The 105,859-nt window shown below is 40.1% G+C and overlaps 2 protein-coding genes across 9 annotated transcripts; both read left to right on the top strand.

Moving 5' to 3' along the window:
- The first annotated feature begins 6,430 nt into the window (after positions 1-6,430).
- ABCC9 (ATP binding cassette subfamily C member 9) lies at positions 6,431-81,980 on the top strand. Of its 8 annotated transcripts, none has more exons than XM_057405186.1 (42): positions 6,431-6,629; positions 12,809-12,883; positions 14,420-14,585; positions 17,436-17,577; positions 17,940-18,061; positions 19,082-19,248; positions 19,913-20,155; positions 24,215-24,409; positions 27,224-27,388; positions 28,931-29,086; positions 31,759-31,893; positions 33,589-33,751; positions 34,380-34,420; positions 34,910-35,052; positions 37,135-37,243; positions 38,660-38,770; positions 39,721-39,793; positions 41,417-41,522; positions 43,097-43,135; positions 46,261-46,299; positions 47,842-47,943; positions 50,291-50,375; positions 50,869-50,949; positions 51,949-52,086; positions 55,887-56,012; positions 56,570-56,666; positions 58,441-58,688; positions 59,613-59,761; positions 60,296-60,365; positions 61,165-61,322; positions 64,098-64,190; positions 66,813-66,915; positions 69,210-69,311; positions 72,012-72,132; positions 73,096-73,226; positions 73,820-73,898; positions 76,425-76,533; positions 76,757-76,860; positions 77,529-77,662; positions 78,056-78,118; positions 79,287-79,466; positions 80,259-80,375. In XM_057405186.1, the coding sequence occupies exons 3-41, from the start codon at positions 14,441-14,443 to the stop codon at positions 79,422-79,424; spliced, it is 4,725 nt and encodes a 1,574-aa protein (XP_057261169.1). In that variant the 5' UTR covers positions 6,431-6,629; positions 12,809-12,883; positions 14,420-14,440; the 3' UTR covers positions 79,425-79,466; positions 80,259-80,375. The 8 variants fall into 8 exon arrangements, with proteins under 8 accessions (XP_057261169.1, XP_057261172.1, XP_057261174.1 ...); XM_057405185.1 differs by lacking the exon at positions 79,287-79,466 and adding an exon at positions 7,896-7,978 and having other exon boundaries at positions 6,432-6,629; positions 80,259-81,980; XM_057405189.1 differs by lacking the exon at positions 43,097-43,135.
- Positions 81,981-92,150: 10,170 nt separating this feature from the next.
- KCNJ8 (potassium inwardly rectifying channel subfamily J member 8) lies at positions 92,151-98,117 on the top strand. Its single transcript, XM_057405183.1, has 3 exons — positions 92,151-92,201; positions 92,838-93,273; positions 96,908-98,117. The coding sequence occupies exons 2-3, from the start codon at positions 92,909-92,911 to the stop codon at positions 97,806-97,808; spliced, it is 1,266 nt and encodes a 421-aa protein (XP_057261166.1). The 5' UTR covers positions 92,151-92,201; positions 92,838-92,908; the 3' UTR covers positions 97,809-98,117.
- Positions 98,118-105,859: the final 7,742 nt, after the last annotated feature.

The following is a 105,859-nucleotide window of genomic DNA, read 5'->3' as shown; positions in this document are numbered from 1 at the left end:
GGGCTACAGAACTGATGGACAGGGGTAGAGCAGTTGATGTCATCTACCTGGACTTGTGTAAAGCGTTCGACACTGTCCCACACGACATCCTTGTCTCTAAATTGGAGAGACATAAATTTGATGGATGGACCAGTCAGTGGATAAAGAACTGGCTGGATGGCCGCACACAAAGAGTTGTGGTCAATGGCTCAATGTCCAGCTGGAGACCAGTAACGAGTGGCATCCCTCAAGGATCGGTGTTGGGACCGGTCTTGTTCAACATCTTTGTCGCTGCCATGGACAGTGGGATTGAGTGCGCCCTCAGCAAGTTTGCCGATGACACCAAGCTGTGTGGTTCGGTTGATATGCTGGAGGGAGGAATGCCATCCAGAGGGACCTCGACACGCTTGTGAGGTGGGCTGATGCCAGCCTTATGAAGTTTAACCATGCCAAGTGCAAGGTCCTACACGTGGGTCAGAGCAATCCCAGGCACAGCTACAGGTTGGACAGAGAAGAGATTCAGAGCAGCCCTGCGGTGAAGGACTTGGGCTGCTGGCTGTTGAGAAAATGAACATGAGCCAGCTTCAGTGTGCTCTTGCAGCCCAGAAAGCCAACTGTATCCTGGGCTGCATCAAAAGGAGCGTGACCAGCAGATGGAAGGAGGTGATCCTGTCTCTTTACTCTGCTCTTCTTTCCTGTTAGGGTGGTGTGGCACTGGAATAGGTTGCCCAGGGAGGTTGTGAATGCTCCATCCCTGGCAGTGTTCAAGACCAGGCTGGACGAGGACTTGGGTGATATGGTTTAGCGTGAGGTGTCCCTGCCCATGGCAGGGGGGTTGGAACTTGATGATCTTAAGGTCCTTTCCAACCCTAACTGTTCTATGATTCTTTTTGGGGGTATGGAAATAAATTTTTAGCGTGAGGTAGTTTTACATGCATCTACTTTATGTAATTGCATACAGCAAGAGAATATTTTAAAAAGCTAATATTCATGGCAAGTATCTCATAGAAGTCATCCCTACCAATTTTACTAGACCTGGTAGAACACACAGAGTTGTCCCACACCCCTTACCATCTCTGATTGTAATTCCAGAAGCTGTCATACTTGAGCACTGCTACATCCTATGCTGGGATAAATGTATAGCACAAGGAAAGATGAATCATCAGAACTGTAAGAAATCTTTTTAGTAGGAAAAGATGAAATTCGTTTGCTGATTCTAAACTTGAAATCTGACATATGCTGTATACAAAATACAGTTTGTTTTTTTTTATTTGCACCAATTATAATGCATTTTTCAGAAAACCACTACCATAAGAGGATTCATTCAATCCCTAAGAAGATCCATGTCTTCTTTTTCAGGCAAGATGTATAATGCAGTTCTGCTTTCCAGCAGAACATTCAACTGCAAAGGGTCCCACATCTGCTTTTATCTAAATCCTCATACTCCAGTCTCTGGAGTTGCATGTCTTAAAGCTGAAGCTTTTTAGCTAAGTGTTCAGGTTTCTGGGAACAAAAAAGAATTTCTGTTAAAATTCACTTTCATAAAAAAGGCAAACCCCAAATATATTTAAAATCATCATGGTCACAATTTATGTTGCAATTCAGTTAAAATTACATGTCATTTGGGTCACTTAACTGCTGCAGTGTAATAATTGAGGCTTTAATATGCATTGCCCTGTTCTTCGCATTATTAGCTTCCCCTGTATGTAGTGGGTACTAAATACTGATGTTCTGGACCTCACCTCTTTTGCTGATGTCACCTGTGACTCTTTCTGGAAATGAGGAAATGGTAAGGTAAGTCTAAAGTCCATCTTATAGCGCACAGAATTTTATTAAATCCCATGCTTACATGGTTTAAAACCTGCAATAAAAGTTTGCCAGTAGGATGTGTCAATGGCAAAACAGTGGAAGACAATGTCTTAGTGGAAGACAATGTCTTATCAGAAGACACAAAAGTCCATTAATGACTTTTAATGGTTTAATGTGAGGTGTCCCTGCCCATGGCAGGGGGTTTGGAACTAGATGATCTTAAAGTCCTTTCCAACCCTAACTATTCTATGATTCTGTATAGATTCTGTACTTCTCCATGGGGTGAGATAGTCATACCCAGAGAGCAATGAGTTCCCAGTATCTTCTATACCTGTTTTAGAATGAAAAGAATTGCCATCTGAAAATGTATTTATTACTCCAAATGCCATATAGGGAGTGTAGGCAATGGGCAAAGACATAAGCAATCTGCCATCTAATCCTGGGTGAGGCAAGTTCTGTGTTTAGTATCTAACTCCCCTTTCAGGCATCCACACTGAAACTAGACACCTAAACATATTTTTGTTTCTGACTAATATGTATCTAAAAGCTAAAATTTGTAAATAGGACTAAAAATATATGTGCCTTGTTCCTAGTTTACTCCTGTTTTGTTTGCAGAGAGGATAAAATGCAGCTGGTAGGTTTGCTGGCTTAGAAATAAATGAACACACAAGAATAGTCTGAATTGTCATCCTAGGGAGTGCAAATTCAATACACCAGAGAGAAAACCAAAGAAAACCCTTTCTTCCAGCTCCACACGCACACATGCAACCTCCACAGTATAACTGTAATTTATAATACAAGTGGGTCTATGTGTTTGGTAGAATTTAAATAGTAGTACAAACAGTCTAGTTTATGATATTTAGGATGAAACTCCTCTACACTTAGAAGATGTGGAAATCTTACTTTGCTCTTGAGAGCCTTGAAAAGCCGTCCAATATTAAAAGTATAGCTCTTAGGTTTCGTGTGGTTTTTGAAGCAAAAAAAAGAGTGTAATCCAAACCATATGTATTTGATCAACAATGTGACTGATTTTTTTTTTTTTTTAAACAACTTTTACCAAACAGAAGAGAGAAGACTGGACATATGAACTGTTACATTGTGTGTAGAATCTAAGCTGCAACTTTGCATGCAGATTTGGCCAAGATCAAGAACTACCAAGACAAATTGTAGCATTGCATTTGGTGCCTCGGACTCCACCATTGCACCACTTAAAAGCAGTTGTCCATCAAAGATCAGAAGGTTTGTAAATCCCTGTTCAAGTCCTGTGGCTTTATACACTTCTTATAGTGATGAACTCTGAGGTCTGGGATTTTCTTGTAGTTCCCCATATAGGGTCCTTCTCTACACTAGGTTGCTCTGTTGAAATTTTGCTGTATATATTTTCCACAACAGTTTTCTCCATAGAAACCAGGAATAATAACTTTCAAAAAAGCTGTGGAAAATATTTCAAATAATACTAAGCTTCTACTGCTTCCCCCCCTCCAAGCTTAATCACAATAAATATTTAAAAAGGACAGAGAAGTTATTCAAAGACCAGGCTACATTTTCCATTACATTAAAAAATAAAAATAAAATAAAATGAAGTTGTTGCCTCTTCATTAACATTTTTTTGGTAGATCCATTTTTTTTTTTAGATAAAATGTGCAATGTGCAATTAAAACAAATACAACAAACCTTTATATTTTGTTTAAAATAGGGTTGTAAACATACATAAGATTAAACTTGAAGCTGTGTCAATCTGATATTTTTATACGATGGCGTGAGTTCTGACACTTTACTGTGGGAATTCAGTCACTGTGACAAATGCAGAAGTAAAATAATGTCTTGATAGGCCATAAATTACATGATTTACTCCAAACATTTGTTTATATTGCTATATCAGCATAAAGCCCTGGTATAAATGGTATATGTGGGTTTAAAGTAAGTCACGGAATTTATCCCTGCTTGCTTATCACAATACGCATGAGAGGTTTTCTCCAAAACAGCTACTTCAGTGTCAACCGTTCAAAGAAAATAACCTGCATGCATGAGTGAAAGAATGGTCATTTCAGCTCTTCACCTAAGAAATGGGAGCGACTTGGAGCTGGCATACAACTACCTGAGTTTGGCTAGTAAGTGGTATCTTGTTATGGTCCAGTGAGCTGACTGCTTAGTGTTGGTGTGCTGTAATGTGCATGCAGATGGAGATACGTGGAATGGTCTGCAACATGGAAAACAGCAGAGCGAGCTCGTCAGCTGAAACCAGAATAGCTTGCTATGTGAACACTGTCCACAGTGCAGATACCCTTCCTTTCCTCTTTAGTGAGTTACATAAACCAAGACAATTAAAGTGGAGAATGCTCAGCTGGGAAGAGATGGCAAATTAGCCTACACCCGCAATGGCTCAGGTCATTTTCCTCACATCGGTGAGTCCTCATTTATTAAAACATTTTCCCACTCCTGCTATTCCTGAACCACTTTGGGTTTGAGCAGGTCACACACATGGAAGCTCACCACACCATGGAAATCACTGCTAGCTGGGACATGGGCTTCCCCTGCCTCGGAGTGAGGAACCAAAACTCAGACCTTTCGTTAAGATCCGCTTAGAAGTGGCTGCATATCCGCCCCAGTCGTGTCTCCTCACCACCCCCGCCTGCCGCCCCCCAGCCCATCATGTAAAGCAACTGCTGTCTTGAAGCTGCCCATCCGCCATGGCCATGGTCACGTCCGCACGCTCCCCCATCCCCGGGTGGACGGACTCCCCACCCCGTCGCCGCCGGTGAGTGCCGGGGCCAGGTCCGCGTGGCTGTGTGGGCGGGGGGCGGCGCATTCCCCGGCGCTGCCGGGGCCCGGTTTGGTTCCGTGCGGCTGTCACCGCAGCGTCACGCCGGGGTAACTCCAGCCGCAGGAGGGTTCGGTAGCGGAGCGCTGGTCCTGGCAGGCTCAGCGGTGGGAAAAGCGGTGGCATGTCGTACATATCTGGGACCCTGCTTGTGGGTTTTAACACGCACTCACAGGTCCAAATATACCCTGTAACAGTCTGAATTCCCGTTATTGCTTTGTTGTTGTGGGGTTTGGTTGGTTTTGCTGTTGGTTCGGCTTGTTTGGTTTTTTTTTTCCTCTGGCAAATTGAAAAGGCCAGATTAAAAAAAAATAATAATAAATATTTCAGGTCAGAGCAGAAGGTGTTCTGACACTGAGCTTCTTGTTTTTCTTAATCCTTTTGAAAATGCGTTTGAAAACAGTTTAGCTTATCATGTAGAGGAATGAAAGCATGTCATGTAGAAACAGCAAAATGAAACACGCTTCCAAGCTCAGTTTACCTCCTTTTTTTTTTTTTTTTGGAGGGGGGGGGGGGGGGAGGGGTTGTTTTTTTTTGGTTTTTCCATCCTGTTTACATAATTTGCTAGAAATGACAGAGCAGAATGACATTGAAGAAAATTTGCCTGTTTTGGTAAAGAAAATTGTGACCATAAATGCTGCTCACTTCTGTCTGAACTTATGTGATTCCTCAGAAATATCGCGCGACAATGGTATTTTAGATGATGATTATAAGGATTAAGATTTTATTTTGTATCTTCTCTAATGAAACATATAGCAGAGCTCAGAAGCTTTCAATCCACAATCTTTTTTTCTAAAGCACTGTACTTTAATACATGAAAGGGAAGTAAAAAAAAAAAGAAAGTGAATGCAATAAAAGACTTCAGGTGCTGTGGAGGACTGCTGAGGACTGCCTCAGTGTAATGCTCTGTTGTTTTGAGTCAGTGGGAGATAACAAAAGGCGCTAATTTTCTCTAGATCTGAGGTTTCTGATTTCTTATCCCTACAGTTATCAGGTAAGGAAACATCAGAGAAGAAGGAACAAGTTGAGTTTGCCAAGATTTTGGTGAGTCCTGCCAGTGTTTGGCCTCAGCCATCCAACTATATTCTAAACTCAGAGCTCACTGTAATCCCTTTTGTGGCATGAAAACATCTTTGACCTCAATCCATTGTAAACCATTTGCTTTCTAGTGATCTAGTTGCAACCTCGGGATTCTGGAAGCTCTAAGCAAATTCTGTCCCAAGGGCCTCCAGCTCTGGTACCTAAGGACTGAACAGCTCTGCTGGTTTTGCAGCCAAAAAATGTTATCCCATGTAAATAAGGAATATTCTAGTGGAAACTATATTCCTGGTATGAGCATCAAATTTGTTTTTTATTTTATTGCCATTTAAAAAAAATGTGTTTTGAAGGAAGCAGATCTGTGTGATCAAAAAGCGCAATTTGTGTTTTAAGCAGAAGAGTCTGGAGGAATCTAGGGTAAAGTAAAATATCTGAGTAGGCTTCTTTTTCTCTTCTGCTCATGATGATGGGAGACATGCAAAATGATGTTGTCAGGTTCTAATTATCCAAGATTATTTCAAAAGAAATCAAAAGCTGAATCTCTGCAAGCTTGTCAAAAGTTAGACTATCTTGTCTAAATCAGTTACTTTGGAATAGCCACGTGCTAATAGTCCATATGCTGTAATGCAGCTTTTTGGAATCTTGCTACTCCAGTGAGGAAAAAAACGAAAATAAAAGCAAGCAGAAGAAATCCCAGGGGACCGTAGCTTCAGGAGGCGAAAAATTGGTGCTTTTTGCTTGCCTGTCTCTTCCCAGTTTCCTGCCCCCTTCAGCGTATGAGAAAGACAAGAAGAGTTTATGCACTTTGGAAACTCGATAGGAGGCAGCAGCTGATCTTCCCATCACCAGCCTAAAAATAATCCACTCCAGGGTTTGGAGCAGCTTCACTAAGTGGAGGAAAATCCTGCCATCGGGATGATATTGATCACATAGCACAACCGAGTGACAATTGGGTTGGTATTTTGTTTTTGTGTTTACAAAGGTAAGCTACAGAGTTTGATCTAACATTCAGCAACCAAACGGGGCATGCGATGACCCTCCCCCATTATCTCCCACTAACCACCTCCTCCTCCTTCCCTTTATATTTGTGGGACAGGGCTGTGCCTCGTTCTTTCCTGGGATTACAACTCCAGTCTCTTTTCCCTTTTCCTTTTCCATCCGCAGGCATTCTCAGCCTTTACCGTCCCCTCCTGCTGTTTTCTTTGCCGCTGTTCACAGGGTTATGTTTCTTTTTATAAGCTGTCCTGTCTTGGCATGTGAAGTCGAAGGTTTTACAGCAGGCAGGGTAGCAGGCTGATGTTGGAAATTGCATTCTGTTAAGCAGCTTACCAAAAAAAAAGCAATGTATTAGATGTGGGAGACCACTGCAGATGTTTGTGTGAAATGCTTTGCAATGCCACTAGCCTGTTTAGCACCACTGCTGCTGTGATTTTCTCTGTGTTTGGAGCCTGATTCAAAATCCTACCAAAGTCAATGAGATTCTTTGCATTGACTTCAGTAAGGTTTGGATCGGGCTGCTGATATGCGGCAGTCATCGACAAGTAATTTGCAGGTAATTCATCACCTTGAGGCCCAAGGAAACTGAGACAGTGATTAGCAAGGAAGTTGGGTCTATCTACAGTAGGTGGTCACAACTTAAATAGGAATAAAAAGGAAAATGATATTTTGTGAAGGGTCATTTTTTTATAAAATAGATTTTAAAGGGGCAGCACTTTTTGCCTTTACCTTATCAGAACTCTGCAAAAAATGCATAACTAGAGATCACATAGATTGCATTAGGTTCATAGATTGCATATAGATCACATTAAATTGCTTTTAGGAAAGTAGGAACAAATAGGTTTGTATCTAGAAAGGAAAAAGATTCAGAGCATTAACCTAAAATCTGTGGCAAAACTCAGAGTGAGGCCTTCCATTGTGCTTATCCAAACCTATAACTTCATCATTTGTTCTTAATTAAAATTTTCTCTGTGAAGTTCAAGAAGACAAGCTATTGCTTTTGTAATTACGTAATTATTCAGAAGATAAGAACTGACTATTTTTGTACATGTACATATATACATGTATATGTGCATATATGGACATTATATGTAAGACACTGCCCCAAAAAAAAACTGAACTGATACCCAAGAATGCTCTGTAAGCTGATATATTTTAATTAGTAAGTGCAGCTGTTAGTTTCTTTTTAATATAGGCAGCAGAACTACTGAAATAAATGTTTTTCAAAATATTCTTATTTCCCCCAAATAAGGTCTACCTGAGGACTGTATTTATACTCTTTTCTATATAGTCATAAATATCTTGCAAAGCATGCTGAACAGAGTGATAATCCAGGTAAGATGAAATCTTGATTATGACAACTTTTGTGTCCGCTTTAAAAGACCCTAAGGTAATCAAAATGTCTTTAACAGGGATTCTTACAGTTTTGCATTGGGTGAGGATGTGCTCATAATTTTTATGGAAATTTAAATTCTCAATAATTTTCCAGTTGTCTTCTTCACTACTGCTTGTGGAAAATATATCTCAGGAACTGGCTTAGTGCCCTGAGAATCCCCATTTATGCTTATTAACATGAGACTTGTGTTTAGATTCAATGCTATGTCATGTTCATGTTTACAAATTTGTCCTATCGTTTTCTTCCAAAAACCTTTTTCTTATTCACAGTGTTTATTCCTGACTCTCATTTGTACTGGTTTCTTTTAATCTTATCATGAATATAACTGTACACCTTAGCCCCCATTCAGAAAGTCTCAACTTGCCAGTGATGGGGATTTTAGCATTAAAATTTGAATGTTCAAAGGACACAAGCTTTTTTAGCTATTTCATTGCAGGGTGAACTGCTGTTAAGATGATTCACATCCTCATTAAAATAAACCAACAGGGAATCAGATTCCCAAATTATGTAAAGGGGAGCTGAAACTTGCCTTCCAGTGGCGCCATCATGGATCCATCATCCTGATTGTTCTTTGCATTCCCCTCTTCTATAGAGTTTTGCTTGTGGCTTTAGCTTGTAGTTGACTACTCAGCAAAGACCATTTTCAAAAGCAGAAGGAAAAATAAAGCACCTCTGAAAATTTCTGATCAGTTCTAGAGGTTGTTAAGTTAAAGTGAGAAATTTGTCAATAACTTTGAAGGACAAAGGCCTTCCAGCTTAGAAATGTTAAAATAAAAAAACTACGTGGCACTTGGCACCCCTGTTGGGATGCTGAATATACCCGGTACCCTCAGATACCATGTGGTTGTTATCAGGTGATCTCTATCACATCACTGCATTTCTCCTGGCTGAAATGCTAGGTTAAACCTAGTACGCTTGACAACATTCCTTCTACAATCAGTAGTGAAGCAAATATAATGTGAGGTGCTTGCTTTGGTGTAATCACCCAAGCATGACTCAATGGTCTACTATATTTGACAGAAAGGGAAACTCAGAAAACCATTATTTGTAACCACTATGAATAATGTTGTCTTCTTAAATGAGTATTTGAGGATCTCAACAGTTATTCTGAAAGGGTGCTACTATGTGATGAGAAACAGCGGTCAATAACTTCAGATGACCAAAAAATTTCAAAACAACTTAATACCCTTTCATCTGTTTGGGTTATGCAATTTATTGTTTTAATGTGGCAGTCAGACTGCTCCCATGTTTTGCTGTTCACTAGATGAAGCCATCTGCCTGTGAAGGAGCCTTCAGCTCCAAAGATTCCAATCTGAACATAAGCTTAGAGAAAAGTCTTGGCAATCTGTATGAAAAGAAGAGGCCTTTGCTTTCCAGTGACTATCCCTTCCTTTAGGACCCACAGATAAAAAATTGCTAAAAAAAATAGTGGAAATTTCTCTGCTGTTACGCCCTATGGTTCATGGGCCCTTGAGGTAGTTATGCACGAGCCAACTTCAGAATTGAAGTATGACAGCTGCAACAACTCCACACCAGTGTTAAGCTTACTGTGAGCAGGGCTTCTTATCTAGGGAACAGCACCATGGTGATGAAGACCACAAATTCTGAGGCTGAAATAATATTTGTGTGGCTCTCCACTTGATGGCATAGCCTACAGTGAAGCAGGCAGCTGCCTATAGCAACAGTCTGCTGGGGAGGATAAAACCATCTGGCTTTGCTGCTTAATTCACTTATGTACAGTCCCAGGAAGCCCAGCTTTGTGCTGCTGCCAGTGTTACCAAGGAAGGGGTCTTGGCAGGTTTAGGAGGTCAACTGCTGCTATAAGATGTGGTAACCTCTTTGGGCTGCAGAAATAACTGCTTTTATTTCTTCAATCCCTTGACAACAGAAGTCTCTAAATTTCTCCTCGTGTGGCTCTGCAGCCCAGTTTTTTCCCTTTTATCTTTCCCTGTATACTAACTGGGGTCTAAGAAGTCTGTCTCTCATTTTTAGTAAGGAGATCACTTTTGGCTACTCTGTGGGAAATCTTGAGTCAATGCTGTATTCTGACTCGCTTAGGGCTGATTCAAAGATCTTCAGCATGGCTATTCATTACAGTTGCTGTTTAGTGTGGTCAGCATTCTGTCTTTGGCAATGATCAACCACTGGTGCTCAGGAAAAATAGAAGAAGTTGTCAGTGCATTTAATTACGTATTTGCACAATGCTCAGCACTGAGTAAAACAAGCAGCACTTCCAACACACAGGCAAGGTACCTGTATTCACCTCTCTACAGATCTAGTTCTGCTTGAAGCCCAGCACTGGCTTACCAGGAGAGTTAAAGCCAGTGGAAGAATAGTTTAATTATTATTAAAATAACCAAATTTGGTCAGTGATCGGTCATTAGAGTGTTCCATCTTCCTGTCCATCTGCAGTTGGAGATACAACAGTAAGAACAAGTGAAATTCTTAATGCTTTTTCTAAATTTGTTGTTCTTACCTTTCACATTTTCATTTCATGAAATGAAATCTTACTGTTTTACAGTAGAATAGGGAATAGGGTCTTTTCACTCTGCCTTGTATTGGTTATCTGCAGTCAAGATCTTCCAAACTGTCTTAATATCCAGGTTCAGTTTTCTCAGTAAAAATTTTCAAAACTAGAACTCATTACAAGTCAGTATAGCTGAGCCCTTTTAAAACCTGACAATTTTTAGAAGTATTTAAGATCCTCTTATCCTTAACTCCCAATACTGAAATACTGTTTAAAAATGCAACTTAGTCTCTCAAAAGTCTGAAGCTTTTGAACATGCTACTTGCACTGTTTACAGCCCAAAGAATGCGTACATCTGTAGCTGTGCTGAACTTTGCAAGCACGGGATGTGGGCACAAGAATCTTTGCCGTTATATTATCAAATTTTCCTTTGAAGAAGACTGAAGGTTACACTGTTTCCTTGGATGAACAATTGAATCTGGAAACCTGTCACGGTCCAACTCCTATTAACTTTGGTGGAACTGCGCAAGTGTTGTTTAAAATGGCCCATAATGTCTGTCTAGAGAAATCAAGGGCTTGTTCTTCTGCCTTAGGGGCTCTTATTTCTGTCCTTCTTTGGAAATGAACACAGCATGTTAAACCTTGAGGCAATGAAAATGAGGCATTCCCTGATGCAGCAGAAAATATTGGCTAATTCCAGCTTCAAACTGAATGGGAAGTCACTCACATGGACTGTTAATGCAAAGTATCCTCCTTACATCTCAGTAAAATTTCATCCAGTATATGGGAAGAATTGTGGAGGGTGTATTGGATCTGCCTTTTGCACCAAAAATGGATGGGAAGGGAATGACTTTTCTTGATCCCTGTGAGGCACACTGGACATAAAATTATTTCTTAGAGCTCTAAAGTACTGCAATGTATACTTATACACTGCTTTTGACGATACAAAGAACTACTAGCAGCTTGTCTGTGTAAACAGCAGAAGGTGTCTAGGAAAATTGGCATACATCAACAGATGCAGAACAAGATTCCTCTGCGTCCAGTCATAGTTCATTTCTAGCACAGTGGTGATGGACAATTGGATGGAAAAAAGGAAGGGAGCAAGCATCACTGGACTATTAATGATTCTACAATTTTTATCTCTTCTGTTCCCTATCAGTGCCATACTAGATGTGTGTCCTGAAGTTGGTGCTGCTGAAAAGGGAAGTTGTTCCTGGTGGGCGTTTTATGAGGCTAAATCATAAGCCGAATAGGGTCAACCAATACCATGACACTGACCAGAATGTTTTGATAGATTTGAAACCTGTGGAGGTTTAATGAACATGGTCACTGGATGTTCTGAATAATGAAGACGTGTTCTCTGATTTAGAAACTTGAGAATTTATTACCAATTAGCCTATCTCATTTCACTGGCAATGCAATCTTTTCAATTTTCTGTGTTTTTTTTTTTTTTTTTATAAACTAACCAACCTAGCCTCTTCAATTTTCTCTTTCATTTTAAGAGAAGACCATTAAATTCTACCTCATTTTGGAGACGAACCTGTAACAAAAGTATTGTGGATAGACTGCTTATTATACCTGCTCTTGGAAACTATCATTAGTATTATGGGCACTGTCTCTATACATCAATATTAACGATGAGACCAGATTCTTTCCCCAGCCCTGCAAACATGTAAAGGACAGTGGGTTTTAAGACTACATTGCTGGACATACTCCATCGCAAAACCAGGCACAGGACATATTCTTGTGAAGACTCAGATGTAATTCTTGAAAGATGTATTTTCCTTGAGAGCTGTATAGTTTTAATCCTTTCTCCAAGATTTATTTTTGACCAAAAGCCAAAAACTACAGTGCAAGTCAATGATTCAGTGCTCATTTGAACCCAGGATCCTTCTGCCTTTCAGTACCAATCCGATAACTAGACCACAAAAGCATCTTATGCTGCCTCAGAAAAGAGTCCTCTTTGTGGGAAAGGGAGGAAAATTCCCAGCAGAACTCCCTTGGACGTCTGACCCTCAATAAAAATGAGGAAGCAACACTTCTGATTTTCAAGAGATTAACATTACCATTATGTTTCCCTTAAAGGGGACATGTCAAGCTTTAACAAATTAAAAACAAACAATCTCTGTGTAGTTGTTTTTTAAGTTTCATATTTGTTTTGCTAATAACTCCGCAGTCTATTCAGACAGAGCTCACAGATGTTTCTTTTTTGTTACTAGTCATCATATGCATTTATGAATATATTTTTGTTTAAAAAAAAAATGATAGAATTATAGTGGTCATACCACTCTGTTCATTCTAGAGAATGGTCCAACGTCTCCATCAAACTGTGTTCTACTGAAGATTGAGTGGGTTGCCTGTCAGCTGTTGTACCACAGTAAGTACATGCATGCATTTTTGCAGGATGTGGTCCACCATACAAGTCTCAGTTATGGCAAATCTCAGACCAGAAATTGCTAGTGTGTTTGGAAAAGGGTCTGCATTTATCACATTCTTTTTGATGAAACTCTTTTACAAATTTCACTGATGTATTTCAATATGGATTATGCTTTTCAGATCCAGAAAAAAAAACAATTAAAAGCAAAAAGTGAGTTTAGCAGAAAGTTCCTCTTTGAATTCTGTATTGTTTTGAAGATCTATGTTTCTGCTCTTTCTAAGGGAGTACTTGAGTGGTCTATGCTTACCTTGTTATGCTACCTTGTTTAAACAGCAAGGCTCATCAAAATAATATAAACTGTTTGAGGAATGAAGAAGAGCCTTTTTCTCCTTAATCAAGTATATTTTTTTTAAAAATCTGTTCATGCATTTTTCGCATGTCTATATTGTTCTGATTCCATAGAACTCATTAATGCCAATATTGTTGCAGAAAGATGCATTCACCAAAGCATACATATGCATTGCTTAATTGAAGATATCCTTTCCGTTTTAGTATGTAAAATTTAGGAAAAAAAGCAGGTGAGCAATTGAGTTTACCCAACATACTGTAAAGCACTATGTTGCTGTGTGTAAGTCTTGGGCAAAGAAGTCCGCAAGGAAACATTGTGGTTGCAGTCTTATCTTCTTATAAAGAAGAATGAAAAAATAAACGATGAAGAGGTTGATAAAAGCCAGAAGCTGGACGTAACTCTTGCTCATTCGATGGCCCACACTCTGCAAGCATGAACGCATGAGCTTATCTCGTTGCACAAAGATAACCTCCTAAGAAATCACAGAAGCCAGAGAACTGCTTAGATGAGACTAAGCACATGCAGAAGGATTTGCAGGATCAAGCACAAATGCTGACTTACTGGCTATGCAATCTTCATTACAATCCACTTTGATTGAGAGTTTGGCAATTATCTGTCATGACTCATGTATGTGACCATTTTTCTGTGGGACAATGAAGAAATACGAAATATCAGTGAATGCAGACCTGCCAAATCACAAATATCAAAGGTTCAGAGCTTGCATTGAGAATGTAATGCAACAACTTGTATAAACAGAGATGTTGCACAGAGAATGTTAGCTCATCAAATAAGCAGTTACACACAGGAGTCAGCTTATGTGTGTTTGAGTTTTCTCATAAGAAATTGAAATACATTTTTTTCAAAACGTTTTTGTTCTTTCTCTATATTCTTATAAAACATTTGCAGCATTGCATTTGTGCATATAATGAACAGTAGAAGACATAGCATACTGTAATAGTACTTACAATAAAGAATAAGTAACAATAACTGCATACAAATAACATAAACACAGCCTTCATTCTAATGTACTTATACCCAACAGAGCACAAAAGAATTTTCAAAATACAACTGAATTATTCTGTATGGATTGTTCAGTGTGTTCCTTCTGTATCTGTCTGTTCATTTTGTGTTTAGCTAAAGGGAATGCTAGCAGTCTTGGTAGTTAACTATTCTCTCTTTTTTTGTAGTAACTGGACCTTCTGGAAGCAATGAGGCTTGCATTTTGTGGTAATGACAATGCTTCAGCCTATAACATCAGTGCTGGTGTCCTAAGAAATGTCTGCTTTGTGGATGCCCTCAATTTGGTTCCCCATGTCTTCTTGCTATTTATCACCTTCCCAATTTTATTCATTGGTGAGTTATTCAATGGAGCTGTGCAATTCTACAAATGCTTAAGCATGTATTTATACTCAGTCATGTTTATACGTGCTTGGAGGCCTGTGGTGCAAACCATTTGATGCTTTGTATTTGCTAAATTTAAAAAAGACAGAATGGCTTGACCCAGAGCACATGACGCCAGCCCGCTTGAAATGTTGGGGATATTAGAAGCAAATCTGAACTAAACAGCATGAAAAGATGGCTAAAAACCAGAGGAAACAGATCCAAATGCTTTGAAACGTCTCTCTGGAGAAGTTTTACTCAGATTTGAAATTGGCAACTTGCAACCTTTGCTATTATTGGGTATTAGGAGACTTAGGGCAGTGGGTCTGGATTCCCTTTAAGTTACATGAATTTCAGAGAATATCCAAAATGTGCAACTTGGATCTAATGCTAGGAAAAGTGTAGGAAACTTTTAAAACAGAATTATTTCTTCTTTTACCAATATTTGTAAACAGAAGTAAAGCAAAAGAGATAATATTTTTCCACAACAGTGAAGATAGGAAATGATAAATCTGTCTTAAAGAATTTAGGACAGGGAAGTGGTTCTAACTCATTTGTAAAAATCCCCATCTAAACTAGAACTCTAATTAGACTTTTTCTCTATAGTTGTCTCTTTATCCCAGTTATTTGCAGTTATTTTTCAGAGCTGTCAAACAGTGGCATTTTAACTGATCATAAGAGATAAAGAGACTTGAATAATTGTCAATAGGCAATATGTATTATTACTGCATGAGAAATGGCATATCAGTTATTCCATGTTACCTTTCTGGTGTCATGTATGTACATACTAATGCGTTTCTTCTATGAGGAAGATCTTAATTTGGGACTATATTTGAACTAAATATTTAAGGGCTTCCACTATGCAAAAAGACTCTGAAGTGATTGAATATTAGGCTACAGGATCCTGTGGGCTGAGACATACAGTACCTACCAATCAAGGATAACAAGATCCAGTGACTGTAAACTAATTAAATCTTTGAGGAGGGGAGTAAGACACAAGTTCTAACAAAAAGAGTAACTAAAGACTGGGAAAAATTGTAGGAATTATGGAGAACTCTCTCCAACAGTGCTGGATCTTTATTTCACTGCTGGCTCTTTCTTTGAGGTGAGAGGCAAGTCATCCTTGAATTACATGGGCTTTCTGCAGAAGTGTTTGCTGGAAATGCAATGCAAGGTTTTAGAGCAGAGGGAATCTTTTACGACAATCTGTGTTACGCATTGAGTGGTAGAAAGACACTTCAATTTCCTTACAGGTATTACCCAATTAATTTTGAAATAATATTGCAGCCACTAAAAATTCCATCTGTTTTCTAACAATGTTAGAAAAAATGAAAAAAAAAAAAAATAGCTTAAATTTTGTGTTATGTATGTTCTATGATCCTGTCATTCTTTGTATGTAATTCTTTGTTTTCTATCTTGTACCTTAATTATCAGGACAAATAGTTGTTGAACAGAGCATTAAAAGCCAGCTGGAGTCCACAGTATTGACTGACTCCAAAACTGAAAATTGATGATGAACCATATTTGTGCAGATGCAAAGAGGAAATAATGAAAAGCAGCTTGGGAGAGACAAAGATAGGAGCAAGGTCAAAGAAAGCCATGTTAGATTAGGAAAATCTCAGGAAACTGGAAAGTGCTTGAGACGGATATGGAGAAGAGAGAACATTTTGTTCCTGTGGTGTTTTGCATATTAAACAAGGATGAAGTGGTAAAATCCTGACAGTTTCTAAGAATTAATAAACCTGCATTCTGGTTTAGGTGTTTCTGAGTCACCTGATGAGCTTCTAGACATGATAAGATGCTGCATCCATGCATATCGAAAGCATATCCTGGATTTTAAACTCAGCTTGGGGGGGGGGGGATATTTTTAGGTTTTTTTTTTTTACTTCCCCAAAACGTGCTGTTCTTCAGATTCTCTATGGGCTTTGGAAATTCTGTCAGGGAGTTCCAGGAGCTACATGTAAGAGCCATGTAGGCTGACTGAATTAGGACAGCCCTCTAGCAGGGAAGAAAGGAACAAGAGCCAAAGCAACATGCAGGACAAGACTTACTGTCATGACTCCTAGTCAGTCCTCAGCTCCCCCCAACACTGCCATTTCTCTCAATTCCTCAGTGCTCTGCTTCTTGCCAGGTTGCTGGCCTCAGACAGGATCTTGCCTGAAAAGGATAGGTGCCATCTGAGGTGATGACATGGAAATAAGATTCAAGATTAATTTGTTGATTGAATTAGCTGAGTGCTGGTGCTGTGCTGGGAGCTTTAATGTGCCAAGAATGCACAGGGCAAGAAGGCTGGGCCATGCCTGAGGAGCTGAGACTGAGAAATTGCCATTCAGCATCCCCTGAGACAGTGCCTGAAACAGAGATAATAAATGTTATTTGTTTGAAGTAAATGTATTTATTTGAGGTCTCATTGACCATAACAATTGGAATCTTTGCCCATTCTTGTCTGCGGCTAGGAGAAACACTGTGACGCCATGAATTAAGATCTGTCAGTCCCTGTTGCGAGGCCAAGACTCTGAGATGTTTATTTTGGTTTTCTCATCTGTGTTCTTGGCCAGGGATCTCTTATCTTTGGTTACAATTGTGAGAAGGCTGTTGTCCCATTGTCTATAGAGTTAGATTGAAATTATGGGGGGCTGCATGGCAACTCAGACACCCCTCGTCATCTTATTAGTAACAACAGCACCCATAGTCTTGTGGTATTTTTGCATTGATTGTGTACCAGTAACTATGACCTATGGATTAGAGTAGGGAACTGATAACCAGGTCACTCGAGGTCTGGCTGTGTGATAACTTTCCTCTTTCATTACTGTTATTTCCTAGGCTGGGGAAGCCAAAGCTCCAAAGTCCAGATTCACCACAATACCTGGCTGCACTTCCCTGGGCACAACCTGCGGTGGATCCTGACATTCACCCTACTGTTTGTACACGTGTGTGAAATAGCAGAGGGAATAGTTTCCGATACGTAAGTGAGGTTATTTGATGGATGGCCAAAGTAACAGTGTTCATTAGTGCCTAGTGATAATATGTAATGGGCTGGCTAGTAAGGCGTGGAGTTTTTCCCCAAAAAAATGGGGCATCATTTCATGACATTTTCATGAGATGAAGGTGAATGAAATGACTGTTCTTAGCACTTTGTTATTCTTCTCTCAAGCTATAATGTCAAGTAAATACTGACAAAATTTGAAACATTCACATGGAAAATACCTTTTTATCTTTAGGAAAATCATATTTTTTCCTCTTAAATAGCCGAACACCTAGGAATGTCAAAATGTTACATTGAAAAGAGACATCAAAATCACTAATTCATACCTTGTTTATTTTCAGACAAATGAAATCACGCCATCTGCATCTTTTTCTACCAGCTATAATGGGATTTGTGGCTGCCACTGTGTCAATAGTCTATTACCATAATATTGAAACATCTAACTTCCCAAAGCTACTGTTGGGTAAGTCTCATTCTGATATTTATGTACAAAACCTTACAAACCCCAGCAGTTTAGCCAAAATCAGCTGGGGTATATTGATATATGAAATGTGTGAGACTATTAAAAGAAAGAGGAATAATCCTCTGCTCTTCAAATTACTATTATTGTAGAAGTTACTGCACCTTTTATAAAGTATGCAATGAAAATTGTTTTTAAAAATGATTACAAAAGGAAACAAATTGTATGCCTATCATATTTCTAGCATGAGCTTTTAGGTATTTTTTAACACTGCTCATTATTTTGAGGCAAAATCTTGCTTTCGTTTGAAAGGGCTATTTTGAAAGGTCACTTTTAATAGTTGTCTGATCACAAGCCATCCTGTGCAGATGGCTACTGTTTCTCAGCATCCTTTGCAATTGCTTTTGAGATTACCCAGTCTGCTTCTGAGTTTACTCTCTCAGTCAGGAGATGGTCAGAAGAATCTGACTAGCATAGCAGGGTAATGCTTCATACAAATATACTATCCAAATTACTTATAACTCAACAACCTGAATGAGCCATTGACAGGTACCAGCCATGCTGCAGGATACAATTAAACTTTATAAACTCTGTTTCAAAATGAGCACATATCCATATCCTTATCTGGGATGCATCCTGTTTTTTCAAAGGATATATTTATAAAGTTAAGTGACTTTTACTTAATTTGAATAACAATGTTCCCCTCCAGAATATCTTCAGTGGACTTTTGTAATTGTGCAAAGATCCACCATTGTGGATCTCTTTGAAGGGTGTCATCACCTCACATGGCACCAGGAAAGAGAACAATGACTTGGATAAAGGAACTGCTAAGCAAATCTCTTGAATCTGAGTTCCTGACTGGCTGAGATCACGAATTGCCAGCCTGCAGACTGGTGACAAAGAGGGTCACCATGGCTGCATTCCACAAAACCATGGAATAAGTCTGTTTGAGAGAGCCAACATTTCTGCAGGACAGGTGTGATTATGTATTTATTTATTTATGCATGTGCACCTTTTTTACAGCTCTCTTTCTTTACTGGATAATGGCCTTTGTCACCAAAACGATCAAGCTTGTCAGATACTGCCAGGATGGTGTGCCTTTTTCTCAGTTGCGTTTCTGCATCACTGGAATTATGGTCATTCTCTATGGGCTGCTTATGGCTGTGGAGATCAATGTCATTCGAGTTAGGGTATGTGGATTCTTTATCATGATATAAAAAAAATACCTGTAGTATCTTGGGGATAAAGATGGGTCTTTAGTCTCAATAACTCTGGCTTGTGTCAAGTGTAGGCCCAAGTTTAGCTTAACTATAAATGTCTGGTTAATTCTATAGAAATCAATGGGAGCAGTCATCTCCTTAAAATATATGTCCTTAATGTGTCCCCTAGACATCATATGTGTGTGTGCCTGTGTATACATATACACACAGAGAGTACATACGATTTATATAGATACACATGCATATTTGTGCATGTAAGGGTATATATGTGAATGGAAGCTATACAGTATATGCTATGTTAATGCAGATAAACTGTGTATGTAGTGAATGTATAACTTAGCATATGTTCTTACCCATAATAACTTAAAATACAGTTATATCTCAATTCTTTTATGTTGGTTTTGGTGTACTGATAGGCTATAGAGCTGTGTACACATTTCATATTGCTCAATTTCTTGCCAGTTATGCTGTCAAAATGGAAATGCTCTTATTTACATGCAAATTTATGTTTAAATTCAAGGTAGATTACCTTTAAATACTGTTTTGACACCATAGTTGTATTATACATAATTTTTACTAAAAATTACCATCAATAAGATCATTCCTGATCACAGGCTCTCTATTTCTTCTCCAGAGGTATGTTTTTTTCATGAACCCTCAGAAAGTAAAGCCACCAGAGGATCTACAGGACTTGGGGGTGAGGTTTCTGCAGCCATTTGTCAACTTGCTCTCAAAAGCGACTTATTGGTGGATGAATACTCTTATTATATCTGCTCACAAGAAACCTGTGGACCTGAAGGCAATCGGAAAGCTTCCAATTGCAATGAGAGCACTGACAAATTATGTCTGTCTTAAAGAAGCGTATGAGGAACAAAAGGTAACCAAAGATGTTCATTTCACTCTTTGGCCTTAGAAACTATAGCGTCACTTTGAATTTATTCTGCTTTTATGAAATCCTAGTTTTAGGAATCTTTAACTTGGGACTGTTTGTTCCGAAGTGAAACTTAGGTTAGGAAGTTCCAATCCAATGGATACTGTTTAGTTTTAAGTGAATTTACAGCAGGGGAGAGTTGCCAGGTTGAGAGCAACTGAAAACTAAAACCATAACAGACTTGCTAGCTTTCATTTTAAAAGTGAAAGCATTGTTTAAATCTTAGCCTCTTATGGCAGCATCTTAAATTAGATGACATTCTGTCCATAGTTTCAGCTGGAAACACTCATCTTCACTTTTTCCTCCAGAAAGAGAAATAGCCAAAACCACACATCAAGAATAGCCAAAACACTTGTGTCTTAACAGCATTTTATGTCACCAATACAAAACACAGCACCAGACAGGCTGCTATGAAGAAAATTAACTCTATCGCAGCCAGACACAGTGCAAAATTCATGGTGGGCAAATTCACTGTCTAGGGCAGGAGTTTCCAGAAAAACTTCTGAATACATTTAGGCAAAATTCTGGTGTTTCATTTGTGCTTCAAGCTGGTGATTCCTGACAAAGACAGGAAGATTTTGTTTTGCAGAAAGGAGGAAGGATTTGACAGCCTGCATCCCTGATTTTTACATGCATATCCATTCTCAAGCATAAACAGAGAGAATACCGTCATTCAGAGGCCACTTTGGAAAATGTAGCCCAGAGGACAAAAGCGTACCAATCCTGTTCCTGCACACACCAGAGAAACAGGCTTCCACACAGGATATGATTTAGAACTGCAATGCGAAGAAAAGCCAGGAGGAGCAGCTCTCTGCTCACATCAACTGATGGAGCTGCAGGCTCCTTTCTGTGCCCTCTGAAATGAAACCATAATCAGTACAATTATTTCTATTTTAATAGATTTAGGTTGCTTCTCTTTCCTTTTGTATTCAATGCTTGGAGACCAAGACCCTTCTGCTGTAAGCAGAAAACTACTGAGTAACTGGAACTGAGCTATTTATAGCAAGAAGTGCATCCCCTAGGCCAGCTCCTTAAAGAAGCATTTGATGCCTAAATTCTACTTTAAGAAGCCAAAGAGTCTTAGGCACCTGCATACCCCAAAAATCTGACTCTCTGTGCCATTCTTAATGACAGCCATGACGACTGGGTGCAAGCATTTGTTTGTAGCTCATTTACATTTGCAGACACTGTGTGTGCCTGCACAAATATGTGGTTCAGATGCCAAAATGCAAGTTAAGAGTGCTATTGCTCAGGTGCATGAACACACTTTCAGTGTGTAGTTTCCCTTGGTGTGTGTCATGCATGTATTATGACTTGCATAGGTACCCATGCTGTTACATGCGCCTACATTTATAAAGCTGTCTTACATCAGATATTTTGGTTTCCGTTGTTGTTTAAAGTCTTGAGATTACCACAGTCTATAGCACATTTGTGCCAATCTTCAAAAACAGGCTGTAACTCTAAAGTAAACTGATACTCACAGATAAAGTAAACCAAAGGGCTAAAGCCAATCCAAAGAGGCAGGCAGTGAAAGTCACTGCAGTTCATTCCCAACAGAGAAATATGTTGGCCAGAACACAACCACAGAATTAGGAAAATTCTCCAGGTTGAAGCGTGGTCCGCAATCTGGATGAGTTGGTATGTCACTTGTCTCTGCTGCTGGAGTGTATTTTACACTAATCTTCTGCAGCTGGTGAGGGGAGCCCCCCAGAATCCTCTGGATTAAATGGGGTTATCCCTGCCTGTGCCTGGTGAGAGTTGATCTCAGCTGTGCTCCATGGCCCTGCAGAAAGCAAGCTTCTGTTCTTTTCCAAACCCTTCTTATCATGCCTTGATGAAAGATGCTCAACATGACCATGAATATTCTGTATTGTAAAATGCCTTTGAGATGACTCACATGGCATTGCCTTGCTACCCCTTCTGCATGCTACAAAAATTGAAACCAGTTGAGGTTCTGTACCAACTAGTAGCATGAGTTAAATGAGTCAGGTTGAATTTTGATGACTGTTTTTTCAAAATCACTGTTTTCCAAACTTTAGTCCCAGTCATATATGAGTGTAAACTAGAGGGACTGAGATTAACTTTTTATCACTGCTATATTCTGCTAAAATAGCATTATTGTCACTTGCATAACCATGATGTCAGTAGATAACTCCTGAAATCCATACCCAGCTGTTTAGACAGAATTCTTCTGGCTCCTGCCATTTGAAGGTTTGCCCACTGACACAGTACCCAAGCTAACACTTCTCAGTGTCAAAACTAAATTCACTATTCTGTTCTAGGTTTTTTACATTTTCAAAGTTTCATCAAGCATGTCTTAGCATTGTGAATACATTCACTACTCAAAAATCTTCAGTTACCAGTAATTTTTTTCAAAGTATCAAGTACTGTCACTTTCTTGTATAATTTATAGAAGTTTAAAGCCAGTTATCAGTAATTTATTATAATATTAAGTAATATAAAACAATACAATACGATGCTAAATAACTAGTGATCAACTATTAGTCTGGTAGTCACTACTGCAAAATCCTTCCTACTCTTACTGTAAAATATAGATCGTTACTGGTTTTATATGTAGTTTGTGCTTGGAATGTGTATAACAACATAGCATATGTCCTTTCAAATTTGAAGATACTATAAAACCACAAGTAAAACAACCTCTTTTGGTAAGTATGCTTACTTAAATGTGTTTTTCTGATGAGGTACTTTAGCTCCTATCACACTGTTAAAGTGCATATCTTTTATTTCAGAAGGATGACAGTAGCCCCTGTAAGTGCAGTCTAGCTCAAAACGCATTAGGCAACAAATTCAGAGCCTTTTATCTGGGAAACTCGCATGTGCTGTTTCCCTCATCAGAAGCTGCAGTTTTATTCTTAGCAGTTTCTGAAATGTTAGCTCTAATTTGTCTATATGTTGCTTATTTCTCAAGCTTCCTGGCACTGGGTATGACCAGGCTGGCCTAGTCTCCAGAAGCCAGTAAACAGCGATCTGGCCCTCCTCTACACTTGTACATTTCTGGCACCATGCACATATTCTATCTCACTGCTAAAGAGGCATAAAAGGAAAAAAGAGAAAATGAGACATGAGGCAGCCCAGCAGGGTACCTCATACTGGCTTTTCTTTGGTTAATTTGTGGGGGTAGGGAGTTGTTATTACCGGGCTATACTTAAAATGTCTTGGTGAACAGTCAAGAGGGCTTGGCTTGAGTTACAACTTGCAAGCATGTGTGCTACTTGAAAAATGACAGATGCTTTTTTGAAGTGTCAAAAGCTGCTGCCTGGAGCACAGGGAAGTGCTCTGCAGACCATGGATCTGTTCAGTAAAACTCTTTCTTCTACAGATTAAGAGAATCTCATAAATATCAGAATTCCTCTGACTAGATAAAGGGTAACTGCTGGTTGGTGTTTTAGGGCAGGAGTTGTGATACTGCATCAATTCACAGAACTGAAGGCTTTCTAGCCTTGATTTAGTCTTATCTCCCAATGTAGCCTGCTTCATCTTTTTGAGCACAGTAATTAGAGATCAGCTGAATTTTGTCTTCCTGGAAGGCATGCAAGAGATAGAAAAAAAGTCCAGGTAAATTAAATTAAACTATATTCTTGTGGTGTCTGTGAATGTTTTTTTCTTTAATCCCTTTCTCTCATTGGAAGCCTTTACTGGATTAAGCGGTTTCGCAGCTACTGTGAAAGCCAAGATTACCCCTATGAGCAAAGGATGGAAAGGTCAGACCTTTTCCTGAGTGCACATGTGACAAGGAGCAAGGGCTAAATGCCAGTTTGATTAACCTGTGTTTGCATTCCTGTGTTCACAGGTTCAGAAAAGTGGTAGGATTTAGCGGTGAGAAAACAGTTATCTCAGAAATCTGTTGATACCTATAACATATTTGCTACCTCACCTACCCAGAACACCCTTCAGGAACCATTTGGGCATCCAGGCAGGAATAAAATGGAAGTTGTCAGGGAGGTCTGTTCTTGATGCAGTGATACCTGTTTCTCTGTTTTCTAGAAAAAGGTAGCAGACCAGCCCAATCGGAGTCCCTCCATATGGTTAGCCATGTATAGTGCTTTTGGACGACCAATTCTTCTCAGCAGCACGTTCCGTTACTTGGCTGACTTGTTGGGTTTTGCTGGGCCATTATGCATTTCTGGCATTGTCCAGGGCTTCCAGAATACAACCAATAATACAAATACAACAGAAAAGGTAACCTGACAACATGGATTGAAAGACTTTGTTTAATAGTAGTTCTAGATTCATACATGGTATTTAATTTGCCTGGCTGCATGCTTTTATATGTCTATGATATTGTCTGTGATATTGTCATTGTATTGTTCCATTGTTTTTTTTCAAGCAAATTTAGTAGGGTTTTTTTGTGAGAGACAGTCAAGTTATGAACCTGAATAGTGGAAGTCTTTGGTGTGAATGCAGCACAGGTACAGGTGGTGGAGGCTTCCACCCATTGCCCACCTGACTGCCTCTTAGTGGAGTCATACCAGCAGTTCTAGGGAGAAGGAACAGCTTTTCTGCTTCTCTTCAAATGTGCCTCTTTGTTTCAGGCAGGACATCTGCTGGTGGTGCCTCAGCGATGCATCCAGCAAGTAGGAGCCTGTGAATTTTGCTTAATTTCTGTCCATCTGTCCATTTGTAGTTCATTGGCAAGTTTGAGCTCTCTGGAATCTGTTTGCCACTGGGAAGTTGACAGTAGTCACTCCCTCTTTATGACTGGTTATACTGCTGAAATGCATTGGCGCATGAGAAGTTGAAAAGCATCCACTTTAGTGGCATTCTTGATACTAGAAATGCACAAAATATGATAGCTCACAGTTCATTTCAAGTTTCACTGAGACTGATTTTTGAGAGATCTCAGAGCACTGAGCAAGCATCCGACACAGAACTATCCTAGTTCTATCCTAGTAGTAGCTAGTGAAAAGACACAGGTAAAATTATTTTACTAGCTGACAGCAGAGAAGACATGATGAAGAAATTTTCCTACATCTGTCTTCTGACACAGAAACATCCTGTATGCTTTATGCAGTAAGTGCTTTGTATTTGAATGAGCAGATAGGTATGTAATGGAATAACATTTTCCCCTCCAGATAAAGCATTTCATTGTCATCACTATCCAAATATCTTCCTCTGGCTGCTGACTCCTGACATTCATTTTCTTGACTGATGGTCTGAATTTGGCTTTAGATATGCTCAGCCATTGCACTGAAAGAGAGTTTAATTGTGCAGTTTATCAAATAAAGCTCTTTATCATCTTTGAACCTCTATGTATTGGATTTGAGCCACAGAGTTAAAAGGCAAAGTGCCTATTTTGGCTTCAAAAATAGTGAGGTTTTGCATGTACAGGAAACAAGTTATTTTTAGCATGAAAAGCGATAATTTCTCAGTCTCGGATTTAGGAATCTGCACCTTGACAGCTTCCTTTATCTTTTGTACTCTTTAGAGAAGAGGTTTTAGTTGGGGGGGGGGGGGGGGTGTAAGTTTTAACACTATCTAAAGGGAAGATTAAAATCAATGGCAAACTTGAAACTACTCCAAGAGCATGGCTTGGTGACAATCGCTGTTTCTCTTGGATACATTTCACAATACATTTGCTTTTAATTTATGGATTTGGACACCCTTTCTCTTGGTTGCTCTTGCTATTATGCATTTCTCCTTTATGTCTAGTTTCAATTAATATGAATTAATTTAATTTTATGTTTATTCCCCCTTTTACGTGAGAACTCTCTATACATTGAGGTATCTACAAATGTCATTTTATTATTGATATCCCCACTGTGTACACATGGGGAAGTCAGATGCAGCAGAACATTACAAAAAGAGTTTTCAAATATGTTTTATCTGACCAATCATGCACTTAAGCAACCTCATTTTTAAGGAGTTGGGCTCATTGAGCTGTTTAGTTGTATTATTTCGGTGGGATTTAGGTGTTTTACAGACATTGGACCTTTTGAAAAGACTATTGGGTGCTTATACACACCTTTTGGGTGTCAGCTGCCTGTGGCAGAGGGAAGAGTGTGTCGTGAGGAGAGGCTGGGGCCACTGCAGTGAGGTGAGCCTGGATGGCTTGGAGCACCCCTCTCCTGCCTGCAGGCTCATGATGGCTGACAGTAATCCAGAGAGATGAAGGAATCTTCAAGAGGGTGGGTAATGGCTTGCTTCCCAAACCTTTCATCTCAGAATCAGGCTGGGTATTTCAGTTTTCAGTAGAACAGGCTTTATCCTTTCCTTTTCTCTTTTTTAAAGAATTTGTGTATATCCTGCTTCCAGCTGGATTGGAAATACCAAAGGAACAGCCTTCCTTGCAGTAGTTTAGTTCCTTTTCTGCATGAAACAGAGCAGAATGGTGAACATAAATGTCAGAAAATTAAAACAAATAGAGTTGTTTGTTTGGTGAGGTTTTTTTGCCCCTGTTGAGGCATTTAAACCTTATTTTATGGGGAGTACTGGCATATATATTCTTATTTTATTCAGAATTCCAGACTATAATTCTGGAAGGAATTGTTTCCACAATATGCAAATGCAATGTAAGTAATTAATCACATGTAATAATAATATTGTCTTGCAGCTTCTTTGTGGTGCAGGTGGAATGAGGTTTATTTTCTACTTAGTAGCATTTCTATCCTACAAATCATCAGAATTTGATGGTGAAACTAAAGATAAGGCAGACATGGTGATCTCATTATCACTTTCCTGCTATAAAAAATTCATTTTAGAACTGCTAAAAGTAAAGTTCCAAGACTTTTAGCATGCATAGAGTATGTAATTTGTATTCAAATTATTTTGATACATAGGACAGTGAGAAATCTGACTTCTGTAACTTTCCCTTAATATCATCAATATTTTGTATTCTATTGCAATAACTGAATTTCCATTGTCTCAAGGATATACCGTCCCTCCTATGCCACTGTCCCAGGTTCAGCTATAGCAGTCATTTTTCTCCTTCTTAGTAGCTGGTGCAGTGCTGTGATTTTTGACTTTCAGCCTGGGAATTTTTTCCTATCTTTTCAGGTGAAGGATCCATCAAATTCATATCTTTCCTCTGAGGAATTCCTCAGGAATGTTTATGTTTTAGCAGTTCTTCTCTTCCTGGCCCTTATCTTGCAGAGGACATTCCTGCAGGCATCCTATTATGTGACTACAGAAACCGGCATCAACCTACGAGGTGCTTTACTGGTGAGCAAATATGTTCCCATGATCTGCGAAGAAATTCACTAATAATAGCTTCAGCTTTGTATTTTCATCTTGTCTTTATCTGAAGACTTTGTTAACAGTTGTTTAAGAGAAGATATGCGCTGTATTTTTATACAGAAAACTGTATGTATCTTTATACAAAAACTATGTATTTTTATATAGAAAAGTAGTATCACTGGCATAGCCAAAGTGATGCCAGCAATTGGTTTTGCTAAAAATTAAGCCCATCATACTTACATGTTGAAGTAGTACTCACTCTGTGCATGTAAGAACATAGCAGATGACATTAGGTATATAAAGATAGTTGTTTTGGCTCTGGCATCTGCTTTGTTCATTTGCTCATGAGGTTACTTCTGCTGACTGTGGATAGAGTCATCTGCAGAGTACCTTGGCTGAGCTATGTTTTGTGGGAACATGGTCCATGTATCGTGAGTGATGATGCTGAGTATTTATGCCCTTTTGCGCTGAGCCCTGAGACATGGGACAGGAGCAATTCATCTGCAAAACTGTCTCCAAAACCAGCACCTATTAACCCCCTGTGAAAGTCACGTTTATGAACTGGACTCAGCAGCTCCAGCTCAGCATGTGTGTGGGTTGTAGCAGGTATCTCCACAGACCAAACTCCACAGCCAGCAGTAGCACTGTGTGCAAAACAGAAGCTGGAACTGATGCTTTGCCAGATGTAACTAACCATAGGAATATCATTTCAGTGTGGAAGCTTCTTTTGAGCTTTGTGCTCACTTTGATTGATGTAGCTGTTTCAAACATTTTCTGCCTTCTCCCAGAGTAGATAGTGCAAACTTTCCTTGTGCTTTTGTGGTTCCCTCTTAACAAAATGGGGACTCTTATAACCATATGCAGCTGATGTAATTCATCATAGTCTGTAGGCATTTCTGATTAATTCAATGGGATCTACCTTGCTCTTGGACAAAACAGAGCCAAAAAAAAGATTTTTAAAAACTTTCTTGAAGCTTCAGTGTTTGATATTTTGGTCATAGCTGCAAACTGGGCTCACAATATTTATCTTGAAAATTCTGGTAGGTAGAAGTCCTGTTTAATTTTCAACCCTGTTAGGTTCCTATTTTATGGAAATAGGTAAAGGAGAGAAACCCAAAGGAATACATACCTACCCTGATCAGAATTTCATAACATGAGTTTAACTGTCATATTGGAAACAAAGATCTCTTTGACAGACCATGTCACAGAAAAGCAGGCTCACCAAATGTTTGTTAAAAAAGATCTTTGCCCTGCCTCCTAAATTTTGATGTTTTGTTGTCATTTTTTTCTGTTTTAGGTCTGCGTTAAGCAACAAACCTTTTAAGAGGAATTGGAGTTTTTAAAAGTCAGTTCTCTCTCTTGTGCTTTCTCTCGCTCTATCTCCATATCTCTCTCTGTCTCAGGTGAGAGACTGGGAGAAGGGCTTTGTTAGGTAAAGACTGATACCGCAGTTCAAAACATCCTGCTGCTACTGTTGTTTTATAATTACATCATTTTCATATCTTCCATTTTATTCCTTCCCTGCAGGCAATGATATATAATAAGATCCTGAGGCTTTCTACATCCAACTTGTCCATGGGAGAGATGACGCTGGGACAAATCAATAACTTGGTTGCCATAGAAACAAATCAATTAATGTGGTTCTTGTTCCTGTGCCCCAATCTGTGGGCAATGCCTGTTCAGGTAGAGCATCAAAGGGCCTGATTTCAGAGATCCTCCAGCCTTGTTGAAAAGAGTATATGTCTGTGAGACTACTACAAAAACTAGAGGGGAACCTGGACTTCGCACTCATTTGTGAGGAAAACTAACAAGCAGAAATGTGGCCCAACATCTCCTCCAAGGGCTGGGAGTGTCTCTTTGAAGGCCAGTGAAGAGAAAGGATCTTTGTGAGCAGGATTTCCATGTCACGGGTGTGGTCTGTGACTTTAAGAATAATGACCTGTCATCCTTTCTTGGCTCATATTTCTTCCACTTCTGCCAAAAGTCATTGCTATTACTTCTGCCACATGGCAGCAGCACAGGCACCTGCCCAGCGCTAAATATTGCATTTGCAGTGCCCACTTGTAACTGAGTTTTGTGGTAGGAGTGAAAAGTAATTGAATCCTGCTCAGTGACTGACAGCAGCACTGACAATGCACTGCACAAAATGCTCAGAAGAGCTCTCATCTAAACAAGCTTACTTACTGTAAAGGTCTGGTTCTTAACCAGGCTGGGAAAGATCTGTAGGCAGATCTGTGGGAAGGAAAGGTAAAGATTATTAGCCTGAAAGGAACCTTCAGAAGTTCTAAATGATGTAGTCACCTAAGCCATGCTGATTTTTTTCCATGAAGTTTGGGCTCCTGTAGCACCTTCAGAATTTTCATTTTGGGGTGGGATTGGCATGGTCTTTAGTTATGGGTGATCCTGCTGACATTATACAAGTTTAAAAAGGGATAGAACCCACTCTTGTAGTAGATTTGTTTTGCTGAAATTCCTGAAACTATATCAGTAATTTCTTATAATAGCAATATTACTAATATTACTATTACTAATGGATCAGGTAGGGTTTAGAGAGTCATAAAACAATTTCTGGAGAAAAAGACTAAAAAGATTACATGGTAGAGGAAATTAAAAATAATACAGAGGGTTCATTTTAAGTCAGTGTTTTGCATCCAGGTTTATCTGGAACTGTTGCTGTTAATACTTTGAATGTTATTCAGTGAACGGGTGGTTTGTTTGCTGTGGCTAGTGAAAAATTGCATGTAGTCTACATTCACCACTCATTTGTCTCTTCAATGAAATTTCTGCCCCAGCTACTGTAGAAAAGTAATGGCCTTCCTCACCACTACTATAAAACACTGGCTTGAGGAAGCTTCTAATGATTCGCCCATGAATTTGCACCTTTTGAGTGCACTCAGTGAATGAGCATCTGTGGCTATACAGGGTTCTTTCTGCTCTTTAGTTCTTAATCATAGCAATTGAAAGGTGAATACTTACTTCTTCCTTCTCAAAATACCATGTAGCTGACACTGACACTGATTTTGTGGTAATATATCTTTCTGCCTGATAAACTCAATTGGCTGTTTTTTGGAAAAAGAAGGGTAGAAACTAACCTTTGGTAAATATGAGCTGGATTATAGCTATACCACTCTGGAAAGGGTGATAGGACTGTCCTGTTTTGCCTTATGCAAAGGAGCTGAGCTTCAAGGAATATTCCACCGTTTAGCAGCAGAACAGCTTGTAGCAAATACTGAACTTATATCCATCCAATGTGGTCAAATATAGCCGTAGCCTGCTGACAATTGGGGTGAATCTAAGAAAATATATGGCATCTATATATATATATATATTGTATTATGTACGTATGTATACACATATATATCTTTCTTTGAAAATAAATTATGTACCAAGGGGAAAAATTAATTGCAGGATCAGTCCCGCAGTAAAGGCTTCAGTTTACATAAGTACTTGTAACCTTGTATTATTCTCCCAAGAAAATGGCATCTAGGTATGCTAATTTACATTACAGAAACCTGAAAAGCTAATAATGATTTCGAAATGTTGAACTCTGCTGATCCTTATTTCTGATATTGTATAATAAGAAGGCAGATTTAAAGACAGAACTGACTTAAAAGATAATAAGGATAAAACAAGAAATAGGGAACTAGATCTCTATGCCCTGTTATAACTGAGGACATCTCTGTACCACAAAGTGGAGCTTTTAATTAAATACTTGCTTAGTATAGCTTGCATTAACTTGGAAACCAGAATCACAGTAGTTTCATCAGAGCCATTCCCAGGTAAACCTTTGTGGGAAGTGTTCCTAGGCTCTTTGCAGAGCTAAGCTAGCATCTTGATATTTTCCTACAGAGCTACATGGCATTGATGACCAAGTTCAGGTTTGTGTCACTGCCTGCACATCTGCTTTGTGCTTTAGTACCTGTCTTAGATGTGCCTCTGTCTCCAGTTGCAAGAGGACCAATACAACAGAATGCAGCTGTGATTCAGGGCAGTCCTAAGACCTTTGAATACTTCCAGAGTGATGTAAGGAGCTCTCATGTAAATAAGACTTGAGGCCAGTGATTCTGTAAAATGCCTTGGGGAAAGCACCATCATTTTAGTCTCTTTTAGCTCTGTGGAAACCTTATCTGGAATTAGAACTACTAGGCAGTAACACAAACTATGCAGTTAATGTCAAAAATAAAGGCTTCTGGATTAATTTCCCACACTTTCCAAATATGACCTTCTGAAATATGGGCTCAGCTGATTCCTTGGAACTATCTAACTGTTTATTAGAATAACAAATATTTTTTCTTGCTATAATTTTGGCATACTGAAATCCGTATTTTTTTTCCATGTTGCTTTTTTCTTCACAGATAATAATGGGTGTGATCCTGCTCTATAATTTACTCGGAGTGAGTGCCTTGGTGGGTGCTGCTGTCATTGTACTGTTAGCTCCAATACAGTACTTCATAGCTACAAAGTTGGCTGAGGCTCAGAAGAGCACCCTTGTAAGTAAATTATTTCAGTGACATTTGTCATCCAGAAATGACAGGGAACAGGGAAACAGGAGTACTGGATTCCATTCTTGTTGTTAGGGAACATTTACTGTGGAGGTTTGGGCAAGCCATCTCTTAATTCCGTCGTCTCTCCCTCTCTGTTTTTCTGTGGGTGAGTATCTCTTCCTTCCAAGCATTTGTCAGACAAGAACGTGAAAAAAAAAGCATTGACCTGCCTTCTTTACGGAGAGTATTTTTCACCCAGCTAGCACAGTTTCGTCTCAGTTCAATTCCATGGAAGGGTGTTATTCCTACATTCAGATGTGGTATTTCATATGATGTTGGGAAACAGTACATATGACTGACAAATTATAGGAGGACTTTACTAGGGAATGTGTACAACTGCCCCCTAAAATGGCTAGAGACTTTATGCTCTCACCCCAGGCTTTGGTATTCTCTAAAAATCAGCTGATACTGCTGGATTAATATCTATTGTACATTCTTGAGTGCTGTAAGTTTATGTTCTTGTCTAATTTTGTTCACCCATTAGAAATGTTTTCTGGTACTTTGTCTAATTTTTAACTTTATTCTCACAACCCTTGAACTGTTTTAATCAACCTTTGATGTTTGTCAAACATTTAAAGGTCCTTTTTATCTTAATATTCAGTAAGCAAATTATACATATGTGGCCTCAAGCTGTGCCAGGGGAGGTTTAGATTGGATATTAGAAAAAATTTCTTCATCAAAAGGGTTGTCAAGCATTGGAACAGGCTGCCATAGTTAAAAGACATGTAGATGTGTCAGTGACATGGTTTAGTGGTGCACTTGGCAGTGCTAGGTTAGAAATTGGACTGCATGAACTTAAAAGTCTTTTCCAACCTAAATGATTCTATGATTCCATGATTCTAGGCATGGATCTAAACTTCGGCACACTTAGGTCCTGTTGAGTTATGCCAATGTATACCAACAAAGGATCTATCTTTGCATAATTTGACAAATATTCTGAATCTTTCTTTTTGCTCTGAGTTCCTCTGACTCATAACATCTTTTGGATTATGATTTTACCAAAACCTTCCACTAGACCAGGTTCCTCAAAGTCCTGTTCCTCAAAGTCCTGTCCAGCTTGGCTGCCTTGAACGCAGCCAGGGATGAGGCAGCCACAGCTTCTCTAGGCAACCTGTGCCAGTGCCTCACCACCCTCACATTAAGAGTTTTTTCCTAATGCCTAATCTAAATCTCCCCTCTGTCAGTTTAAAGCCATTCCCACTTGTCCTGTCACTACATGCCCTTGTAAAAAGTCCCTCTCCAATAAACATCTCACTTATTTTCTTTACCTGTTTTATGAATCCCAGAATGTATCTTGTATCAGCAATTACACACATGTAGTCGTCTGTCTATTGTTGCAGACATCATTGACTTAATAATCCACCTCCCTGAGTTTTATCCTCTATTTGAAGGATTCAGATTATTTATTATTTTTTCAGAATAGGGTCACTTAATTTCCCCTCATGATTGTAAGCATTTTAGTATCTCCAAAGAACATGGAATTTTATATTGTTTTACTCAGTATGGCAACTGAAAGGCTATACAAAATCACAAACAAATGAAATTATAGCTCTTTAATGAATTTTACAACAGAAGGGAAAAAAAAGCATTTTATTAAAACTACAAACCAATGTCTTATCCTTGTTTTCTTTTGAAATTAAGGACTATTCTACTGAGAGATTAAAGAAAACCAATGAGATATTGAAAGGCATTAAGTTATTAAAGCTGTATGCCTGGGAGCACATATTTTGTACTAGTGTGGAAGAAACGAGAATGAAGGAACTCACCAGTCTCAAAACCTTTGCACTTCACACATCTCTGTCCAGTAAGTAACTGGTTTTAGTGATCAGAAATGGATCCAGTTCTTCATGTCAACATTCCTTCTGACTTCAACTAAAGCGAGATACAGCTGTGCCTATGACACTATTTTGTGTGTGTGTAACGTGATTAAAATAAAAAGTCATGACTAATATATGACAAAGAAACTTGAAAATACAGAGCATGTCTTCTGATTGTTCTGTAGCAAGTTTTCTGTCACCACCATTATGACATTACAGCTATGAGTTGCTTTATAGTAAGGAGACTCCAGATAATATTAGCAGCTCCGACTATAGCAAAGATAAATCAGTGTCTGAAATAAATTGTACTTTCTGAAATGTAGGAAAGCTGAGAGGGTAGTCTTCTGGTTGTGTTGCATAATAATTGTGAACACAAAAAATTTTTTATCCCACTTCACTAAAGTATGCAAATGAGATAATTCCTTTGTTTATTTGTTTGTGTGTTTAAGATTTCTGTCATGGAAGGAAACTTCTTCCTGCAGAGCAGTTTTCCTTTGGGAGTTTTAGTTATTTGAATTGGAAATAATTAGATTTTTCTAGCACCATGCAACTAATTGTACAACTGTTTTCTCGTATTCCATATAATCTGTTCCTTTTTTTATTTCTCTTTCACAGTATTTATGAATGCGGCCATACCAATAGCAGCTGTTCTTGCAGTAAGATATGTTTTTTTTCACTTTTTCTTACAAAAAGGGCCATGTTTAAACCTCAGCCTAATGAACTAGAGGAACTATGGTATGCTGGTCAGCAAGGAGTCTTCATAGACCAAATTCTGAGGGCATTACTCAGAATATGCTGACAGCATGTATCAGAATTGGATGAAGTATGACCATAGTTATGCATCTGTGAAAAAAACTGTAAGATTTATTAGATTCTTAATGATTTTTATGGGTTGTGTGTTCCCTCTAAACCCTGAAGTCAGTTACAAACCTTTACAAAGAATTTTTTTTAATTCTTAAATGTGTAAATCTCTTGAAATCACTGTCAAGTTTTTAAAATCTCTTTCACTTTAATAGAAGACACCTTTATCTTCAGTTTACTGGGATTCCCAATAATTATTGGCCTTAGTTGAGTAAAATGTTTTGCTTGCAGTCCTTGTCCATCTAGAGTCCTTATCCTGACGTGCTCTTTTCCTGATGTGACAGACCTTTGTGACTTATGCATATACCAATGAGAAGCCGCTGCAGCCCGCCCAGGCCTTTGCATCACTCTCGTTGTTTCACATCCTGGTCACACCACTGTTCCTGCTCTCCACGGTGGTTCGCTTTGCTGTGAAGGCTATCATAAGGTAAGGGGCCTTTCTAGTTTCTCCAACTCTTGGGCACTTATGTTTAGTAATACAACAGGGAAGGTGTTTCTACCTGCAAGACTGACCTTGCTGCTTCAAGGAAGAGCAACTGGCTTAACTCTTACCTACCTCCACAAAGGGTGAATTGGGCTTTAAGGGAGAGTTTGGTATTGTCTTGAGCTCATATTTACCATATTCTCATATTCTAGCACTAGCATGAACTTTTTTAGGAATCAGAGTGGGTGGAGGAACATTGGACAATGGAGGATGAATTAGTCAAAAGAAACTGAAATACACAGGACTTCTCTTACAGGGGAAATTCCTTTCCCCTGAATGACAGGAGAGAGATGCAGGAGAGGAAACATGGCAAAGCAGATATTTGGGAGTTTCATCTGTGAGGGTTAGAGATCTGCATGACAGGACAGCGAAAAATTTGGCACAAAGTGGAAAAGATATAAAAAAAAAAACAAAACGGAACTCATGAAAAATGTTGCTTCATCAGAAACAAGTATGTTCCAGGCATTCATTTCTGCAAACAGCCCAACAAAACAACTTCCTGTGTGCTGGGCTATAGAGCAGTTAATGTCAAGGGAGCTGGTTGGTAGTAAGTCAAATTTCAGACTTTTGGCTGTTGCTTCAGAGGTCTGTATGGAACGGCTGATGGTCATGGGGCAGTTATGTCGACACACACACTGCCAGGATGCCCCACGAGGCAAAAACTGATACCTGACTGGCATTAAGGTGTCAGATGCCAAGGACACAACTAATCTTCCCACCCAGAAACAGTTCCTTTTTGCCAAGACTGAGGGACATTGGCAAGGTATTGCATTTCAGCTGCCACTGCGTGGTTTTGGTGGGTAACAATAATAACAAATAGTAGTCATGGGGACATCAGTCTCCACAGCTGTCATTTGCCAGCATCACACTCACTTTAAAGAAATGTATATAATTAAATATGGTTTAGTTTTATCAGAGCAGCAGCAGGGCCACATGAGACATTTTCCCTAGGTTTAAAATGATTTCTGATTAGTGGAAAATCTCAATGCTCCTTCATAAATCATCCCCGCCTATGCACTATGCACTATATTTAGCATGGTCATAATATCAAAATGATGTGTACGGTTTCCTTGACACTGCCGGCCACCCCTAAGACCATATTTGCCAAAACAAATGTTACTCTTTGGCAAATTTATTTCCTAACATCTTTCTCCCATGAGCATCATGTCCTGCAAGTGAAGAATGAAGAAGGCATGCGTGGCCACCTGGCTGTGTCATCAATCACATACATGTATACGAGTTATGCACTCATTTGTGTTATGATTAGGTGCTTATACTTCGGTCAGAATCTCCATTTTATGTTAAAGAGTAGTTCTAACACCATGAAAGCTTCTCAGGTCATTCAAATGCAAAGTAATGGTTGATGTCTTCTTAGACAGATGATCAGAACAAGGTCTCTCATCTTCAACAAGAATAAATTCTTGTTTGGCACACTTATTTAAGACTGAAATTCTGGTATGGGGGTTAGACATATAAATTTTCCTTTCAACAAAGGAAAGACGGTCAGATCTTTTTGTGATAAAGAATGAATTGAACCTGTGTGCTGTATTTCCCAATGGACAGTTTTAAGAAGGAAGCAAAAGAGCTCTTGCTGCATTTCTCCAAGGCTGGCCATGGCTGTTCTGAGCCGTGCAAAAGTTATGTTCAGGATGCACCTAGCGCATTGTCATTTTCAGAGGATGTAGGTGGGTGAATGACTCAGTTATGAATCATGACTTGTGTAGGCATGAGAAACGCACAGAGAGATAAGTCTGCCAAGGTGGAAACCATATCCACAGAGCTCTAGTGCCACTCACATGACTAGCTCTCCTCTTCATTCTCAGCTACCAGTATGATGTTTAATTATTTTCATGTGTCCTTCCACAGAAATAAATTTTCACTTGCCATCAGGGTGGCAGACAGTCCAATCCTATGAACTTCTTTTGGAACATTTCTGATAGGTCCTGCTGCCTGAACTGCACAAAAATGGAAATGTACTCATGGAAACCTGGGTTTATTTAACTCACTGTCCTCTTTTCTTTCAAGTGTACAGAAGTTGAATGAGTTTCTCCTGAGTGATGAGATTGGAGATGACAGCTGGAGAGGCGGGGACAGCTCTGTAGCTTATGAATCTTGTAAGAAGCACACAGGACTTGTAAGTTCTGATTTATGACAATGAATTTCAAAGCAGAGAGGCCATATAGCCCTATACAAGGCCACTGGCCAAGCTGATAGGGCTTGTGAGTTTTGGCTTTTATTCTGACTCTAATATAAACCAGTTTTGCCTCCTATGTCAGGATCTCTGTTTTTCTATGACATGAAGGGTCCCCCAAACACATGTAAGCATTGCTGAAGTGCCAGCAGTTATAAAAACCCCATAACACACCAACACATTTGCACATGGCTCAAATTCATGCATTTCCTGTGATCATAAACTGATGGGGTTTATACCATGTATTACCAGTGCAACCCATCATACGTTGAGCATCTTTAGGTAGGACCAATTCCTACTCTGGGAATTCCTACACCTACACCAATTCCTACACCTTCAGAATTGGAGGTGGGAAAAACAACACCAAACTTTGTGAAATAGGAATTAGTTCCAAAATTCTTTTTCTGGAGTGCTAAATGTACAGTGAATTTGAGTAACATATGAAGAGAGAAATAACCCAAGAGAGATGATTTGGGAAAAGCTGGTGTTTTTTTCATTTTGACATTTTTCTAAAACTAGATATTTCACCTGTTTCAATCTGATTACATACACCAAAACGTGACTGAAACTTGTAGACAGCAACAGAAAGAGAGGATTAGCACAAAATAAGTTTTATTCTGGAGTGAATTACATTAGTTTACAAACCTGAAAGAATGTTTTTCTGGGTCAGCAATTATAATAAAGGGAACAAAAATTAAACTGTTTCAGCATTTGTTTTATTACTCTTGTCCACCTTTTGCTTAGCCATACAGAAAGAGACAAAGTCTAGATGATGAGGAGAGGGAAAACTAAAGGTAATATTTGTAAAGGTTAAATCAATCACTGTATACAGCCCAGCTGTAAGGAATCACTAAGATTACACCAATTTAGCTCAATACAGTGGCACTCATGAATACCACAGGTAGCTCTGAACGAGCTAGTTCCATAATCCCTGTTATGCATTAGTGAGGTACTTTGCACAAGCTAATTTGATATGCTTCTTGCTCCTGTAGCTATTCTGCTTGCAATAACCAAACTGGTAACTGCGTATCGTTACACTTTTACTGACAGTTTTGTTTGGAGGGTGGGGCAGACTTACCTAGCGGTTTGAGGAGGATGAGAAAGCTGAAGTTTGGGATGGTTATGCATGGGAAACCAAAAATCAGATATTTCCTATGCTTCAGTGAACGTGTTTAAAACATTACCCTATGTCCATCACAATAGGTGTCTTTATTATCACGGATGTTGAAAAACACTGGTTTCTTCTTCTCACCTAGAATGGTGGTAAGAAAGGGAATGGATTGTTTGTTTTATTGGAAACCAAATGCTATACTCTCCTGAGAATTCCAACTTTTCTCCTTTCTTCATTTCACTATGTAGCACACCAAGGCCATCAACAGGAGGCAGCCCTTAAGGTATCAGCTTGAAAGTTATGAGCAGCCAACAAGGAAGCAAACACGTCCTGTGGAGATAGACGATATTGCAATCAAGGTGGTAACACTGAAAATATTATCTTGTTCTTTACAAGAAGTAGGTCCCTCTGCACAGTACCAGATAGTGCCCAACAGATAGTTGAACAGATGGTGCTGTTCTTCCAAAGGCAAATTGCCCATTGTATGAGCAAGCCTCTAAATAAATTAGCAGTTTGGCAAAAAATTAAGTGAGAAGATTTGGCTGCTGACGAGGTCTTTATAGATATTCCCTGTCTTATCACGAAACAGAGGCATCATCAGAGGAACAAAAGGAACAAAACTTAGACAATCTGAAATGCAGAAATTAATACACATTTTTTTTACTTTCCCTCCATGCACTGCTCTTTCACTCTTAGAACCAAGACAAAACTTTTGAGTCATTTTTTGACAATTATTATTGAGGTGCCATTTATTATGACAGTATTTAAAGTCATGTTGCCAGCTTTTCCCCATATATGTGCTCTGTGCAAAGAACATTTCATGGCCCTGTCAGGAAGTTTGCACAAAAAGGGGAGGGTCCAGTAGGGAACACTTTACTTTTGTCCAGCCTAAACCTTATGAATATTCTATTTGTACTTTGGGAATACATTCACAAGTGGCTATATATCACAATATGCAGAGTGATTCATTCCTTGATAAGCTATGCTATTTATCACCTGTGAGGTCTTATGATTCTTATTCTACGCTTGACAGAATGAAAATATTTGGTAAAAAAAGATCAGCTCAAGATCATCCCTTTATTGCGTTTCATACAGTATATATACTTGTGTACATAACATTCACAAACTTTTCTGGGCTTTGCAATGTTTACTAACCTAACTTTGGGTTTGGTTTTGTTTATAAGCCTGCCTCACCACGTCTATTAAGCACAGATTTATTTTAGTAACATATTTTGAATCCAAACTAAATGTTCTTTTTTTCATTTTCCTCATGTGTTAGTGTAACTGACATATGGTAATTGTTTTGTAGGTGACCAATGGGTACTTTTCATGGGGAAGTGGTTTAGCGACACTGTCCAACATAAACATTAGAATCCCAACAGGTAGGATAAATGTATACCTCAATCATGAAATATGTAATATTAAATTGTTATTAATCCCATTCCTTGATGTTGTGAGAAACAGAAAACCATGCATTAAGATTTTTATAAGAAAAAATTAAGGTTAAAAATGTATACAAGATCATGAACTGTATTGGTCATATAGCTATGACCCATAATATATATTCAATATCGACCCATAATATATATAATAGAATACTTAAAGTATTATAAATAAGAAATAAATTACATTTTTATATACCTTTATAGTTTTTATAATAGCAGGAACAAAGTTGAGTAAGAATAAATATCAAAAAGATGGTTATAAAAAAAATTGTTATTATTTTTAATAGACTTTAAAAAGAAGAATGAGGGAGAGCTCCACACGCATTCAAACCAAGGGTCCATCTAATTCAGTATTTTATTTCCAGCAGTGGCTACCAGTGCCTGCACAGGGGCGCAGAAGTCATACTTCTCCTGCCATTCTTCAACTTTACAGTCTCTCAGTTCACAACTGTTTTAATCTCAGAAAATTCTTTGAGCCTTATGCATTTTGTCTGTCAAGAAATCCTCAATTATTTTCTCTTTCAAAGAATATATCTTTGTCCAGCTGAGTTCCTGTAATTTCTTGCATCCTCAATTACCTGGAAGTTCCACAGGTTTACAAAACATTTATTTGTTTTGGAAGACTTGCATAGCAAATGTGAAAAGTAGCAACTATTATTTCTTATTATTGTGGTGGTGGTGGCGGCGATGGTAATCATTATTAATGCTGTAGAATTCCCACCTGTTGATATATCATGTTATTAAATAGTCTGTTATTTTTATGTCTTATCAAGTACTTAGTTTTAAAACAGCTTACTACTTTATGTTGACACATTTTAGATATAAGTACTAAATATTCCCAAAGTCCGTATCACATCTTTCACTGTAGCATTAGGTATCCTAGAAATATATGAATATTTCTTTGTGCTGGCCCAGTGCCTCATATGACACCAGCAGAAGGTCTTTGCTTGAAGGAATTTTTATCTAAGGCCATGGGTACCCCAGCTGGATGCTCCAGCCTGAGAGATTTCCTCCTTTGGAAGAAATAAGACCCATAACTCCCTAGCTGGCAAGAAGCTTATCTGGCAAATGCACTAGCTAGCATAGTTAATGAGTTGGGAATTAGTTTTCGGGAACATCTGAGAAGTACTATTGCAATAGGAAGGTGGTGTGGGAGGGAAGGAGGAGTACAGCAAAACAGAAGAGAGCAATGGATCTTCTTTCAGTTTTGGTCACTTTTAATAGATTGGCCCAAATTTACATGCAACCCCACACTGGATAGACACTCCCCATGTTGTATCGTTTGACCCTACATAACTTCCATACAATAACAGGGTCCCATACATGTGATAAAGTATGTCAAAGTAGTAGTCTCATTCCTTTGGAGATTAGTCTGTACTTTTACTGTCCATTACTATATATTTCCATAGATTAATACATGCAATATTGCCCATTTATGTAGTGGATGCTAACAAATTTAACCAGCTAGTTCAAATGATCTAGAACTGGATCTGTTTGGGCCTTGTCGACTTGAGGTTTTTTCCTTTCTTGAAAATGCGTTTGTTATTCTTATTCTCATAGGTCAGATGACAATGATTGTGGGTCAAGTTGGCTGTGGAAAGTCATCACTTCTACTTGCTATACTGGGAGAGATGCAGACACTGGAAGGAAAAGTTCACTGGAGCAAGTATGTTTCATATAGCCACTAATTCCTATATTCATTTAAGAAGGAGGTAGTTGGGATTTGCTGTGAGAAAGGTGAACTTGATGTCTCAGAACTGCATGTTGAATGATTTTTATCACCCAGATCTTCACTGGAATAAGTTACCTGCAAACTTATTGAGGATTTTCTGTGCTGTTTTGCCATGGTTCAGAGCAGGCAGAACAAAATGCCTCAGGAAGAGAAAGAGGTTAATCTGACAATATCTAATATTAGACCTAGCAAATGATCTGAATAGAAAGGATATACTAGTCCTGCTATCAAATAGGCTTCAATACTCACTATAATTGAAGTCAGCATTGTTATGATGCTACTGTATGCGCCAGTGGAAGCATGACAGGATGGAACTTCTTCAGTCAAGTAGTATGCGTAGGGCACCAGCATACCCAGAAGGTTGTATTTCTTACTCAGTAATGCTGCTGCTGGAAAAGAACAGGTGATATAACAACAAACACGTGAGCAGTGCTTTTCCACTTCTCTGGTATCTGCCCAAGCCTCACTTATTGAAGTCGGTGTTACCCTTCACAGTAACATATTCAGAAAGCAGCCTGAGAATGCCAAATACCTAAAGAGTAAAGGCTATGAAGAAGCTGTTGCTGAAGAGGGACTGCCAGTGAGGTCAGGCCTTGGGATCCACATGGATTCAGACCCAGTGAATGAGAACTTCCTACAGAAACTAAGTGGGGCAGCAACTACACTTCCAGCCTAGGCAGGGCAGAATCAGTGGAAGGGATGTGCTGTAACCTCAAGGCTTGTTCTTTGATTTTAAAGATCAATTCTGTTTCCTTTAAACTATCAATCCAAACTCTTCTTAATTAGCTTTTCAAGGAGAAAGGGTTAATTTTGTCACAGAGACCAATATTTAGGTGCCCCATCCCTTGACTAGTGACCTCGTCTGTCATCTTTTTCTTACAGCAGTGTTGCAAGCTGGATTTTTTTGCTTCTCCTGTGTTAGTATGCATGGCATTTTTGTTCTCTAGCTATATTTCACTGACTGCTATTCTAAACATATGATCTCACTGGAGTAGCAGGTACACTTGGAGCCAAGGCAAGACTAACTTTAACTATATGTGAGTTTAAGCTTTGAAGGAAAATAAATATGTGTCTTATCATAGTTAATTTCTTTGGGATATATAATGAAGATTTTGACATCACAATCTGGCATTTTTTTCTGAGTATTTAAAATACAAGGAATGAGTAGAGTGTACCTTAAAATTATTCTCACAATTGTTTTTAAAGATATATTTGAAAATGCTCACATTTTTCCTATAGAAAGATATGAAATTTTGGGAATATTAGAGAAAATGAGAAAATCTTAGAAAGATATTAATGGAAGTTTATGAAATATTGTATAAGTTTCACATTGTTTGAGAGATATTAAGATCATATTGTCAGTTGATTAGCAGTCTGTACATAATGAGGCAACTCAAGTTTTAGCAAGCATCTCAGGCCCTACTGAGTGACTTTTTTCATTGCAAACTACAACTTGATACTGTGATATAGCTGATGCAAACACAGTTATGTTCTGCTGATAATTTCAGACTGCCTGACAGACAGATGAATACAGAAGGATACTTCAGGTATTTAACCAAGTGGATCCTGTATTTTACAAAACCATAATAAAGGTCCTATTTACACTCTTAAATCCCTTTCCATGTGACTCCACATGCATGACTAATGCAGCTACTGATCCAGGGGTGAAATGCAGGCTAAGTGAATTCCCCAGCAAATTCAGGTATAATAACACAATAATAGTAATGATGGAAACATTATAACACAATATAACAGCCCGCTATATTGTGGTAATCCTGTAATGCATCATTGTGAAAGCCCATCATGGGGCTTGAATACCCTGTTGCTGTTGTGATTGACTGCAGTGAGAGCTGTATGTCCTGCTGCTAAGTTTGGCACTGGTTTGGGATCTTAGGGAAAGAAAGCATCTTAATGTAACTTTCTGTAAGAGATCTTGGCCAGGGTAAATCTTAAGGGCCAGATCTCAGTTCTTCCCCACTTATATAAGATATGCCTCAGACATATTACAGGCCTTAGAGAAGGAGCTGCCTTTTTGTTTTCCCAGTGCACAATCAGCTAGAGAAACTTTTTAAACACTGAAGCATAAGCTGTCAGGATGCAGTGGTTCAGCTGATGTTGTTTCAGATCTCAGTTATTAAGTCTGTACAGGAACAGATGTGGGGAATATGCAGAGACATATATTCCCCTCATGCACACCAAGCTGAACAGTCAGAATAGTCTCCAGCTGCCAAGCAGGGAAGAGTAGCTAAGTGGAAGCCCTTTATCTGGTATACATTTTCTGCACATTGAACTGGTTTCCGTGCAAACAGGTTGTTGTGCTGGATAGTATTTGTGTAGACGTTTGGTCCTTGTCTTGCCTCAAATTTCTAGACTATATTAGCAGAAGAGGTGGTTTGTTCTGCTTTTACAGTGATATCCTAGAGATTTTCTATCCCTTTGTTCTCCTTCCTCTGCATTTTGTAGGCCAATGGAATCCAGACCTGGTTAGAGACGCATTAGTCCATTTTTAAAAGTCCAGAGCTTAATGTTAAAAGTGATTCAAACTTCTTTTTGACTTTTCTTTAAAACCTTGATTTAGATTTATATCTATTTTATTTTATCTTATATATTCAAAATCCTATAAAAATGACTAATTCATCTACTGTTTGGTCTTTCCTACTGTTTCAGACTTGAACTTATCATGCCCCATTTTAGGGAATATGTATATTTTATAGTACAGATAAAAAATAAGTATAAATAGCCACATTTCAATAAATAAGGCAATTAAAGCAAAGATTACTAATCCCAATGGGCAAATAAAATACTCTTTTTAAAAACCTCAGGAGTTTCCGTTTCAGCCCACTCCCATGCTCTGCAATCGCATGCATCACTCTTTCAGAGTCAGTAGGGTGATGAAGTATAAGACCAAATACTTAATGTCCTTATTTGTGAGGGCCCCAGTTCAGTAAAAATCTTACATGTGTTTATTCATGAGATTATTACTGAATGTGGATTCTCACAGAAATCTTGTAATTTGGGAGAATGAAAATGTATTTTTCAAGCTAAGCATGGAATGAAAGAAGAAACCAAGAAAGAAGTGCTTAAGAAACTGAGATCCTAAATACTCACTCAGATAATCTATTTGATTATAATGACAAGCATATTAAATCTGGTTTTGAACTGCAAAAAGTCTTGCAAGGCTGTGTCCAGTTTTTGTTAAATTGTACTTTACAGGGCACTCCCAAATGTATACATGAAAGCATTATGCCTTTCTTTACCGTTCAAATGCTCTGCTGATAAAAGCTTGGGGCTTTTCAACACAGAAAATTTAGGTCGTCTTCTTTTTTGTTTGGCTTGACCTAATTTCCAGCCTCTTTCAAATCTCTCTTTAGAACCCATCTTTTGCTTTCTTGTAACTTGTTTCCATTGTAGAGAAGACTGGAAGCTTCTGCTGAATAAAGGACCAACTCTAGTGAAGGCATGTTTATTTTCAGCCACAATTTATAGTTCTTCTGAGATAACCAGCAGGGCCTGTTCACCTCTGATGTAGAATCTTTTGATTGGTGCATGAAGGAAACCCACTGACTGTGTCCTTCAGGAGGCATGAATTATCAAAGTTCTCAGAGAGTTGATGTGCAGCAAAGAAAGGAACATGTTTCAGTTCCGGCATTTTGGGAAGGTGCATACATAAGTCTGGCATTACAAGGGCTCTGCTATTAGAATTTTTATGCCCTTTGCCAGACTTGGATCCTCTGCTTATAAGTGCAGCTGCAGTTACTGATACCCCAGCAAGAAGCAGACATTTCTCTCTCAGCAGTAAAATATTTCATCTGGACGATTCATAGACTTGGGGGAGGAGGATTTGTTTGTTTCCTTTTTTTTTTTTTTTTTTTTTTTATGTCAGTCAAATAATACATCAGTATCAGTTTTCTAGTCCCTTCTAATGCCTGCTTTCATTTACCTGGCATAAACTTACTCTTTTAGGTTTTGCACTTTGCAGTGATGTGTCGTCATGCCTGGACATGAGCCCTATTGCTGGTCCAGAACTGGTTTGACTCCCATTTCATGTCCTCAACACTGTTATTAAGTCAATTAACAGAGGGAACTGCAAAGTCATCCATGTTATTACTGCTATTGCATGCTCTTCAAAACATATTTCATGGGTATGATCCTTAAGAAGTGGAGGTTGACAAGGAAAGCCTATGTGTTATAGTGCCATGCATGGCTTGATGCAGCCTCAGTGCTATAAATAGGTTCAAAATCTGTTCTGATTCAAAAGTGTATCTGCAAAGCTTACCTTTGCTCCAGGAGAAATTTGACAGTAGTTGCCAACTTTTGCAGGTCTGTGTGAAGAAGCTAACTGATTTGCTTGTCAACCTTTTATATGCCCGGGCAGTATTAGTAATTCCATTTTTAATAGGCTTTGCAATACACTTTTCCTTTTTAATGCATTTCATAACATAACTTGCCTGTTTAGCCACTGTGCACTATAGATATGAAACTGTTGTATTTAGAAAAGATCTATGCTTTTACTTAGAAATGATTTTCCCTTTAAGAGCAACAACAACAAAAAAAATAAACTGATGTTGAGTCCTTAAAATATGTACTTAACTCCAGTTTCCATATGTAAAGCTAGCACAAAATGCTATTCTCTAGCTTCTGCTTACTAAATGTCATTTATCGTAACTTACAGTGTAAATGAAACTGAATCTTCTTTTGAAGCACCCAGAAGGTATTGTTTCTATTTTTAGTGTATCATAATACACTCATTCATTCCTTCAGAATTTCCTCAAACCTTCATCTTTGTAGCTTTCAGCCATCTCTGTGTTTTCTTTTTGTGTCGATGATCATTTACCTTATGATTAACCGACAGATTGTGTTAAACCTAGTGGATCCCAATCTTCTCCAGCCATTGTACCACTACCTCAGTCTTGTATGAAAGATGTTCAGTGCTCTCAGCTCCCATTTGACATTGCTGGGAGTTTAGTGTGCTCCATATCATGCATGCCAGGACTTCAGATGTAAGACATCATTACATGTACTCTCCCATGTGATTGCATATTTTCTGATCAGCACTGGGTTTCGTGCTGCTTGTAACCCAGTTTAACAGTTGTGTGATGGAGCAAGAAAGGGAGCTGGTTGTGCTCCTGCTGAAGGCAAGTGGTGACTCCAGCCCTAGCTTTAGAGAAAGGGCCTGCAAGTTGAAAAGGACAAACTAAACAAAAAACATGTCATAAATGATAGAGAAGTAGTGGCACACATAGCTGTGGTTGGGAGCCCACATCATGATTTGCTACCTGATAACCCTGAGGGCAGATTTCATACTAGTCCATACTGAACTGCTAAAACTCCTAAAATTCTGGGGATACTACTGGCTGCTTCTAACTAGCTATTTCTCATACTATAGCACCTTCTCTCTCAGCAATTCCTAGATGCTTACACACAAAGCTGTATCAAATGGTTGGTTGGAAGAAATACTGTCAAAGAGACTGAGAAGGAAGATGGGTGTTCAGATCCACAAGCTGGTACCAGTTCACTTCACCTTCCTCACATGTCTTGGGCATCTTAGAAAAATGTCTAAAATGACATGACCTTTTTTGCTGCTGTACATAGGCAAAACCACCAGACGTAAAGACTCTTCATATCCCTATTTAACACGTCATTAGGTATTTAAACATGTTTAAAGTATGTCTAAAAAATACCTGGGAGATTATAGTGATTCCTTCCTAACCTGTATTGAACTGCCCTCTTTTCCAACATCATATTAATCCACTGAAGATCTAAAGACTTAAAGGAAAAAAGCACTCACTAAGAAAGAAGTATTTTGTGTGTATGGCCATGTAAAAGAATCTAAAAGTTCAGAAAGCAGCAAGTCAAGTGTACCAATGCCATTAGAACAGTGCCTTTTCCTTACCTGTTATGATGTTAGAGAAAAAAAAAATAAATCTATTCTTGTGAGTATTTAATTATTTTGATTATTTATAATTTGCCTTTGGGTTGAAATTTCACTTACTAGATTGAGGTAGGTACCATCCATGTATAGAATAGCATACAACTGAGAGTGTAGATTTTGCCATCAGGTGAGAGTGGGTGCTGTTCTAACAGAAGAATCTAACTTAAAATCCTTCCCTTCACTTTTGTAACAGTTGCTTGGCCTATGTGTTTCACTGTATTTCTATGAATGCACATTCATAAAAGTAATTTTAAACCGATTTTCAGACATTTCATAATATGGATGCTTTGCTTTTTACTAATGCTCTTTATCTATCTGCAGCAGAAACCGATACTCAGTGGCTTATGCAGCTCAGAAGCCGTGGCTGCTGAATGCAACTGTGGAGGAAAACATTATCTTTGGGAGCCCATTTAATAAGCAGAGGTAAGTATCAACTCCCTTGCAAAAATAGCTGGCAGCTTCTTCTAAAGGGTTTTTTGGCTTCTCCTTCTGGAAGAAGTTTGTAGGTTCCAAAAAATATCAATGGACAATAACACAGAGAGATTTAGCTAACCTGACTCTACCCATGTCAAGGGAAGGTTTCTGTTTTAAATCAGTCTTTCAAGTCTCCCCTTCCAACCAGAGTGCATGTCTAAGATGTTTGTGAGAAATCACACAACAGCAGTGGCTCTCCATGGAATACAGCGGAAGCCGTATGTGTATTTTTCAAGCAGCTAAAGTTAGGTGAGATGAATCCCATCTTTGAAGACTACTGACATGTTTTTGTTTTGTTTAATGGAGCCTGAGGTTGCCAGAGGAATCTGGAAATAGGGATTCTAGGCATGTTTCGACTGAGTTTATGTGCTAATCCTGCTGTGATCAAGTTACTGGAGTAGCCACTTTACAAAAACCCTGCATGTATGAAGATAGGGTGCCTCAAGAAAATAACCTTAATTCTTCCTTGAGAAATACAGGAGAAAGGAGTGTAAAAGCTGAGGTACATGGCTTCTGTTGTTCCTATCCAGCACTTGCTTCCTGTGTTCTTCGAAAAGGTCAGCTGACAAATGCAGTGGAAAAAGTGACTTGGCTCGAGGAAAACAAATTGCTGATGTTTTCAAAGGCAACACTCTCTCTGTTTAAAGTTATTAAAAATACATCTCATTCGTCTCAGAGTGCGCTTTGTTAACATGTATGACTCCATCCTATTTGGTAAAAGTTAGCAAGTAGCTTAAAATCCAGATAAGTATCTAAAATTTCAGGGACCAGATTCTTCAGCTACTGCATCCGTCAGCCTAACTTCAAGCATACCAAAAGGGCCAGGCTGAATTACACCACTCATATAATCTCATTTCAGCAGATCATCTGCAATACCCCACAGACCTAGAAATCTAACAACAAATTTCAAGGTTTTGCAAGTGTTTTCCTGGTTCTGGCAAGATCATAAGGATGTATTTGTTCTGTAATATCACACAGAAGTAAATGAAGGGGCATCTAAAAGGGAAAAAATAATAGCACATTGAAAAATGGCTTCAGATCACAGTATCACAGTATCACAGTATGTTAGAGATTGGAAGGGACCTCGAAAGATCATCTAGTCCAATCCCCCTGCCGGAGCAGGAACACCTAGATAATGTTACACAGGAATGCGTCCAGGCGGGTTTTGAATGTCTCCAGGGAAGGAGACTCCACAACCTCCCTGGGCAGCCTGTTCCAGTGTTCCGTCACTCTCACTGAGAAGAAGTTTCTTCTCAAGTTTAAGTGGAACCTCTTGTGTTCCAGTTTGTACCCATTACCCCTTGTCCTATCATTGTTTGCCACTGAGTAGAGCCTGGCTCCGTCCTCGTGACACTCCCCCTTTATATATTTATATACACTAATAAGGTCACCCCTCAGTCTCCTCCAAACTATAGAGACCCAGCTCCCTCAGTCTTTCCTCATAAGGGAGATGCTCCACTCCCTTAATCATCTTCGTTGCCCTGCACTGAACTCTCTCCAGCAGCTCCCTGTCCTTCTTGAACTGAGGGGCCCAGAACTGGACACAATATTCCAGATGGGGTCTCACCAGGGCAGAGTAGAGGGGAAGGAGGACCTCCCTCGACCTACTAACCACCGCCCTTCTAATACACCCCAGGATGCCATTGGCCTTCTTGGCCACAAGGGCACCGTGTTGGCTCATGGTCATCCTGTCGTCCACTAGGACCCCCAGGTCCCTCTCCCCTACACTGCTCTCTAACAGGTCGTTCCCCAACCTATACTGGAACCTGGGGTTGTTCCAGCCCAGATGCAGGACTCTACACTTTCCCTTGTTATATTTCATCAAGTTATTCCCTGCCCAACTCTCCAGCCTATCCAGGTCTCGCTGGATGGCAGCACAGCCTTCTGGCGTGTCAGCCACTCCTCCCAGCTTAGTGTCATCAGCAAACTTGCTGATAGTACACTCAATTCCCTCATCTAAATCATTGATGAATATATTAAATAATACCGGTCCGGATACTCTGGAGTCCAGCAAAGCAGCTCCATGATAAGGAGGAATGTACTCAATAACTTACATAATTGAATCTTTAAAAAGCAGGCTTGCCAATAAAGATCTCTAATAAATGTCAAGTTTTAGATGCTTAGTTTACAATGCTCCATGATTAGTCACTGAATAATCATTTTGCCCCATTAATTTTTTGCAATTACCCGACCATCAGAGCCATAATAACTTGGCAGTAAATTCAAGCTGGAGGCTTTTATGTTAACAAAGTAAGTGGCTGATTAATCAATTACAATGCTCATGTTGTTTTTACAGGTACAAAGCTGTTACAGATGCATGCTCTCTGCAGCCTGACATTGACTTATTGCCATTTGGTGATCAGACAGAAATTGGAGAAAGGGTAAATAATATAAATGCGGTTTTGTCTGCTTAAGACTAAGTATTAAGAGGGTGCTCTCTGATGTCACTCAGACAGATCAAGTCCGTATCAGACTTCCAACCTGACAGAGAATTGTAATACACCAGGAGTTACTGAAAAAAAGTTGAAACCATTTTCCTTCTCCAGATGTTTCTCAAATGGTATTTTTTGATGAGTCTCCTATGTTCTGTCTGCGGAATTTGATGCTAGTATTGGTTGCGTTTTTCAATCTAAGAAGCCTTCTGTGCTTAAAGAAGCTCTTCATAATTTACACTTATCCATAATTAGTTGCTGAGTAATAATTTTTCTTCTGATGTTATATGAGGATTATGTTTGTTTATCAACAGCATTAGCATTTTAATGAAGCTTTTTATTTTTATTTAACTCGACACAGTTGTAAAGAAAATCACATTTCCAAAGTCCTATCATGATGTTTATTCAAAGATGGGTATTTCTCATCCATTATATTCATTAGGGGATTAATTTAAGTGGCGGACAACGACAGAGAATCTGTGTAGCTCGAGCACTCTATCAGAACACCAACATTGTCTTCTTGGTAAGATTTTTCTTTTTCACGTGGAGCATGAAAAGTTAGTAATAAAACTGTCATTCGTTATATTTAGCTTTAGAAAAATGTATGTTAGATTAGAAAACTAAAGGGACTTGTACTGAACTCCAGATCCAAATTATAGAGTTAGCAAATAAACATCCACCAGAGGCAGCGTCAGCACATACTGGGAGGCTGGTGAAGGTGGGATTTCCTACAGAGATTAGCACTGGAAGAGTAGAACAGATTGTCTTAACTTCTGCACAGTGTCAGTGGTGACCTGCTATCAACATAGTCCCACTGAAATCAGCAGGACTTCTGATAAGTAAAAGCACCATAATACAACTACTTGTGAGCAATGAGCAGACTGAGGGTTCAGCACTCTCGTGCAGAGTGCTGTGAATTTGGACAAACTTTTCCTTCTCTGTTACTTATTTCAGGACATGTCAGGAATTTCAGGAGGTTATTGTTCATGGAAGGGCTGTTTGAGCCTCTTCAAAATCAACCAAGAACTTCTGTTCTTATAGAAAAAGTGTTTCCATATTAACATCCTTATCTGTCTTTTTAGTAGCCACACTCACTCAAAGACTGACACATCTGCAGCTTACTTTGGAGGACATTAGAACAGTTCCTAACTCTGCTTTAATTTTACTATGTCAGTTTCCCATCAAAATTAGGCCTAAGTTTGGCTCTGGATCCTGGCATTCTCAAATTTGTATGAGTAATTTCAGTTCTGGTTTTCCTGAGCAGGATGACTCCATACTGTCAGTGTGGCCCTAGCACTGAACACACCTAGATGTGAAAAACTGAGTCCATTGCTATGAACTGAAGAGCAATGGATTATAGCTTACTTTCATAGTGCAGCTTTCTGACTAGTTCTAAGCCATTAGAGTGATGAAACGTTTGTAATAGCAAATGCTTTCTATTAAAAAGAAAAACTCTTGAAAGAAATAAAACCAATTTTTGTATCCTGTTCTAATATATTTTTTTATTTTTATTTAATTACAGGATGACCCATTCTCTGCACTGGATATTCACCTAAGTGACCATTTAATGCAGGAAGGGATTCTGAAGTTTCTGCAAGAAGACAAGAGGACTCTTGTTCTGGTGACACATAAGTTACAATATCTACCACATGCTGACTGGGTAAGAGAAGAGATGCCATGATGCAGATTTGCTAATGAGGAACGTCCACTTGAAGTTAGCAACATGACACTTAATGAGATCACTACGTTTCTCTGTAATAGAGTCTCTCCTTCTTAATTCCATATGTCATGTGGCTAACTGCCACTTTATATAATATAGATCTTATAATAGAAGGAGCGATTTTATTTTTATATTATTTGTGCAGGTTTTTTTTTATTGAAAGCCACCAGAGAATTACGACTTGATTGAAAATATGACTATTACTTATTATGTCTTGCCCATGCTTTTTACAAGTACAAGTAAGCATGGCTTATAGAAATTTATCAACTGTGTAAACAAACTGAAGAAGTTATTAATAAAATACTGAATAAAATTAACACAGAAATTTCCATAATGGTAATCTCACCAATACTGAGACATGTGGTAGTAGTAGCCTGGGGAACATAAAGAAGGACTACAGAGCCCTGGGGGAGGAGGTTAGGGCCTCTGGAGCTCAGATAGTCTTTTCATCAATTCTCCAGGATACAGGGGAGGACGTAAAAAAAGCTAGGAGGATTAACCAAGTTAATAAATGGTTAAAAGGGTGGTGTCATAGTCAGGGGGTTGGGTGTCTTGAACACAGGACCCAAGCTTGTAGACCAGGTCTAGTGGGGGCTGGTGGAGCTAGTCTGATAAGGGAAAGAGCAGTTTTGGTAGGGGGCTTGCCAGACTGGTCAAGGAGGCTTTAAACTAGATGTGCTGGGGGAGGGGGGCATCATTCCATCCCAACACACCCAGTCAGTTGCCAGCACCTATAATAAATGCTTGGAGCAATGTAGAGATATTCCAGCCGCTCCAGCCGATGAGCCGGCTTCAGTTGGAGCTCGGCTCAGATGCCTCTGTACAAATGCCCGTAGCATGGGGAACAAACAAGAGGAATTAGAGATGTGTGCACGTCTACGGGGGTATGATATAATAGGCATCACCGAAACATGGTGGGATGGCTCCTATGACTGGAGTGTTGGAATGGAAGGTTACAGGCTCTTTAGAAAAGACAGGCCTGGCAGGCGGGGAGGGGGAGTTGCCCTTTATGTTAGGGATAGGCTGGAGAGTATGGAACTCTGTCTGGGGACAGGTGAGCAGTCCACAGAGAGTCTGTGGGTCAGGGTTAAAGGGAATATAGCTATGGGAGACATTACTGTGGGGATCTGTTACAGACCGAGTGATCAAGGAGAACCTGCGGATGAAGCACTCCATAGACAGATAGGAAAAGCCTCACGCTCACAGGCCCTTGTTCTCATGGGTGACTTCAACCACCCTGACATCTGTTGGAAGGACGGTACGGCCCGGCACAAGCAATCCAGGAGGTTCCTCGATTGTGTAGAAGACAACTTCCTTCTGCAAGTAATAGAGGAGCCGACAAGGAGAGGTGCCATGCTTGACCTCGTGCTCACCAACAGGGAAGGGCTCGTTGGAAATGTGACTCTCCAGGGCAGCCTTGGATGCAGCGGTCATGAGATGGTCAAATTTGAGATCCTCAGGACAATGAGAAGAGCCTGCAGCAAGCTCAGTGCCCTGGACTTCAAGAGAGCAGACTTTGGCTTCTTCAGGAATCTGCTTAGTAAGGTTCCATGGGATATAGCTCTAGAGGGCAGGGGGGGCAAGACTCTTGGTTGATATTCAAGGATCACCTACTAGAAGCTCAGTAGTGTTGCATCCCAACTAGAAGGAAGTGCAGCAGGAGGGCCAGGAGACCTCCTTGGATGGATAAGGAGCTCCTGAGGAAAATTCAAATGAGAAAAGAGGCTTATAAAAAGTGGAAGCAAGGACAGGCGGCCTGGGAAGAGTACAGGGATGTTGTCTGGGAAGCTAGGGACCAGGTTAGGAAAGCTAAGGCCCAGTTCGAATTAAACTTGGCTAGGGATGTTAAGGATAACAGGAAGGGATTCTACAGGTACATAGCAAATAAAAAACAGACAAGGGAGAACGTAGGCCCCCTCAGGAAGCTCTCGGGAGAACTGGCTACACAGGATTTGGGGAAGGCTGAGGTTCTGAATGACTTCTTTGCCTCGGTCTTTACTGGCAAAGGTTCTGACCACACCACAAAAGTCTTGGAAGGCAGACGCAGGGATTGTGAGAATGAAGACCTCGGGTCCACTGTAGGAGAGGAACTGGTTTGAGACCATCTTAAAAATCTGAACGTGCACAAGTCCATGTGTCCTGATGAAATCCATCTGCGGGTCCTGAAGGAGCTGGAGAATGAAGTTACTAAGCCCCTGGCCATCATATTTGAGAAATCATGGCAGTCAGGTGAAGTTCCCGGTGACTGGGAAAAAGGAAATATAACCCCCATTTTCAAGAAGGGGAAAATGGATGACCCAGGGAATTACAGACCAGTCAGTCTCACCTCTGTGCCTGGCAAAATCTTGGAGCAGATTCTCCTGGAAAGCATGCTAAGGCACATGAAAATCAACAAGGTGCTTGGTGACAGCCAGCATGGCTTCACTAAGGGGAAATCCTGCCTGACCAATTTGGTGGCCTTCTATGATGGGGCTACAGAACTGGTGGACAGGGGTAGAGCAGTTGATGTCATCTACCTGGACTTGTGCAAAGCGTTCAACACTGTCCCACACGACATCCTTGTCTCTAAATTGGAGAGACATCAATTTGATGGATGGACCACCCGGTGGATAAAGAGCTGGCTGGATGGCCGCACACAAAGAGTTGTGGTCAATGGCTCAATGTCCAGCTGGAGACCAGTAACGAGTTGGTGTCCCTCAGGGATCGGTGTTGGGACCGGTCTTGTTCAACATCTTTGTCGCTGCCATGGACAGTGGGATTGAGTGTGCCCTCAGCAAGTTTGCCGATGACACCAAGCTCTGTGGTTCGGTTGATACCCTGGAGGGAAGGAATGCCATCCAGAGGGACCTTGACACGCTTGTGAGGTGGGCTGATGCCAACCTCATGAAGTTTAACCATGCCAAGTGCAAGGTCCTACACCTGGGTCAGAGCAATCCCAGGCACAGCTACAGGTTGGGCAGAGAAGAGATTCAGAGCAGCCCTGCGGAGAAGGACTTGGGGGTGCTGGTTGATGAGAAAATGAACATGAGCTGGCAGTGTGCGCTTGCAGCCCAGAAAGCCAACCGTATCCTGGGCTGCATCAAAAGGAGTGTGACCAGCAGGTTGAAGGAGGTGATCCTGCCCCTCTACTCTGCTCTTGTGAGACCTCACCTGGAGTATTGTGGGCAGTTCTGGTGTCCTCAACATAAAAAGGACATGGAACTGTTAGAGCAAGTCCAGAGAAGGGCCACGAGGATGATCAGGGGACTGGAGCACCTCCCATATGAAGACAGGCTGAGGAAGTTGGGGCTGTTGAGCCCGGAGAAGAGAAGGCTGTGTGGAGACCTCATAGCAGCCTTCCAGTATCTGAAGGGGCCTATAGGGATGCTGGGGAGAGACTCTTCATTAGAGACTGTAGTGATAGGACAAGGGGTAACGGGTTAAAACTTAAACAGGGGAAGTTTAGATTGGATATAAGGAGGAAATTCTTTCCTGTTAGGGTGGTGAGGCACTGGAATGGGTTGCCCAGGGAGGTTGTGAATGCTCCATCCCTGGTGGTGTTCAAGACCAGGTTGGACGAGGCCTTGGGTGATATGGTTTAGTGTGAAGTGTCCCTACCCACGGCAGGGGGGTTGGAACTAGATGATCTTAAGGTCCTTTCCAATCCTAATGATTCTATGATTCTATGTGTTGTAGGATCCAAGTCAGTGATTATGGTATCTATGTTGCTGAGTAGAGCTATTGGCTGCTTTCCTCCCTAGATCATAGCAATGAAAGATGGCATGGTGCTTAGAGAAGGGACGCTAAAGGATATCCAAAACAAGGATATTGAGCTATATGAACACTGGAAAACCTTGATGAATCGCCAAGATCAAGAATTGGAAAAGGTAAAAGGGAGCATTTTGGGGAAGGATGATATTTCTAAAAAGAAATCATTTTCAGTTAAATTCTGAAAAAAAGCCATGTCAGAAAGCAAGTTTTAAATTAGACATTAGGAAAAAATAACACATAAACTCTAAGGAACTTTAAGGGCTGGAATAGATTGTCTAAGAAGTATGTGATATATCTGTCATGGGTGGGAAGTATAATTACATTAAGGAAACATGCTTTTGTAATATGGTACACAACTGATCCTTTGCTGGGGCAAAGGATGGAGTAAGAGTCTCCTTAAAGTGTCTCTTAGCCTTTTATTCTGTTATTGCCATGAGCATTTACCTAAAAATTATTTTTGAAGTTTTTAACTTCAGAAGAGTGGGAATGAAAGAATAGAAGAAAGAGAGAGGGAAGTGAACAAAGCAAATTTTTCTGAAAGATAAATTTTAAAATATTGTGCTTTCACATTCTATGAACTAAAAGATCCAAATAAAGTCTCTTTGAGGTTACTGTTGGTGCGACCACAGTGGCAGGCAGATAAGCTCTCAATGAATAAATTTCTTTATTACAGGATATGGAAGCTGACCAGACTACCCTTGAGAGAAAAACCCTTAGAAGGGCCATGTACCCCAGAGAATCCAAATCACAACTGGAAGATGAAGATGAAGGTATGTTTTATCATTTCACCTTATTTTCTTTATTACTGTGTTTCATTCTCTTTTCACTTGAATAGCTAGCAGTTCTTAGCAACGAAGTATAAGGATGTTTAATAACATTTGATATCAACAGTGGAAAGTTCAATACTTCTACTTGTTAAAATATGACTTTGTTTAAGGGATTCTCCATATGTTTGTCAACAATTATGCAGCAATTAGAGTGTGCCAAAAGAAGTTAATTTCTTGCTAACTCATACTGCCTAGAGTTATTGAGGAGCAAGACAGAAGTAAAATGAGTGGAAGAATTGTAACACCTCTAAAGTGGGGCAGGAAGCAGAAGAGTTGGATATTAGCAGCTGGGAATGAGACCCATCAAGAACATCCCTGGGATGTTAGACCAGGCCCAAAAGGAGTTGTCATCCCTGGCAAGCAGAAAGCTTGTGCTAGGGAAGAGAACAGGCAAACTGCAGCCTTCACCTTAACTCAGCAGAAGTCCTAATTGCAGGGATTATCACGGTCATGTTGACTGGAGTAATCACAGAATGGCCACTGGCTATTAATAGTGCTTCCTTGTGATTCATCTGGCAATGCTCACAATGGATTGCCATCTGAAGTCATAGGTCTTTAGATCCTGGATTGCTCCATTTTGAAGAGATCCCCAATCACTGTACAATAGGCAGAGCTGGAGCCAGAGCCCTTAAGATGGAAATATTTTGTTGGCTTCATGCTTCTTTGGCAGAGCTGAGCAGAGCACCTTTTTCTGTGCGCAGTCATCAGTACACTTTCTCAGTTTAATTCCTGAGGAGTTTAGGTTGAGGTTATTCCCAAGCCCCTCATTTCGGTCGGTGGAAGAAAACTTTGACAAAAACCTGTATCTTCATTGTGGAGTATGATAGAAAACACAGGAAAAAGAAGGCATGTTCATATAGTCCACAGAAGGCCTGCAAAAAGCAGACATCACATCACTCAGATCGGAAAACACATAACAGAAAACAATTCCTTCAGGACAGAAATATAACCTGGCACTGCATTCCAGGTCATCCATACTTATTATGTGACCTAGGGAACGTACACAAAGTCTCTGTGTCCCCAGAAGTGTAGAATTTCACCTTTCAAGAAATGACAAAATCACTAATTAATTTTTAATGTTCAAAATAAGAAATGAGTGGAAATGCTGTTAGTTCAGGGCTGTCAAGAGCAAGTCAGTATTTTTCTTCCCCAGGCACAGCCTTTAAGCCTGTGAGATGTATACTTATTACTTGGAAAAAAACAATTTTTACATGTCATGTTCATGCACCTCTGAAATACATATTTCCTGTGGCAGCAGTCGTCCACCAGTTGTATTTCAGTATAATGGGAACTATTATCATTTTTTCATAGTCAAAACTCTTGAATAAAGGCAATATTCAACTCTCATGCAACAGATGATGGAGACCCTGGATAGAAAGGTTTGGGTAGCTTTCTAGAATCTTCCATGCTACCCAGAGTGCTCTGCTGACTGTATAATAAAAGCAGCTGAACAAATTGGGAAAGGCCTAATGTCTACTATAAATAGTCAGTACTGAAGACCTGATTTACAAAAATATTAACAAAATCTATAGAGTTGTGCAAAGAGCACAAGGGAAGTCTTATGAAAATATGTCTGAAGTGTTTGTTTTAAATGACAAATTGAATTTTGCCATTAAAACTAAAATTCAAAACAAAAGAAGTTAACCAAATCCAGTAAAACCAAATATAATTCCTAATATTGACTCTGTGCTAACTTGATCAAATGTCTGACTCACAGAGGAAGAAGAGGAAGAAGATGAAGATGATAATATGTCAACTGTCATGAGGCTCAGGACAAAGATGCCATGGAAAACCTGCTGGAGATATCTAACCTCTGGAGGATTTTTCTTGCTCTTTCTGATGATTTTCTCAAAGTTGTTGAAACACTCAGTTATAGTGGCCATAGATTACTGGCTTGCTACTTGGACATCCAGGGACAATGCAAATGAAGTCAGGAATGCTGACGATGATAAGAGCACAAATAAGGTAGGCCACATCTTGATGCTTGACAGGGCAAAAATAGAAGAAAAATATATGTTCGAAAGTAATTATTTGCTGTTCATCTAGAAGCCAGCTAGACTGGACAGATACATATACTGAGATTGATTATTATATAGGATGGATGAATTGTTCATGCTAAAAAATAAGACAATTCAAATTTTATTAATCTTTTCAAACATGCAAAACTGAAACAGAAGCCAGTGTTTGATGTAAGAAAAATGTTGACTTTTTGAAGAAATGAATCTCATAGTAAACTTTTTCATCTGTATTTTTTAACACCTAAGTCAATGACCCCATTTTCCTAAGTACTGGCTCTCCAGTAATGTCCTGTCAAGGGGAAAAAATTAGTCTTCAAATGTACTGCTTAAATACAAACTGCTTATAACTGTAAATTTGAGTCATATACAAATATCTCACTGGAATCCACTTAGTGTACTTTCAGAAGACTGAAATGTGTTGTAACCCTGGTAGATTAGTTTGGGATCTGCTCTGGGAATTTTTGTGGTGCTTGAATTTAATAAAGTGGAACTTTCTAACATCTCTCAAATGCTTTAAATCTTGAGAGGTTCTACTTTGGTTATTTAAGCTTCTTGACTTCAGTTTGTGTACTTTTGTATTTGTCCAGTTAGTCAATCTTAACAGTTCTAAGTACTATGACTTCAAGGTCTTGAAAGTTACTCATCAGTAGGTTGAGGGATCTTAGTACTGCCAGATCTTCTAATTATGTGAACTTAATGAATTGCAGTTCCATCATAGTTCTTTTATTTATGAAAGATTCTATTAACAGAATTATGTCATATAAGAAATGTGACATACTAGCTACTTGGTACCACATACCTTGGGAACTTCCTAGTGGAAAAGAGAAATGTGTGTTTATTTCTAGGATTGATTTATTTGTCATTTTATTAGACTTATCATGTAGCTGTCTTCAGCATCCTCTCTGGAGCAGGAATTGTCCTTTGTCTCATCACATCTCTGACTGTGGAGTGGATGGGCCTCACAGCAGCCAAGAACCTACACCATAATCTCCTTAACAAGATCATCCTTGGGCCAATTAGGTACAACAAAAATAATGTTCCTCCTGAAGAGTTACAGTCAATGTTATAGTCAAAACCTATTGGTTTTGTAAATGGGAGGTTAGTCTTGTGAAAAGTTCTTGCAATTGCCCTGTTTTTTTCAAGCCCTAAAAAATGGAAATGACTAGTAAGATCATCAGGAGAAAAAAATCCATGTAAAAGCATGTGAAATTTAGCTGAGTTCTGGGGCCCAGTACTATGCAGGAAGGTTAAGTAGCAGCCAGGGAAATGTCATAATCTTTAGAGGGGATCTTCAGTCTTGAGGGAGCATGGATGAAGGAGCAGAATGAAAGAGCAGGAGGCAAGATGGTAAGTTTTTGGAAGAGGAGACTTAGTTTTTGGGGAGAATGGCAAAAGAAGCATTTAGAAAGTCAGGGTGCAGACATTTTGATATGTTATTTATCACTTGGTTTTAGAAAATGGCTGCACATAGCTCTGTGTTCTGTCTGACTGGGCTCTTTATCCAAAACTAGAATTCCTTTTAAGGTAACTTTTTGTTTCTAATTTTTTCAACAGATTCTTTGATATGACTCCATTGGGGCTAATTCTAAATCGCTTCTCTGCTGATACAAATATCATTGATCAGGTAGACATATCAATACATTCTGTTTTATTACATCTTGGCTTTGTAAATTTTCATTTAGCTACTGAATAAGGTGATTTATTAAAATATTCAGTGGAGAAAGGCAAAAAGAAGCTCTGGGAATGATAATAGAAAACACAAAATAGAAAGCACACACATTAGTAATAAAGGTGGGTAACTGTTAGAATAGGCCTGGTGGGAGATGGTGGCTCTTAATTTCCTCAGATGCAGTCTGGTTGCTTATGTTGGAAGATATGGATTAGAAAAACACTAGATTTTGGGCTCAAAACCGTATAGAATATAATAACTAACTGTATGGGGTTATACTTGACAAGTAAAGGTTGCATCCTGGATGTAGCAAATGTGAATTTACAACATTCAGGGAGAGAAAGGGATGCTTTCACTATGGCTCTGAATTAAAATGTCTGGATGAACAATAATCCTGAATGTAAGGGTGATGAGAACATGGAAGGAAAATTACGAGGCTCTGAGAAAGAACATTCTGTTCCTCTAAATATTTGGGATATCAAGAATAATTTTCTCTTTCTATCCAGTTAAATGAGGTGCAAATGTCTCCTATTTCCCTGTGATCTTTGAATCACTGACCTTTAAAAAAAAAAACACTACTGACTTTTTAACCCTTGCTTATTTTAATAATAAACACACAGAAATATAAAGGCTCCTGACATAAGGAAAATCAGTGAGCACAAGGTGATATCATTCCTCTTTCCCTATGGTCCTCTATAGAAAAAGGCATATAGGGGTATTACCAGTGTCTTTTGTGTTATGTATTTCACTCTAGCACATTCCACCTACACTGGAGTCTCTTACCCGGTCCACCTTACTGTGCCTGTCAGCCATCGGAATGATCTCCTATGCCACTCCATGGTTCCTTGTTGCCCTTGTGCCACTTGGGATAGCATTTTATTTCATCCAGAAATACTTCAGAGTTGCTTCCAAGTACGTATTAAAAAGCTGACCCAAAAATTTCTTCTAGAAAAAAATTGTACATAAGAATTGCGATGTATTGTGAAGCTATAGGAGCTAGTATAAGAAAATGGCCATGGCATCCCACTTTTGATCCTGAGATGATTGTGAAACATACAGTGGAGGATGTTTCCAGCTGATATGACTACAAATGGGGTATTTGGGAAGTAATACTAGTTGTATCGCTTTTGTACACCATTGGCTGTAGAGTCAGATAAGCATGAAGTTTGTTAATCAACTGAGCCAGCTTGCATCTGATCAAAGCTCCTCTTTGATCTTTTGAGGGTTAGTAGAGAATGGAAAATAACTTCCTGGATAACATCAGTCATGGATTTTTCTTCATATTGGGAAAAAAAACTCCACAGAATATAATTCCCACTGTACAGCAACATTTCATATTCAGAACGGCTTGGCTGGTTATAAAGAGTACAATTTTTTAGGAGAACGAGTGTGATGATTTCTTAGTCATGCTTCTAGTGCTAAATTAATCACATAATTTGGTAAAACATCTTAAGAAAGCCATTAGAAGTTTTTTCTTAAATTCAGTCATGATTTATAGCTGGATTTACTCCACTTTCTAATACTTAAAAATACCAATCAAGGTGCCTGCTGACCATCAGGGAAGGCAGAACAGTTAGCAGCTGTCTCTTCTGGTCCTGTCTTTGCAGTAGGCACGGGGTAAAGCATTAGCTGCTGTTTTGCAGTATCCAGTTAAAAGACACAGTGATTTTCAACTGAGCATAGCAGTACAGTTGGTTTCACAGAGAAAACTCTTAGGTAGCCTGAGAAATAATTGTGTCAGTTATTCATCTTAAATCAATGGAGCAGGAGGGGCACAGAGTAACATGTCAATAATTTAGCTTCACCTTACCCTACTTTTCATCACCTTTCCTCAGAATTTATGTGGAGATTTATTCATGAGAAAACCCTACAATCAGAAAGCACAAACAAAAAATGTTTAATTCTGAAATAATTTGCTTAAATTCTCTGATTTTTTTTCAGAAACTTTGTTCTTTCCCCCCTGGGTTTCCAAAGTAAAGCTGTATGTGGCAGTACACCAGGTCTCAGGGTGGCTGAGGAATCAGCAGACTTAATTTTTGGTTTTAAAGCCATTGTAGTCTTAGGAGTGACACCCTGTCTTGCCTCACATAGCAGTGCACACAGTTTAAACTTCTTACTTAAAATACACAAAAGTAGGCAAAATCTGATGTATTAGACCTCAGGGAAATACTACTATTTCTTTATTTAATATACGAGAGTAAATTCTCCATCTGTCTCCAAACTCAGTTTTCCCGCATGCTGTACTAGTAGTCATACCATGCAAGACTGCAAAAGGTTAATCAGCTTAAATCAGCACACACACACATACACCCATTGGCCCTGCAAGTGCATAACTACCTCACCCATTTTATTCCCTTACAGTTTTCTGGGGAAATCTATCAGCAAATGCTTTTTTTCCCTTTTTTTAAAAAATCTGTTTAAATTGACCTCTCTTAAATCATTTGTGAAGCATTCAAGGCTGATTTGTGTTCTTTCAATCCATAACAGAAATTAATATATCCAATTTATTTCTAGAAAAAATAGTCTTGGGAAATGTAGGATGAAGGAATAGCTTCAGCCAGTATTTATAACTTGGTTGCATGCTGTACTTTCTAGGCATATAAACTTCACTAATTTTTAGAAATGCAAATATTTACAGATTTCTTGTAGCACTTTGACTCTTTGTTGTATATTCCGCTATATCTCTCAAAAACTTCTGTGTATTCTCCATCATAAATTTGAAAGAGGGCATACTTATCATCAAAACATAAGCAGCAAATTCAGTTCTGTATACTGTAACATTCAGCATCATGGAGCAGTTATTTCTCCTGGCCTAGCTAAAACAGTGTGCATAGTAAGAGTTTGATAAAGAGTTTAAATATCTAAAGATCTGGCTTCTTTTCTGTTTATACAACTGGCTGCTATGCCAGTGGCAGAGTGTTAGAGAAAGATGTATTTGTCTCTGTGGTTGGAAAACATTCCTGTTTCAGAAGACTGGAAATTTAGACTTACATATCCTTGTCCCATGCATGTCTTGAAAACACCATGGCTGAATAATTGAGGGAATTTCTCATTCATATTATTTCTCTGTCATTGCTGTCTCTATTTAACCAATGTGGTAATGTTAACACTACTGTTATACTTTATGTTCAGCATTTTGTGCTATTTACAGATACTCAAAGCAACGCAAAGTTTATATGGAAAGGCATCCTTTTTGTTAGGCCAGCAGATAGAGTTTCAATAAAATAGATAAATTTACACATATACAAACTCTATTTTATACCTGATCTAAAAGCCACAAGTAATATGCTATAAAGTTTAAAATCAGCTGTTCTAAATTTAAGTAATTATATTAATAAATTAGAATGTTTGAGAAGAAAAGGTAATTAAGATCTGACTAAAATGGGCAGCAGGTTCTTATCCAGGAGAGACATGATAATGTCATTATCACTGTGGGACAAAGAGAAGCCTAGGTGTGACTAAAAGCTAAGTCATGGAGGAGCTGGGAGATGATTCAAAGGCTCCTATGGCAAAAGGGAAATGTGATATTCCCATGTCAATGTCTTTCTATACTACAGAAACACTATTTTGTGTGATCCTGAAAAGAATATGTGCAATACATAAAATGTCTGTTCTTATCTGCTATGCAATAAAATTTCTACAAAGATATTCACATTGTAATGGCTGTCTTGTTTTTCATACTCCCAGGGACCTCCAGGAACTTGATGACAGCACCCAGCTACCTTTACTCTGTCACTTCTCTGAGACAGCGGAAGGCCTTACCACCATTAGAGCATTCAGGTGAGAAAAATGAATGATGAGGGAGGCTTGGGGTTTGGTCTGGCCCATGAAGCTTGCTTGGAGCATGTCTGAGGGCAAATTGTTGGATTTGGTAAACTTTAAATAAGACATCTCAAAAAAGAGAAGAGATGTTGTTTTCCTGTTGCTTTGCCATGTCTCTAAACACTTGTGCATATTTTCAGGAACACTGATTTATCTGTATGGCTTTTACACTGAATTAAAGATTATGACCTTTTTAGGACACAATAATTTAAACTTACAAGGTGTCTAGTTTAACCATGCCTTACTTGGACAGCAGGGAGCAGGCACAGGCACCACTTCTTCAGACCCTCCTGCTACATCCCACAAGCTGTGCTATCCAAGTACACCTGAACAATTTCTGTATTTAACCCACTCCTCAGTCAGGCAAACATTACTGTACCACTCTCCAACTGAAAGTCAGTATGCAACATTGACAGACTTTCCAAGAAAACTACAGCAGAACAGAACTTGATGTTAGTATTGCAAAACCCAGCCTGTCAATCAAACCTGAAAACTAAATTCCACAAGATTCTGAGAATTTTTCCAGTTTTCCATGCATATATTTTTTTCTCTACTTCCTACAAAAACTATAGGCCAAAATCTCCTCGTGTATTCACTACATTATAGCTATCATGACTTTGTCAAAGTGCCAGCTTGATGTTACTCCTCAGTAAGTGTAACTTGTGTTCATTCTGTACAACATAGTATTTCGAGCCAGTGGAGATGTGCTATTTACACAGCTATTTGATCAATTTTAACACTGTTTCATCCCTTCAAGCTAGCTTTACTCCCTAAGGTATTAGTACAGTGCTGTGGCAGGATAAGAAAAAATGTTGCTATGTTGAAGAGATGTGAGCCAGTGGTCAAGAAGAAACGTTTTAACAAGCTTTATCAACCAGAATGATATATTGAAGCAGTAATTCATAATTAAGGCCTGATGCTGATGTCTGCTGAGTGCTTCCTGAGAGGTTCAGAGTGGCCTTTCATCACATTATCTCCTGAAAAAGATGGAGGAGGTTAGCACTTCTTGGGAGTGGTTTAACCTTTCCTTACCTTATGAAAAGACAATGTCGGCTTGGATGACAGAGAGCAAGAGGCAGCCCCAGGGAAGGACTAAGCATCATAACCATCACTTGAAAATTCCAGTATCTCTGGTGCTAATAAAATCCAGTTCATTTCCCTGCCTCTCCTCCACTGTCAACCAAACCTAAAGTCCCTGGTGTTTTTTGTCAGCAGACTCATATTTACTAATACTCCTGTTAGTCATCCTCTGCAGTTTTAGTTCAGTATGTTCCAGGATAGAGTAGTCCCTCACACAACTTACCAGAGTAAGTTGAATTGGATCAGAAAGCAATTTCAGTGACCTTTGCTGTTTGTCATCTGACAGGATAAAAGTCTAAAACTGCCTAGAAGATGAGCTGGATGTGGATGAAAAGATACAGATTGAGCATGTCAGATTTTCCATTAGGAAAACAGGAGTTTTGCTGCCAGAAAAGCAGACAAGCAGAATAGTCCTTGCATCTTTGTTCCTCCCAGCGTCACTCCTGTTACCAGTTGTTGTTTTAGGGAGGTCGCTTGCCATGTTTACAAGCTGTGCGGAAGGAAACAGAATATCAGTGGGAAAAGCAAATAAAAGTAAAAAGCAGTTTGTGGCAGAACAGGTGTTACAGGTGGTTCACAGCAGGGCCTGAGACTTTAAAATGGAAGAGCTTGCCCTGATAAAACAGATGATAATCTGCTAAATGAAGTTCAGATAGTTTATTCAGGTGGGGGCATTTAACAGACAGTAGAACGTGAAACAACAAAATGGCTTCCATCTGCCTGCAGGTCATACCTGAAGTACTGCAAGGTGCCATGAATATACTTACAGCAACACAGATTTTCCCCACCTTTCCCAAAGTGTACTTCAGCTCTTAGCACTATAATATTCTTGCACTGCTTTTTAAATGTGAGAGACATTACGTGGGGTACAAAGAAACAAGTGACAGTGTGGAGGTTCCAGCATTCATTTTTGTAATTCAGGAATGATCTGTAGCTCTCCCTCATTGCAGTTTTCCGAGTTGCTCAGGCAATGTGTGGCTGCCTGAGAAAACAGCTGAGCTGAGTAGCTGAAAGGCACTGATCTATTGCTCAATCTACACTCTGCATTAGTTGAGACTTTAGATATGTCACTCCTGTTGAGCACTCCTGAAGCTGGACAGGTAACTGGCTTGTGAGGAGAAAGTGAGGGACCATGACAGCACTCACCAGTGAGAGGACTGGAGGGCAGCAGCAGCCACAGTCCACAGCTATGGAAGTGGATATTCTCTGGGGAGTAAAACCTGTCCTTAGCACGTTGGCACTTCTGTCTCTTTAAAGGGACAGGCTCTGATCCAAATCTTGTTGCACAAATTCCTCGCTGCTGTACATGTTGCTCCGCCTGGTTAAGGAAAGCCTTGGCAGCAGGTACAACTCCTTAGGGAAGAGTTTTTAACCCAAAGTCTGGCAAAAGCAGAAGGGATAGAAAGTTTTGGTTTGGCAGGAGGGGAAGGACAGAAGTTTAATGCTTAATCCTTGTGTGTATGAGTGTGTAATGTGTTGTAACAACCTTGCTCTTGGCAGGCACGAAGCCAGATTTAAACAACGTATGCTGGAACTAACGGACACGAACAACATTGCCTACTTATTTCTATCAGCTGCCAACAGATGGCTGGAGGTCAGGACGGTACGTTCAGTTTCGTCCCAGCCGTGGTTTTGAAACCTTGGAAGCAAACAAAGACTTTGCCTGATGCAGAGAAGATGATAATGAGAATTAATCTCACGATGAGATTATACACACTGTTCCTTAAAATAGATCAGGATTGTTTATGTTAAACCCATAAAGGTTTTTCAGCTGCCTTGGCCAGGAGTAAGAAAATACAAGTCTCCCTCATCTTTTGCTGTTGTGATGTCTAGCGCCTGAAGAAAGTGCAAGGACAAACATTTACATAACTTTAAATGAGGTTTGCTCTACTACTGTGCAGCATCTGCAGACCTGTTGCAGCAGGAACTACTTTTAAAGCAGAGCATGACTATTTAGTAGCTTTGTGCCGTCATTCTGCCAGGTCTGTTCTAGGCACCGCTGATTTTTCAGGTCCTGAAGTATCTCTCCAGTAACAGGTTTAATCCCACAGCTGTAATTTAAACCCCTTTTTTGCAGTGCCCTTACTGCAGCCATGAGGCCATACCCTCTGTGATTTTTCTGATCAGTATCATGAAAGATGGCAGAACTAGACTCCAACTGAAAACTAAATGAACGTAGGGCAAAACACAGCCACTGCCAGTGGGACAGGCTCCTGGGTTTTACAGGGGCTCCCTAGGGACAGCACACTTGGAACTTTTCTGATCTGCAAGCCAAGAGACGCAAGCAAAGCCACTGTGATTTATTTACCTGACACTGAAAGAGCAGTGAATAAACACAACAGTGACCTGATTCTGCTAGACACAAGTAGTAAGAGGCATGATTAATCCTCACATCAAAGCCTGTATCCTCACCTTCACGTCTTGATATGCTGGTGGAGCAACAAAGTTGTGCTCCATTTCTCATGGTGGCAAAACCTTCCCTTGTGCATGAAGCTTTCAGATTCCTACAGCATTCAAGATCAAGCTGAACTTGCTTCCAAATCAAGACAGATAAATAACAGAGCAACAGTCAGTCCTGGAATAAGCTGTGATGATGCCTGTTAATGTCTCATAGTCTTAGGCTTTCTTACATGCAGAATTAATTTGATCAAAGCTTCATCATTGCTTCATCATAGCATTAGAAATAATGAGGGCTTGCCAAGGAATAGCTCATTTAGCCCTGCCTAGTGTCACAATGGTACTAAGATCACTCAAAAGTTTGCAGGATTTAATAGCAAGAGCAAAGTCCTGTCCCAGTTGCTGACGGAGACTTGAGACCATTGTGCTTCTGTGAGTCTGCCATCTGCTCATCAACGCTTTTTACAGACAGATGAACTAGGCAGCCCTTGTTTCAAATCTCAGCAGGAAAGATTCCAGGCAGAATATTATCAGACAGGAAGAAAAAAAGAATGGATGGAAAATGCTAACCCTGTAATCCAAAGTAAATATAATGCAGGGAGCAGTGGGAATACCAGCAGTCTCATGAATCAGGCACCTTGACAACTGCATGAGATCACATGTGGCATTCACTTCAAAACTGAGATGTACATCAAGAAGATGGGTTCAAGCTCCTGCAAAGCTTGTGAGAAGTCAGATCTTTCTAATACAGCCTACACAGCAATTTCTTTAAAGCAAGTCATCAACATGCAACAGAGCTGAGATCCTTCAGGTATCTACCACGGAATCACTGTGAAACTCCAAGTGCTGTGGCAGGAGCAAGGCTTAGTAGCCCATTTGCAGCACCACAACTACACAGCTATACTGCTTTCAAAGTCCACACTGCCAACACCCACATGGTGTTTCACCACAGGCTGTGAGTGTATAGAAGGCTTAGGGATGCCTTCACCATGCACAGTGTCCCCTTGCATGATGTAGACACTGTATGTCAGTCTGCCCACTTGTGCCAATAAAACATGTTGCATGACCTGTATAAACTCTTCCAAAATTCTTCATGGACTCTGTGCAGTCACCGATACTTCTCCTTCTGGGAAGGTAAACCCACGTTTAAGAAGACGTGAAGAAGAGTAGAGGTTGAGGAATTGGTTTAGTGGTAGGAATTAGGGGTGGAAGAACTGTTATGCCATTATTATATTTTACCATTTTATGAGCTTATTAGATTTTTGGGGTGGACACAATAAGATACCCTAGCCCAAATGGATTTCTAGAATACACTGGCCTGTTTCACTTGGCTTCAGCAACTTCCTTTAGAGTGTTTCAGGTGGGGCACCAGAACCCATAACCTTTCCCAGGAAAAAAAGAACAAAACAGAATTAAGGACTAGGTATCATTACAGAAATAATCCTCAGTAAAGTGAGTCTGCTTTATGACTAATGAATCTTTCTCTCCCTCTCCTTCCAGGATTACCTTGGTGCTTGCATAGTTCTGACTGCAGCTGTCACTTCCATCACCGAAGGACCTCACTCAGGGTTTGTGGGGCTGGGTCTCCTGTATGCTCTAACGGTACGTACCAAGGCAAAGCGTAAGAGCCTTCAGACTAATGTATTCATTTTATAATATTTTCAAAACCACATATACATGGTTATCTCCCAGCTTTCTTAATCTTGAAAAAAACAATCTTGCAAATAATGGATTCAAGCCAAAGCTGAGAGAGTTCAGGGCAACTTGGACTTGCTTCAGTTTTTATGAGCCAATTAAAAAAACACAACCATTCCCAGGCCCCGTGTGCTCCCAAGCAGAGCAGGAAAATTAAAAATGCGTAAGAGGACCTGCTGTGCACCCTGTTTTGCACAACACAGTATTGGCTCCATCTGTATATAGCAAAACCTCCCTGAAAATACTCATAATCTGCATAACCTTTAACTGAAGACCAAATAAAATAATTGCTAAAGAATAAGAAATACCAGTTCTGCCTTTAGAGGGAAGCCATTCAGACATCCAGTATTGTCCATGCAACTCTGAATGGATTTGGGGATTGGCACCTTTGGGGCTGGTAGGCATGGTTCATCATGACAGGTAGCAGAGGTGGTGGGGTTAGGAATAATGAGATTTTGGTGGCACACTAGCTGATTCATTGTGACACTGCCATTAATACTGAGCAGTTTGAGCTAAGTCATGGAGAAGGAACAGTGATTTAGGGTATGAGGCTTTTAAAAGAGGCTGAGAGTGCATCATGAGCACAGATTACCATCACCATAGAAAGTAAAAATACCATTAAATTAACCATGAGAGTGGAGACAAAAGCAGGATTCAGGTAGTGGCAGAAAGAATTTTTTAAATCATGGGTGGCATGTCAAAAATATGGCTGCTTTATGGCACTGGTATGAGGGAGGGATATGGGTAGGGGGGTCTAACACTGAGGGTGGCTTTGCATGTAAATGCTGACAGCAGAAAGTTCTCAGCAGCTGCCTTAGGGTGGACTTAGATCCCCTTCGTGATGCTGTTGCAGCAGTGTGAGAACCTGACAGCAACTGAGAATTAGTCCTAGTGCTTCAACATCACTTTGAAAACATTCCTGGTAATCCTGCTTCATTAGCAGAGATCTGGAAGTGCCAGCATGTCTGCATCATCTTTGGCTTCTCTGTATTTAGTCTGTGTTTGCAAACAGATTGTTAGTGTAAATCAGCCATGTGCTGACATCTGGCATAGCAGAGAAAAAATGCTGTTGGCACCAAGTGATTACCTGTCTCTTCTGCCCCACAACAGCATTTATGAAATTTTGAATACAGTTGGATTATTACCTGTGTGCCCTCACACATGCTTTTGTGTAATTTCTCTTTGGAGGTAAGAGAGGGCTGAGGTTTGGACCTGGATGACAGCAAACTGCAGTGACATTGTGTTTACAATAGACATCCATAAGCTTATTCTCTCCCCTTGCATAAGCGCTGCCAGCTCCCTTGTACAACTACAGTGAAGGCTGAAATAATGGGTAGAGCCTTTCAGATGGCAGGATCTGTTATCAGATCTGCCAGGTCTATGATTACAGTCTGCTACTCCACAAGCAGCAGTTCTGCAGTGTTTAGCTTATCTGCAAATGTATGCATTTCTGACTCAAAGGCTGGGCACCAAATGAGCAGGTTTCTGAACAACAAAGAAAATAACATCCCCTTGACTAACTCTATCTTAAGTATAAAGCAAGCAACTAAATCTTCTAAATCAAAAATAATGTTATTGATGAAACTCAGTGAAAATTATTTACTCTATGCCTATTGCATCAATATTAGGTTTGTGGAAAAGAAGTGGGGCTAGGTAACTTGTTCATAAAAAAGTTCTTATTTGGCAGATTCAGCAATCTCCCGCAAATAAACAACAAAAATTTTCTCTGAATGTATATGTATAGGATATTTTCACTGTGTTACCTTTCTAAACCTTTGTTCAGGTACGTGAAGTATCTCAATTTTTTAAGTAAGATCAGTTTTTCTTTAGATGAGCACCTAAATACGGACTTAAGAACATTTAGGAAATTGATTTACAATTTTCAGCTTTAAATAGTCAGTCCTGACTAGAGATCAGCTTGTCTGAGCTACTGGCTATTGTTAGACAACTAATTATCAGCTATTATCTACTACAAGTAATACCTTTACTATTGATCAAATCCTTTTCATTACAAATGAGAATAAAAAGCAAGAAGGAAGTACTGCTGAGCTGATAACACTTTTTTTTCATATATTTTTCTGCTAAAAGCCCTTCACATTTTCCACAGAGAGAAATTAATTATTTAAATACGACAGAAACAGAAATGAAATGCCTATCATTTTTTTCAATCTATTTGCAAATAGTGAACTTTCTTAATCCTTAGTTGCAGTCTTTGAAAGATTAGAAAATGTAATATTTACACATAGCACTGCTAATTTTGATTATTTTTTTTTTCTGCTTGTGTGCTTAAATATGCCTTTCAGTACTGATCACTAAATGCTGAGAACAAGAGATTCCCTTAGTCAGTCACACCTTCAGATTGTCGGTACAACGTTTCCATAGTTCTCCTTCAAAAAAACTTTGTCAGATTTGTTTGTGTTGGAGGATGACTGGCTTATGTATTTGATGGTGTTGCACAGAGTCTTGAACTGTTGCAACATCAGTAAGAGACCTACAGTATTGATTCAGGTCAAAAACTTTTGCATATTTATCCAACTTTTATTTGCAAATAGATAGATGAACAGACAGAAAGCTGAGCACTGTCCTGGTTTTCATTTTATGATGCAGATAACCAACTATTTGAACTGGGTGGTGAGGAATCTGGCTGATCTGGAGGTGCAAATGGGTGCAGTAAAAAAAGTACACAGCTTCCTGAACATGGAGTCGGAGAACTACGATGGCTACTTGGGTATTGCTCTCAAATCTTTTAGGGTTTTAAGGTGGTAATGTGAAAGTGTGGTATTCTTGGTCATGCAAAATATAAACTCCTCTTTGGCCAAAATCTGTTCTTATTTACGTGTAGGAACTCCCACTGATCTGAGTGACAAGGGTAGCCAAAAAAAAGCTCTAAGATATGTAGCCCATGCTACTCAACATAAAAAAACTCTCTACCAAATTCCAGGGAGACAGAGCATGGCCCTGTAGTACAAACAGAAAATACCAGGGCACAGTTGTGGATGGGATGAACAAAACATCCATATAGCTGTTTAGAAAACAAAAATATGGATAAAAATTAGAAATGTGCCATCAGTCACATGCTTCAAAATCTCTGATCTTTGCAGCAAATGGGGACTACAGGACAGGACTGATCAGTTGTTGAGGACACCAGACCTCAACAGCTCTTCCTTGAACTGCACATTGGTGTTCATACTCCACGCTTTGATCGGTATTTTAGAAGTGCTTGAAGTGCAAGACCAAAAAGGCTTGCAGATCAGCAAACTTCCCTGGAAAGGCAAGCCCCTTAGTCTGGAGAGAAAACCTGCCCGTGTATTTGGAAATCGGGATGAAATGCTAGCTGTGATAATGTAGTATGGCCGCAACATTCTTCCTTGCACTGCCCTTCCTGTGCGGGTTACTGACCGAGGAACATGTTAACACTGCACTGACACTACATTCTTCTCCCCTCATTTGGCTTCTCCCGGTTTTGTTGCCAAGAGCCACTTTAGCATCTGCTCTGTCTTCATATGTGTTATGATCTGGAAGCTAAGTGCTAATGTGCACACCAGGCTGATCCCAGCTCACTCTTGGCAGGGAACTGCAACTCCATTTCTTGAGTGGCTTCAGGAGGGTGCCCAGAGAGAGGCAAAAAGGGGAATGTAGTAAAGAGTGTCCCTCAGATAGATTCATTTTGGTTTTACTGTAACTATTTCAGATCCCTCTCAAGTCCCCAAAGATTGGCCCCAGGAGGGGGAAATCAAGATTGAAAATTTGTGTGTTCGGTACGAAAACAACCTGAAGCCTGTTCTTAAGCATGTTAAGGCGTATATCAAACCAGGGCAAAAGGTAGGTACAGTGTGAAGCAATTGCCTATCATCCTCATTCTGGAGCAGATCCTTCTTTATTGTTTTTCCCTTTCTAAAGTGGCAGAAAAGCAAGAATAATAACTTGCAGTGACAGCTACATATATTGATGGTTTTCTCTGAAGTCCCTGGGCATGGGTCAAGAAACTTACACAGATGATATCTTATTCTTGGCTGGGCTCAATTTTCCTTCTGGCAGTTCTACTTCTTTCCAAGCCCATCTCTCCACGTAGAGTGAGTCTAGGTGGCCAGACGAGATTAGACAGATATCAGACTGGAACTGAGCAGAAAATGCAAGAATATCTCACATTTCAGTGTATAGTATCATTGGAGTCCAGGTCAAAATGCTGAAGTATAAAAAATGCTCCTGGGACAAGTCCCCATGATGCTGAGAGGCAGAAAAGTGTGCTTGCTGTGCTGTCTTGTCTTTTTTTCCCCCTGGAGTCTGTGACTGGCCATTGGGAAGGATATTTCTCCTCAATAGAAGGGCAATCCAGTCCAGTTTTCCCAAATGGACTGCAAGTCTGATTTATGGCTTCCCTCTATAAATAAGTAACATCCTCCTTTCTCTTGCAGGTTGGGATCTGTGGTCGTACTGGCAGCGGCAAGTCATCCCTGTCTTTGGCCTTCTTCAGAATGGTGGACATATTTGATGGTTAGTTTTCAATGTAGTATGTTTGACTCCTGACCTGCTCCCCGCTTTTTTCTTCAGAAAAACTGAGGAAACATTTTGCTAGTTTGGCTGTCTTGCTCAGAAGATACTTGATTAGAATGAGGCTTGTTATGTCTTATCATTCCAAGTACAAAGTGTCCTATTGTGAGTAGTGCTCAGTTCTTCCAGGAAATGTTATGCACAGGTTATACTTGTATTTTTTTTGGAACTTTTTACATATATTCTGACAATATAATATGCCATTTTGAGATAGGAGGGGAAAATGTGCAACTCTCTCTCGCCTCTAAATTTTTCTCTAATGAATAATTGCATTAACTTTTGATAGCTGTTAAAATATTAGCAGAATAGAAACTAGAACTCAACAAGTCCATTCCCTTGGTATTTATTTTTTATTTTATTGTGGTTTCCCACAGTTGCAGCAGAAAATGCCTAAACGGTTTGGAAACATTTTGCTGTGTTTTCGCTCCTGTGGCACTTCACTCTCCCAGCTAACTGGCCTGAACTTATATGCTGCAATACAAACCCTCGCAAATTATAATACACATGCATGTATACTATTATGGGAATATGGAAACCTACTGGAAAGTTATCTTTTTGTTTCAAAGATTTCCATGTTTCTAGTCTAGCTGTTTTGCATGGAATATTTGCTAGGGAAACCCCAGTAGGATGTAGGAGGATAAGTAAATCTGATGCAGCTAATACATGCTTTTGCTGTGGTTCTGTGTCTATATGTATCTATGGTAATAGGTTTCTGATTCATGACCAGGGTTCCTGGATATGTAAGTAATGCAAACAAATAGTAATTATGTTCATAGCCAGCTTGAAGTTTCCTTCTACTTTAATCTCCTTTATGTATCTTTTCGTTGTCTGTTCCTTCAGAATTCTGATTTTTCCCAATGGGAATGCCTAAATCTTTTCTAATTGACTTCCGTTTATTCTTCGTGCACTTCTTTCTCTCTCTCAGCTAGACCCTTATTTGGCCTTTATGCTCGTCCACTTCTGGGTAGAGTCCTGGCTCTAACAAAAGTTACATAGCAAGATTTGAAGTAACTTTACTAGGACCAAGATTTTATTCATGTTGTCCATTTTGGTTCCTTATGTCTCCGTTATTTCTTTAAATGTGTATGTGTTCCATTTTATTCCCCTACTCTTGCTTCTTTCTTTGTTCTTTAGTGTTTCTCTTTTCTTGCCCTCTGTTCAAACTATGTCTCATTTCTCATCTGTCTTGCTTGGATGCCCTTCATTACTTTCCCGCTTTCCCAACTCATCTCTAATTTACTTTTTCCCATAAGCCTCTTCATCCACTCTGTTCTTTTCCTCGAGCACCCTGGCTTCTATCAAAAATGCACTCCTCTATTCCCAAGGCATGACATACTAATTTTTTCCCTGATTAGTCCACCTTATGTTCTCATTTATGAAGAAAAGGAATTGTTTAAGTTTATGCAATGACTGCTACCTCATTGCTGCCCATCCCTTCCCCGTAACATGGAGGAGGTTTTTGTGTCCAGTGAAAGTCAGTGTGGCCAATAGTTCTTGGCTTTTCTTTGAAGATTTAAGGAAAAACATTCCTTCTGCCCTTCTCACCCTCTATTTTCAAAGTAGCCAACCAGTTTCTCTTGTACGTTTCCTGTATCTCCCTGGCTTTAATATCAGCAGTTGCCACACCCTGCACATCATAAATTGGATTTTCAGATGAGATCCATAGGCTCATTGACCTGAAGTGGTGACTAGAAAAGGAAAATCCTCTTACTTCACCAAGTATCCTAGCTGTTGCAGCAACTTCTTGCCAGGGAATGAAATACTTGGTTAAGGGGTGATTAATGTGACTGCTTCCAGTAATATTATGCTAGCAGAACAGTATGTGGCTAATTCACAACCAAATGCTCAGATGAAACTAAGCTGTAGGAACCAGCATGAATAGTATTAAAATGCCTTGGATTAGGACATCCTTTTTGTTTTTCTGATCTGCCTCTCATTAAAAAGTTAATGCTACCTTGTTCCTTGGGTGTTTTGGCTCCTGATGAATGGATTGCAGATACATGCATATATCATGCAAAAGAAATTGTGCACAATGTCAAATTAAATACCTTTGGCAACTGTTAAAGTCAACGGGAACAAAGAAAGGCACAGGATGTAGCTACTTATGGAAGCGGCTCTCATACTCACTTTGGCTGTAAAGCTGAGATTGATCCAAAATAAAATTTCCTTCTGGTGCTATCATTAATCACATAGCATGGAAGCCACCTATTTCCTCTAAGGGAGGAGCAGGGAAAGAAAGACAGCAAGGCAACAGTGTCACTAATAACAAGCTGCATTCCCTCTAGCTTGCATTACTACATCCACTCACCTTCCCTGTGTTTATATGGTAGTGCTGAGAGATCACAGAGACAAGCTGCCTCCTCACTGGAGTCCAGCCCAATCCAGCTGTTTTATCTTTCTGTCTCCTACTTGCAGATCACATGCTTTGTGCAATTCCCTCACATATCTTCTGCACATTGTTTTAAATAGGGAGGATAGTGATTGATGGAATAGACATCAGCAAATTGCCTCTTCATACTCTCCGTTCCCGACTGTCCATTATTCTCCAGGATCCAATATTGTTCAGTGGCTCCATCCGGTAGGTATATGCCGTAGTGGGGGAGAAGTAGCATTGCATGGCATATTTGTGATGGGCACTGTGGAACAGGAAGGGATGGAAAAGGGTAGAAACCTTTCTAGCTGCATCCAGTCATATCCAAGAGAAGTCAAGTGATACACATAATGCCAAAGTATTCCTTTGCAGAAGACCTGAATGAGCTGCAATTGCAGTAACGAGACTCCTTTTATGGTTTTCTTTGCAGCTTTAATTTGGATCCAGAATGCAAGTGCACTGATGATAGACTCTGGGAAGCTTTGGAGATTGCCCAATTGAAGAACATGGTCAAGTCGTTGCCAGGAGGCCTTGGTAAGTCTGAACCAAGTCTCTGGAAACATAGGCCAATAATGAAATTACACGTGCATGAGCATGCACACATATAAAGAGATCCAGGGATCTCACACTTTGAACCATATAGGAGTTGACAGGCACCTAATGAATATTCTGTTTCCATGCTATTCTTACTAAAAAGCTGAAGAGTAGTCTGGTTTTCCACTCACTGCAGAAAAACCCTCAGCATCTCAGCATCATAATGGTGTGACTAGTCATTAAAGAGTTAAAAAAGAGCAACTTTACCTCCATACCTTCAGGAGAATTTGGCTTTGCCAGCAGAGCTGTAGCTCTTGTCTAGAACACTGACAGAGTATTTTTCTTATCATTTTAGTTCTGGTTCATGAAGGAAACTCACATATTTCTTTCATATTGTGTGTTTCATATTACTAAGACATTATCCTGCACACTACCAGATCTGCTATTTTTGCCAACTATTTGCTTAATGATATATTGCTCCTTTCCCAAGAAGCTGTACTCACTTTTTTTGGTATCATTCCCTTCCAGTGTACAGTCAGGATTATGCTAATTGGCTTTTACTGGAAATCTGCACAGTCAGAGCTTTCATGGTACCTACTCAAAATCACTAGGTATGAAAGTATAGCATTTCAGTGGTGTTACATTCAAAGTAATTGACTTTATTACAGACGCAATGGTCACGGAAGGAGGAGAGAACTTCAGTGTAGGGCAAAGGCAGCTCTTCTGTCTGGCCCGAGCCTTTGTCCGCAAGAGCAGTATTCTTATCATGGATGAAGCCACGGCATCTATTGACATGGCCACAGTAAGTATTACAATTAGCACCACTGATGTGTGGATGTATAAGTGGCATCTTTCCTAAACGTCAGCCATGAGACCTCTTAGCAGGAAAAAAATTACAGCTTTTTTGCTTTTCTCTTGCATTTGGTTTCATCCATTGCTGTTGATGTGTTTTGGGGATTGATGCTTATGGTAAGAGGAAAAAAGACAAAATGTTATAAAAAATCTCAGCTTTCACAGGTGTGACATTTCCTTAGTAAGAATCTAGTGCGCAGATCATAGATAGTATGGAACATGATCCTCCCTCCTGTGTGCTTGAAGACACATGAATTAAAAGGATGTATAACTGAATGTTACTGGATGCTTACTGGATGTGTAAAAAGGTGAAGTAACTGAAGTAAGCCTTTTTGGTTTTTAGGAAAACATTTTGCAGAAAGTCGTGATGACTGCCTTTGCAGACCGCACAGTTGTAACAATAGCAGTGAGTATTGATGCCAGCAAATGCTTTATTTCCTCATTCTTCAGGCAGTTAATCTCGCCTTTCACCATTAAACATCACTAGATAAAATTAAAAACATCACAAAATAAAACTAGGACACAAGGTAGGAATATTTCCAGGTACTAGAACAAGTGAAGACAATCAACCTGAAATTTTGCAGTGAATGCTATCTTGGTACGAAGTGGGCCAAATCTGAAACACTGCTTCCCTGAAGAAGGACTTTACAGGGGACTTCAGCCTCTACACTGTCTCCAAGAAGATTTGAGCTCATTCTCACTAAAAAAATTGAAACAAAACCCATGGGTTAAACCTTGATTGAAAGTTGCATCGAAATCCAGATTTGAAATTTACCTCTGAAAGTCTATGAATATGTAGTGCTTACAATAGTGGCACAACTATATAAAGGGAGATAAGATTTCAAAATCTTTTTTGGTGTGGTTTCTTAAATTGGGTTATCTTTTCTGTCTTTCAGAATAAAAAGTTGGGTTTGTGATAAAGATTTTAAAAATCTGAATCAATGGGAATTTCTCAAAAATTTATATTTGTTCAACTAAGGGTTTATGACTCATTTTTTGCCTGTTTTCCTGCCATTTCTAGAGCCCAGAAGTTCCATATATGTGTGCAGGTATGCATATACATGCACACATATACAGTGGATACCATTAGGAATAGTTCCACCTTGTGACAGCAGACTTACTCAACAAGTGAATGCTTTATCCATGAGATAAATACGTGTTTCAACAGCTGTTCCATTTGCTTTGTCTGGAATCTAGTCCTGTGGTTAGAGATAAGAGCTATGCCTCCTGGTCTCTGGTTTCAAGTCTGTTTGTTAGTGACTAGTTTGTGTCAGGCAAACCACTTAACCTAGCTCACTGACAATAGGCTCTAATGTTCTTGGATGTGTAAATGCTGAAGATGCTATCGGTAAGCATAGTCTTCAGTTACATGCTTTGCATGTAAGTTTGCAGCATTGTCTTTCTGACTGGAATCTCACTTTTCATTTGCTTTGCCTTTCCAAAGTCGGTGTCTCAAGCAGAATACCACCTGTTAATATTTATGTTTCATCACAAAGTTGGCTTCATTTCCTTCCTCTCTTCATTCATGGCTGATCCTTTCTTCACCCACCCGTTTTTCTCTTCTTTTTTTCCAGCACCGCGTATCTCACATCTTGGATGCCAGTATTGTCCTAGTCCTTTCCGAGGGCTTTCTAGTTGAATGTGACACTGCCTCAAACCTACTCCTCAAAGAGGATGGCCTGTTCACCACTTTGGTGAAGACTCACAAGTAGACTTTCTCAGTCCACACTGTTCACGAGACTTCAGGCTCTTTGGTATTTTTAACTCTTTAGTTTCCTTTCACTCCTTTCACTCTGCTTCCTTTCTACTGCACAGCTTCAGAGATGACAGTGCAAGAAGGTGTTTATTGTGTGGTTCCTAGGTTTGTTTAATTTCGAGACTATTTATGCTAATCATATTTCAGTAAAGCTTAGACATGCAGCTAGCATTGAATTTATCACGTCAAAGGAATCCACCCCCGGACCAATCCCTGACTTTTAGTCTGTATAGTGAAATATCCCACTTTAAGAGTTCACCCTGTCTATAGTTGACTGGCTGTATTCATATGGCACTGAAATCAAAACTCAGGCTCATTACATTCCTGTTGCCTACAGGGTTTAACTATTGCCTGTAGCACACTCAAATTTAATCTCAGAGGGAGCTAGTTCATTTACAGATGGAGACAGCGCAGGAGTGCCATAAGATAGATGCACAGACACCAAGGACTGAAGTAGGACACTAAGCCTCCTGACAGTGCAGGCATACGCAAGATACTTATCGCCCATATCTCCTAAAGGGGAAGATGTATTTCAGTCATGCTGTAGGATTTATTCCAACAGCTGTGCTGTCCAGGATGGCAATTAGTGGACCAAAAGTGAAGTATTTGCAGGCTTGGTGGCAGAGGCGGTAAAGTAAGTGGAGATCTCTTCAGATTAAAGTTGTATAGTACAGAGACTGTAAGCAAGGATAGCCTGTCACTAACCTAGTGTGCCTTGGATTAGGCCCATTAATTAACTGCATTGAGAATTATCATAATGACAACTTCTGTATGCTTTTCTGTATGGCAGCATCGGGTTCACACCATCCTAACTGCAGACCTGGTCATCGTCATGAAGCGAGGGAACATTTTAGAATATGATACACCTGAGAACCTACTTTCTCAAGAAGATGGCATCTTTGCTTCATTTGTCCGGGCTGACATGTGAAGAATTGCATGATGCATCTTAATAGCTTATTTTCAAACAAATGAAATGCAAATATTTTTTATTCAATGTAACATCACTTTTATCTTTTATTTTTTAGAGATTTTTTCTTCACGTTTCCATCTTCCAAAATAATAAAACCTATTGCAATACATGTATGCCTCAAAGCAATAAAAATGTCACTTCTTTCAAAAGCTATTAAACTACACACACATGCACACACATGCACACACAGAATTTTTTATTTCCTGGGAATGTGACATTTCCTTAGACTTTTTAGTGACTTTATTTTCTTTTACAGAAAGCAAAAAAATGCACTGCTGTTATGAACTGCATATGTTATGCTGGAACTGGCAATCAAATTGTGCAGTTTGTCAAGGAAACAAGAGATCCGCACGAGCATTCTGTCCCCAGAGGGGCAAAATGTAAAAAAATCAAATCCAAACCCATAACACTTGGGGCAATCTGCTGCATTCCAAAGGCATAACCTTTGCTCTTCAAATTGTTGTGGAGGAGCATTGAAAGAGTGAAAGGAATTCCATCAGAAATAAGGAAACTCCTCCTGTCCTTCAGTTCAGCTAGCACACGATATTTGTCACAGTACTATTTTCAGTGCAGCGATGTATTATCCCTACAGTCAATTCCTAAATCCGTATTTGTTCTGCAGACTTTCTTCCATCAAAGATGCAAATCATACTATAACTATGCATGCTTTGGTAGGCCTATAGAGGAATTTTGTACAGTATCTTAAGGCTTTGTATTCAAATCAGTATGAATTTATAAACTTTGTATTACCCAATCTTTTAAAAATGTCCCTACAATTTTCTACATAATATGGCATATAATTAGCCAACCACTAATTGTTTTGTATGGTTTTAGTCCTTCACATTATTTTTTATCCTGGGACAATCTTTCTTCTCCTTTACACGTTTCTGGCATCTCTAAATCAGATCTAGTCCAAAAAGGTATGATTTTCAAATTATTGCTATATCTTTAAGAATTCAGGTGAATCTAGATATGTATTTAAATCATACAGCTTTGAAAAGCTTGCATGTACCTGACTAATGCATATGGCTAGATCTTGAACCATGACAACTGCACAATGGAAAGTAAACCTCCAGAAGGAGTTTCACAGACATAATTCCAACTGCACAGCTTGAGACATCAGCTTCACTAGCACTCAACGTGAATCTTACTCATTTGTTGTTGTAAGATATAGGAAGATCATAAGGTGCACTTAAGCCTATTTCTATTGTAATTAAAAGAACAAAAGGCAGACTACTTGGCACAAAAAAAAAATGCTATAAATTTTGGAGAAGTTGTAGGATTTAGGATTCAATTTAGCCTGGTCATGTAAAAATAGTAAAATGGTTTGCCTTCTTTTGTTTATATATTTTTTTCCCACCTTAACTATTGGAAATAAAAGCAGTGTGATGCAACTAAACAAAAAAAAAACCTCAGTCTTGAACATTGTATGAAGGAGAGTACTTCTGTGATTTCCCTGGCTACTGCTGTGAAATGTGTTTTTTCTGGATTAATTCCCTTTGTCAACCTTTGTCATACAAAGAAAATAAAAAAATAAAGCAGGTGTTTCCAGTGGAAGTATATGTTGTTATACAGATTTCAAAACCAAAATGCCAGAATCATTCTTAATTTCATTGTCTTCAGCAAAAAGCTAACTGGATTCATTGCTGTCAAACTCAGTCAGTATGAAGTACAAGTAACTTTGCTTGTCTGTGTATCTTTGATGATGATGCAATCCTGATTGATTTTAAGTGGTGACAACTAGTTCACTGAGATCCAGTACTTAAGAGGGATCAATAATTAGTAGCTCTTTCCACCTGCATTTGTTACAGAGCCATTGCAGGCATAAGAATCACCTTCTTTGCTCATCCAACCCTCCTACCTATAGAACTTCACACTGCTGTTTGAGCAGTTGGAAAAGAATATACAATATGACATGAGAAAAACCTACCAGCTTGCTTCATTCATTTTGATGGAGGTGTGCAGTGTTGGCCCTAGTGCAACATTAACAATCATCAAAATATTTGATGATTGTTGTAATATATCCCACAGCTGCCTAGAAGGTTTAAAAGCACTATTTCATTCTTGAAGCAATGAATCCTATTGAACACAGACAAATCCCAAGAGAAATAGCAAACATCAACCAACTGCTATAGACATACCAGATCTCCTCACATTATAGCCACTGTGCATATGTTGTGCACATGATACGTCCCAAGGGCTTACGCTGAACTTTGCTTTTTTGTGTTTTCCTGTAACGGAGAGGGTGTTCCCAACAGTTGCACAGCTGTTTCGTTACTAAGAAGTGTGCAGGACTGATGAAGACTTTGAAATAAATTTCATTTCATGTAAAGGTCTTAAATATGTGCCCTTTAGGAGCAGTTCCCTTAAGCTGTGGTGCATATGGTAAAGGAGATTTTCTTTCTTTGACTTATTACACTGACTCTTCTGCTAGTCAGCCCTTTCTCTTTCCATCTCCTTATATCATACCCTCTTTGAGGCTCCTGCTTGTATTGAGGCTCCTGCTTGTATTGCTGAATGCTCCTTATTCTGCCTGTAGCCTCCCATTCCTTCCTGATTTACCTCCATACCCTCTGCTCCGTTTCCTCTCTGACACAGATCTGCACTCACTCTCCTTCCACCCTGCCTTTCTCTAGCTTTCTATCATAGCACCCCTCCTTTTCAGGGAGACACTTATTGTAGTGTCATCATGTTATGGCATTTGTTCTTTTTCCCAAGCATTAAACTAAGCAAGCTTTCATTATTGCTGTTTTATGCTCCAGAACTATTAAGGTCTTCTGTTTACAAGGGAGCTATGAATGCAAATATTGACCATGGATATATTTCTTTTAACTATGGATTGAGGAAAATCATCTCTGTGAGAGATCCTAAAAATCATCCAGTTCCAACCTCCCTACCATGGGCAAGGGCACCTTCCTCTAACTCAGATTTCTCAAAGCACCATCCAGCCTGGCCTTGAAAACTTCCAGGGATGGTGCAGCCACAGCTGCTCTGGGCAACCTGTGCCAGTGCCTCAGCACCCCCACAGCAAAGAATTTTTTCCTAATATCTAATCTAAATCTACCCTCTTTCAGTTTAAAACTACTACCCCTTGTCCTATCACTATGCTACCTCATAAGGAGTCCCTCCCCATCTTTCCTGTACGCCCCCTTTAAACACTGAAACTTCTTGTGCAGCTGCTTGTGGAGCCACAACAGTATTTCTCAACATCTGATTTGCAACCAGTGGGTTATCTTTCCCACTCCCTGAGCTGGGTCCAGTGCCTGGCAGAAAGGAGACTGCTCCCTTCCTATACATGGCCTTTCATCAGACTCATGACATCTATCTACTTATTACTGCTTCTTCTAAACTGCTAATATCCCACACAACCTTTGTGTTTATTACTGAGCCAAAACTTAATTGTGCTGGGAAACACACTGTAGGGATTTTAAGCACTTTTTGAAACAGGTCTTCGAGCCTCTGTGGTGAAGCAGCACTGTTGACAGGTAGCAAGAGGAAGCTTTTCCTCCTCAAGATCCACGACTTAAATCAGAAAACTCTCCATTTATTCACATTGCTGGGGTTCTACATCAGCACAGTGGATGCTGGAATTCATGTAAGGTGAATTATTTTGATGAATTTTTCCAGGCAATTGCAGGATTATAAGAATCTCCTTAAGAATATCTTTGCCTGAACCACTTGTGTTCTGCTAATTATTATTTATGCTTCAGGGATTTGGGGAGCATGACAATTATTTGGACTTAATATTTCAAACAATACACTTACCAAATAGGAAAGTTGCAAGAGCTGAGCTTGTTCCTGAGGTTTTGCAACTTCAAAATTGTTTTAGATTAATATTATATGTTACTTCAAAGAGTCCCTTGTAACTAACTTCAGACTCCCTTTGCTGTGATACGAAGACCTCTTAAAACCACCTGGATGTTTTCTATTTGATATACAGTATGTTATCTGTATGTGTGTATGCTTATACACACAAACACATATGTAATCTTTTCTTTAAAGAAGCATGTGGTACAAGTACGGTTCATTTCCTTTGTATTCAGAAGAAAGGTTTCTAAAGAACCTTTTGTATGTATTTCTCTATGTCAGGCAGAGATCCACATCACATCAGCCAAAGGGATGATTCTCCCTCTGGAGGTGCTTGTCTTTCACCCAAGTATGCAGAAGGAGTCCAGGCAATGAGCTTGAACTAGATGTCTGCTTTTTTGATTGCTAGCTTTACAGCCTCAGGGAGTCCCTGACAGGTATAGATAGACAATCAGTGTGTGATTTTTAGCCATGTATTAACCAAAGGGGATGGACTAATCCACAGGCATTTCCTGCAAGGCAGGAAACTTCCCCATAGGAGTTTGGGATAGCTCTGATAAGCCAGGGGCATAAGCAAGGCAAAGTCTGCAGGGAGAAATCACTGTTTTGTTAAACAAATTGATATGCAAAATTGGTATCTCATGGGTTCATAGATTCCAATTTCCTTGCAGACCTGAAAAAGCTCTTTATTTGCAAAGGTGTGTCTGCTTTTCCCAACTGAATCATTCTGCTGAAAGAATATTTTATCAAAATCTTCTCAAGCACTTGAATGAGCCCCTTTTAGGTTAGTGTAAACTAGAAGAATACTTCTGCTGTAAATTAATACACCTCCACTAAATTCAATTAGTACCAACATGAATATGCCCTAAAGGATTTATTATATGTAAAACATATTTCTTCAAACTTCTTATGCAAAAAATTAATTTTGCTATTGGCTTTAGTACTTCCTTATGACAATGTAATGTGTGGGGTTTGTTCATCAAGAAGTTTGGGGGGAGGGAGGCTCTCTGTGGCTGTCGTTATGTGAAACAATACTCCTTTTTGACTCTGTAACTGTTGTACTCCGTAAGTAATGGGGGGGAGGTCAGTTGTATTGTTGCACAGGATTGTGAGAGAGAAAAGGAGGCTGGGTGGCTCGAAGTGGTGTCTTGTTGCAACGCTTGAGGGGAGGGGGCTGCGGCGGTGAGGAGGCTGCCAGTGGACGCTTCTCAGAGCTTCTCGAAACTTCCCGAAACTTCTCGGTAATGAGACCCCCTGCAACAAAGGGAACCAATGGGGAAGAGCCATGTCAACATCCGAGTGAGGAGGGGCGACAGGATTGGCCAGGGCCTTGAACCGGAAAAGATAAAGGAGCACCTCCCGGGGACCGCGTGTGCGCATCTTGGGCGGAGCGGAGGGCTCCGTGGCGCACCCAGGGCTGTTTTATCTGCTATCGCTTACTCAGTTTAATAAAACTTATACTTTAAACCGAAATTGGCTACAATATTGATAACAACAAGATGACAATACTTTGACATACCATTCTGCTAACATGTCATGAGAAGCTGAACATACATCACACATACATTTCACATCACACTTGTATTTTACACAAGCTGTGTAGGCATTTTATCACAAATAGAGGTATAATATATCTGAGATGAAGAACTCCCTTTATAAAAAACTACGGACAAGGGCCATTTTCCATTATCATATTTCCATTATGTAGTGGCAAAAGTTGGGAGTATGTTTCCCTTGCAAGCACTATGGCCCAGTATCCCCAGCTTGGCACTGCCAATAGAAATCAGCTCTAAAATAGCTATTGAAACCACAGCGCTACTTGTTAAAATCTCTCTGGAGCAATTATTCTCCCATAAAATGTGTTTAAAAGCAAAAATTATTTCAGCACATGTACTAGTTTATATCCTCAAGTAGTATCTTTAAAAAGCCTCATTTAAAATTAATAATGCAAATTCTTTCATATGGATTCCATGATGACATGTGAAGCACTCTTCAGTTTCTTTGGAAATAAATCTTTTCAAAGGCAAAACTAACAGAGTACTAAAAAAAGTCTGAAAACAAAACTGTAAATCAAATTCTTCATTGCCATGCAAACATCCCAGTCATTTCCACATTGTTTTTTTGCTGCTTTATTTTTTCTCCACCAGAACTGACCGCTATGTGGTATTGTTGGGAAAGATTATCAGGTTTTCAAATTGTCAAAAGATTGTTGTGAGGCAGAAGTTCTCTCGCTCTTACAAATTAACAATGTGCTGATGCTGTTTTGGCAGGACAGCTTGTAGAAAACTGTAGAGTTCAGAGAAGCTTCCAAATGCAATCCTTCAAGAGAAGAGATTTTTAGAAGTCTTAATTTATTTACTACAGTTATTATTAAATTTTCCCTATTGATAGCATCTGTCTGCTACTAGACACTACCCATGCAAACGTTAACGGACATTCCTAGCAGGACCTGTTTATTTCTCTCATACAATAAGACACTCTGAAGAGACAAGAAACAAACAGTCATTAACAAAATATATATAAATTTCTAATAAAATATATTTTTAAATCAACTTTCATTTGGTTCAGCTGACATTCATAATGTGCAAGATGCTTTCTCTCATCTTCATCGAACACAGTTACTCATCCTATGAATTCCTATGTAACAATGCAGCATTCAGCTCACATATTACCATGTTGCACATTTCACTGCCCAATGCATTCATTCCCTTGTATGTATATTAGCCCGTTTAATATACCAATACATTACTTTACATAGTTATATGACCTTTGGATAAATGGTATAAATAAGTAATGAACAGCACCAGCTAGCACTGCCCATAAGAGCAACTCATAGCTATTCCCATGACATTTCTCAACTCTCCTTTTAATTTACTTCAGGGTTTTCTGGCTGTACCAGCTTACATACATAAATACCACTTCAACATCCAGTAAAATATTTAACCATGTAACTAAGGAACTAATGCAGCTTAGTGTAAATGACATGGTCCAGAACCACCACCCTTAAGTATCGCAGTTACAGATGCCTCAAAGCAGCATATTCTTTGAAAAGCAGAAACTTAGAGGTTCATATTTAATAGTTATATGTGGTTTTATTGTACCAGCTAGATTAGGCCCTTCCTTTTTCAGAAATACCATCTATGACCATTAGACTTCTCCATCAATGACAGAAATGTGAGGTTCTAAGAGTCTCTGAATATTGCAGATTTTCATGGGTGAATCATTTGGGTTTGGGGCCATCTACTTCCCCAGGTCTTGGCATCTGAGATCAGAAGGCTTGGAGCTGCTAGTTATTCTGTAATACGACTTAAAGAAGAGAGGTGACCTCTATCTTCATCAGTGACATATTCTTAATTTAACCCTCACTCTGCAGCAAGCAGAGATATCAATCAGTTGCAAGCAAGGGGACCTGGAAGCACAAGGATGAAAATACAGAAACATTCTATTTCACGAATCAGAAGAAAAATCACCTTCAGCTGGTCATACAGCCTTCTGAGCCAGCTCTGGGCTTCTCAAAAGAGAAGAAAAAAATTCTACTATACTACTCTGAGGCTGAAGCCAATCAGAAGCTTTCTGGCTCCTGCAACATTGGAGGAATAAGCACAGTTTGGACAAGGAGATGGAATGAAAAGCCCTTGACTCCACCAATACCTGGCTTTGTTGCTCCAGATACCAGCAAAAGAAAAGGAGAAGAGAGATGGCATATATAGTTTGTCTCAGCAGTAGAAGTACCTATCCTCTCTTAGTTTCCTTCCAAAAAGCCCTTTTGCTGCCTCCAGCATTTTGCCACCTCCAGCATTTTGCCACAAGTAGACCTGTTCCTAGAGTCTACTCTTAGGTGCTGCCTACACTACTAAATAAAATGGGAAAAGTGGCACAGCCTACTTGTGAGATTATCCATATGTCTAAAATCACAGCTTTCCCAAAATAAGGTTGCCTTGTCCATCCTGTGCATTTAGAAGAGACTCTGGAATATGTCTGAGGCTTTCCACATCCAAACTGTGCATGGTTAGTGGGTGGGGAATGTCCCACCCAATACAAGCCAAAACCCTGCCATGAAAAATTGGAAAAACAACACTGCAGTGGAAAATGTTTTAACAAAAAACAGGTGTTAGACACTTTGAGATGTCATTTAGTGAGGAAATCCGTGCCCTACAAGACTCAAAATTCAAATGTTGCATGGAAATCTGAGATGAGATGGAGCAAAGGAAAGAGAGCAATGACATCCAGGGAACCACAGAGCCGTGCCTGGCTGCTGAGAATCAGGGTAACAGATCTTGCTTTGAGACTCCTTTGAGCTTGGGAACAGCTCAGATATTTGGAGAGCTCTGCTGTTTTAGGTGTAGACCTATGGGGAAGAAATGGAGCAATGCAAGAGGAAGATGCTAAGGATCCCAAACACTTGTTTACCTTTTCCCCAGTGCCCTAGTGGTATGAAATACAGCACTGAAGCTTCCCACCAGCTCTTCCACCGCAGCTGGAGGGAGCCACTTTGGCACTGTGCCACAGGTTAGAATCTTGTAGGAAGAGCTCCTACTCTTTGGTTTCTCCCATCAGTGAACTTAAACCATTTGATACCTCCATTTGATGACTGATCATAAGACTTTGGCAAAGAGAGGAAAAGGAGCATCCGTATCTCCACGAGCTAGAGGAGGCAAAGAGTTCACCTATATACTCAGCCTATTCAGGGGCTGGTCTGGCCCATAAACTCAGAAATGAGAAGCATCATAGAGAGATGGATCAGCAGACAGTTTTCCCACAGGAAAAAAAGTCATTAGAGAAATAGTGAGTGAGCCAGAGGGGAGAAGTCCTTAGGGTAAAGAATACTGCAGCAAATTAACACAGCTAGACAAATACTGTAACCATGTTAAATCTACCTAGAAACTGATTTACAATGTTTCCATAAACTATGACGGGGAGGCGAACAAACAATACCAAACTGGTCTCTTCCCAGAGCCTTAGAAGAACCTCCTGCTCCAGGAAAGGGGCATGTAATGAACAAACTTCACATGCAAATTCGTAATATTGGGTGAGAGGCACTAATTACATGTATTTTGATGATAAAGACTAATTTTTGCTCTGCTGCTTTTGCATGAAACAGGAGGAGAAAAAAGCTGGTTCAGGGTAATAGATGCCCTTACTTTGCAGTTTCTGCTCTTTCATGTTTGATGGATCTACTGCCAGCTGGGGAAGAGTTCATCCATGCTGTCCAAATACAGCTTATCAGCTCTGTGTCTTTGTGGAAGCCTTGTGCTGAGTGCATGACATCTCTGGATGCCTGCAGAGTCATCCTATCTCTAAGCTAAGATTAGAATTTCAAACAAAACTTATTACAAAGCAGGATTTTCTGAAAGGGCTGGACACAGCTATAACATGGAAATTTCAGATTCATGTCTAAGCATGTTATTTAATCCTTTTTTTAGATAAAGATAATTGCAAAGTTATATTTACCATAATATCAGTAGCTCTTGTGAGTGGAGGGAAAAAGCAGGAACATGATGGGCCATAACAAAACTGGACACCCAAACCCACCATCAATTCTGATCATTTTTTGCCTGAAAAGGCTGTGTTCACAGCACTCAGACACTATGTTCCTTACAAAATGGGTTAGGAGACATTTGGGAGATTTTCCCAGCTATTACTTAAATCTTAGACTTAAATGTGCATGTGGCAAACAAGCAAGTATTTAAGAGGGCAAAGGGGAACATTTTTAGTAGCTGTCACTCTCCAGAGCATATTCATCCACTGTAACTTGGGGAGGCTGATGCTCTGCTCAAAATCAGGTTTCACAATGTTTAACAAGGAAAAGGGAATAGTTTGGTGCTTCTGATCTACACACCCCAGTGGTACTGGCCCAGCATGCTTCCTCACAGATAATCTCAGGTGTGAGAGAGGAGGAAGGCATCCCCTCTTGTTAGGGGGAATCTCCTTCAGTATTGAGCAGACAGAGATGGAAAGATGGGATTTTATGAGCACTTTGTGTCAGAAGCAAAATAATACAATTCAAGAATTTTGTGAAAAACGATGGGGGTTTCCATGCAGTTCCCAGACAGTTCTTTATTTTTGGAGAACCCTCTAGCAGCCATACTAGGGGACCTCAATCTTGTTTCTAGCCCTAGCATGGAACAAATACTTCATAGGAGCTAAAAGGGAGAAAGGAGGAGGAAAAGGATAAGTAAAAGGAAAAAGGGAGAAGGAAATTGATATTTTTTTTTTCATGTGAATTAAGTAAGTTATTTCCAACAGTTACACCCAGCTGAGATGCACTTTTGGAGGCTGCATCTGCCACCCCATCTGTAGTGTTGACTGTAAAGTCACAAGTTCTCCAGGCCCAGCCCATGAAGTCCCATAGCTGGCAGCAACAATGCTGATCCTGTAGATACCCACCCAAGTGACTATGTATGTGTACTCTGAGTCTGGTTAGCATCTAAAGATAAAGGTAATTATATCCCCGTTTTTCATACTGGAGCTGGTCATCTGCTTAAAGTTAATTTCAGATGCCTAGCTAATGGCCTGATGTGACTGGGGCTTTAAGCCAGTCTCTTTTCTGACTACTGGATATCTGGTATTAGAAAAGGATAGTGTTAGAAAAGTTTCCAAGAATCACTCATCTATTTAAAGTTGAGCACGTGCATGTGTTCAACAGGGTGGATATCTTCAAGCTGAGGATTACACTGCCTGTCAAACACGCCTTCTCAATTTTTCCAAGCCTGAATACACTAAAAACCTTCCTGATTGCAGCAGGCCTGTCAAGCATTTCTTTTTTTCTCTAGTTTACAGAGAGTACTTTGTTCTGTGTAAATTTTATACCATATAGGTCATTTGCTTGAGTCATACAGAGAAAAGTTAAGAAACCTCCCCACTGTACACACACACACACGCACACATTCCCTGGACATGGGGGAGTTAATCTGACACAATGAAATCTCTGCACTTTACTTCATTAAAATCTAAATTTAGATCTTTTCATAGAGTTGATATACAGTTTATTCTTCTTACTACAAACCCTAAGACTTTGGAAAAAAAAAAGCTGCAATTTCCAAGAATGCAAGTTTCCATTAAATACAAGAGCCAAAACTGTCAACCTCTACCTGTGGCAAAAAGAATGAACTTTGATTTCACTGTTTTGTTTCTGCCATTAGTCATAATTTCTCCTATATCCATCCCATGTACAAACACTCATACAGCCCGTTTCACCAGCTGAACATTATAAGGGGGCTGACTGTGCCCAGTGAGAGCCGTGAACCATAAAATGGAATACTTCTTTCTTTTCTTGCAGAAACAGGTAATTAAATTTGTCAAAAGCAGCAAAGGCCGCGAGATTCTGGCTTTGGTCCTCCAGACTCTTACTCACACGCTTCGCTTTCTGCATGCAAACTGCCTCAGCCAGATCCGAGATAAAATAAAGTTACAAAGGCACAACTCTGTGATTAGCAGAGGAAGCGAGGAGCGTGCCCTGCTGCAGCCGGGGGTTGGCTTTGCTTGCCTGGACGGAGCCAGCTCCCGAACGGAAATGCTCAAACCCACTAAATAAGCACCTCACTCCTCTGCTACATCTGCTGGGCTCAGCCCGAGATGCCCCACCGCCTCATCTGCCGCAGGTCGGGCGCACAGAAAAGAAGAAAAAGCGTGCGTACCGCCTGCGCCCCGCACGGCTCAGACCCAACCACGCGGGGTAGCCCTCCCCGCCGCCCCCCGGCTCCTCGCCGCTCCGCTCCGCCCCGCTCCGCCCCTCCCGGTCTGCCCTGCCCCGCCGCTCTGCGGTACGCGACGGCCGGGCGGGGGGCTGGTGACAGGGAGGGGGCCGATTGAGCTCCGTGGGCCCGACTGAACTCCGCGCCGGGGTGGGGGCTCCCAGCGAAGCGGCGGGGGTTCAGGCAGCCCCTGTCCTCCCCTCCCGTCCGGCGGTGGGACGGGCCAACCGGAGGGGAGCCGCGCTTTCCGTAGGTTTGTTCTGTCACCCTTCTGGGAACATAAGTTTGGGAATAAAGGGGAGGGTTTTCCCACCTTATCCCGGAAAAGGACGGAGAGCTGCGAAGGGAAAGTGCTGTCGCCTGCTCCGTGGAGTCCCGTTCCCTGCCTCCCTCTGTGCCTGCTCAGTTCCTGCTTGTGATGCTTTTGGGGGACAGGACAGGGGCTTTCGGCAGGGCTGCGCTGTGAGGCCGTGGCCATCAGAAATGAGTCTTCACGATCTCCACAGACTAGCTTTGGTTTAAACCAGGGAAGTCTGATTCTTCAGGTCCTGAAGGATGCGAGTAACTTAGAGTTCTGTGTTGAAGTACTCACCTGGGCACTGCTGACTCCTGGAGAAACAACCTGAGAAACTGACCCGTTGTACATCGTGTTACTTTATGCCAAGTTTGCAAGACTGTTCTGCAGCCTCCCTTCCTGCAAGGAGTGTCAAAAGAGCATAGTTTGTTTCTGCTACGAGCAATTGCCAATTACTCATATAAAAATGATGATCTGAAAGAGGTTGTGCACTGTAGAATAAGTAGTCATGCAGTGACATTCAATGTTGCGGCATCTCATCAGGGCTTCTTCCTGTAGTGCACAAATCTAACCAGGTTCTCTCTTTTTTCAGGGTAGAGTGAGCCCTACGGAGACACAGTAGAGGGGCCACCCCCCATTTCGCATCTAGCTGAGTGGACTATGGTGGCAGGAAGATGTTGGCTCGGAAGAGTATCATCCCTGAAGAGTATGTGTTGGCACGGATTGCTGCAGAGAACCTGCGCAAGCCACGCATCCGAGACCGGCCTCGCAAAGCCCGCTTCATCGCCAAGAACGGGGCATGCAACCTGGCACACAAGAACATCCGCGAGCAGGGGCGATTCCTGCAAGACATTTTCACCACCTTGGTGGACCTGAAGTGGCGTCATACACTGGTCATCTTCACAATGTCCTTCCTGTGCAGCTGGCTGCTCTTTGCCATGATGTGGTGGCTGGTGGCTTTTGCCCATGGTGACATGGACCCAAGCACAGAAAGCACTGCAAACAGCACAAAGTGGACACCATGTGTGACATGTGTGAGGTAAAATATGGTCGGTGGGATGAAGAAAGGGGGTGGAACAGGGCTGCCTGCTGTCCTAATGATGCTAAAATGCATCTTTTGGTTTACATGAACCATTGTGTTTGGTTGAGACAGTTGAAAAGTGCAGTGTTTTCCTCCAGATTACATAAATTCAGCAAGCCTTCTGGGCTTGGAAAATACTGTACTCTAGATTTCTTTGATTCCTTACAGGATCTGAAAGAAAGGGAGACCTGCTGCTTTTCATGTGTCTCCACACTCTGGGGGTAACATACCTTGCCTGTCGAGATAAGAGCCTGCTACAAGAGTGGGTATGTGTTGTATGTATTGTAACCTTGTCTACGGCAGTGGGAGCATCCCCAGCGTGGTGCAAGCCACTTGCCATGCCATTGAAAGGTGGCCACCTCAGGAACGGTGTCTGAGAAGCAGGGTATGAACCATGGGTGTCAGGCAGGGCTAGCAAGAAAAGCACTGCTTAAGGCAAAACTAGTCTTTCAAGATGACTCTCATGAGACAGATAAAAATGTGGTGCTTCAAAATACCTTGATGAAGCCATAGGCCAGTAGTTTGACAGAGGAACAGTTTCCACAGTGTGCATGATGTGACAGACAGTGAAAGCTTAAGGGAGTAGCAGACTGAATGTCACCTGTTAAAGTGTTTTATTCCCCTTCCCCAAAGCCATGACAATTTTCAAGGCACTGATAAACTGACACATCTGCACACAGAAGAGAGTGTAATCGGAAGGTGGGGTAAGCAGTAAGAACGCTTTGTCATCTCATCAGTAAAATCTATATTTATAGCACTAAGTTTTTCAGCAGAAAAATCCTGATTTGGTACCTCCGGACTGCCCCAGATCAGCTACCTTTACACATTAAGTACTGTGAGGGACTGGGGGGTCTACAGGGTCTGCTGAGATATTAGAGTATCCACTTCCCTTTTCTCTTTCCTCCTGCACATAGTTTTAAGGCACCTCTCCAAGTTTGAATGGATATCGTATCTGGCTCATGAGGGAGCAGAGGTTTCATTCTTCTTTGATTTTGACATTTTTTGCTAAACTGGGATTTTCCAAAACAAAGGAAGTAGGGATTTTTCCAAGCTAACTTTCATTAGGCTGGGATGGAGGGGGTGCTGTTTTATTTCTTTTCCAATTACTGGTGGCAATGGAATGAGACTTCATCACCCAGCTTGCGCCCACTGGGGTGTTACCCCTGGCATTTCTGGGATTTGTGGAAATCATCCAACCTGCATTATCAAGTAGCTACACCCCACCAGCTCTTCAGGGTAAGGTGGGAGGATATCCCTCTGCTTGCTTGGTGGCCCCCTCAGCTTGGCCACCTCGTGGGACTCCCCACAGCTCTCCTGGGCCACCCTGCAGAGCCTGAGCTGGTTGCCTGGGCTTTGTGCCACTACGAAATGGGGGACCATGGCTACAGATCTGAGACGTGCACCCTCCCCATAGCTGTGGCAGCCGTGTGCTGGGAGGTGAGAAAAAAAAAGAGCAGATGAGTCCATGTAACTTTCTGTTTTAGCCCATGATGAAAGAAAACACATCACTCCCTCATGCAAATACTTGGGGTGGTTCAGGTAACATCTGCTCAAGTACCCATGCCCAAGCCATGGAAAATCTTTTCCTTTCATAACGAAATACTTCATCTTGTTAAATCTGGCTACCTCTTTAGACAAAGCAATAGAATAGCAACATGATTGTTAACATTTTGAAGAATGGTGTGTTGTTGGATGTAAACTATATTTCATATTGCAATGATATGTGTGCCAAAATACAGGCAAATATTTTTTAACATACTTTCCTGAGATTTAAGCGCATGGATATTTCAGGAGAGCTTTCTTAGGTAGGTGCCATTACAGACTTACAGGAAACCTGCCTTTGGAAATTTTAACTAGTGCCTAGACCATGCACAGCACTTTAATTTTTCAAAGAACTGGAGAAATGCCTAAGTCTCTCATCTCTTTGCCACACAAAGCAAACATTCTACAAAGAGGAAACATTTTACACAGGTCTAAAGAGAAAGACCTGGCTATAGCATGGTTTGGTGTTTCTGGCTCCCTCTTCACGTGTTGAAAATGCTGTATAAACTTGCTGCTTACACTGCTTACACTGTAAAAAGATGGATTCTCTCTTTTTTTTTAAGAAGCAGTATTGTTTAGGGAAATCAGAATATTTACTCCACAAAGCTTTAAGTTGAATTAAGCTGAATTAAGTTTAAACCAGAATCTGCATTCTCCATGTAACTAAACATTCATAAACATAAGAAGTCCTTCCATGGATTCTATTAATTAACTCCTTCATTCCTGATTTCTTCAGTGTGAAATGCAAAAATAAACCCCTCAATACAAGGGAATCTCTAAAACTACAAGAAATCAAAAAGGGAAAAAAAGAAAGACAAAGATCTTTCAAAGATATCTGTACTGGATTTCTGAGACATGGACTTTCTCATTCTACTGAAGATTATCCCTAATATTGCCTAAGCTATTTTAATGTCTATTTCTGACATCAGGCTCAATGAAAATATGGTTAGGAGCAAAGAGAAAAAAATATTTGAAAGCAGATTAATTTAAAAGTAAATGAAACCAAATGAATAGTTTAGATCCATATTCCTGGGGAAGACATATTTTCCATAGGTAAAACTGTGCTGAGCATGGCAGTGCTTCAAATGTTGGTGTATAGCACTGTGTAAAAAGGATGACTATGACACTAGTTCATATGAGACCCAATGTGCTGCACCTCTCCTCAATAAACCCCAAGGTACTGATTTTAGACCAAGAGATTCTTCTGAAGGATGTATCTGATTATAAAGGAAACTAAAGGCCCTGGTATATACAGCATATAGGCCATTGTGGACTACTATAAATAATGTATTGTGGAAAACTTGTGGACAGCATCCTCTAATGTCCAGCACTACAGCGTGTTAGGGACATTTAACTTAAACCACTTCTAACTTCTACAACCCACTTCTGTACTGAAATTTTCCAGCTAGTCTTGCCACAGCAGTGAGATGAACCCAAACCCTGGGTCACAGCATTGTCCTCCTGCCGGGATGTGCAGAAGGGACCACAGAAGCCACTGATCTCTCTCAGCAGCCAGATCTTAAGGGCTCAGTTGCAGTGCGAGCAAGGGTTTGGGAGGTGTCATGAATCTGGGAGTGTCCCAGGTAGTATGAGTGAAATGCTGCAGTTTTCCCTGTTTCCTTTCCCTGCACAGGCTGGTGGAAGAATTCCGCTGTGCTGGCCAATTGCTCACTGTTGCCAAAAACACCACTCTCCACCAAGAGCTTCATGGTTTGGGAAGGTGGAAAGTTCAGGTGTTACTGCACTGTTGACTAACACAGTGGTCACCATGTGTTCCTGAACGGAGGATCTAGTGATCTTCTCAAGGTCACCTAGCTTACAGATTATGTTTTAGGAGCTCAGGCTCTGAGGTCTTCCTTGTCACCATCAGAATCTGCACTGATCATACAAAAACAGAGTCACTGAGCATGCAATGCTTTTTCTGGTGTTAACGGAAGGCATAAATGTACCAGAACTCTACAAAGAGATCCTTAATTTCTAGAAAGTATATGGTAATAGCTTCTTGGTTTGTATTCAATATCCTTAGCATTAACTTTGTCTTCTTCTCCAGGTCTTTCACCTCCGCTTTCCTTTTCTCCATTGAAGTTCAGGTGACCATTGGTTTTGGGGGCAGAATGATGACAGAGGAATGTCCCTTGGCCATCACAGTCTTGATCCTGCAGAACATTGTAGGTCTGATCATCAATGCTGTCATGCTGGGCTGCATATTCATGAAAACCGCACAAGCTCACAGGCGGGCTGAGACCTTGATTTTCAGCCGGCAGGCAGTCATTGCAGTTCGAAATGGCAAACTTTGCTTCATGTTTCGAGTGGGAGACCTGAGGAAAAGCATGATCATTAGTGCCTCAGTGAGAATCCAGGTTGTGAGGAAGACTACGACCCCTGAAGGAGAAGTCATACCCATTCACCAAGTAGATATCCCTGTGGATAACCCCATTGAAAGCAATAATATATTCCTCGTGGCTCCCTTAATCATTTGTCACATTATAGACAAGCGGAGTCCTCTTTACGATATCTCTGCTGCTGACCTGGCACTCCAGGACCTGGAGCTCATCGTGATACTTGAGGGAGTCGTAGAAACAACTGGCATTACAACGCAGGCAAGAACCTCCTACATAGCAGAGGAGATCCTGTGGGGTCACCGCTTTGTGCCCATTGTCACTGAAGAGGAAGGCGTGTACTCAGTCGACTACTCCAAGTTTGGCAACACTGTCAAAGTGGCAGCACCACGCTGCAGCGCTCGAGAGCTCGATGAGAAGCCATCCATTCTCATCCAGACACTGCAGAAGAGCGAGCTGTCCCACCAAAACTCCCTGCGGAAACGCAACTCCATGAGGAGGAACAACTCCATTCGAAGGAGCAATTCCATGCGGAGAACCAATGCCTCCCTCATCGTGCCCAAAGTGCAGTTTATCACACCCGAGGGGAGCCAGAGTGCCTCAGAAACGTGATACACAGCTTTGTGAGAGGTTGGTGGGCTTTGGAAGGAGGAGGCACCTTTGGTGTTTTGTTTAAATTTCCTCTTACTTCAGAAAATGAGACCACAGTGCAGAAAAGAACTGTGTAAGAAATATTTATTCTGTTATTTACTGAAAGCACCACCTAATGGCATTAGGAAACACTTTAGCACTTAGTGTATGAATTAATAAAAAATGGCACATACACTAAAGAAAACACTGTTCACTCATGTAATACAATGTGTATTTATACTTGGTTTAATGGCATGCTAATTTTTTTAATTGCATTCTTTCTGTCAAGGGTCTCTTTCTTATCTTCTGCTGACTGTCACAAAATATGCTTTTTTTCCTGTGTAAGTGGGTTACCCTCCTGCAGGCAGAAGTGAGTGCTTTTTCAAAACAGCTGCATACAACAGCTCCCACAGATTTTATGTGGGTTTCTTGGATATTGATCTTTTGGGGGTGAATTCCTTGTTCTCTTGAAAGGAGTAGCTAAATTCTTCTATGATTTCACTGAAGAAGAGACAGTATCTTATATTCAGTTTTCCAGAACTTTTTTCTTTCCATTGGTTTATTGCAAAGGCATTTTGAGAGCAAATTCAGGTCAGCTGAAGTGACCTGACCATCCCACAGGAAAACGGGTGCCACTCCAGGCAGCACTGGCATTAAAAACAGTGGAACGGCATGGCCTCTTGTAGGGCACTGCTCTTCTCAGGGTGAGATGCTCCAGTGCAGGACAGCATGCATCTGTAATGTAGCTCTGGCCCAATCTGAGAAACTCAAGTTCTCCCAGCTGCCAGCTGAGCATCCGTTGCACTGAAATTATGCATGTTGGAAAAAGCACACGCCTCTTAAACATCCTCTTCATATCAGTGAAAGACCAAATCCTGTCCTGTTTTCTCTTACAGATTCATACACTGCAAACAAGTGTACTTCCTTCACTTACAGCATTTTTTGTAGGACTAAATCTGCTTCAGCAGGTTACTTTTGGCCAGTGAGAATTCATGAATGAGAATTCATGAATGAGAATGAGAGGGAACCATGCCAATCATAATTAAGGTAGCATTTTCAAAACTATCTCAATAATTTTCAGGGAGACTTGGGTGCTACTGCTGAATTACTGGTTTTCAGCAGCATTTCACCTGTGATTTTATATAATATGACATCAAGAATTGGTGGTAAGCCGCTTTAGATACTTCACAAAAAATACCATTACAAGGTTTTTTGCAAGAATAAGTAAATGCATGACAACCAGTTGTATCTAATTTGACGGCATGCTATTTTCCTCTGGGAATAAGAAGTATAATTATGGACAAACTCCTGTTCAAATCGCTTACAAAAGTTCTCTTATTATGTCTGTGGCTAAGGAGAAGTACTACCCTTGCGCTGAATCTCTGTGCCGTTAAATTACTTACATTCTTTTGTAATTTTAAATGTTTCCTTATTCTTATCAGGTAAAATAGTCAAAAGCAATGCTGGATTCTCATTCTCTTTGGAAGTCAGTTCATCAGCACCTGTATGGATGGTTTGCAGGCTTTGTGCAGTGTTGGCTGGTGGCACAGAGGGGCACTGCTCTGTAGCATAGGCTCCCTACATTTACAGCAGGTGCTTTCCAGAACACAAACACTGACGAAATACTTCATCTGAAGCAGTAGCGGAAACTGAAGTTTGTGCTAAAAGCATTCATTCCCTGGCCTGCCCATTACTGTTCTGGGAGGATGGATGGTGAACATCTGGAGATACTAATGTGTCCATTGTGTGTTCAAACAATGAACATCTGTAGCCTCCAAGAAAAGTCAGAGCAAAGCATACACAGTTTGTCTCTGGCCTCTATTTCCAGCATTGTGAATTTCTTTGAGGCTGTCTGATATATGGTTAAGTCAGATGCTGTACAAAAGCACATTTTCTACAAAATAAAAAAAATGACAATAATGATTTCTTCCGTCTCTGATTTTTCCCTACTTCTTACCTCTTTATTCTCCATTCATTCTTCTATACTCTTAATCCTTCTTGTATCCCAGCCTTTCCCCCAGTCCTTTAGAGTGATAATTTTGTATTACCTCAATACTCTCTCAGGACTTCAGCTGACAACCATTTTCTCCTTAAGTACACTCCTTCTTCCAATTTTTATTTTGCCTTCATCTCTCTCGCTGCTTTACACCTGATGTACTCTCTTTCCTGTAAGACTGTTACAGGGATATTGGTATCTTAAGGTAACACTAACACCTCAGTCTTATGCAAGGATGCCAAACAGTTATACAAGGCAGACCCTTGTGTCATAAATGTCGTGTTCATACAGCTGTCCTCCTGTTCCTTGCAGAAAATCCCTTAGTGCAAAACCCCTTTCTTGAACAAGTCTTGCAGACTTGGAAGAGGCTGGTGGCAGAAGCAGTCAGGATAAACTGCCTGGCCAGCCATGGAGGGCGGAGGGGAGATTTTGGGACTGGGGGCCGCATGCCAACTGAAGAACAGGTTTCAGGCCCAGTTTTGCAGCACCATGCCTGCTGAGAGGGCATGAGCTGGCAGCACCATGGTTCAATATGTTTAATTACTTTATACTCCCTGATAACTTTATCAGATGAAAGGGGCTTTATTATAAGTCTAAGTTTTCTATGTTTAAAGTACTCAGCCAAGTTCAGAATGACAGTTGATATTTCTACCAAATACTGCTGACAGTCCATGCAAGCATTTAACTTTCTGTCCTTCTCATTGATAACTTAGAAAATTAGAAGTAATAATGTATAAGCATTATCTGACTGCCATCCCTTCACGCTTACTTGTGTCCCTACTATTCCCATCCTCCTGTAACATAATGTAATTGGAACTGCGTTTATTCAACATCACTTATTCTGTGTATTTCATATACTTTTTCTCTTTGAACAGCCTACCAGGCAGTTGTCACTCTAGAGCAGAACTATTCCCCAAGGGTAGGAAAGTGATTATGAAGTCCTTCCAGGATAGGAGTAATATGTGGCACTGTACTTTATTTTTTCTTTCTATGTTCCTTTCTTAACTTAAAGAACTGCTCTATTTTAAACAGAAAAATGGCAGTGAGACCCTTTGTCCTTTCTTTAGACACCCAGAAGATTCAGTTACCATAGTGGGGACACAGAGACCAAACAGAGGTAGTGCTTACAGGGAATATAAAGCTTAATGCTCCAGGGTCAAAGCCAACATCTGAGTAATAGGATTTGGAGGAAACTTTCCCTGTTGGCAGGTTATTCTGTAGCTGTCACCTTCAGGATTTCTAGTGCTCTCATTTGCAACACCTGGTCTGAGGCAGGGACAGAGGCAGGGGCCCTGATCAGCATAGGCAGATCAGAACTCTGCTTGAGGGCTGGCAGACTGCAAACACAAGAGTTCTTCCCTTCCTGCCACCCAGAATGATGCCATGAAACCCTGCAGTGAAGCCAGCCACTGGAGACCCCCCCAGCTGCAGCCAAGTCTTGCTATGATGTGCAATGTCAGTGAGTCATTGAGTGCTACTCAGAGCCCAAAAATTCTGGTTCCAGGGAGGAACTCTCAGTGCTCATGGCATGGAGGACAGCACTGCTGAACCAGACAGGGGTCAATGTGGGGTTTGGGGATGCCTGCTGGAGTGGGTAACTTGGCTGAGCAGGGCTGTTGGAGTAGTCTGCACAGCAGGAAAGGCAGCAGAGTTACCTTTCAAGCCAAGACTGGACGAGCGCTAACTGCCCGTGCACACAGCTCCATCCTGCTCTGTGTACCAAACCACACTAAAGCCTGCTGCAAGCCACACTTTGAGCCTTTCCATAACACTTAGCATGCCTTGTAAAACAATCCCCCTCCTGAATAATGCTTCATGGGCACATGTTGCACCACAGCAGTTTGCCCTTGCAAATACAACTCCCTGATTCCACCCACAGAAAGGTTAACCCAAGATTTCTGGGATACTCAAGACATCATACAGTAAGACAGTCAGAAGTATATTCAGACTTAATTAACACCTCATGTATGCAATGGGCCTTTACCCTAACACCGTGTCTTACTGTAGTCCACTGGGTCATTTCAGAGGCATAGGGCTCAACTTACCTCACAGCCATCTTGAATATATTTCACAAAATCATGCATCTTTATCTATATTGCAAAAAGCTCAGGCTTTTCCATATGGAAGGTGACATGCACACACCATTCTGGCTGACTGAAAAAAAGTACAGCTAATTCTGCATCTCTTTTCCTTCACAAACTAGAGATCAAGGACACTTTGTGAAACCAGTTTCCAAGCTCTCCAGTGATTATTATTAGCAAATGTTTGTTGCTGCAAGCTGAGAATGTAGTTAGTCCAAGGCCAGAAAAGAACTTTGACTCGAGAAAAAAAAAAAAAACATTAGATATTATACGATGAAAGGAACAAAGCTTTCATTATTTTTGACAAATTGTGTTCTTGGCAGAGCCTGGTATTTTCAAAACACTGGTGAGGGTTTGGAAGGCACTATCAAACAATAAATCATATCTTGTTGGACTCTGATTCTGTGCTGTGCTGCTATTAGCAACAGGGGTTTGTAGCTGCAGCATGGCATCCTGCAAGTGTGCGGCAGCTTGGCCTCTTGATGCTTGCAGTCAGAGAACGTGATACTGGGGGTTCACGGTGGTGCCTGCTCCAGAAGCTGTGGTCACCAGACTCTACGTGGGGTGATGCTGGGTTGGGGCTAGAGGCAGCAAGGACCCTGGTGTTTGTGCCCTGAGCTGGTGGCCTGTCCCCAGGAGAAGACTTGGAAGCACTGTGGCTCCTCACATGCTTTGAATAGCATCCTTTGCAGGAAGGTATTGGATGGATGGCAGTGAAATTCAGCATGATGGAGCAAATTTCCACTTATCTAAATCTCCTAGTCCTGGTTGTTTGCATAGTCAAGTGAGAGTTAACTTTTCCTCCCCCAAATGCTTTCGTTAAAATATATTTTCCATGTATGTGAGTTTACATCACATCTAGACTAATCTAACTTGATAGGCAACAATTTCTAATACCCCTAGCATATTAATAATGCTTCCCGGCCCTATCTTTCTGAATTGTTTCTACTTCCCCTGAAGAATTCTTTGAAAAAAAATTAAAGATTTCTCATGTGATAACTGGACAGAAAAGATAAAATATGTTCCCACATTCCTTTATTGGACAGTGTAGAGAGATTTAGCCTGCAGAGATGAGATCAGTGCTGTCCAAGAGAAATAGCCACTGGGACTGAGGCACTCACAGTCAGGACATATCACAAAGTGGCTTGGATTTAAAGAAAGATTTAAAATTACTAAGTATTTTTAAATAAATATTGAGTAGGTTTCTGGCTGAGGACTCTTAGACTGCTGATGAGTTACCAATTAACAGTGAAAGGAATATGTTAGACATCCATCAAGACATGCTGCAGTGTAAAAGAGATAAAAAACATGCATTCAAGGAAAACATTCTCTGTACTTTAGTTATGGCTACCAATAATTTTAACATTTAAACACTTAGGTTGTAAAAAAATCAAAGAGGCAAACAAAAATGTGATGGATTCTCTATATGCCTTTAAAAAAGTTTTAACACACTTTTTTTTCCACTCTAAAAAAGAGTTGTTCCAACTGAAGACATTACTTCTACCCACAAACATGCTGTAGTTTTCTGGAGGATATATGTTAGCATCAACACACTTTTCTGGGCTCAGTGCAGGAGTAACTGTGCATGATATCATGGCATATGTTGCTCAGGGGGTCAGACAGGATAATCTAGTGATCCCTCCTGCACTTTGAATTTATGAATAGGGAGGGTTAAGAGAAAGGCTTTCTCTGATTCAAAAGTCTTCAGTTCCCACTGAGGAAACAAATAAACACGGGGGGGGTTGGGGGGAGGAGAAAAAAACCCATCAGGCATCACCAAACTGATTTATTTTGACAAATAAATTTCAGTGCTAATTATGGATCCATCAAGCAGTACTGACAAATGTTCTTGGGGATAATTTGTAAAAATTAGGGTACCTTATCATTGCAGGAGTTTACTTTGTTTCCTACTGTTGTTAAATTTTGGCTTAGTAGTAAGGATAAGAAAGCCAATTTCTGTGTGGGCCAAAGTGAAATTGTATTTCTTGGTTTTATGGTCTGAGGTCTACTGCAAAGATCATTAAATTGAGTAATGGCAACTGGAGTGACTGCAAAGGGCTGTCGCAGTTTGGGGCTCAGTGCCTTCCTCACCCAGGGAACATCACTGCTCTCCGCAGGCACTACTTTTGTAACCACAATAGCCATGAAAATTAATTGCATCCTTCCATGGCCCAGACTCGTTATCCTTCAGGGTGTATTTTTTGAAGTTAGGTCTTTGATTCAGGGTGATCCGGGTTGCTCTGTTAAAAAGGGGTTGATTCTGCTGACTGTCACGGTTTTTAAATTCATGCAAGGCCAGCACATAAAGCAAAACTGAAGGGTTGCAACACCCAGTAAAAGAAACTGCTGGATTTGAGCAAGGCAAGTGCTAATTGTTAGCCCCTTGGGTGGTCAGCTTTGCGTCTCACAGCATTTCAAAAATATATCAAATACTAAAAGATGTTTTATGCTCAGACTTAGCTAGTGTTTAAAATTTTGCTATAAGCAGACACTGTTCCTGGCCAATGAGATTAAATTGTTTGTAATGTGCTATTTTTTCCACATGCAAAATCTCACCATAGTCTTTAAATCTTTTGTGTTAAATTAAGAGAGTAATAAGATTTATGAACTGAAGCTCTCCTTATAGTTAGCCCCTGTGTACTGTCTGTACATCAACATGAAAAATGGAATACAAGTCTTGAAATATTTCATTTAACCTAATTTTAAAGTATGTGTATCCTTCAGTTTATACTGGTATTAGGTATGGCATTATCAGTGATGGGTTCATTACTTCAGGAACAATAATTTGTTCAAATATCAACTCAAACGTTGTGGTTAAAGATAGAAAGTACCAGGCAATGAGCAAAGAGTAAGTTTACATTTTGACTGCTTGAATACAACAAAATTGCTTATGATAATGCATCATGTTTCTGTGAAGGTTTGTAGTGAACTGTCAACTGAGGCCAAATTTTTCAGTGTGTCACTTTTCAGGGATTAAGAAAAAAAGGCCTTCCACAATCTTATTTATTACAGTATATCCTGAGGAATGATTCCAAGAAAACATTTAGTTAGGCATGACTACATTCACTAAGGTCCAGCTGAATACTACACTTCAACTTGTGCTTGATTTTGAAGGACAGCTATCTCAACACTAAGCACAAAAAGCTATGTCCAGCATTAAAACCATGTTTATTTTTTGTTTGAATAACATTTCCCCATTTTCACTGAGGCCAGAGAGTCCCTGCAAAAGCATTAATGTGCAGTAGGAGGTTGCCACACTTCCCTTAGGGGCATGGGTGTGAGACCATTAACCCAGGTGCATGTTGTGTATCTATAACCTTGCTGTCTGTAGGCCAGGGTTAACTCTAGCAGGACTTCTAGTTAATGTTCAAGTGCTTTGTTCAGCCACAGCCTAAGTTTAGGAACACCAGGATGATAAAGAAAACCTATATATATCTCCCATAAGGCATTCACAGAATTAAACCAGGAATAGTAAGTTGACCATGTAAGGCCACAAAGCAGCTGCTACCAGTGGAGATACAACTCTTACTTATGTCCCTTCTGTCAATGAAGGCTCCAAGCAAAATGGATTGTCTTCTGCTGTTTTTTTTTCTTTTCTTGCTTCAGTCCTAACAGATGTTTCACCCCTGTTTAACTAAACTTGAAAACAGTACAACCCAAATCGTACACAAGCCCCTGAAACATTTAATCACAACAGTTTAAAGCCTCTCATGTTTTTAAGTAATGGAAAATCCTGTGTTTAAAATGCAGAGGGCTGTACTGTACATTGCTTTCAGGGGGAGCTGGAGAAGGTCCAAGGCTAATGTCCTTCAGTCACATAAATTACTTGAGTAAAGGCACAAAACCAGAGAAATGAGAAGTTAAGATGACTAAAATAAAGATATCCTGACCATGCACTGAATGGTGCATGGTCGAAAGCAAAGGTGCAAACTTCAAGACATAAGTGGCAGAAACTT

This window comes from Pezoporus wallicus, unplaced genomic scaffold (genome assembly GCF_028554395.1).
Source record: "Pezoporus wallicus isolate ANWC-B61680 ecotype Strahan unplaced genomic scaffold, APGP_CSIRO_Pwel_v1 contig_6789, whole genome shotgun sequence".
NCBI lineage: Eukaryota > Metazoa > Chordata > Aves > Psittaciformes > Psittacidae > Pezoporus > Pezoporus wallicus.
The sequence above is the reverse complement of the archived record's forward strand: the minus strand, read 5'-3'. Positions and strand labels throughout refer to the sequence as shown.

Excerpts from the sequence above, each read along its gene's own strand:
- KCNJ8 (XM_057405183.1), top strand. The coding sequence starts at position 92,909 with ATGTTGGCTCGGAAGAGTATCATCCCTGAAGAGTATGTGTTGGCACGG. Across the intron at positions 93,274-96,907 it reads CCATGTGTGACATGTGTGAG|GTCTTTCACCTCCGCTTTCC; the intron begins GTAAAATATGGT and ends CTTCTTCTCCAG.
- ABCC9 (XM_057405184.1), top strand. The coding sequence starts at position 14,441 with ATGAGGCTTGCATTTTGTGGTAATGACAATGCTTCAGCCTATAACATC. Across the intron at positions 35,053-37,134 it reads GCTGTGAAGGCTATCATAAG|TGTACAGAAGTTGAATGAGT; the intron begins GTAAGGGGCCTT and ends TTTTCTTTCAAG. Across the intron at positions 46,300-47,841 it reads TCTTTTGAAGCACCCAGAAG|CAGAAACCGATACTCAGTGG; the intron begins GTATTGTTTCTA and ends ATCTATCTGCAG.